Here is a 112,570-nt window from a genome sequence, read left to right as displayed (position 1 = left end):
AAGGCAGGGTTTGATGGTGAGACTTCTTTTGAAATTCTTGGCACACATTTGACAGCATCTAAGAATCTGAGGCAATCACCAAAAGCCACGAAGTCTCGATTGAGACAGTGAAAAACGGTTGCAGGAGTTGATTGGCTGGTTGGTTCGTGCTTTCTTCTTGGCATTCTCCAGGGCTCTCTGCCCTCCCCTTATACAGGATCATCTCTATGGGGTCCATTGTCCAGCCTCTGAGTGGGAATGTTGTTGGGTGTGGGAGATCCACAAAGAGGCTGAGGAGCCCCTGCTCTGGTCTGCCGCTGAGGACCCTGTTTTTCCTTCTCACCTGCAAAGTAGGTTCTGGTTGGATCTCCCAGGCCATCACTGAGCTGGCTAAGTGAGACAATGTATGCAAGTGTTTAGCATTGCATCTGGAATGCACTGAGCACATAACGAGTGGTATTTACTGTGAGGTAAGTGCCTGCTGCAAGCAGGCTCTGAGTACAGTTAATTAATGAATCAAGCAGAGCCACCAGTCCCTGGAGAAGTGAGGCAGGTGACAATTAATTACCCATCTTGCAAGGGGTGAAGATACTTAAAGGCAGGGAAAGGCAGGGGCCATCTCTTCCTGATAGTTAAGTGTGATGAAGGATGTTCCCAGTATGTTATAAAGAAACTCTCAAGCACCAAGAATCTGAGTATCACTGGGGAAGCTCAGTGAGGACCCTTAGGAAGGACACAACATGGAAGTTGGTGGGGGTAGGGGGTCTGGCTGAAGCAGCTGCTTCCTTGGCCCTGTGGCATGTCTTAGAATGAATTGTTGGTCCTTCTATGCCCATCTAGTGGGCAAAAGGGAAGGAGACTCCACCAGTTCACTGGCCTCTCAGGATGGGCTGACTTATGCCCTTCCCACCAGGACAGCGCCTATTACAGAGCACCAGGATAAATTCAGCACAATCAAGCATTCTCAGGGCACTCCTAGCGATCCAGGAAGGTTTCTCAGAGTGTTGTGTGTTTTAACTCAAAGTCTCATTCAATATATACTCCCCTCTGCTTGGGTCTGCAGCCACATCTTCAGGGATTGGTTTGTCTTGGGGCCATATTTTCAAGAAGAAAGGTCAGAAAATTCTTCATGTCCAAAGTAAATCTGTCTTGCCTTGTCTTCCAACCATTGGTTTAATGATGGTTCCTCCCCAATGGCTGGAAACCTGAATCAACCACAGGCCCTAGCCACCAACCAGCCCAGTACGGAGAATATGCACTGCCCTCCAGTGCTACATGATACTGACCCAGAGAATGGAAACAAGTAAGAGCAAAGGTGAGCATTTGTCAAGCACTTAGGGTGTGCTATGCCTGTGGACATCCTTGCCTTTCATTTTCAGACCAGCTTTAAAGGCCCTGCTGTCAGTCACCCCAGAAACAAGGACCAGGGATCTGCTCCAAGGTTGCACTGTCCAGAGCCAGGCAAATCCCATCGCCACTGAGATCAAACATCAGGAAGACAGAAACAGACTGGTGGAGATCAGCGGGAACCACGCAGGGCGCGCACGGAGGTGTGGGCCCCCAGACCTTGCATGTGGGTGCCGCTGCGGGGAACCGCAGCACCAGGGACAGCTCCCCAGCTGCTCTTTCCTCCCCCCCCCCCATTCCTCCCCTCCCCGCAGCCGCAGCCTTGGCCGACTGGCGCGCGCGGGGCCCGCTGCGCGCACTCCCCAGCAGGGTAGCGCGCGCGCCCTCCCCTCTAGCGCGCGCCCCGCGCCCGGGACTGGGCTGGAGTCGCGCGTGCAGCTCTCCGGGAGGCAGCTGGGCGTCCAGAGCCGCGGCCGCAGAGCGCAGCTGGCAGGGGCTCTCTCCTGGGCACGCACTTGCCTCCTCTGGGGCCTCCAGGAGCCTCTCGGCGCTCTCCTTGCCAGTCTGGCCCCAGCAAGCACGGGCAGTGGCCTGGGCTGCATTTGCCGCTACTCGCTGTGTCCGGGACAGAGGGACGCCTGCCCTGTCACGTGTGTCCAAGTCCTCCGCCAGCCGGGGCAGCGTGGTTCCCATGGTTCAAGGTAAGGGCCAAGCGAGTGCGCTGCGCAGGTCATAGTGTGAGAGCAGGCGACACAGGCTGGGAAGCCTGTGCTCTGTACCCACATCATTTGGAGTACCCACTGCAGCCTGCCCTGGCCGCCTTGCATCAGGTGCCCTGACCTATACAGGTGCCTGCACAGCATTAACCAAACCATCCCATTGCGACCCACCCTCCAAGTGCCCTGAGATGGGCAGTGTGGTCCTAGCCAAGAGGCAGAGAAACCCACTGACAGAAGAGAAGCTTTATTTCCCTCCAAAGGTGGCCTGCCTGGGGGAAGGGGTACGGGGAGAGAAAGTTTGTCCGAGAAGACTGGAAACCTGGCTCCACTCATCCTTTGCTGCCTGGAAGTGAGATGTTTGATTCCCTGCTTCTCACCAGGTTGGTGTTGCATGCTTGACCTGGGCTACTGCTGACATCCGTTATGTCCAGCGCCAGTGTGAACGGGTTGGGGGCCCCTTTTGACAGATGAGGAAACTGAGGCTTAGAGGAGTTTGGCTTCTTGTCCAAGGTCACAGTTAACAGGTGGTGGAGGCATCTGCCGCCTCTTTCCCATGTTGCTGGAAACCTCATCTTAAATAGTAAGGATAGGAGGGGCACAGCAGGAAAGCAGGTGTGTTTTTCAAGCAGGAAATGACATGCCTCAAACACCAAAACTCCAAAAACAGGTTCACATCCACCCTCAGGACTTCACTCTCTCACCCTACTCAATATCCTGCCCTCTTCAGGTCAGGGTCACATGGGTGCACGTGGCTCTGCTGATATGATTCTGGAGAAAGAAACCCGGGTGACAAGTCTCCAGACCTTTCTATAGGCTCCATCATGTTCCCTTGCCCCGTTCTTGAGGAAGCTAGAGTTCACGGGTCTGCAGGCAAGCACCAGGCTGCTCCCCTGTGGTTCCTCCTTCCTATGCTGGTCAGATTCATGGCAGGCTTCCAGGGACAGTGTCCACCTCCTAGAAGTTTATGGCTGCAGAAAAGCACATATGCCCATTGTCTCACCTTCCCCTTCTTGAGACAGAATAGGGAGTAAAGTCTTTATGCTAAGACTTTCCAGACTTGACACCTCTGGCCAGCTGAAAGTGGTTCAAACCCTCTTTGGACACATGGGCTACAGGCTTGCTGAGTGCGTTCAACTTTGTGTGGCTTTGAGTTCTTTCTATTCCTGAGACCAGGAGCTCTGTTTCCCCTTCTCTCTCCCCCTCTACCACTCTTTGGTAGTCATTTGTGATACATTTGCTTCATGCCATACAGGAGACAGATGAGTAGTCCCCATAACCTGAGCTCCTGTAGGGCTGGTTGGTGTTGATCCACTTGTAAAGCCTGGGGGGTGTAGGGTTTAGGAGGAGGTACAGCTCTCAAACTGGGTGTCTGGAATACCTGTTGGGGGTGGGGAGCTGGAGAACATTGCTGGCTCTCTGGGACAAGCTAATGCCATGAGATGTGGGAGCCCAAGATGTGCTCTCTCCACTTTCACCCCTCCCGAAAGTGAGAAAGTCCCCAGAGCTCCAGACACAGACAGCTAGCATGGACAAAGAGCTTACAGAGAGTGTGGGCACAGATGGAGGAGTCAAGACTTTGCTTAGCTCGGCCCATCTTCCTGGGTGACCTTGGGCCAGTCCCTATTCCTTTATAGACCTCAGATGGATTTGATGATCTCATATCTCCTGTGGTTCCTCTCAGCCCTCCCATTCCTGCCCATCCCATCCTCTCCTGATGCTGTGGGGTTTTGCACTTTTGGGCTGGGTCTACATGCCTAAGCCTGGTGCTGGTTCTGAGGGAGGTTTCACTGCCTGGAGACCTGTTCCTGCAGATCTACCAATCCAAGGAGGAATGACGATAGTGTTCAACCAGAAATGTGTCACCCCACAGTCAGCTATATTGGACTCTAAATTCTCAGGGGTTGGGGAGGAGACAGAGTGGCAGACTGCCCAGACTTTCCACTCTGCTTCCACTCTACCACCACTGTCCTGTTCCCCTTCAAGCTCTGACCTAGGTGGCATGAAATGGTGATTTGTATGGTGGGATTCAAGGCCCAGGTCTTGGGGCAATTCACGCAGTATCCTCATCTACAAACACAGGGTGCTTCTGCTTCCTGTGGGTATTTGGTGGCACCTGTGCAGGGATGACCTGAAGCATGGTGAGGATGTGGTCAAACAGGAAGGGGCTTCCTGACTACCCCGTTACTGCCCTGCAGAGGGGATTCATTCAGGCTGGAGCCATAGTGCCTGCCAGATCCTCTCTTTCTCTCCTCCCAAAGCTTTCTATTCCCCCAGGAACTGGGTTCATGGGCACAGGAAGGTTGTGTATAGAACCCTTACTCATGGGAATCTGGAGTAAAGAGCCTGGCATGTGGATTCCTGAGGGTTTCTGTCCTTAATTCCCGGGGATCCTGTAAGGAAGAAGGGTGGAGATGGGCTGGTCAGATCCAGGCTGTAAGCTATGCTCTGTAAGCTATGGGCAAGCTATGAGAGGGCCATAGACAGAAGTCTAAACCTTGGTAGACAATGGTCAGGCCTGGCCTTAACACTGTGGCTGCAGCATAGAGCCTGACTGAAGAGGGAAGGGAAGAGGCAAAGAGACTCAGAAGAGGTCACCATGTCCATCTGGACCAGGACGGCAGGCACTGAGCAGATGCCAGCCACAAGGGGTGATGGGGTGGATTGGAGTAATGGGGAATATTGCCCAGAACTGAAGAAACATCATCCAGATTGGCCTACACTAGAGTCTAGGATGAGCTGTGAGTGATTAGGAGGCAGCCCTCGTGTGCCTACAGTAGGGCTTTCTCTTCAGCACCAAGGTAGCACACCCCACCACCCCAGTGGGATGCTACTGGGTCCCTCCACCCAAAGGGAACATCTGTGGGAAAGGCTGGAGCCAGGCTGAGCCAGTCACCTATACTTGTGTCCAACTTCTTCAGCAGTAGAGCTGAGGAGATGGCTCAGTTGATAATATGCTTGCTTTGTAAGCAGGATATGAGTTTGCTCTCTAGGACCCATGAGAGGGAGCCAGAAAAGCTAGGTTTGGAGGTGCATGATTGTAATCCCAGAACTTGAGAGGTGGAGACACGCAGAACCCAGGGGTTTGCTGATCACCCTAGCCTGTTTGGAAGAGTTTCTTACTAGTAAAAGACCCTGTCTCAAAAATAATTGGACAGAGCTAAAGGAATGACACCAAATGTTCTCTCTCTCTCTCTCTCTCTCTCTCTCTCTCACACACACACACACACACACACACACACACACACACACACGAATGCTTATGATTCTGAAACAGATTCTCTTGAAGTGAGTTGGTTGGGAGGAGGGCTGCACAGCTGTCTGGGAATCAGGAGAGGATTAGTTAGCAACCTGAGCAGTGGTTCGGGAACAAGCCAGGCTCCCAGGGCTACAGCCACCTCCCATGGCTGTTGTGGATGGCAGTGTGGCACAGCCTTAGGAACCACCAGAACACTGTGTATGTCCCGAGTGAGGTCACTTAATCCCTCGATCCCTGGGATCTTTATTCACCTTGTATGAGGGTCCAGCTTCCTAGAAGCGCACTGAAGTTTGCACACTGCTGGGAAACTCCTATGGTACTCTGTTCCTGGCCAAACCTGAAGATGGCCTCAGAGCAGACAAGGGATGGATGCCCTTGTCAAACCGACAAAGCCCTCCATGGGCAAAGCTGTCACCACTTAGGGCTCAGCTCTTAAAACCAGCTCCAGGTTTCCTGCGGGCTACCCAATGGCAAAGTTGATCCTTGGGGATTCCCAGGTTGCTCTGCCCACTGACTGGGCCCACACCCATATGGCTAACCTCTGCTTTTTGCTGTTACTTGCTTGTGGTATTTGGTCGCTGGCCTCGGAACCATCAGCCAATATCTTTGGACCTGGGTTCTCTGGCTCCCTAATCATGCCAGCCACCATAACAGGAATAGTCTCTGCTTGCACAAAGCAATGATGGGTGGTTTTGTCTCTTTTATGCTATGCCTTGTGTATGCTTACCTAATATATATTCATTATATAATATATTCAAATATTTGTATTAAAAGAAATGTGTGTTTGCTACAAAAGGAAAACCAATACAGCTTTTTTTTTCCTTCTTACTGTATACAAACTAAAAGCCTCCAACTCCTTGGCTGTGGTTAACATGCTCCTCTGCAGCCACACTGGACCTCAGTGTCCCTATTCATGAATGTTCCTCCCTTGTCCTTTGACCTAACTCCTGCCCCCAAGTTGAGGATGGGTTTCAGGGCTTCATCTTCTGTCACAAAGCCCTAGTTCCAGCCTGATTTGCAGGGCACAGCTGTTGACTCACAGATTTACCTAGTTGGTTTGGCAACAGGCCTGTGTGCTGTCCACTGGTTCTCTCTGTTATAGAGTTGACTGGGTGTAAGCCTTGAGTGGAAGGCCCCAATGGCTGGCCGGGGGAGGGGAGAGTGGGAGGAGGCATGTGAACAGGATTAAAGTGCAGTGTGGGAAGGTTCTGTGTGGATGGCAGCATGAGGCCTGGAGGCAAGTACTCCAGATTCTATGGAAATCACCTCAGGCTGGAGCAGTCAGGGAAGGCATCCTGGATGTAGTCAGAGCTGAACACCCCCCCCCCAGGTATATAGTCAAGGGAGCAGGTATTTCACACAGGCCAGACACTGCCACCATCACTGGAGGCAAGGGAGGCTCTAGAAATGCCCGGGTTTTTCTTTGAGAGAAAGAAAGCACCAGACAGGGCTAGTCCCAGGTGCCTCGTTGGCTTCTAACTATGTCTATACGAGTGTAATTGAGATCTCCACTCATGTGCTTTGGTTCCTAAGGCTGGCTTAGCCAATCTCCCCTTCTTGGCCCTGACCAAAGGACCCTCTATTGCAGGCTCCCCATTTCTCTGCCCAGTCAGTTCACTTGCTTCTGGGCCACCCACCATGCCCATCGGTGCTCCCCTTAGTGCTTGTTTGCTCTCAATGTGCCAGGAGCAGCAGGAGGCTCCGAGAGCAAGGCCACAGAGATCTGGGAGGCTGAGGGGACACTGGGAGAACCATTAACTCATCATAGCATGCATCTGGGGCTCACCTTACAATATTTGAAATGTAATGTTTATATTGTGCTTTCCAAATCCCTCTACTCAGAGTTGGCATACACAGTCTCACTGGGAACATCCAGGAACTTCCCTAGAGCAAAATAAAGATGTTCACTTTTCCAGTTTATAGGCAGACACTTACTTGGGGTCTCTTTTTCTGAGCCCATTTCAGAGGCCAGGCTGGTTTACCCCAGAAGTGGCACCCTGCCCTCTATGTGTGAGAGGCCTTGGTCACATCTCCTTTGAAAGGAGGCAGGGTAGGGTTGTGCGGGGCAGCCTGTGTCTCTTTTCTCTAGAATTTGTGAGTCTTTGCCCACATGGTTGACATAAGGACTCTTGGTGTTTACCTGTGTCTGGCGTTTGTTTGGTTAAAACACTCATTACGTGGGAAGCTCCTTATAAACCAACTCCCAGAATTAAAGAGTACAGCCGTCTGTGATTTTTACCTTCGTGAAGCCTCCCACACGAGATGCCCTCTAATTACAAAACAAAATGCCATTGCAGAAGGCTGCTTCACAGCAGTGTCTTGGGAAATCACTCTCACGGTTGTTCATATTCCCACTAGTCTGTGTCTTGCTTTCTCCCTGGGAGCCCCCACCTCACTAATCAGGAGATAGGGTGGGGCGAGAATAAGAGGGAAGAGTGGGGAGCATGGGATGAGATAGGGTCTGCCGTCAGCGGTACTCTTAGCAGCTACCGCGGACCTGCTGGTAAATGCAGCCTGGTCGCTAACCCTCCTTTTGCTCCAGTTTCCTGGCACATAAAGACAGGTGTGGTTTCCTCTTCTGTCACCAGGGATGATCCCTGACCCCTGCAGGAGCATGGTAGAACATGACAGTAGATTGTGGAGTCTCTGGGCTTAGATCAGAGAGAGAGGCTGCTGACCGGTTCCCATGCCACACGTGGCTGAGAAACTCAGACCCCCGGCTGCAGCCCACGGAGCCCTTCACGGAATGGATCCACCCTCTCAACTTCGCCTTGTGCTCTGCTGCACCCTGCCTGCTCACTTCTGTGCCATTTCTGGAACTCTCTGAGACCCTTCCCCTGAGGGTCTTCATTCTGCTCCCCTCTGGTCTTGTCTGCATCGAGGCAACCCCAACAGCCGGCAGAGTGCCTGGGATGCATGGGCCTTGTTATGAGTAGTTCCATGTGGAATGAGGGTCAATCCCATCTTCCAAAAGATGCAGTGCCTTGATCAGGACAACCATTGTTAGAGCCAGAGGTGACATCTGCCTTGGGAAAACTTGCCTATAGCACCCCTGTCCAGTGTCCTCAGGACAGAAGAACATCACAGGACAGTTGCCTCCTATATCCCCGGGCACTATTGACTCATTTCAGCTCTCCTGCCACAGAGCTGCCAGTGACAGAGTGACTCAAGGTGGGGGAGCCCCACCCCATCAGACCCTAGAGTCGACACTGCCACTTCATGACTATGAAGAGTTGTAAAGATTATTTAATCTGCAAGATGTGCCTATGGAGTAGGCTTCTGCTCACTTGAAAACCCCCAAATCCTGCTTTGTTTACCATGTGTGGTGTGTGTGTGTGTGTGTGTGTGTGTGTGTGTGCGTGTGCGTGCGCGGATCTGTTGCCATTTCTTTTGTTTTGTTTTGAGACAAGATCTCACTAGGTAACCTGGGCTGTCCCTGAACTCAAGGCAGTCCTCTAACTTCTGGCTCCTGAGTAGTGAGACTGTAGGTGTGTGCCACCACACCTGGCTGAGCCCCATTTCACAAAATGAAAATGCTCTGGGCAGGTCAGTGCTGAGCCTTGCTATTCAGGGCTGCTCTGGGTGGATGAGCCATGCCAATCAGCTAAGTGAGGAGATGAAGGAGCCAGTGGACTAAGGACGCATGGTGGGCAGCCAGCACAGGACTCTGGTGCTTGCCCGTACAGAGTGTGCAGGTGAGGCCTCATGTGTCCACTTTTAAGAGAACTTGGAATGCTTCCAGGGAAGAAAAAAGGCAGGGACTCAGCTTGGTGATAGAGGTCTTGCAGCCCTTTCTTCACTGCTGAGCAGGCTGGCTGACATCTGTGAGATGGCTGGGACCCCAGACCCCAGTCAGCAACACAACACAGACAGACATGTAGACACATACACAGGGATGGAGACTCATACATACAGCAGGCACATGCAGAGACAAATATGCACACACAGACATGAACAACAGGAACAAAGACAGATACATACACAAATAAACATGTACACACAGACATGTATATGTAGACATATGCACATACATTGCATGCACACAGCAGACACACAAAGAACAATAACAATAAAAAAACGCAGCTGGCACACAGAGAGACATACACATGGCACACAAGCAGAAACACACATGCACACACAGAGACATTCATAAGGGGACACACTTAAACACATACATGCACACATGACATACATGCACACAGTGGATATACAGAAACACACATGTACATGCAAACACACACACATGGACACATATGAAGACATGCACAAATATAACTATGCATACACATGGTATATACCTAGCAGATATACAGAGATATACACATGGAACCAACACAGACACACATACGAAAACACACATGCACACACACTAAAGACACACATACAGAAGAGACCCACTGAGATGTGCATATGAAGATACACATTTGGAAACACAGAAAACAAATAAACACACACAACAGGCACATGCATTTAGTAGACATATGGATGCATACATATACATACAACACATATGCACAGTAGTAGAGAGCTTATTTAAAATGTAAGAAGTCCTGGGTTCTACCTCCAGAACTATACACACACACACACACACACACACACACACACACACACACGTGCACACAAGCATATATATATATATATACATATATATATATATACATACATACATATATATACCCAGAGACACACCCAGACTCACCCTGTGCCCTCTGCAGCCATGGGGCAGGAAGGAACATCTTACTTGGGAGACACTGTCTAGCTCCCATTCTTCAGGCTTCTGGAAGATTATATGCTTCCTAGAGGGCTTCTTTCACTTGGCTGTTTCAGCAACATGGCATCCTCATGTTCTCTGATCTCCAACTCATAGGGAATCTTCATCAGGATCTACCTTTTGGGTCATCCTTGCTTTATTGTATGTAGCACTGGTTATGTCTCAGCCTGAGTAGCAAGATTGATACTCATGTATGTATGTATGTATCAGACAGTTATTGGCATAGTGACTGTGTAACAAGCTGTCCTGACACTGAACAATAGAACAGCAAGCAAAGCTCTTCTTGCTTACCAACTTATATGTAGCTGGTGCTATTCCACTCACTCTGGGTGTCCAGTCTAGGCCCTCAGGGCTATTCCATAGCTCCAGTTTCTGAGTGTATGCTTTCTGCACACGCTGTCTGGATCCCAGGAATGCATACTTCTTCAAGACTTTGCCTAGAAGTGGGATGTGGTCCCTTTTGCCCCTGCTTCATTGGTTAAGTCATATGACCAAGGTCTGCCCCTCTTGTTGTAGTAAAAAGGTCCATTGTAGGGGAAGGAGGAAGCTTACCAGGTAGGTCTGTGTTTTAGGTAGTTCTTAGGAGTGGCTAGGCTCAAACCCTCCTGATCTGACATCATGAACAGGTCTTACAGAGATGAAAACTCATGGCTGGTACCTGGTGACTGGTCTGCTCCAGTTCCACTAATCTGGAGTGGTGGTGGGGAAGAACAGGGAATAGGCCCCTTTCTATCACCTTCCTCCAATCAGAGCAGAGAGAATGAGTATGATGGTCTGAACTGGTATAACTAATGGCTGGGGGAAAAGACAAGGGCTGGCACAGTGGCCACTCTGTAGATGCTCATGCAGTTAATTCTAATATTGCTTTCCCGGGCTTGGCAGACACTTGGCCCTGAGCAGATACTGGGGAGAAGAGACTAGGTAGGGGAGTGAGGAGCCCCCTCACCTCTGCTGGTGTGTCTACATGAGGACAGAGAAGCCTCCGGTCATGGTCAACAGGGAAAGAGGTAGGGGGAGGTGTGGTGGAGAGGAGGGAAGGTGAAGCATGTCCCCCCCCCCCAGCAGAGCCTGAGTGTGTAAGGGGAAGGAGAGGACACTCAGGCGGATAGAGAGGTCTACCCTGGCTGTTGTCACTGAGCACAGAGCTTCTGATGCGTTCGGATGACATCTCAGCCCATTACACTTGGTGCATGGGCCCTGTACTGGGAATGTGCACAGAAGATGGATCAGTATTAGTCAAGAGAGCACCCCAAAGGGTCAGCCTGAGCTGAGACCAGAGGAGGAAGCTGACACACTGGGGAGGCCTGAGGTGGTTCTGGGAAGATGGGGTGGCAGGTGGAAGCAGGGAGACAGTGAAGACTTGGTGTCGGCGAGGCCCTCGGGGGCCAGAAGGGAGGAGAGTATGGTCCCAGCCAGTAAGTGAAGCTTGAACCTGGGCAGACATGGGGAATACACGTGAAAGGGAGAGAGTGGCCTGTCACAGGTGGGCAGCAGTCCTGCTGTTCATGGAACCAGGGTTCTGCTAGGCCAAGATGTCAGGGCACCTCTGTCTAAACTGCTCAGCCTGAGGTGTGGCCCTAAAATGACCTGGGTTCCTGTTAACTCTCTACTGTTTGCAGTGATGTGGGTGCCTGTTCCCAGTTTCCCACCTGTGAAATAAGCCAAACTGGGACTCTCTGACCTGAGAGCCCAGCCCAAACTTTGAAGCACGAAAAACGACAGATTTTCCTCCAGCGTAGAGGTGACAGGGCCATGTGCAGGACTAAGGAGAACTCCACCTTCTTGTCTCAACACCTGAGGCACCTCTGTAGCCATGGAAACTACAAGTGACCTAATGAACAACTAAAATGCATTCTCTCTCTCTCTCTCTCTCTCTCTCTCTCTCTCTCTCTCTCTGTGTGTGTGTGTGTGTGTGTGTGTGTGTTTTAAATTGTGACAGACTTTCATCTGCATTCATATGTCTTAGTGACAGGTGGGGCTTAAAGACAAAGGCATATTCAGACCACTGTGCCCAGAACACTTCATTCCTCGCCCCTCACCTTTGGTAAGGGTATTCAGAGGCACTGCTTTCAGCTTGGGCATCCTCCAAGTACATGGATACCATCAGCTCCCATGTGGGCAGAGTGTATACACCACTCAGACCCTGGGAGGCTGGGTTTAGTGAGGGCTAACATCCTCACAGGAAGCCCTAGGCTAGTCCACCTGGACATTGCCCCTTGACCAGGTTGGGCCACTAGAATGAAAGCAAAAATCTGCGCATATCAGGTCCAAACCAGTACATCCTGCAAGGGGCTGCTTCCACTTTGGCACTGCACTCTGGGTTGGGGACCAGGGCAGTTCTAAAGTCACCAAAGACTCACAATTCATTTTGGAAAAGATTTTGTTCTTTTCTGTATAGAAAGTTCCAGGTTGATGGAGTGTGTGTGTGTGTGTGTGTGTGTGTGTGTGTGTGTGTGTGTGTGTGTTTAAATGATTGCTACTGCCATTCCATTGTCTCCTATCTGCCACTGTCACCAGCCCAAGTGCTGTCATTCTTGTCTCCATTCCTGAGTGTCCTGAGTTTTGGGTCTGTGCTTTTTAGGCTCTCTCTGGACATTGCAGTAATGTGCCTGGCTGTTGTTTCCTTTAAACCTCTCCTGTTTGCTGTTTATTAAGCACTGGAGATCTAAAGGTTTATCATTGTTATCCCGATTGAAAACTTCCTTTTTAAAATTCTTTGTGTGTGTGTGTGTGCGCGTGTGTGTGTGTGTGCGCGCGCATGCGCGCGCGCGCGCGCACACACACACATTGCAAACACACAGGTCAGAGAACAACTTTGTGAGGTTAGTACTCCTTTTCCTTTTTTGCATGGGTTCTGGAAGTTGTGCAGCAAGTGCCTTTACCCCCTGAGCCATGTAGCTGGCCCCCAGTTTGGAAAATATCCTGCCTACCTTCTGATTCTCTTCCTGGGGATCCATCACTCAGAGGTTGGGTTACTTGCAGTTTCCCACATCTTAGGAGGCTCTGTTTATTATTTATTTACTTGTGTTCTATCCCCCATGTTTCATTTTGCATCCTTTCCATGGCCACCAGTGAGTTCCCCAGCCTTTCCTTCTGTGTCTAACCTGGGCTAATTGCAGCACATTTGTCTGTTTTTTACTTTGTTACTTCTTCACCTGTGGAACTTTGTTCTGCTTCTTTCAACTCTGATTATCCCTTCTTTTTCCCCAGTGTTTTGAACTCTGGGACACAGTAACTATCTGGCATTCACAACCCTGTCACCTCACCTGCCTCTGGTTAGTGTCCATGACTGGATTTTCTCTTCACTGTGGCTTGTTTGCTTTTCTGACACTAGGTGGTTGTTTCCTGGGTGCCACATGAAGATTTTTACATTGTCAGGAGCTTAGGTATTTGTGTATTTCAATGTGTTCTTGTGCCAGCAAGAGATGGCCCAGTGGGTAAATGTGCTCAATGGCACTCAGCCTGGTGGCCTGAGTTCAATCCCTGGGACTCACATGATGGAAATAGCTTGTATAAGTTGTCCTTTGAGCCTCGTGAATGCACATGGAGACACACACACACACACACACACACACACACACACCACTGTAGTGCTGCTGTTGGGTGCAGCCAAACCATTAGGAAACAGTTTGACCCTTCAAAGTCTTGCTTATAAGTTCTGTGAGGCAAGACCAGAACTTTCCAGTGTTCCAGGAACTGTGATGTCTTTCTATGTAATGGGGATTATTCTCCTCCTCCTTCTTTATGTCTCACTGAACCTGGAACTCACTGCTGACTGTCCTGGGATCCCAGGGATCCTTCTGTCTCCACTTCCCCAGCACTGGAATTAAAGGTAGATGCCTCCTCCATGAGTACATTCTACTGGCGTGCTAGGGATCAAATTCACTTCTCACGCTTACATGGTAGAGCTGTGTCCGGCTCCAGACTAATCTTTTCTGATGGTTGCATCCATGGAGCACTGCCTGCCTCTGAGTCTTTGTAATCGATTTGTTCTTTGTGTTGTACTCTATCCCTCATCACCCCTCCCAAGTTCATCTTCAGGGCCTGTCATCCTGCTTGCCCTCTCCCAGTTCTTTTCTCTGTTAGCACCCATCATTCTCCCTCCTTACATTCCCTAGTGTTAATATATGTTCACATTGTCTGGGAGACTACATCAACACAAGGGTTACTATTGCTGTGATGAAACACTGTGACCAAAAAGCAAGTTGGGAAGGGTAGGGTTTGTTTGGCTTACGTTTCTACATGGTAGTCCATCAAGCCAGCACAGGAACTCAAACAGGGCAGGAACCTGGAGGCAGGAGCTGACACAGAGGGCATAGAGGGGTGCTGCTTACTGGCTTATGCCCCATGGCTTGCTCAACCTGCTTTCTTATAGAACCCACACCACCCACTATGGACTGGGCCTTCCCCCATCAATCACTAATTAAGAAAATTCCCTTCCGCTGGATATTATGGAAGCATTTCCTCAATTGAAGTTCCCTCCTTTCAGATAACTCTCACTTGTATCAAGTTGATATAAAACTGTCTAGCACACAGAGTGGAGACATGGATCCAGGCCCAGGATGTGCTAGAACTCAGAGACTACTTGCTGCCAAATTGTATGTAGATGTCTATGGCCTTCACATCCTGAACGTGTCTGATCTCATCTGAATTGAGGGGAGATTTTAAATGCCAAGTGTATGGTTATGGAGTGAGTGCTGCTGGTCTGGAGGAGGGAGCAAGGGTGGGATTCAGGGAAGGGTTGCTCAAGGAATGCATGAATAATGGTTTTGAACAAGGAGGAGTTCAGGGCTGAGCAGTGGAATCCCCAAGACAAGAAAACAAATTACTAGGGTTTCTGGTTGGCAGGCTGGGGAATAAGCTCCAGCCTAGATGAATCCAAGGAGCCCTGGAGGGCACTGAGGCTCCAAGAAGAGCAGAAGGTGGGGATGGGAAGGGACAGCAACCATGGGGAGCCTAGGAACACAGATATTTGGGCCTAGAACGTGCAATTCTGTGCTCAGAGACTGGTGTGGACACAACAAGAGAAGATGTGCTATAGAGAAAACCAACGGAGCTGTGCTGGAAACTGCGAGCTGCAGCCTGTCGAGGCTGTTCCTATGCACAGAGAGCAAACAGCCCCACTCACAACCCTGCAGGCCCCTAGTGCTGAACACCCTTCCTACAGCAGCTTTTGTCCTTTCATCGTAACTGCTATGCTCGGCCAGGGGAAGTGAGTGGGACCAAGACAGGCCTGCCTAGAACTCAGACTCTGCAAAGGAAATAGAGAGGGGAAGTCAGTGGGTACCACCAAGGCTACCACACTGCCAGACCACGGCTGCACATGGGGCCTGAGCTAGGAATGTGTCCAGCCTGCCTATCAGCCCTGCTCCCTGGGCTCAACAGGCAGGGCTGTGTCACTGCTCATCACCAAACATCTAACACAGCTCAGTGCTCATCACACAGTCAGCATGAGGGGCTATCTAGGGAGTAGCGTAATCATTCTATCCTAAAATGGGAGACAGGGCTGGTGGCGGCACATCCCTATCACCCCAACACTTGGGAGGGTAAACAACAGGATCCTGCGTTCGAGGCCACCTTGGGATACACAGAAAGTTCTAGGATAGCCTGGGCTGAGTGTGTAGATCCTACCACAGTAGATAAAATGAGGCGAGATACCAGGATGCAAGAATACTATTAATATCTAAGTTTCTATTTGGGTCTTTCAGATACCCAGGTAGACATGATGTCAAGCTGTCTAGAGCTATGAGGAGAAAGGTTTTTACAGGCCTGGAGTACGAGGCCCCTTGAGGCAGTAGGCATAGCTAATATCCAGGCCTGGTACACACCACGTAGGTGTGGTTTTGTGCAAGGTTGAAGGGACAGGGCTGTTTTCCAGCTGGGCTGCCTGCTGTGACAATATTTGTAATTCCTATCCATCCCCTGGCCTGGTGGGAGCAGCTCCTTTTCCAAAGCCCCCCTGACCTACTGACTGGCTCCTGACTTACCCAAATGAACTCAGTTCATTCCATTTCTGTCTGTTCTCACCCAGTCTTTGCACTGCCCTCCTCCTCCCTAGCCAGAGTTGAACCCAGTATCAAACAGAGACCTGTGCTTACACTGGGTGGTTGATTGGGTCTTTGTCTAGAGGAATGAGAAGCCGTGGAAGATGCCAGAGGCAGAGGCACATCTGGAGGTGGGGGGCAAAACAACCCACTCCTGCTCCAGCCTCAGCCCTAGGTAAAACATCTCTAATGGTTCTAGTCACAACCACAGCCACGGCTGGTGCCCAGATCCAGCACCAAGGCTCACTCTAGCCCCAACCCTAGCTGTAGCCAGACACCCAGATCCAGGTCAGCCACAGCCATGCTTCTTCGTGGCTGTGCACCCTTGGCAAGTGACATTGCTTTGGAAACTAGTTCCTTGTCCTGTAAGATGAGGTCACCAACTCCAGTTCCGGGGTGGTGGTGAGGTTTTAATGAGGTGTCAGGGGCATCCTCCTTTGCCCTGTGAAGGCTAAAATTGTCACCATGTCAGTGTTAAAGGCAAATAAACTTGGTCAGCAGGGTTTCCCAAAGACACACAGCTAGTGAGGACCAGAAGCAGCTCTGCCTAGGCCTCCTTAATCCCTCCCACGTCTGGTCTGAGGCCCTCACCAGAGCCATGAATTCATCCACTGGGTACCCGCCTCTCCTCAGGCGACCCAGGCGAGGGCTCCACCCCGAGGCTCCCACATTCAGAACTGTCCGTATTCCCTTAAGCGAAAGGAAGTCTCAGAGATAGAGTTTGGTAGAACACTTTCCCTGCTTGCAGAAAGCCCCGGGCTCAGTCATCAGTGGTGCATAAACCAGGGATGGAAGTTCATGTCTGTAATCACGGTGCGCAAGGGGTGAAGGTAAGAGGAGCACAAGTTCAAGGTCATCTTTGGCCACCTGGGAAATGTAAGACCCTGTGAAATACATAAACCCACAGCTCACCAGGAGATGATGGCACACCGCCACCCCAACCGCATACTTGACGTCTAATGGCTCTGCTTCTCCACACACAGGCATTTCTAGAGGACCTGCTGTCTGCCAGGGCCTGTGTCTCCGAGGCATTAGGGAATCTAGCCTGAAAAGGCTGAAACTGGTACCACTGGAGACCAGACACAGAGCAGAGCTACAAGGAGAGACGTGGGAGGGCCTTCCGGATCAGAGAGAGCTAGCCCCCTGTACCGTGGAAAAATAAGGAACGGGGAAAACAGATAGGCTGAATAGATGTTTATTCAGGGAGAAATAACTTACAGAAGAGACAGATGATCACCAGCAGGTTCCAGTCCCAAGGATGCCTCCGGATGCCCTCTGTCTCCGTCCAGGAAGCAAGAGAGAGCTCCAGGGTCCCCTACCCTAGACCTAGTTCTCCCAGGTCATGTCCACACCTGTCCCCACCCCAAGTGGGCGTGGTCAGCGCAACAGGTGGGGACAGAGTGAATATCTCACTACACCCCTGCATGTCCAGCACTGTCCTGTCCTGTCCCAGGCCTGGCAGAGGCAGAGCTGTGACCTGCAAGTAAGGCCTGCATTCTGGGGGCATTGTTGGGCTGGACTTGCCTTCGGTCTCTTTCTTTCTTTAGCACAGGGTTCTTAGAGTATGGCCCTGAGCTGGTTGCATCAGCACCCTCAGAGCTGGTAGAGTGTGCCTGGGCCCCACTCAGAAGCCACAAAGGAAGAGCCAGCTACCTGGACACAGAGCCCTAGGGGGAGGTAGACAGACCATGGTTGGGGACTGGCTGACAGTGTCCCCAGCAGGTAAAAGCTAGGGAGGGAAGAGGATAAAGGGAGCACTGGATGTGTCTTATTCAGTTACTGCCCCCAAGTTGCCTAGGACCTAGGCCTCTTGAGGTTAAGTGTGATGTGTTTCCTGACCAGAACAGTGCCTGGCACACAGTGAGCCTCAGTGCTAAGTGATTGTGAAGCCTGCCACCCATGGAGGTGGAATGAAAGAGGTGGGGGGGGGAGGGGAGGCAAAGCCAAGATGTAGCCAAACCTATTCTCTTTTTGTTTTGTTTTGTTTTTTGAGACAGGGTTTCTCTGTATTGCTTTGGAACCTGTCCTGGAACTAGCTCTTGTAGACCAGTCTGACTTTGAACTCACAGAGATCCACCTGCCTCAGCCTCCTGAGAGTGCTGGGATTAAAGGCGTGCGCCACAAGTGCCCAGCGGCTAAACCTATTCTTAAAGGACTGATGGCCTCACAGTGCCACCCCTTGGCAGGGGTGTGGCAGCAGCTAATGCGGTGCTGCAGGGTAGCCTGAAGAGCTGAGAGGCAGGGAGGGGTGGTAGGCCTTTGATAACAACCCAGAATGCCCCAGCCCTGGCCTAACACCCTTTTCAGGGCTTTGTGTGGATGCTTGGGGACCCTGCATGCTGAAGCAGGGTCCTGGCGCATTCATTTTCCAAAAGGCACAGGATGTGGGGGCAGTGTCCTGTGACTCCCTCATCCCCATTCCACACATGCTCTGTCAGTCACTCCGTACTCAAGGCCATTCGCAGAGGGGGCCCCAGCACAGCCTGGAGTTCCTGGCTGGGGTCAGAGTTCTGAACCATGCTGCCAGCTGGGGCCTGGGGTTTTCTCGAATGCCCAGGACTGTCAGACAGAGGTGGCAGGCCAGACAGAGGCCCAGTAAATGCAGCGTGTGTGGGTGTATCTGGTCCAAACGCCTACCTAGGTCTGAACCAGAGATCAAGCAAGCCGAAAGGGGACTGTGGACCTGGTCCATCACTCATCTACCCATCTCAGGCTAGGACAGGAGAAGACTAACAGGATGGTGCCTACCCAGCTTGCACGCAACTGCCCCAACCTCCTCTGCCCATCAAGTTGATACCCTCCCTTTCCACAGCCATCACATACAGGGGCCAGGGACCAGGAAGCAGGATCTTCAGTAGCCTTGCAGGCCCCACATCATTGAGCCCCTGGGGTGCATCCATGGGGGGGAGTCCCAGGGTCTCTCTACAGGCTGGTGAGGGCTTTACTGAAAACGGGACTTGAATATGAGGCACCTGGACATGGCTCTAGCTGTGCTCGAACCTTCCTTTGCTTTTCTCTTTGTGAATATGTTCCAGCCATGCATAACACACTGTGAGGGTTAACAAGAGTGCTGGCACATAGTGCATGTTTAATAAATGGAGTGCTAACGGTTCCAGACATCCGGGCCTGGCACCCTCCACCTCTCTGCCCAGGCCCTGAACCAAGAGTTTTGCTGAGCTCTTGGGGGAGGCAGGAAAGAGAGAGAGAGAGAGAGGGAGAGAGAGAGAGAGAGAGAGAGAGAGAGAGAGAGAGAGAGAGAGAGAGAGAGAAACAAAATCAGAGAACCAACAGCAGCACAAAGGATTTGAAACAGTACCTCTGCACCTTCTCCTTTTTGAGGGAAAGAAACTGCCTCCCCAGGAAGGCCTCTAGTGGAACAACAGCTCTCTTGACTTGTGCCCTCAGGAGATACTGGGAACAGGCAGGTGAGGGCCCAGGGCCACAGAACTTAGACCCCCTGCCCAGAACCCCTGCCCCTTACACGAGGTGCCACTGCCACACTCAGGACCCTGCCTGTGGTATTTTCCCCACCGACCCAGCCCACACAATTGCATACTGATACAGCCCCCACTAAATGCTACAGTACTGCCCCCTTGTGGCCGGAGGACTGCCAACAACTGGGAAGCCAGTTTTGTTTGTCTTTCCTGAGGTGAGGTTGGAAATGAGGGGGACAGTAAACCCATGTCCTACCACTTGCAGGCAGATAGACCTGGGAACAAGTGAAGACATCAGCTCTCAGTAGCATGCTTACCCTCTCTCAACAGTATCTCTTCTGTGTGACTCTGTGTGTGTTTCTTTCCAAATGCTGAGCCATGCTGTTTCCTGCATAAGCTAATAACAGCCCTGCCTGGGTGCCCTAGAGACTGAAGAAGGTGGTGAAGGGTAACACATCTCTCCTGGTGTAGAAACAAACTATGGGGTGGAAGCTTACTGTTACAAAGAGGAACTGGGAAAACAGCCACGGCGTTTGAGAAAGTACGGATGTTAGGGTTTGGGAAGCCCAGTAGAGCAACACCATAGCAAGGTTAGAGCCTGGATTGGGTGATTGCTCTCATGCCTGGCATGTTTCTGCGCATCCTCCTGTTGAAGAATGGCTATCTTGACTTGGTTAGAATTGGCAAGGTTGGCAGTTGAAGGGCCAGCTATCGAGATGGAAGCCAACTGTCTGCATGCTCTGGAAAGGTGTGTGGCCATTTCAGAGCCCTGGAAGGTGGGGGGAGGGGGAGACCTCTGAGCAGCAGCTGAGCTCAGCTTCCAGAAGCCTATCTGTGGTAGTTTGATGAAAATGGCTCCATAGGCTCCTAGGCACTGGTGTGTCCTTGTTGGAGTGGGTGTGGCCTTGTTGGAGGAAGTGTGTCACTGTGGGTGGGTTTTGAGGTCTCAGAAGCTCAAGCCAGGCCTAGTGTGTCTCATTCTTTTCCTGCTGCCTGCAGATTCAGATGTAAGACTCTCAGCTCCTCCAGCACCTTGTCTGCCTACATGTCACCATGCTTCTTGCTGTAGTAATGGACTAAACCAATGGACTATAAGCCAGCCCTAGTTAAATGTTTTCCTTAAGAAAAGTCGCCATGGTCACGGTATCTCTTCAAGCAATAGAAACTCTCACTAAAACATTGTCCTTTGCCATGTCCATACCTGCATTTCCTCCTGCACTCCTCACTAAAGCGAAGCTCCCTCTTCAGTGGGGGAGAGGCAGCCCTCTACTCAGGAGGGAGTGAGCTATACCCTCCTATGTCACTTAGCACTGCCCCTGGGCCCCACTTGTGGACAACACAGCCCACCCAGTATCAGCCTTAGGCCTGACTGCCAACAGTGTTCACTTTCAAACTGGGTTCTTCAGCCCAAGGAGGTACTTCTTGCTTTTCTCCTGATCTTGGAGCATCAGATAGGGGTAGGCTCAAGGTTTTCTTCAAAGTCCTGTCTCTCACTTTCCTTTGCTTTTATGCACTCACGTGTGTGTGTGTGTGTGTGTGTGTGTGTGTGCCCATGCGTGCCTGTGGATGCCAATCATTCACATCAGGTGTCTTCCTCTACAATTTTCCATCTTATTTCTTGAGACACTGTCTTTCACTGAATCTCCAGTTTGCTGATACACTAGACTATCTGACCATCTCCCTTTCCAGTGTTTGGGATTATAGACCCAGCCACCACACACAGGCTTGCTCTCACAGCAAGCACTTTACCCACTGAGTTATCTTCCCAGGCCTCACCGCCCCCCTCGCTCTTCCCCTCCCTCCTCCACTTTGCTCTCTCCATCTCTATCTCAGAGAGACCCAAGAGAAGGACGCAAAGGCCCAGTCTAGGAAACTGAGTCCTGCATCAGGCAGAGGCTGAGGGTAAAAAAATAAAATCTGTTGGTTTCTGGAACAAACCCACCAAAACTGGACCCAGCCGGCTACAGCCATGCTCCCAGGCCAATACCCACTCACCTAAGAAGCCATCTGCAGCCCTCAGCCAGGAACCCCATTTCCTCTGTACCCTATCTAACCAGCTCTTTCTCTGTACCATAGCTCGGGTCCTTTACTGTGTCTCTGGCGTGGGGAGTGGGTTCTCTGGGGTTCAGGCAGAATGGAGGCTTTTTTCCCATCAGGTTTGAGGCAATGCAGCTGGGAAAGGGTCTTGAGAAGTGGGTAAGCTCATCTCTCTCCTGTTCTCTGCTTCCCTCTCAGCCTAGGCTTCTCAGGAGTGAGAGCACACCTTGGAGGCACATGGTTTTATTCTCTCCTCCTGTCTTCTCCTCCCACTAGGCTCTTCTGCCCAGCTCTGAGCCACACCCATGTGAGCAGGGATAGGGCTTTTGTCTTGGGACTTCTCTGTCTGTGTGACTCTTTGGCTTTGGGCCAGCTAGAGCTGGTCAGCACGTGGCCTTCCAGAATGGACTCCCCAAGGCTCTGAGTGCCAGGAAGTCTCCAGGCATAATGTCACAGTCCATTGTGTGTTGGCACTTCTGCCTGTTTGGTTGATGGTCTTACCCTTCTGGCATGTGTATTCCTACAGAATATGAATCAGGTCATCTCTGCAGAGATGTGTGGAGACCTGAGGTGAATCTGCTGACTGGTTCACTCTGCCACCAGGGAAGATCATCCACCTCAGGGGAGCCCAGCCGGCCACACATGGCCAAGCTCAATGGTCTGGGCTTACTCTGAGTCACCCAGCTGGGATCTTAGAAGATCCTCCACCTATGATACCCTGGAGATGGCTGGTAGAATGTATGCCTTCCTATGCTCCTTCTGGGGGACCCTTAGGAACTGCAGGCCACCAAGCAGGCAAGCTCTGGATATCCCCATGTTTTCTGTGCCAACAGCTCCCTGTGCCAATCCTGGCTCCAAGTTTATTAATCCTCTTGTTGTGGGCATTTTCTGGGGTCCTCTACTAATTATGAACCCATGTGAGTCTTCCTTGGCCTTTGGGGAGTACGGCTAGTGCTCAGCTGTGCCAGGGGACACATTCCAACACTGCTGGCATGCCCTCCAGCAGGCTGCCTCCTGTCAGCCCTCCCCTTGTGGTGGGCTCTGGTTAGTGTCTCTGAGACCTACCCAGCCACACAGAGCTGCTGAACACTTTCCCATCTATTTATTATTGAACGAACACAGGAATCTGGGAGCCTGCAGAGCGTGAAATTGGGAACAAATGCAGAGGAGGTCTAGACAGGAACCCTGCAGGCCGCTCTCTGCTCACTTAGGACCACAGGGCCCTTGGGCTTCCAGGTAGCAGCAATACTTGTAACCAGACAGATGTGTTTGGGGGGAGGAAAAGGGTTCTGAGTCCCCATAAGCCCTTGCCCAGACTCTGGCAAGGAAAAGAGGCTGTGAAACAGCCAGCCTGGATTCCCAGACAGAGCCAACCCTCTCTGTCTCAGCCTCAGTTTCTCCATCTGGGAGTGAGCAGTAGTATGCTTGCTGGGTTGGAAGAGACCCTCGTTAAACCAGCAAGTTTCAGGATCCCATGCTGTCCTACCGTGGCCTGGGGCAGCTGTGTTTGCCAGGCCCTTAATTCTGGTGCCCTTCTATATTGAAATAGCACTGGCCTTCACAAAGCCTTCCAACCTGCCCTGTACCCTCTGGGACCCTGGCAGGGACTAAGGTGGGGTGCAAAAGTCTTCTAAAGCTATGAAGACAAAGTGAGGGGAGCAGAGAAAGGAGTGGGTTAAACACAGGATGCACAGTCCAGATGGCAGCTACGTGGGGGGCTCCTGCCAGAGGAGGGAGCTCACGGGAGGAGGCAGGTGGAGGCGTCTGGTTCTGCTGCCAGGTGTTTCCTGCCTTGTCCCAGCCCCCGACGCTTGGGCCTCTACACTGGAGACAACGGGAGCTTGTAACATGGCTATTCTCCAGGCAGGCTGCCTAGACATGGGTTATGGGAAACACACTGTCACTCACCAGAACTGCTCCTGCCCCACCCCCAACACACACGTACAGATTCCAAGAATGGGTGGAGGGTCCACAGAGTGGCTCCATCTCACACTCTGTCCGAAGAAATCAGGGACAGGGATAGGGAGCAGTGTTTATAAGGCCTTTATAAGGCTGTAAACCTGTTTATGGTCCCAGGGGGGCAATTAACAGTTCAGCAAGAGCCTTGCCAAATTTCATTGGTTGGCATGAGAAAACTGCAGAATTTCCTTGAGGTTGCAGACAGAGTGTAGGGTGGTCTCTGTCAGATGTCGCTGGGTCTGCTTCAGTCTCTGACTGGGCTGTCCTAGGCTCATCAGGCTCTTTCCCTCCTCTCCATCCATCAGGCTCTTTCCCTCTTCTCCATCGCTCAAGGACTAGCAGAGAAGATTCCTCCTCCTCCAGGAAGCTCCCTGGGCTGGCTCCTCCTCTCAGTGGGTACAGCCCAGCTCTCTTCCTGAGCCCCAAAGCCTTCCTGTTGTCTTAGGTACTCAGGTTTGCTTTTCTCAGAACCCGTTGGGAAGCCTCCCTCTGGCAAGGACAAGTGAATGGGAAACCCTTTCCCTGAGCCCATGGATTGGTGTTGGGCACTTACCTTCACCAAGACACCTTGCAGGGTGGTTAAAAACTAAACAGTGTGGAGTAAATGGGAGCCTTTGGATAAACTGCACCAAATTAGCATTTCAGATGAGGGGGCTGAGGCCTAGGAGAAGGCCTCTGATCTGAGGTAGGGGCAGAGGCCACAGCGTGGAAAGCCCTAGCCCTTGAAGAAAAGTGTAGGGAAGAACTCAAGAGCAGTGAGGTGAGGTAGAAGGACATGGCCTCTGGCCCATACTCTTCTTTCATGCCTAGAAGTGGTTCCTGGTAGCACTGGTGCTTTTCAAATATGTGGTACACGCTGGAGAAATTCAGGAAGGCTTTCTGGATTAAGCAAACACACATTGGGCTTTGAAGGCAGTGGAAGTATGGGAAAGGGGTATCCTAGAGGGAAAGCAGGTTGATAGAACCAGGGGAGGCCTAGTCACCTCTGAGACTGTTGGTAGTTAACTATAGATGATGTCAGGCTGGATGTGAACAGAGCTGCCAGTGGCCTGTGTGTCTGTGCTGGATCGGCCCTATGCTGGCATCCATTGCGGGTGTGTGTGTATCAGCGAAGCGATGCTGAGACGCTCCAGCTGGATGGCCTGGGTGTTGGAGCGGTGGCTGCTGACAGCCCTGGGCACCTGGCCTAAGCTGGAACCCTTCCCATCATGCCGCCAGGCTGCCTGCCGCTGGAGAGGACCCAGGCCCCAAGGAGCAGCAAAAAGCAGCCTGGGCCCTGAGGGCCAAGTGAGGGATGTCTCTCAGACCTGGGAGAGGCTCTATGGTGAGTGTGGCCAGAGCCTTCGGAGAACTGAACCAAGAAAGGACTCATGCCTATAGTATGACATCATCCTGCCCCTCACAGAATCCTTAGGGTTTCTCTAACCTTCCAAGGCAGGAAACTGAGGCATGAAAACAAACACCACCAACAAAAACCCCAGAGGCATCTGGAGCCTGTCCAGTGACTGACAGGGGAAGAGCTAGGCTGGTACTCAGGTTCTATGTGAGTACATTGTATGGAGCATCCCTTTCCCTGTCCTGAGGAGGCCCTGCAGCCCTGTTATGCCTCCTGTGAGCTTGCTCCTCCTCTCAGCTCCAGCCTTACATCCATGGGAGCACCCTTGACTGGGACATACGTTGCCACCAGAACCCAGCCCCAGTCCCTGTGGCTGTCAGGGAACCTGCATGTGAGCCCCGGTAATGGGGTGTGTCATTGCAGGACATTGAATCTTTACTTTCGGGGCACGAAAGTCCAGCTTGCTGGTCACTTGCATCCTACATGGTCTCTCTGTGTGCAACAAGTTCCCGCCAGTATGGTGGACCATGGGGCTATCTGTGGTCATCTGTCTTAGGTGTAACAGCAGAAACCCACTTAAAGTGCCATCTTTACAAGCTCAGAGGGTTCCAGAGACTCAGTCAGGACATCTCCACATCTGTGTCTATTTCTTCCTCCTCTGCAGCTCCTTCTGACTGCACACATTTGGCTGAAAATGACAGCCCTTGCCACATGTGTCTTCACACAGGCCATTGATCAGCAGGGATCAGTGAATCTCCTAATTCCATTCCCCAGGAGAGAAGCTGTCTATCCCAGGCTAGGGTATGTGTTTACCTCAAGCCCATTTATATCTCTGCTGTGATCCAAGGACAAGCAAGAAGGGCAGAAATGCATCCACCAGACTCTGGCCTCAGAGGCTGAGCCCAGAAAGGAGAGCAAGGGTAAGGCTGGGCTGCACCCCAAACTGTCTGCTGCAGTTCGTGTTCCCATAGGGGTGCCATAGGATTCAGGATATTTGTGCAGAGGGGGTTTAAAGTTCAGCAGTCGTGTGAAAGCAGAGGACATGCTCCTGCCCTGAGGTAGATAGAGGGAGCCCCAGAGACCCTATACATTCCTGAGCACATCTGTAGATCTGGCTCTAACCTGACCCTGAGTGCTTGCCTTCATGGAACTGGTATAGACAGGCCACTTGTCTCCAGGCTATGGTTAGTACATGATCACAAGTAGATAGCCATGGAGACCCATGCCATTTCAGAAAGAAGGCTCTGTCTGACAAGCAGGCAATATGATAGGGATGAAGGCAGTCTCTTGGAGACACTGGCCTCTACTCCTCTTTCCACTTATATGCAATAGGGCCCTGTCCCTGCTGCCATGGCTTTCAACCATAAGATACCACTGTGTGCTAGGCTGACACATACAAAACAGTCCTGCCTTATTTAGGACATCATTTGGTTTGGCACACTTCCCAGGTGGATGCCCTCAGTCTTCTTCCTACAGTATTAGTGTTGCTGGATTTTCTGACCCAGCTGGTCTTGCCAGGTCAGCCCCAAATAAACACATGGATGTTATATTAGTTATAAAATTGTTGTCCGGTGACTTGGGCTTCTTCTTGGCTAGCTCTGCCTTAATTATTAACCCATTTCTATTAATCTATTTATTTCCACGTGGTCTTGGCTTACCACAGAATGCCTAGACCTGTTACACCTTTGGCAGCCTACATAGCGACTGACTGGCAGGCCCTCTCTGCCTAGCTTTCCCTGAATTCTCCTCACCCTAGTCCTGCCTATCTTCCTGCCTCATTGGTCAGTGTTTTATTCATCAATCAATAAGAGAAACATATGTACAGAAGGACTTCCCCCATCATATCAGGGTTCCAGTACCTGCCTCACCCTTCCCAGCTCCTCTGACCACTAAAGAGGTCTTTCTGGGATCTCTTTGGTGACCCCAGAAGATCAATGTTATTTGCACAGAAGGATGAGAGCAGGAAAGTCAAGTCTAGTGGCCACAGTGACCGCATTTCAGGGTCACCCTACTGTGGGAAGCATGCCATGGACTTGGACAGTCCTCCAGCCACCCTGCCACACACTTGCTCCCATCTCCTGCTCTGCAGGCCTGCAGCCCTAGCAAGGCCAGCTAGCCAGCTGGCCCCAGCCTCCTGAGAGGCTGAGGGGGCTAGAGCTGCCAGGCAGCGTGCCCAGGAATGTGTAGGGTCCCTAGGGCTCCTTCTCTGTCTGTGTCTCCAGCATGTCTCTACCCCATTGCCTCACACTTTGGGGCTGTCTGGATTGCCTGTGTTTGATTGGAGTTGTCCCTATATCTGTCTGTGTCTCTTGCCTTGTTGCTCTGGGTCTGTCTGGACCTGTCCGTCATCTGTCTGTCCAGCTGTCTTCTGAGATATGAATTGTAGTCCCAGCTTTGCTTCTGGCTCACAGCATGACCTGAGCAAGATTCTCCCTGGCAGTACATGTCCGTGCCTCCTCCATCTGTCCCGAGGTCGCTGCTTGACCCCACTAGGCCATCTTCAAATATGTGAGAACACCTCATACACACCCTCCTCATCTAGACCAGTCTTTCTGTTACTCTCATATACTCTTGGAACAGGATTGATCAATCCAAGCCCCAGAAAGTCTTTGGCCAGGTTTAACAGAAATTTAAAAACCTGTGCATGTTTCTGTAACAGCAAAAAGTAGACAATGGTGTCTGTAGGGTCCAGCTGGGTGATCTGAGGTTCTTCTATCTAAAGGAGCATGACCTTGGTGTGAGGAGCCAGCGCCACAGTGGATCCAGGTGGCTCCCTAATATTGTCCTTATAGCACAGGAGCAGACTGCCACATGAAGGAAAGGAAGGAGCAGAATGACTTAACAGCATCTTCTTTCTTTAAGAGGGGCCAAGTATTCTTGTGCATGTGCTTAAGACAAGACTGTAGAAGGAGAAATGCAGAGCTCAGACAGATTGTTACTTCCAATACACAGCATAGGAAAGATTGAAGGAAGGAAGGGAGGGAGGGAAGGAGAGAGAGAAGGAAGGTCTGTAGAACCAAGCACTTTGTATAATTGAAAAGAAAATTTTAATAATTTTTGTATTTAAAACAAATGAGGAAAAATGAACCTGGATGTGGAGTTGGTGGGGAGCCACTGTTAAGAATTGTTGTCGTGACTCTGAAAGCCCTTTCATTCAGCCCCATCCTCATGGGAGCAAGCACAGAGACAAACGAGGAGCTTCCAGAGGCTTCGGTGGAAATATCGACATTGTCATTTCAAAATTGCTACAAATACAAGGGGACAAGCAAGTAAATGCAGGGTATTAAAAGAAGTAAAAGATCAAATTGTAATGAATGAAAACCCAAACTGAAAAAAACAGAACTTGGTGGGTGGTGTCTGTCTGCAATCTCAGCACTTGTGAAGCAGAGGCAGGAGGACTGGAGGTTCAAGGCTAGCTTGGTCTACATGAGACTGTGCCTCCAAAAAAAAAAAAAAATAAAAAAAAAAATAAAAAATAAAAAAGGGTTGACTGAGGAGATGGTTCAGTGAGTAAGAGTTGTGCATGCATCCATGAGGATCTGAATTTGGAACCCTAACACCATGCAAAATGCTGGGGGCATAGCCCTGTTTATGTAGCCTTGGGGATAGGGGTTTGGAGACAGGAGGATCACTGTGTCCTGATCCCCAGCCTGTCCAATAATGAGCAACCCTGTCTCAAGGGAATAAAGCATGCACACAAATTAATGCATGAGTTAGTTCACTATAAAAGGTCGACATGCTCTGATTGCTGTGAAAATCGAGACTGTGAGTACCTCCTGTAAAACTCCACTAAAGGCTCACAAGGTCACCAGAATGGCACAGCATTAGCCATGGAAAGGCCTCTGAGCCTGCAGCCCACTGGACAGTGTGAACCTTGACTGCAGGATAATGACTGCCGTAAATGGAAACAAGTCAGTGAGCAGCTGCAGTGAGCCTCAGACACAGCCCCAAGCCTCCAGGAGGATAGGATCGCAGGAGGGGGGTCTCATCCAAGTTCTCAGGAAGGACATGGATGCCTTCCATCTTCAGGTGAGGCTTTGTGATCACCAGCTCAGCCAGCTCTTTGTAACTTTATCTGAGTAAATAATGTGACAGAAGTGAAACTTCAGGAAAAAAACAAAACAAAAACAAAAACAACACTGTTTTGCCTTTGCTACAATGTTGCTAGAACAGTCTGGTGGCAGTCAGGAGGGAAATCACAGGATGAAAGAACTGGACTGAACCTCTGTCAAGGCAACATCACAAGGAGGGTTACCTACTGCAGGCCTTGAAGGTGATTGTCAGGTGGCTAGCTTAGAGTAGCCGAGTAGTTGAAGGGCCTGTTAACTGCCACATGAGGAAACACGCCTATTCTGATACATAGAAAATTCTGTGAGATGAATGACTCTATGTCTTTTCTAGCCACCTGGCAGGGAGGCAAAATAAAGACATGAGAGTGGAGGCATTCTAGAATGCAAAATCTAACCCCAGTGTGCAGACCCACTGTAAGGATGACATCTCAGAAGTGTTTATGTGTAGATTGACACATGCTAGCTTTCCTTTAAAATATTCCAGTTACTCCCCTCATGCCCCACAAAACCAGAAAATCTTAGGAATGGAGGAAGGCGTGGGCTTGCCCAGGTCCTGGGGCTGGTTAGGGAAGAGCCCTGGAAGACAGGTCATGGGAGAGCTGTTAATCTTCCTTCAATGGACACTGGCCATTGAAATGGTTACCCTGCAAAAGACAAGGGAAGGCTGAGAGGGAGGCTGTGTTTGGGGTCAGGGTTACTGTCAGCACAGGCTCCACTGGGCCGAGTCCTGCTAGCAGCACACTGAGAGCAGGCTGCAGGCTCCTCATCATGAAGAGCTCATGCCATCAGGGCCATGGAAATCTGCCTGCTAAGAATTTATTCTGAAAAAGTCACTGAGGCTGGTTCTGCCACAAGAAGGGTTCGCTATCGCTTCCCTATAATGTCACTGGGAATATATTTTTCTAAATATAAATTTCCTAAATAAAAAGAAATTGTTTTCAGTCTCATGAGATGAAAAAGTTCTAGAAAGAAAATCTTAGTTGGTATTGAACTGGACACTTAACAGTAGTGAAGACAGCTGGAGAAGTGGCTCAGTCAGTCAGTGAGGTATTTGCTGCTCAAACACAAGAACCTCAGTTTTGTCCCCTGTACCCTGTACTTTAAAAAGCCAGATGGGGTATGCACATTTGTAATCCCAGCACTGGGGAGGTGGAGAGAAGTGTCTCCTGGGCCATGCTGGCCAGCCACTTCAATCACTTGGCAAATACCAGCCAATGACAGAACCTGTCAAAACAAAATCAAATCAAACCACTCTCTGCACCCCTCACCCCAGCCCCACATAAGCCAGAGACTGTCTGGGAGAGTTAGTGGACGGAGGTACTTGTGACCAAGCCTGACAAACCAAGTTCCATCTCTGGAATACACATGGAAGGAGAGAGCTGACTCCCGCAGGTTTTTCTCTGATCTCCACATGATACACCCACACAAATAAATAGATGTTATAAAAAATTTTAAGTAAAAAAACTAAAACCAAAACCAAGGCGGACAGCTCTTAAGAAAAGCTGTTAGAGGTGGAACTCTGACCTCTACACACATGGCCCATACATGCCCTCAAACCAGTACAGAGCTATGCACAGCTACACAGAAACAGGAAAGATGGTAAATTTATGTGCTGTGTGTCTTACCACCCCTAAATAAGTAAAAGGGGTTGATTGTGTTAAGTAGTGCAATATATCAGAAATTACACTACAGAAGAAAGTGTGTGAATGTGGGAAAATAGGCAAAGCACCAGATAGGCAAGTTCTAAAGCCAGCATTTGCCAGAGCTGAGTTTGGCACTTTTTATTTATTCATTTATTTGTGTGTTTGTTTTTGAGATATGGTCTCAGGTATTCCAGGCTGATCTCATACTTGCTATGGTGCTGGAGATTATTCTCTTGCCTCCATCTCCCTGCTGTGGTCACAGTATGTGCCACTGTGCCCTGCTTTGGTACAGCTAGGCTGGAAGGGAGAGTATCATTCCTAATGCTAAAAGACATGCTCAAGAAAGCTTTACTTTTGGATTAGGGAGATGGTTTAGTCGGCAAAGTGCTGGTCTTGAAAGCTTGAGGACCTGAGTTTCACTCTCTAGCACTCATGGGAAAGCTAGGTGTGGTGGTACTCATCAGTAACCCCAGCACTGGGAAATCAGAGACAAGAGCTCATTGGCCAGCCAGCCTGGCAAGTCTGTGAGCTTCAGACTCAGTGAGGGATCTATCTCTGAAAGTAAGGTAGAAATAGATGGAAGAAGACATCACCTGGTATTGATGTTGCCCAGATACACACACACACACACATAGAGAGAGACAGAGACAGAGAGAGAACTACAGAATTTCAGGTCAGGGGCTGGACAGATAGTCTGTGGTTAAGAGCACCAGCAGTTAGAGCAGGTAGTGGCGGTGCACACCTTTAATCCCAGCTACTCTGGAGGTAGAGACATGTGGATCTCTGTGATATCTAGGTCAGCCTGGTCTACAGAGTGAGTTCCAGGACAGCCATGGCTAAGCAGAGAAACCCTGCCTTGGAAAACAAACAAACAAACAAACAAAATATCCCAAAACAAACAACAACAACAACAACAAAAAAGAACACCACCAGCTCTTCCAAAGGACCCCAGTTCAATTCCCAGCACCCCATGGCAGCTCACAGCTGTCTGTTAACTCAAGTCCCAGAGGATCTAAAGCCTTCATGGGGCAACCATGAGCAAGTAAGTATACACGATGTACAGACATACATGCTGGCAAAACCCTATACACATATAAATTAAAATAAACTTCAATGCCAGGCTATTAGCATTCACCTTTTGCAAATGGGGAAACTGAGGGAAAGAGATGGAGCAGGGCTTGGGGGCTTGGATCTCTCATCTGGTCTGTGGTGTCCACATTCTGGGGTGTTTCCTCTTTCCTTCCAGCTGGTCTTGTGGAGTAGAATAGTGGCTGATGGGTAGAGGCACTCACAATGCTGTGGCATGTGGTATCTTTTGCAGGCTGTTGATGGAGAAGTGGGCGGATGACAGCCGGGACTGTGGTCATCACTGGGGGCATCTTGGCAACTGTGATTCTTCTCTGTATCATCGCAGTTCTGTGCTACTGTCGGCTTCAGGTACCCCAAAAGGATGGGGTGTAATCTGGTTGGGGTGGAGCCTGAAGGCTGGCTCTGCAGGGGAACCCCCAAGAAGACAGAGAGGGCCAGAGTCCAGGATAGAGTGGAGGAGAGCACAGTCAGATTTCAGGGCAGATGCCCAGAAATGGGGCTGGGGTTTCTCTGTGCAGTTCAGTGGCCAGCTGTCCAACTTACCCAAGGCTTTTGCTGAAGCTTAGAAAGTCAAGGATTCAGGCAGTGGCACACAGCTACCCTCCAGGAGAGCAGATATGAAGAGTATGCTGCCTTGTGTACCCTCCCCTGCCTGAGCTTTAGAGGCTTCTCGGGCTCCACATCTTCCTGAGAGGAGGGAGCATCTATGTGTAGGCACACCCAGGGCCTATGACTCAACTCTAGGATCTGAAATGGCTTACCCATCTCTGCCACTTCCAGGTTTCTTATCCAACTGTGCTTCAGTTTACCTGCCTGCAAATTGGAAATTAGACTTTTATCCAGCTGTGTGGATGAGGTAGATAGATAGATAGATAGATGGATGGATGGATGGATGGATGGATGGATGGATGGATGACACATTGCAGGGACCTCAGCTCGGAGTGGGCTGGGGTAGACGCTGGGTGGTAGTGGAACAGGTAGCCGAGATTGAGTAGAGTCAGCCCATAATCTTGAGGGCTACACTGGTCAACACGGGAAGTGCACCGTGGTCACCTGGCCTTCTCTCCACAGTATTACTGCTGCAAGAAGGACGAATCCGAGGAGGACGAAGAGGAACCCGACTTCGCTGTGCACTCACACCTGCCGCCCCTGCATTCCAACCGCAACCTTGTGCTGACCAACGGGCCTGCTCTCTACCCGGCTGCCACCACCTCTTTCAGCCAGAAGTCCCCACAGGCCCGGGCCCTCTGCCGCAGCTGTTCCCACTACGAACCACCCACCTTCTTCCTGCAGGAGCCAGAGGACGACGACTTTGAGGGTGTTCGCAACGGCGGGGGCCGAGTGGCCTACAAAAGCATCAGCCAGGAGGACGTGGAGCTGCCCCCAGCGACCTTCGGGGGCCTACAGGCGCTCAACCCCAACCGCCTCTCTGCCATGCGTGAGGCCTTTTCCCGAAGCCGCAGCGTTAGCACTGACGTGTGACAGACCTCCATATTGCCTAGGCATCCAGCCCTGGAAGGTCTTGAGATCATGGCCGGATCCCCGTGGCACACCCTAGTCCCATGCCCAGACCTCTGCTCAGCCACATCTTTCTTGTATCCCTGTCCCAGGGGCTCTAGGCATGGGGAACCCCTGGGCCCTCTCCAAGGATAAGCCCAATGAAGCAGGTGTGGCAGCTGTGGGTAGAGACAGCTTGTACAAGAATAGAAGCAGGGGTCAGGAGGGTAGGGTAAGGCTATGTTGGGACATGGGGGCCAGGTCCTGTTTCCAGGAAGTAAGAAGATGGCTAATGTAAACTCCAGCAACTTGTCTGTCTCTGGCTTCATGGCCTTAGCCTGTCACTCCCCCACCAGGCCTTGGGCTGCCTACCTGCTCAAGGAACAGTGGTGCCACTGGCTGCCAGTGGCCCTACAAGCATGAATCTTCCTTAGAGACTGTGGACCAAATAAATATCTTCACCCTCTCTCCCCTTTCCCATCCTTCCCCTCACCTGCTCTCCATCCCTTCTCCCAGGCTCTCCATCTCATAATCCTGAACCTAGGTGACAAGCATCCTCCCCAAGCTTGAAATACCCATTGCTCTGGCCTCCCTGAAGATGAACAAGTCTCCCTGTAGAAGGGAGAGTTTAGGAAACAGCAGTGTCCTGGGATGCTTGCTCTACGCCATCTACTTTTCAATACTGCTCTGGGAGCGTTGACACTAAAATTACACGCTCAGTACTCATCCCTAAACCCAGTCAACTGATAGGCACTGGTTACTGATACACTGGAGGTGACCCAGTATGCACTAGGGATCTCAGGTGTGACTCTTGGGCAGGCATCCCATCCATGGCTTGCATGCCCATACGTAGTGTGCATGTAGGGGCTGGGGGGTTGCAGAAAGCCCTTTGAACTCTGGTCCTCAGTGGGAACTGAGGTTCCTGGGGGAAGCTGAGCTATAGATCATCCACTTCCTGTTTTCTGCTTGAAATGAGGCCCCAAGCCCAGCTAGCCAGAGCTGGCTGCCCCTGTGTGGAAGGCTCACCTCTACCCATGCTGCTCCAAGCCCTCCACTGGTTGAGGAACTGGTGTCAGGTGACCTCCCCTTGAGGGTGCCCCAAGCCCAGGACCCCAGCCATCAGGAGTGCAGTTCTCTGCTCTGAAAGAAGCACCATTTTTGGCAGCAAAGCCCCTTCCCCTTGGGGCCCTATTTCATCCCCAAGTCCGGCAGCAGAGCCCAAGGGGAGAAAGTGCCCCCCCGAAGGTGCCTTCCTATAGGACAGTGGCCACTCCTGAGCCCACAGCAGGGCCCACCACACTTACTACAGGCAGCTGAACCATGCTAGTGAGGACCTGCTGTCACTGGCGTTCTGGATTTTTGTCTCCTTTTCTTTTTCCTGCCTCAGTCTGGTCTTGCTAACAGAATTCACCCTTAGAATCACAGAAATTCCCAAGCTACCCCTTTTCCCTCTACTTCCTCTGTCCCATTCTACTCCATGGCAACTGTTCCTTGCATTACTTGGGGTGTGGGTGAGGTAGGGAGGGGTGGTCTGGGTTGTTCCGTCCTATCCTATCCCTTCCCCCTTTAAGCCTCTGTCTCTGTATAGATCCATAAACATCTTCGAAGTGATTAAGCATCCATCCCTACCAGCTCACTCAGCACCACCATGGGACCTGCCAGGGACCTACCCAGCACCTTGAAAAAAGCAAACGCCAATAAATTTGTTTCCCACACTATGGCATTAGGCTGCTTATCTGTCCCTCCACTGGGCACCTTTTCTGGAATTCGATGAAGTCCACCTTCCCAGCCCATCTGGTGGGCTCCAGTTCTACACAGAGGGGCTGGGACCAGCTTTCAGGCAAAGGGGGCATTATTACAAGCCACCCTTGTTTTCCAGTGCCCTCAGTGGCTTTCAAGGTCATTGTTAACAAATCTGAAAAGCAGATTGAATATGATGGGCTATGTTTCTTGAAGACAAATGGCTGACTGTCCCTGAGCTGGCATCAGCATAGTGGGGCATTCATGCTAGCCATCTCAAAACAAGATGAAACTAGCCAGTGCTGGTGGCATACCTGATACAGCCTGGCATAGTCAGGTACACAATAAAGGCCAACAGAAAGGAGTGTGGGAATAAGGTAGAGAGGGAGGGAATGAGCGTGGGGAGGGGGAGCCCAGCAAAGAGGTGATGATGGGACTCAAATGTGGCAGAGGTCCCAGTCCCCAAGACACAAGGAAACTGCTCTGTCTGAGCCCAGCTGGTAACCTGAAGAACCATCTCCCAAACTGCTAACTTCTGGATTTGGGGGACAAAAATAAAATCTGTAGGAACATCTATCTTGATTCAGTCCCTGTGACTGAATCGCACTTCCCAAACCCTAAGCCCTTCAGGAACAGAGCTATATGGCAGACCTGTCTGGGGCAGGCTGACCCCAAAGCACAGGAGACAGCCACCAGCCTCTTTACTTCCTAGGTCCTACAAGCGTGAATCTTCCTTAGGGACCATGGACCAAATACATATTCTGCCCCTTCACCCTGTCTCCCTTTTCCCATCTTTCCCCTCGCACTCTCTAACCATGGCCATCTCAGATTTAGCTCCGTCCTCTCTGCCTCACTGGGGGCTCTGTGTGTGTGTGTGTGTGTGTGTGCGCGCGCGTGCGCGCGCACACGCATACGTGTACTATCTTTTCTTCCACTCTCTTCCACTCAAGAAAGCCAGACTGAAGCCGCAAGCCCCAATAGCCAGCCCCCTTGTGTCTCTGCACCCACAAGGAGCCACCCTGATGTGAGAAGCTGTGCATATGGCACTGGGGATGGTCCTTGGAGAGTTGGAGATGGCCTTACATGAAACCTGAGCCCACGACTGCAGGTGTTCTTTGCCATGTCTTTGCCATGGCTAAAGATTCATGTTAGACTCTGCCTCAACACTGTCCCGCTGCTCGCAGGACCTGCCCTTGCACACTCCTTGCTCTTCTGGTTGGTTGCCTTTGTCTATTTTCTGTTCCCACCCATCTCTGCACCCACTGTCCAGCAAAGGACCCTGTACAGTCTCACTAAAGCTCCTGAGGCTACCCACCACTTCTGCCCCAAGTGAGTGAGACCCCAGCACACTGCCATAAATACAGCCACTTTATTAACATGCACCAGTGAGTAGTGAGGGGAGTGGCAGGGACACCACAAGAACAAGGCTGTCCCTTCCATCCAGCACAGGAAGTCCAGGAGGGGAGGCACAGTGCACTAATGCCTTAGGGTGGGGTAACTTCAATATTTCCAGAGACAGGGCAGCCTGGGCTCCTCAGCTGACCCAAGCAAGACCCCGCCTCACCCAAGGCAGCCAAAGAAGGAAGATTCTTTCCTTCCTGGGTCATCCGCAAGTCACCTTGAGAGGGCTTTTCAACCTCAGAGAAGGGTCTGGAAAATGGGCAGGTACTGCCTACTCTGGGTTCCGGACTCTGGGCCCTCTAGTGCGGACACAGACACAGGATCCTGGGAGTTCACAGACATCTTCCGGTAGCAGGGTGGCTCCATCTGAGAAGGGGCCTGTGGGCACTGGAGGCTCTTCCCCAAGGCAGAGACAGGCCACGGTGTCAAAAGTCCCTTCTTGTCAGCTGTGCTCTGTGTCACATCTTCCCAGCCCAGGACCTCCTGCAGAGTGGGTGTCCAGTGAGAGCCCCAGGATAGTGTGCTCAGGACTCAGGGGCTACAGCACCAGCTAGGAGTGGGGAGGCCTGCAGGAGCGACAGCAGGCTTTGCTGTAGTACCAGTGGCTGCAGAGGTTCACTTTGATGGCCAGTGCACAGTTGGTGCCCGGCTGGTCCTGGCAGCTATCATCTGGGGATGGGACACAATACAAGGGGGACAGATGAAATGCCAGGAGGCCCAAGGGAAACAGCTCCCGGGGTCCCCAGCTCTTGCTATAGTATCTTCACAAAGGCAGAGGCTCACTGAGAACATCCCAGAGTCACACTATGAATAGGTCAACACGTGAGCCTCCCAGCCTAGGTTCAGAGCACCCCAGCTACTACAGATTTTCAGGTTTCAGCTATCCCTTTATTGATCCAAGTTCCTTTCCAGGAAAATATAGACCCCACTAGGTGGTTTTGATCTGACCACTTGCAGGGTAAAACCTTGGGATTTGGGAGAGTCCCTGGCCCTTTCTGAAAAATCAAAAACTTTCCAGGGCCTGTGGGTTCCTCTCTCCTTGCCTCAGTATTCCCAAAATAGAATCCACCTGCCCCCACATTTGGCATCTACTTTGGAGACTGGACCTTGTCTATCTTTCCAAGCCCAAGCAAGAAACCACATAGCTCCTGCCTCCTGAGAGTCAGTACCTGCTGCTCAGGCTAGGGCATCTTTGTCGCTGGTCCCACAGCTTACCCCAACCACATTTTAGATCAGTGTTTTTTTCAAGACATGGGTCTCTGCATGGGTTCCCTGACCTCCAGTTAGGCCTCCCCCCTTAAAGAAGACCTTTTTGAAGACACACCTGTGTGTTTCTCTGGCTGCTTCCCTTGACTAATGTCCGTTGGTCCTCCAGACCCTGGCTCTGCCCACAACTCCCCACTCTGTGCCCAGCCTCTTTCTTCTCACCTGGGGGCTCTGTGGGACATGGCTGCAGATCACAGGCCTGTCTGCCAACAGGCTTCACCAGCGGGTCACATCCACGGACAATGTCGGTTCCCTGATAACACTTCACATCTCTCATCCTCACACCTACCCCGCAGGTCTTGGTGCACTGGTGTGGGACAGACAGGCAGACAGACAGACAGACAGACAGGCACATAACAAGGCTTGGCATAGTAATAGAGACAGAGTCTCATCACTCAGAACTCTCCCTTCTGCACCCTAGCTGTCCATAGGTTGGCCCAGGACACACCCACTCCTTGGAATCTAGAGCCTGAGCTGGGGCCGAGCAGAGGTAACAGGAGGAAAGGCATTGTCTGGCTTCTCTGCCTCAGTTTTCCCAGCTCCATAATGAGAAGGTGCCAACTATGACCTGCTGGGTGCTCAGGTTCCATCTGTCCCAGATTAGTGACACAGAGAGTTTGCCATGGACCAATCAATGCAACTTCCAGGGCCATCACACTGAGTCCAGATGTTCCCCTCAGAAAGCCTGCTGAGCTACCCAGAATACCAGGGACATCTGCTGACCCCAAATACCCTGCTATTTCCTTGCCAAGATCCTACAGGCAGTGGTTCCCTGATGTGGTGACCCCACATCACCCAGGCATGCCTTGGACCTGAGGTATGGGGAGGCCCCCACCCCAGGCTCACCCTAGTCTGGTTACCAGACACAGAGCTGATGAAGGTTGGCACGATGCCACCCGCCTGCTCACCAGCCCTGAGGAGAGGAGAGACTGGCTTGGTACAGGCAATCAGAGGACACTCTGCCTTTGCAGATGCCCCTGAAGACAAGTGGGCTCCAGCAGGTCCTGGCACCTGCTCCTCTGTCCCTGGATATGGACGGGACAGAACAATTGGATGAACACTGAGCTGATGCATCTTGATGGGGCAGCCACAGGGAAGGGCATTGTTCCAGCCAGGAGCAGAAAGGACAGATTTCCATATGCCCATCACTCAAGTGTTCCATCTTCTACTATGTCATCAGGACAATATGGGAAGCACCCCTTGCTCATGGCTACTTTGGGGCTTCTCCCTTCACTCTGTCCAACATGGTCCTTGATTTACTAAGCTCTGGCCACACAGCTACCCTAAGACCAATGTTATTCTTAAAGAACGTGAATTAATTGTTGAGCTGCCCAGACCACAGCCAGACCTCCAGCTAGGCCTAGTCAGTTCAGAGGGAATCTTCACTTCAGAGATACCTGAAATCTCTCTACCTCCTTCCCCTAATGATACTTGCTGGTCCCCAAGCTCTGCCATGCACTCTCTAAGCAATTGCAGCCCTATCTCCCTTCCTTCTATTGGTGGGCACCACAGTGTGTGTATGTGTGTGTGTGTGTGAGTATGTATGTATGTATGTATGTATGTATGTATGTATGTATGTACCTACAGAAGAACTCTGGAGTTCCCAAGCCCATTCTTTAGAAGGGCAGCAGCTGGGGCCTCCCCTCACAGAGCCCTTGGACTTTCAAGTCTTGGATTTGTGACCCACCTGTCCCAGAAGCTGAGCCCATATAGGACCTATGTGTTGGGGTATTGGACACTATAGAACACCACAATGGAGGCTCTGGGCTCCAGGCCCCATCGGTCACTCCACTACTATTCCTGTGCATTCAGAATTGACCTATGTGGGAACCAAAACCACAGACAGCTTGAAACCCTTGGATATCCAGTGTGACCACAGAAGTCCTGTACTCAGCCTGTCCCAGGGATGCTTAAAGATGGTTCTGGACTCCCCTTGCCCTTGCACAGGACGGATACTGTTGCTATGGGATGACATGGCAGATGCTGTTGCTATGGGACAGCATGGAGGAGGAAATAGCATGTACATGTTGATGTGAATTAATAAAAACTGACATTTGGGTGTGACTGCCTCTGTGGTGTTAGGAAGGCTCATGATGCTGACAAGCCTCAAGGAATGATATAACTTCTCAGGCAGCGTGAAGATCAGCTGGAGTGCAGTTACCTTGCTGTGACAATCAGAAATGAGACAGGGAGCTCATCCTTCCACTTACTGCTTCTCGGCCTGCCCATCGCTTGCCTGTGAGTTGAGGCTACTCACACCTTAGGCTCCTTGTCCTGGACTCCTGGGATGAACTAGTCTGTAACACACACACACACCCTTCCCTTTGGATAGTCCTCAGTCCCATGTCTAGCTCTCCTTAAACTCTGGCCCCAACTTCAGTTTCTTCCTCTTGGTAAGTGATAATTGGAAAAGAGATCTGGGCACAAGTGCTGGGCCACAGCTGCCCTCAGTGACCTCTGTGGCAACAGGGGATGGCTTCATTCTTGCTTCAGAGATGAGAGCTCAGCTCCATCCTGCCTAACATCCTGCCTAAGGAGCCTGTAGAACAGAGCAGGAGGTCAAGCTTGTGTTAGAACAGCTTGCTGCTCTGACCACTGACCTAAGACTCACCATTTGTATGCCCAAGTCTCATGCCTCTGCCTTAGCCATGCCTCAGCCAATCTTACTGTCTATGTCCACCAGGATTGGAACTACCCTTTGGAGAATATCAAGCATACTTGCTTCCAAACACATCACTTAAAAACCTCGTTTTTAAGCCAGAAGGACCAGACAGACCCACAAAAAGAGCTGCAGGAACACCAGGGTAATATCAACAAAGGCTTCTGGGCAGTGGTGGCTCCTCACCAGCTGATCTAGAAGCATCTGTGGACAAGCATCCTGGTTGACTGAGGCTTGGAGGAGGACTTGATAGACATGGGCCAAGATGGATGTTCTGTGGCAGGACCAGAGCCCAACCTGTTTTAAAGCAGCTGGGGTGGGAGCAGGGCTTCCTGGGTGCTCACCTCTGACCAGGGGCTGGTGTACCACTTGAAGCAAGGTCTCTCAAAGCATGTGCTCTCCTCAGGGGGCTTCCTGGACAGCCCACACTCAGGACCACTGCGCATCTGAGGCTTCCCATTGGCCAGCTCCATGCAGAGAACCAACCGCTTTTTCACACCACGCCCACAGGTAGTGTTGCACTGAGAGGAGCCAGACAGGATAGGTCAGTGGCTGGAAGCCCAGCAAACCAGAACCTGACCACAGCATCTCTGGTGGCCAAGGTTTGGTCAATATTTGGGTAAAAGGCAAGCACTTTCAACTGGGGGATTGGCTGACAACTCTTTGTTCGGTAACCATTTGGCCCCATCCAGATTTGATCAAAAGCAATCAGGCCCAAACCATCTGTTTTGAAACAAATTGGCTAATGTAATTTGGCCAAGGATGATCAGGCCAAAATCAATTTTGCAGAAAGCAATTTGGCCCAAGATTATTTAGTTAACAGTGGCCCACCTAAAACCATTGACTAGGAGCAATTGTCTGAAATGGCAAGTTGATGACAAGGATAGGTTGTGACAGAAGACAAATAGGTTGTGATAGCAAAAGGTCATCAAGACCCTGAGGGCTGAAAGTGTGTGCAGCCAATACACCCTGTCTCTGGCTTTGTGTCCACCAGGACAGGGCTCAGTGAGAAGATACTGGGGCCTGCAGACACACCCCTGGGGAAGGAGAAGGGAAGTGGTTTTACTATTCTTTTTTACTATTTTTCCAAGTTACTTGTTAGTCACTTGTTCTTCATCGCTTGTCATGGATTCCTCACTGTGACCATCTGTGGACACTCAAGCCAGTTCTCCCCATCCCCTCTGTGATCCAGAGAAAGGATCTATGCAGACTCCTGGGTGCTCACCCGCTCCCAGTCTTGAGCCAGCCAGTGGGCTGGGCAGTTCTTGTCCCCACAGGGATGGATGGCCAGAGGCTTTGTCTCCATCTGACACTGAGACTCTGGGACTACCCGTCCATCACTGGTCTTACAGTACACGTGCCTGATGGTACGGCCCTGCCCACAGCTTCCACTGCACTGTAAGAGAGAACAACAGGGGCCGGTAGAATAACAGGGGCCATTCCACAAGCCCCCGACCTGTATCATCTCCAAGTAAGAGGAATAGCTTCCAGGGCAGTGTAGGGGAAGCAGTTTCCATGGTAACCACTTTTTAAATAACATTTCTGTTCTAATTACAGAAATAACATGCTCAGTACAAAACACACACAGAGAAAAGCACAGCTCCAAAGGTCACCTGATCCCCCACCACCAGAGAGGACCCTACCTAGCAGACGAGCAGCTCCGTTCCAGATGAGAGAGACAGATGGAGACAGAGACAGCAAGGGAAAATAAGCAGAGAGACCGAGACAGGGAAAAGCATGCAGACAGAAAGATGGAGACAAGGAGAGACGTAGTCAGAATAGGTGGAAACAGAGACATCCTTAATGGGACATTATGTCCACTATTGTTTCTGGACAGGGGTTTGAGTCCCTAAAAGAGTGGGAGGTCACTGTACTTTTTTTCTTGTGTCTTCATTACAGATAGTTGAGAAAACTGAAACTCAGAAAAGCAGAGTCCTCAGGGTCAGGGTCCCGTTACTAGCCCCATGCTCCAAATATACCCTCACCGGTCCCCAATCTGAGACAGTCCACTGGCGGTCACAGGGAGGCCCTGTGCAATTCTTCTCTCCCACAGGCCTGGTGCTGGGATCACATAGCTTCTCGTCCTCAGAGCAGCGGATGTCTCTGGTCACAACACTGCGCTCTCCACACTTGGCTGTACACTGCAAGGAAGCCAGGGTGGGAAGCATCATGATAGTCTGTTCTCAGGCACAGGCCACCACCCCAGCATCCTCAGACTCTCACCTCCGACCACTCAGACATCTCCCACTGTGGCCCACAGGCCGGGTTGCGGCATATCTTGCGCTCCTCGGGCCGTACAGCCTCTGTGGCCTCACACAAGTCACTGTACACGGAGCTGTCAAAGCCAGGGGACAGCATCTTCCAGCAGCGCACGATGCGGAACTGATGGCCCTCACCACAGGTGCGTGAGCACTCGCTCCAGCTGCTGGTCTCCCACCTGCCCCAGGATCGAGGACAGCCCTCAGTGGCCCCAAATCACACAGGCCAAACCAGACTGGAAGGAGGTGAGACCAACCAGTGGAGACTGTGCCCATGATAACCCTGTGTTAGGTAGTCCTAAGCAGAACGTCAGGTGAGTATCCCTCAAGTGCCCATGGCCTTCAGGGACCTGGCCACCTTCACCAGCCCTCACCTCAAGCTCTTCTTCCTTTGTCCTTTCTGTCCCCTGCTCCCATTCCTTCTGCACTCGCCACCCTTCAGGTTCATACTCCAGTGTCCCAGAGCCCCAGGCCTCATTTGTCCTGCAGGGTCACACAGGTGACTGTGGCCCCTTCTGGACTCTGATTCTTCATGTCAATTGTGGAAGTGAACCAAAGGTGTGAGTCCAGCTCTGTACCCAGAGAAGCCATCTCCAGTCCGCAGGATGACCACCCATCTCCGCCCCTATGCTGCGTGGGGTAATAAAACACCGGGTTCCTCCATGCAGATCCTCTGAGAAGAATCTAAGTGCAGGCCAGCTCTGTGGTCTTTTGTTCAAGAAAGGAACAAATGCTCAGATGTAGCAGCCGGAAGAAAAGAAGGAATGTGACCATGTTGGGGAGTCAGAAATACATGGCTCCTTGGAAGCGACACCAAGGCTCCGCTTCTGCCTTGAAGACAAGATAAGAGACATGGGGGCTAGAAAGATGAGGCTCCACCCACATCCCAGGGATGTGAATCTTCCCTAGCTTATAGAGATCCTAGCCTTACAGGTCAGCCCAGGTACAAATATAGCCCTCTAGTATAGAGAGTAATGTGGAAAACATCCTGTGGTGAAAAATGTTTAGTGACCACACCACGTGCTCTGCTCTGCTCCCCACACAGTCCCATAGCTTAGCTCACAGCAGAGGCAAAGAAGAGCCCTAGTATGAGCATGGGTGCTTAAGTGCACGCGCGCACACACACACACACACACACACACACACACACACGTGTGCGCGTGCACACACTCATTCTGACACCCAGCTGGGTGATCAAGGACAGGTACCTGGGCTGGCACTCCCTCCCAGCGCAGAATTCGTGGACAGGCTCAGGACGAGTCAGGGCATCGCAGTAGCTGTCATCCACCTCAACACCATCATAGCGAACACACATGGCATATGTGGACATGACTCCTAGGTTTGGAGCAACGCAAAGGTTTATAAACAGCAAGGACCTTGGATACCAGCAGATGGGTGAGCCTTGTGGTCCTGGATAGTCACATGACCACTCAGAAATCTGCTTCTTGGGTTGGGGATAGTAAAAGCCTATCGCTGGAGGTAGAGAGGCTCTGTGGGCCAGAGTCTCAGGATCTGACCTCTGACGTCTTTCTTTGCCCAGCTAAGGCATCTAGCTCACCTGCCACAAACCTAGATGAGCCTTACAGAGACAGAGTAAGATGCATCCAGGTACCCTGATGTACATTTGTCTAATAAACCCCACTGCAGATGAGCAGGCAAGCAGGTAGAAAAAAAAAATGATAGAACTTGATAGCCCTGCCCCCAGATATCACTCTTACTGAAGATTCCCTAACCAGCACCTCCATGTCTTTCATTACCTGTGTGGCTTTTTCTGGGATTCCTGAATTCTAAAGTCGCTTGGGGACAGGGACGGTTACACACACACACACACACACACACACACACACACACACACACACACACACACACAGGAGTCTTCTCCCAACCATATGGATTGCCTAGCGACATCTCCTCTCTTTTTTTTTCCCTGGACCTACTTCCTACACCTAAGAGCAAGCCTGCATATGGGCTCTCTAAAGGGTGAGCATGCCCTGCCCCAGAGCAAGGTATACCAGGATTGTGCTTGGCTGGGGAAAGCCACTATGGAGCTTTATGTAGAAGAGCCTCCTGGGGTTTTCAGTATATCTTCCTTCCCAGAGGTATCTGAGACCTGGTGGCCTCTGTTGCTCCAAACCCCAGTCCTGGACAGAACCATGGAGTCTGTGGAGAAACCATACATGTCTGTGTGTGTGTGTGTGAGTGTGTGTGTGTGTGTGTGTGAGTGAGTGTGTGTGTGTGTGTGTGTGTGTGTGTGTGTGTGTGTGTGTGTTTCAAGAGAGCCAAGCCAGGCTGCAATTACTGGTTCCTCCCCAGCCAGCACCGGGCTGTGCAGCCTTCAGCCTGCTGGGGGAGGAGGCAGCTTTCTGGCCAGGTCTACTTGGAACATTTCAGGCCTCAGAGACACTAGCTCTGGAACCCAGGGACATACAGACAGGGCTGGAGACTTGTGCAGCTGTCCCAAGTACCTGGTTATGTATTGGCTTGTGGTCATGGAATGGAAACACACAGCAGGGCCAACCAGACTTGTCATTGCCCCAGATTGCTCATCTCCAGAATGGGAAATTTCCAGAAAGGATACAAGATCAAAATGTCACTTTTCTGGGCCCCTTTTGCTTATACCTGTCTTGAGCAGGGAGCTTCTCAAAACTTCTTAACCATAGAGCCTTTGCCTTGAGCTGAAGTGGGCTGTGCACCCTGATATATGAAACAGACAAGGCCAGATAGATGTCCATCCTCAGTAATGGTCCTACCAACTCTCTTGATCCTGGGAAGTTTTGCTGTGCTCTAGGAGACTGAGGGACTGTCTAGAAGCCATACTCTGAGTCCCAAGCACAGTCCAAGTCATTTAGGAAAAGCACTGCTATTCCAAAAGATCAAACCTATGTTCCTCACTATGGCTGGGGGTTCAGGGTGCAGAGAAGGCAGGCTCCACGACCTGGCACAGCTTCAAGAACAGATTTCAGCATGAGGGAAGGGGGAGAGAAGTAGCTGCACCCACGACTCTCTACAGATCATCTGCAGACATTGTGTGCATCCACAGCTGGCGAAACCCACATCCCGTGGCCTGGTTTCTTCAATATGGTTGCAGTTGTACATATTAAATTTAAACCCTGGCAACACAGGGCTTTCCAAACAACTGATGTGGTTAGGCAAGAAGGGGTGAGACAGTGAATTGTCCACAGTGAGGACCCTTCCCTGTTCTTTCCGTTAGTCACTCAATTGGGTCAGGGTCTCATGAGGTGACAAGAGTCTCTCTGCCTCATACATCTTTGTCTAAGACAGAGCTCATCCCTTTCCCAGCATCAGATATGTCCTATTTCCTTTCTTCCTGTGTCCTGCTCTGCACTGTGGGCAATACAGAACAGCCCTGCTTCCTGTCCTGGCCACTGTGTAAGTGTTGAAAGACAATAGTGTCATGCTCTCCCTGGAGACATCATCTAGCAGGGCTCACTCATCAGGCCCCTTGCCACCAAGACTGCCTCAACCTGGAGACATGTCAAGTGATGTCACCTCCCCAGCTTCCAGAAAGTTTCCACTGTCACAACACATGCGAAGTTCCACAGCCAGGATGGCTAGAAGGATCCATAGTGTGCCCACACCCATCATCAACAGGCTCTGGGAAGCTGAGGCCACAGCACCTATCATGAAGTTTGGTCCTGGCAATCCATCCCTGTGAGAGGCAGCCCATAGTGCTCAACTGGGCTGCTTCTGGGCTAGGGTCAGCTTCAGCTTGCCTTGGAACCCCACAATGGGACTGTAGCAATGGTGTGCAATGGCTGAGTTTATCCCACAAGCCCCTTTGCAACAGTAGGTTCCATTTTACAGGTTGAAATCAGTAATGATTTGCTGAGAGCCCAGGGTATAACACAGTCATCAGTGTGGTTCAAATGGTCCCCTACCCCAAGTTGTTTGTTTGCTTCCATACTGTTGAGTACAGGGCATCATTGTGTTTGTGGACAGGGCCACCAGGAGCAGAACCTCAAAGCTGAAGGTCCCCATCTTCACTCTGAAGAGTCCCTCTCCTGAGATGTTAGAGAATAATTAGGGCTGACAGGGGGGGCCTGGACCTGATTGTCGTTTTACATGCCGTGGGAACAAGTGTGTTTTGTGACCCTCCAACTCCTGCCATTCCACTCCACCTCCCAGATCAAGAAGCCAGGTGATCTCCCGCGAAGTGGTTTGGGACTGAGTATATGGGTGAGTCTGTAAAAGTAGACGCAGAGAATGTGGCCCAGTAGTTCTGGGCTCAGTACCTGTGGTGCATGTGGCACTGCAGGGCTCATGGGATGATAGCTTCCACCTGTACATGTCAGCTGGGCTCACACCTTGTTTGCGCGCCTTGGGTCTTGTCCTGAAACAAGGTCAGAGTGTGGTGAGAGAGCTAGATGCTCACAGACTTCATTCTCAAGTGGGTGAATCCCCCCCTGAGGCTACACTCCCTTAAAGACAGTGTCCTCCATGAAGATCAGGGCTCCCACCCTCTAGAACAAGAAAAGACACACATGTTGGCCCTGAGCAGACAAGGGCATTTCCCGCCTTGGGACTGAACAAACCGCATGGAGGCGCTCTGTTCTTTCAGAGGTACCCTGAACAATGAGGGACTCGCCAACATTGCAACTGCTTCTTCAGTGCTCACAGGCTTCTCACTACATCCTACATTGGCCAGCAGATTCCTTCTTCCCACCCCAGAAGGAATCTCAGAAGGCCCTTAGGGGCTGAGATGTTCCAGAATTTCCCCTAGCTGCCTGCCCTCAGCTGGGGCTCTGATGAATGGGGACACCAGCCATTCAGCTTCCAAGTTTCAAACTCACGAAGCCTAGCTGCAGGAGGCAGATGGCCTCATCCCACACTGCAGCCCAGGTCAGTGATGGCTGCACAGGCCAGCTGACGGGAAGAGGCACACTGGGGGCCGGCCAGCCAACAGCTATGATTCTTGGCCAGAACTATGATGTCCATAGCCAAGCATTGTTAGGACTGTTAGCTTCTTTGAACCAGCCTCAACACCCTCTGTGCAGGCTATTTGGGACTCTGCAGGGGGAGGAAGTAGCTGTGTAGCATTACCTCCACCCAGAGTGTCTGCTCAACACAGCCCCTAAGTCTCATACCCCCATAGCCAAGAAGAACAGTTGGGGGACTTCCTCCATGGATAGCAGCTTCCTCAGGCAGTATAGGCCAACTCCACTTTCCTTGGAACTAAGAGGGGCTAGCTAAGGGCTGTGCACTGACACCTTTCAGGGGACTTAAATGGACAAGTCTCTTTCCTGGGGACTACAGTCACTGGAGAATTGTGGGTGTTATAGGCCATTACATTCTAAAAGCCATTCTGGTAGAGACATCTGCCAGGACTGTTAGTCAAGTGGGTGAGAATTGCGCCTGTGATTTGCTCTGATTGGCTCATGTTTCCCAAGAGAGTGCTTTGAGGATGAACGCTGCCCTGATAGCACGTCATGCTCTGAGAACCCAGGAAATGATCTACCAACAGGCACCTCGGTCGTGAGTTTACTGTTTTGATGCTGTGAATTCTCAGTAGGGGAGGTGCCCGCAGAAGGAGAGAGGCAGGGGTCTGGGCCACCTCTCTTGGGGCTCAGATGACCCTTGAGCCAGGTCCTATGCAGGGGAAGCTCCACCCTCCTCCCTGATTATGAACAACACTTCAGCATGGAGGCAGGGCATCCAAGATCCTTCATCTCAAAGTAAAGGATCCCAGACCTGAGTTCCCACTGAGCACCAACTGAGGGTGGGCCAAACCTCTCTGTGGAAGAACTGGGGAGAAGAATTAGTCCCTAAGGCTTGACCCAGACAACACTGGAGCTGTCTGGGCCCCCCACACTGATTTCAGCAGCCTAAAATTCCTTCCAAGAACAAAAAGAGAGGAGAAGATGCACTTGGTGTAGAAGCTCCTCCATCTTTATATAATTACACACTTCCCAGCCACAGCCTGCATGACTCATCCCTGACTCAAGAGCTAGCCGCCAGGTTCAAAATAACCCTTTGGATTTTAAGCCCTAAAGGTATTTCTGGAGGGGCTGTCTACACCCACTCTCCGGCACGTGTGGGGTGCTGGGTGCTGCTTGAATCTCAGTGCAGCACCTAACAGGTTTTTCTGCTGGTAGGTGCTTCAAGAATCACCACACCCTGGAAACCATCACCACTCCAATCTGGAAGGGTCCTGCTCTCAGCAGTGATGGTTTCCAAGATACCGGTGGCCACTGCTTTTGGGTTCTTGCCCAGTGCCTGGCGGGACACAGGCTCCTGAAAGCCCCAGAGAGCAGAAGCTCTGAAATGACTGTTTGTTTATAAGTGAACCAGAAACTCTCTTCCTACCCCGCTCCAGGCTTCGGAGAGGGATGTGTGCCTCTGCATCCCAGACGCCTGTTCCCAAAGAGTCTGGTGACAGCCCCTCCCGGGATTGTTTGAAGCCTTTCTAGAAGATGAAAATAGCCCTTCCTTTCTGGGCTGCCCCTTTGATTTTGCCCGCTCCCAGAGCAGACTCGACTTCCTGTGTTTGGACAACACGCCGAGAGACGTGGCTATTTCGGCTTGGTAGTTTCCCCCACGGCCTCCCTCAGTCCATTATCTCCCCAGACCATCTTTGGTCCCCAGCAGCAGCATCCTTTGATGGCAGCCGGTTGGGCATCTCACTGAGCTGCACTTTTCCGAGTGCTGACAATCTGTTTTAATGACTGGCTCTGGGAATCAGTATGTCCCATGGGGCTAAGGGGACAAAATAAAAAGAGACAGACACTTTGAAATGTGGCTTAGAGATTCTGGACCATGGGCGCTTTGTTGGGACTTAGAGCACCCACTCAGGGTATTCCAAACCTCTCAGGGGGAAAGAAACAGCCCCTAAGGTTTGATTCAACCAACATGGAGACACCCTGCTCTCAACAGCTTGTATTTGACTTGTGACTTGGCCTGTGAGGTGTTGCATTGCTGAGCCATCAGACCTCTCACCGACAGAGAAGCTGAAGCCTAGAAGAGAACAGAGATGTATCCAACTCCCATGATGTCACCTGCCCTTTCACTATACCACACAACCACCCACATAGCCCATTTCACAGATTAATAAAGGAGAGGGCCTTTGTGCCACCTGATAAACCTACATAGAGTACTGGATTGTTGTCACCACTTGGGCTGTGGGTGTCCTGGGAGGCCCCTCTCCCAAACCTTGGAGGCTCAGTGACTAAGTATGAGCATCTGTACCTAGGGCCTTTGTTAAAAGCATAATATATGATATATTCATATATGATTATATCATACACACACATATATACTGAATATGTATATGTATATATCATCCCTGTTGTCCCCAAGAAGATAGAGAGAGAGCCAGCAGCCCAGAAAGACTGGCTGGGTCACAAGGCAGGTGCTTTCTGATTCAAGACCACCCTGCCCATCACCACTGCCTGTAACTTCTCAGTCTCTGGTCCTGTGTCCCCAGGGCAAAGCCTGTCTTTCATCACCAACCACTGGGTCCCCAGAACAAGGCAGAGGCCCCTAGAAGCTTTGATGATATTAAGATCAGGTTAAGTGGCCAGCTCAGAAGCCCATCTAGCCAGAGCTCATCAGACAGGGTCCCTGGTATGCACCAGCCCTTGGCAATAAGGCTTCAGAAGGCAGAGTGAGAGAAGGGGCAGCAACATATCCTCCAGCTTTACTACTCTCAAACCCTAGAAAAATGGAAGAGGTGACCTAACCCCTGTCATCTTAAGAGTGACTGTCAAATCTTCCGTCAAACCCTAACTTCAGCCTCCCTTGATCTGGATAGAGTGCATCTCAAGATTTTGAGTGAATCCCCAGAAAACGAAACAAAAGCCAATGGACTGGTTCCCATCTTCAGTGCTCATCCTCCACCAGAGGCTAAAAATTCTATTCCTAGCTGTTTACACGAGCCTTGCTGTACACCCAGACACCTGAGAAATGACTTTAGTAACTGGAGAAGTTCTCTGTTACTGGCATGGAAGGGCCAGGGTCACCTGCTCCCAAACAATACTAGCCCAGGAAGCTGAGACCTGAGGCCAGTCTAGCCTACTCCTGGCTGTCCAGGCATCCCCAGACCCTCCTCTTTGTGGATTCCCAACCTCACTCTCCATGTCCCTGACCTTGATTCTATGGGCATTCCAAGCCATAGCTGCTGTCTGACTGTGATGCTAGCTTACTGCATAGACCCATAATGCTAGTAGCTCCAGCCTGTTCCTAACTTTGATTCAGGGTCTCCCTGTCATGGGAAGAACCACAGGTTCTGCTATCATTTTCTCTTTGGTGGGGTGAAGGCTACTGTTGAGGTTCCACATTCAACTGAGGGATTGCAGGCATCTTGTACCTACTGCCCAGACATCGAGCCCAGGACCCCAAATCCTTAGGCTCTGTGCACTCGGCATGGCTTCCACTTCTGAGTTCCTAGGAATCTAACACTAAGGGTAATTGTGATCACTCCCTGATCTATGTATATAAAAGGCTGAGTCCATCCCGGCATTAGGGGGCTGTTAGCAGCATACCTCCAGCATGCTTCAACTCATGGTCAGTATCATGAGTTGAAGCAATCATAGCTGGGCACTTAAGACCCATGAACCTACGTTTCAGAAAGACATGTTACAGTCCAGGCCTGTAACCTCATGTCAAACTCACAGGGTAGCTGAAAGCATGGCTCTCTCTCACTTACCTCCAGGTCCCTGGACCTTCTGGCCAGACCCCCTTGGGAACTAAAAATAGGGCAAGGAGAAATGCCTCTTACCTAGCCTTGTGAGTTCTGTTCCCAGCCAAGGTGGGGAGGCTAGCACTGGTGTTGGGGAATGGGGCCTCAGAGGAGGTGTTGATCCTGTCACTGCTCAGCTCCAGGTAAGATCCATTGATCAAGTAGGCAGCAGGCCCCTCGTTCTCCTCATAATCCACATAGAGGCTCTCGGCTGGGGAGTTCCTTGGGGCTCCCTGGGAAAAGATGCTGTTCATGGTCTCATTAAGAGAAAACTCTTCCGAATCGGAGCCTATGCCCAAAAGCTGATCGGAGATGGCGTTGGCTGAGAGAAGCTCCTGGGAGGTGAAACGTGCATCGACCTCCTGGTCACCCTTGTCCCCTGAGAGAGTGGCATTGTGGTCTGCAGAGAGACAGGTGTTTCAATATCTATAGCTGCTAAAGAGTTGATCTTTGTCGCCCTTTCTCCTCATCCCTGTGTATGACAGGTGAATTACATAATGGGGATGACTTTGTGGGACAGGGGGAAATAGGCACTCCCAGGTTCTACTCCATCAGACACAGTTGGCCAACATCATCAAACGAAGAAAACCCAATGGCCACAGCAGATGGTTAGGCAGCGTCCCCAGAACCCAGGCTCAGCTAGAGGCTCATCATAAGATCTGGTTTGGAAAGAGGATCTTTATAGGCTCGTGAAATAATATAAATTGAATTTAGGATGAGCCCTAAACATATGACTAGTGTTTGCCTAAGAAGAGCGAACACAGACACATAAACTTCAAAAAGTCCAGCATGGGGGAAAAGCATATATGAGCCAACACACCAGAGTCCACCAGCAACATCCATTTCCTGGGGCCCAGTACTAGCCAAGTGAGCTGTGGGGCAGACCAGCTGGAACTGACTTCCAGTTCCACTGGGTGGAAGAGCTGACAAGTTACCTCCTCTCTAAGCCCATCCCTTCCATCAGACTCAGATAACCTGATATGGTTCATCCTCTGCACATGGTCTAAATCCTAAGAAGAAGATAGTAAAGAATCAAAATATTTTTGAAAAAAGAATAGCATACTGGCTGGGTCTGGCGGTGCACGACTTTAATCCCAGCACTGGGGAGGCAGAGGCAGATAGGTCTCTATGAAGTTGAGACCAGCCTGGTCTATATAGCAAGTTCCATCGAGATCCTGTCTCAAGGAGGAAGAGAAGGGGAGGAGTGGGGAGGAAAAGGAAGAGGAAGAATAACATCTATGTTAAAGCGATTTGACAGTTAATATTGACTGTCAACTTGATGGGATCTAGGTTTCCCTATATAGGGAATATAGGTTTCTGCCCTTGTCTATGAGGAATTATCTAGATCAGAGCAACTGAGGAGGGAAGACCCACCAGAACTGTGGGCAGCACCATCCTGTGTAAAAGGAGACAGTAAACACCAGCTTCCATGTCTCTCTTCTTCCTGACTGTGCATGCAATGTGACCAGCTGCCTCAAGCTCCTGCCGCCATGATGGACTATATTTCCTGGAATTATGAGCTGAAAACCTTCCTTCCTTCCTGAAGTTGCTTTTCTCAGGTATTTTATCACAGCAACAAGACAAGTAACTATACTATTGATGTATATAGGTCCTGTCACATGTCACCTTGCCATGACTTAGCGTCATCACTAAACACAGCACACACACTGCATCTAGGACTGTGGGTCAGCTGTGGTGACCATTGCTGCATGAAGGATAGCTTGGGTTCTTTGCAAACACATCACTGTATACAGGGATTTGAGAAGCTGAGAATTTCAGTGTGAAAGAGGGGTCTATAATCAATCTGCAGATCCTGAGCTATGACTGTATATCTCAGACTTCACACTGAGCCTGCCCAGGGAGATTGTGTAAGCAACTGGCAATTCTCTTTAGCCTCTTCTGTAGACTTCAAAAGGAACCAGCACTCCTCACATGAGGCCTCCGTACCTGGGGAACCCTGTCCTTTCCCATATCCACTATTCCTCTTTCTCACCTTGGAAGCCCTTGCCCCTGGGAGGTCCCTCACAGACCCCACCGCTGGCTTGCTCGCACACCTCGTTGGTCTCCTGGCCTCTGCTTGGACCCAGCTCTACTTCAGGGGCTGGAGGCTGAAACAGCTTGTTATTCAGGCCCAACCTCTCTGAGGAGGCCTGGTGGTAGAGTGAGCCATTATGCTGCATGAAGCCCAGCAGCCTGGCACTGTCCAGCTCCTGGCCCTCGGTGCTCTCTGTGCTCTCGGAGGCTGGCTCGGAGAAGCTATAATAGACAGGCTGTAGGTGGTGCATGTGTGGTGGCTGCAGCAACGTGTACTCGAAGGTGATGGAGGGGTTTTTGCCATTCTGGTTCCACACCTGGGGAAGGAGAAGAAGTGAGACCTGGCTCCTTTCCTCACCCCTTCTGAGCACCAAAAGCCTCTTGAGACAAAAGCAGCCCTGGTTACAGCCGAGTCTTCCCCAGGGAATCACACTTGAGCCAAGAATGTGGCCTCATGCAAATGTCCTAGGACAGCTGTGCCCAGAGACTGTGAATGAGGCACACCAAAAGGAGCAGAGGGGCAGGCCACCTTGGGGACAGGGAATGGGGGACACACTGCATGTCAATGCCATCACAGGCCAGAAATCCTAATAGCGCTCATCTCACTGAATCTACCCAGGACTCCTAGGGTAGCTGATGTACTAAAATCCAGACCATGCCTCCATTCAAGACAGCACTGAAGGATCAGCTGGATGGAGCTTGTGGGGGATAGTCAAGGCCTCTGCAGATACCACAAGCCAGTGTGACCTCTCCCCTAGACAGACTTCAAAGTCTTTGTCTATAGTCCCTATCCTAAGATCTGGAGGCTGGCAGGAGGGGATTTGGCAGTGGGCCACAGAACCGAAGCACTCAAGCACTCAAGCTCAAACACTGCCTGGCTGAAGAGCACAGACACCAAGGCCCTGGAAGGAATAAACCACAGAAAGAGAAGCCGTGCCCAGATAAGCCATAGTAGGACACCAGGGGAAGAAAGGCCACCACTGAGATGGCATCTCAAGGGTAGCTGGGACAGGAGCAGAGACTAGGGAAGGCATTCCGCTGGAGCAAGATGACAAAGAGAAGCAACACCAGATGGCTATAGGTGTGGTCAAGAAACTCTGATGCCTAAAGCTTCAGGGCAGGAAAAGTGGAAGAGGGGAACCTATGTCAGCCTTTCACCCTGCTAGGTCTACTGCACCAGACAGTCAGGCCAGATCAGTGGGACCCCACCGCAAAGAGAGATCTGCGTCAAGATGCTTGGAAATGGTGAAATCTCAATTGTCCTGAATGGTCTGGGACTGGGAAGGGACTGCTCTTCCCTCAGCAGTTAGGGCTGCCTTAGGAGAGATGGCTTCCCTTCCTAACCTTGGTCTTCCTCTGGGCCTTGCCTGGTCTCTCCCAAGCTCTCTCCAAAGGCTCTGGTAAAGTCATACTCTTCACCCATCAGAGAAGTTGTAGAGAATAGACTGTTCCTCCTGAGGCCCTCCAGGAGTAATATTCCACTCTGGAATAACATGCTGGCCTGCTAACAGGGAGGGTGGAGTGAGTAAGGCCCACACAGTGCAGACTCAAGAGGACTGATTCAAGGGTAGGCAATTCACTGGGTGACCACTTCTCCCAGAAAGCCCAGAACATTCTGTTCACTTGGGGGTGGCCAAGCGAAACCAATGTCATTTAGAGGGACAATAAGGGGCACTCTCACAGTGGCAAGAGATGGTGTCAAGTTCTAGACTCCCCAGCAGCTGTAGAAATGGACAGGCCCTTATGCCACCATGTGATGGTAGCACACACCTTTAATTCCAGCACTCAGGAGGCAGAGACAGGCAGACCTCAGTGAGTTCGAGGCCAGCCTGGTGTACAAAGTGAGTTCTAGGACAACCAGGACTGTTACACAGAGAAACCCTGTCCTGAAAAACAAAACAGAAAACAAACAAACAAACAAAAAGGGCAAGCCCCGAATTAATAAAGGTGAGTAATAAGCCAGGTGTTGGTGGCACACACCTTTAATTCCAGCACTTGGGAGGCAGAGGCAGGTGGATCTCTGTGAGTCTGAGGCCAGCCTGGTCTACAGATTGAGTTCTAGGACAGCCTTCAAAGCAATACAGAGAAAGCCTGCCTTGGGGAGGGGGGAAAGATGAGTAATAAAAAAAAAAAAAAAAAAAAACAGAGGGGCTGGATAGATTGCTCAGTAGGTAAGTGTACTTGCTGTGCAATCATGAGAACATCTGATTAAAACCCCCAACACCCATGTAAGAGCTGGTAATTCTGTAACACCACTATTGGTGTTAGGCAGATAGATCCCTGGGGCTTGCAAGCCAACCAGCCTAAGGGAAGTAATGAGCTTCAGACTCACTGAGAGAGCATGTCTCAAGAGAAAAATGCAAATGAAGAAGGCACCTGAAGTCTTCCTGTGACCTCCCAATGCATTCATGCCCCCCTTACACACACACACACACACACACACACACACACACACACACACACACCACCGCTCACAAGGCAGACTCAGTATCTCAGTGGCAGTCAGTAAGAGTGACAAGACACAAACATAGCTAACGGAAGACAAAATGCTACACAAACACCTTGGGAGTGGACAAATGGGCCAAAAATAGGTCCTTCTTGACCGGCACAGGCCAAGCTGGAAGAGAAGGAGGCAGAAGCAGCTGTCCAGGCAAGGTTACGAACCTTGCCCTCATTTCCTGAACCAGTTTCTAGACTCAGAATCCACGGAACAAGGAAGGGATCCACAGTTCTCTCCCAAAGGCCAACAGCTGTCTACTCATTCAACTGTTGCCTGAAGAGAAGGTTGGACATTCTGGAGCCAGGCCTGAGTTGTCATTGTTGACACCATTGATTATTTTCCTCACTGAAAGTATTTGGATGAGTAATGACCAGAGGGGTGGCCTACGCCTGGCTGGTAGTGTGTTCACTGGGTCCCTCACCCCCAAATGCATAAGTGATAGTCACAGCCTTCTCTTGACAGTGCTAAGTGGATACACCTGACATATCCAAGAGAGCAAGTCAGATACCATTGCCTCCTGGGGTATCATAAATGTCAGCGCTATGCATCATGACCTCAAGGACAAAGGGGTAGGAAACTGCCCACATTCAGTCCCACAGCTCATGTTGTACTAAAATGACTTCAGTGATCTGTCATCAGAATATAGTCAAGTGCTGTAAGCTCAACCAAGCAGTGACCCTTACTGAGGTTTGTGACAGATGCGGTGACTTTTCTAGAGCAAATTAACATGGCCTTGGGTTGAATGTATTTGACCCAGGTGTAGTAAAAAGTCTCCTTTTATTCCTCTAAGAGCAGTTTCCATCTACCTGGGTGGATCATAGCAAATATACACAGCTGCCATCCAGTAACCATGTAATTCAAAACAACAGGGCTATTCTATAGGACACTGTGCTGGTACTACAGTTTGCAGCCTCCACCATGAGCAGAAATTCTTGGGGTGGCGCATTCTGCATCCAGTAACATTAGGTTAGTCTGCACAGCAGTAACTTGAAATATTGCCTATGCTTTGTGAAACACAGCAGAGAAGGCTCTGTGCAGACCTAGCTGGGGTGCACACAGCTGGCCCTGGGCTGTAGGAGCAGCAGAGATGCCTGTGTGGGTGGGGTGTGAAAGATGTCATGGAATTCCTGCATGTCCTAGAGATGTCTCCAGGGAAGCAGACAAATGGACCATACCCAGGCAGACCTGCCTTCGACATTCTGCATCTTATAGGTGAGTGGCTACACAAACCCTTCCAGGTTCTGTACCCACAATGTGAGGCTATAGAGCCACTGTGGTGGGATCAGAAGTCCAGAAGACACCTGGCAGATCTCAAAGAATGTCAGAACTGCTCATCATGATGACCCTGATTTCAGGGACAATCACTCTGCACATCTATGGATCTGGGATGAGAAGCTACAGTGGCTTGCATTTCCTGATGCCAGCTGTGGAAAAACACTAGCTATAAAACGGGTCCCAACTCTGCTCTGTCTGCTACTCACAGCACCAAGAACCAGGGGAGGAAGGAGCCACAAGCAACTAAAACACTGCAGGACCATTCATTGGAGGCAGCATGGACCTAAGGGACATAAAGACCTAACCAAAACATGGGAAGTGGGCCCAGCCACCTATCCTTCACTTCCCATGAGGTTCACGATGATCACAGAATGGGCTAACTGTACAGAACAGTGGTACTAATGGAATGAATGAATTAATGAATGAATGAAAGAAAGTAAGCAAGTGAATGGATCGATGAATTAATGAGTCAATGGGAAACAAAGTAATTAACTAAAATCTGAGTTTGTAAATGAATGAGAAAATGACCAGTGAATAAGTGAATAAATGAACAAACCCCACCACCACCACCACCCCAGGCTACATCAATACTTGCATTCAGGGCCCTGTAGCTGGATTCTGGGAAGCCAGTGCCCACAACTCTTACTATCTCTTAAGACTATGGCACACGCACCATGACATTCAGGCCCTGGTTGGTGGGTCCCTGTGCCACAATGTACTCAATGCCAGTCTCATAGACATCCATGGGCCGGCGGTACTTGACCACTGTACCAGCAATGTTGAAATTCTTGGGGCTGTCCACCTTGTAGTTGCCATTGAAGAAGTAGAAGCCAGCTTCATCTGCAAGAGCTGAAAGAGTAAAAATCATTGAATCTCACAGGCTAGACAGGCTGAGCAAAAAGGAGAGAGACACAGGGAGGAGCCAGCATACAGGTTCCAAGAATGGTGGCCAGCCTTGCCTTCCCTCTCCAAAATGACCCAAAGACAGGAAATTCAATGTCACAGGGAATCAGACAGACACTGTGCCTGGGGCCAGCATGTGGCCCTGGCCAGTGAGGGCCTAAGAGACACAAACACACTTTCCTATCAGTCTAAAACAAACAACCACAGGCCAGTCTGGGTGGTTGGAAGAGCCAACAGGGAAGGCTGGCCCTGCCCTTCTGGCTGCCTCAGATGGGCCAAGGGGATTGATTGCAAGGTAATGAGCTAGCACCATAGCCAAGTGGCTAGCCTGGACCAGGAGGGTCTACAGCTGTGAACAACAGGTACCAGCCAGATACTAGACTACAGAACAGACTGGCTGTGACTCTGGTTGTGGTACCAACTTCAGTGCACCCAGCTGAGGAAGGGGCCTCAGTGCCTCATCCAGGGCCCACAGTGAGTGACACTGTAGCCTGGCCTAGCTGGTGTGGAGTGCTGTCCTGAAGGCTTTTCCTGGGATCACCCCCTGCCTTTCTTATTAGAAACAATGGCATTCTGTTGTCTGACTTCACCGTTACCCAGTTAATCTATCTATCCTGCTGGGCTTACCACCTACTCGGGGCCCAATCAGGCCAGAGCAGAGCCTGGACACATCACCATTTCCCTTGGGAAGGTATAACTGAACACTTTCAGGGCCTGGTAATAGAAAGCCAGGATTCAAAAGGAATATGCCCATGACACTCCAATAGTCCATTTCCCAGCTGCCCAGGGGCCCAACAACAGCCTGGAAGCAGGCCTTTCCAGAAGCTATGGGGACTAAGCAAAGGTTCTTATCCTCCAGAGCTGGGGAAGAAAGGGAGGAGGCAGCCTCATCACTGGGGGACATTCTGTCTTCTAGAGGGTGTCCTTAAAGCTGGTTCCAGGAACTGGCCCGCCAAAGGAGTGAGTGCCGTTTCCAAAGGCCCTGATGCAATCCGCGCAGAGGAGCCGGGGCAATTAATTTATTATCAGACAGACGCAACAAGCAGGACGTGTCTGAAAAATACCCTTAACGTAGTAACGTCAGAACATAGCGTCAAGTCCAAGTCCGGCTGGGGCCTGGTTGTCCCAGCTTGGCTTCCAGATCTGCGCCCAGGGTTCGGCTCAAGGCCCACATCCAAAACCTGTTTCCTGACAGCGAGGACCTTCCTTCCTGCGGCTTTCCCAGCTCTTGGTATTTGCAGTGTCTGCTTCAAGAATGAGAGCTTTGCAGCCAGCTCAGAGAACACGACGTCTCCCGGCCTCCCTGCAGCCCAATGAGCTAGCAGACAGCAGAGCCACCGGCCTGGCTGGAGGCCCGGCTCTCCATGCTCGACCCACAGATGTCCCCAGCAGTGTAGGCATGGGGCCAGCCATGTGCAAACTTGCTGGGGTTGGGCCTTCAAATGCTCTGGGAGCCTGGCAGTGGACAGGAGAGCCTGGTGCCTGGCTCAAACTGAGGATCTTCAATATACACCCTCCCCTTTTCTACAGCCCTAGAGTAGAGCTCTGTCATGCTCAACTCCCTGAGGTGTGGGATGGAAAGACAGGTGGGAGATGGGACACAGTGTTAAGACTGAGTTCATTTTGGAGAACTGTTCCTTAATCTAGCCTGGGCCCTGTATCTGTTCCACACAGGGCAGAGCTAAGGGCAGAACCGCTCATAGGTATTATTACCTGCCCAAATGGAGCTTCAGTCACCAGGTCATGTCAGCTCTCCAGCTTCACACACACTACCCATCCAAAAACTATCATCAAGATGGCGCCTCACCACTGTACAGTATCTCCAGGCTGTCCAAGGTAGTCACTTCTACTGCAGAGTGCCACCTCCCATGGGAAACCAGACATGGTCACCATGGCATCACAGATAGACCTACCATCATATTCTTCCTTAGCAGCGCATGGCCATGTGACTTGGACTTGGATTGGCCTTGGCCTCAGCTCTGTGACTCACTCCTTGAATAGACCCTACCTCTGGCTCCCTAGATTCTGCCTGGGCCAGGTCCCTAGTGATGGGGAGCCCACCTGATGTCAAATCCTGTCCATGCAGAAGGTGACATCAGCTCATGTGCCCCACCCCACACCGTCCCCACCCCATCCCCAACAGTCAGCTGCATCGCTGGCTTCCACAGCTGTGCCCTATCACCTAGCATGTCCACACTTCTCAAAATAGAGATCAAAGTTCAGGTGTCCTTAGCCCCCCCCCACCTCCAGTCCCACATACGTACCCAGCACGTCTGCTGACTTCTTCCTCTCTACAATCTGGATGTCTCGAGCACCAGCTGGGATATGGGTCACCAAAGAGTAACCTGGGGAATAGGAACACCTGTGAGCAAAGCCAGGGAAGGCAGGATGCAGCAGAGAGCTGCCATTTGTCCCCTGAAAAGCTACTTCTGGGTGTCAGTGCCATCTCTGCGCTCTGGATAGCTAAGGTGCTCCTGCTTAGAGGCTGTCTCAGCCATAGGTGTGTGATATTATCTAGTCCTATTGAATTGCTCATGTTGTTCAGGAGACTGACCATCTTCCAGGGCCCTTGCCCAGGTACACCTTATCCCATCAAGACCATTGGCCTGCCCCAGCCCCTGACAAGGGACACAGTGGACTACAGGGACTTTACACATGCTGAAGTCCACGACTTAGGTCATATCCTGCTTTATCACTTGAGAAACCATGGGCCTCTGGGATTTTGTTGTTGGTTTGGTTTGCTTTGGTTTGCTTTGGTTTGGTTTTTTTTTTTTTTTGTTTAGTCCAGAGACATCAAACCCAGCACTATGTTGACACATGGTTATTGTCAAATTCCATTTTAACAGAGCATCTTATTGATGGCCAAGGCTTGCTGCATCCACACAGAGTGGATGTTGACTCTTCAAATAGAAGCTGACCACCGTACAAGGGCTACTGTCCACATGCCTGGGCTATAAGAGGCACTGGTAACCCTTTCAGATCCCATCATCCCAGCCTTGGTATAGTTGAGAGATAGTCACAAACAATTCCAAACCCAATAGGGAGCAAGAGTCGGGGGCGGGGAACAGTTACCAGCTACTACTGGAGAGAGCCCTGGCAGAAAAGAGTTAATAAGAACAGAGCAGTCTCCTGGAAGAAGAGATGGGTCTCAGAAGGAGAGGGTTTGGTACAGTTGGTGTTCCTGTCCTGAATTCCCTGTAGAAGGCTGCGGAGTCCACACTCAAACTACTAAGGACCAGAAGTTCCTGCCTTGTCCCTGATCCTACTCTCGCCTTGCCCTTGAAGAACCTGCCCTGACAGTGTCTCACATTGGGCTTCTTGAGAAGCAGGGGTGAGGGGCTCTGCTTAGTAGCACTGAGCTATTAATGTGCTGTACACTGCCCCACTGTAGCTGACTGACAGCAAATAGTCCATGTGGTATCTCTGGGCAGAAAGCAAGAAAGCGGTTCACAATGGCATGGCCATTAGACAAAATATTGATTAAGGCTTAAGGACTGGGAAATTGTCACTTTACTGAGATGAGGTCTCTCTATGTGATCCTGGCTGGCCTAGAATTTGCTATGTAGATCAAGGTAGCCTCAAACTTCTGCTTCTGCTTCCCAAGTTCTGGGCTTACAGGCATTCACCACCACCAGTTTCAGACTCCAGGCCTGAAACTGGCAAAACACCAGTAGACCCAAAGGGCATGGGTGAATCAGGTGTCCAAGTGGGGGCTCCCTCCCCCAACCATACAAGCCTCTAGAAGAGGCACCCTTAGACGGGATGGGAGTCTGAAGGAGCTACAGGGTGAGGACCAGAACCCTCCAATGAACTCCCTACAGGCTGATTTAATTTTTAAATTAGCAAGTGGTTTACAAGACTCCTGAGCAGTTAGCGCTTGACTCCGATGAGCTTCAGGATATGGACTGGTCTTGAACATAGTTAGGGGGCACGGATCTTTCAGGGCAGGCACGCAGTTCTGCAGCTAGGACCCAGGGCCCAGATGCCCAGGTTGAGACCCAGAGCCTTAGAAGATCAAGTCACCTTAACCTTTTCCTCTCTCTGCAGCTTTGGGCAACAGTAGCAGCAACTGCCTTATAACAATATCCCCAGATGTGGATGAGTTAATGCTGGTCAGACCTGGCTCTGTGCCTGGTTGGGAAACATTCAGCAGAATTAGAAGCTCCCCAGAGGGAGCTCCACCAAGAGCATGGGCCCTGTCTGGTGGGCCTTGATATAGTACCTGGCATGTGACATGAGCTGAGTGCTATAGAGAAGAGGCACTGCCTGACCTCTGACTTCTGACCCCTGACTCCATCTCTGCCTTGAGTCTAGCAGAAAGCTGTGCATGCAGGTGTGTGGAAGGAAGCAAACAGCCCAGCTTTGCCATACCCCACCTTTAACAGCCTCCAAGCAAAGAGCCTCTGCCGATCATACTAGAAAGACACAGCATGCAGATTCAACTCCTTACACACAAGCAGGTGCTATGCCCACCCTCCTTTGTCAGTCTCCTCCCTATGCTCTATATCGGTGCTTCATTCTTAGTGGCCTCCTGCAAGGACTCTTGGAGGCCTCATTAATTCTGTGATCACCTCTCATGTGGGGGCAAGCAAGCCTTCTTGGCTTCCTGGGCCCTCCGGTGGCCTCAGTAGGACTCCCTTGCCTTCCTGGGAGAACTTGAGCACTCAGTTCCCACTCTGGGCCTCACTTTTCCCATCTGCTAAATGGATTTCCTTTCCTCTATAATAACTTAGTTTGACTCCACACACATGTTCTTGGGACACAGCAATGCATTTGGTTGAGCACCAGCTATCACAAGTGATGTATGAAGATCTGGCTCATGCACGGATCCCAAACATGAGTGTCAGGCCAGAGCCAGATGCAAACACAAGGTCATTAAACACAGCACCAGAGAGGGGAGTGTCAAGATGAGCCCAGTATCCAGCACATCCAGAGTCAAGCCTCACACACTCCAACATTCATGCCTCAGTTTCCCTACTCAGTCTTCCCTGAAGGCTGCCTCAAAGGTCAAATGTGATCTCCATGCTAAATGTCCTCTGGTGTGCAGATGATGTTAAGGGCCTCTTTCTATTACCAGTAGGAAGGAGCCCTACACCTCTGCCTGGGCCTGGGTGGAGAATGAGAGGACCCATGATAGGAAGTAGCTGAGCCTGGACACCTACCTGGCAAGTGGAATGTGGGGATATACCCACCCAGGCTGCCAGACCCGCCCTTACCAAGATGATTGTTGCCCTTCCGGTAGTTGCCTGTCACATGGGTGCAGCTGCTCCCGTCTCCCTGGCAGACACCGCACTTGTCCAGTGTATGGGTGGAGAAGAGCACCCCGTCACAGCCAATGGGCTGCAAAAGCAAGGAGAGAGGCTGCTGAGGCGCTGTAGCTGACACAGGGGCGCCACTGGCTCGACAGGCAGGGTGGCCAGCACACTGAGAATGGCTATACTTTTGGCACAATGTTTAACAACCTCACATTTTCCAGACACGCAAACCCCTCTCAGGTCGGTGAGCTTGCAGGAAGTGCCATCACGGGCGGGCACCATGAGCTGCCGCTGGCCATCCACAGTGGTGCAGTGCAGATCGCATGGCTTACTGGAGATGTGGACGTAGTCATCTGGGGGATGAGGCAGAGAATCTCAGGGGAGATGGTGCTGAATTCACCTCCTCCTACCGAGATAGCACCCTTCCCATTACATAGATGGGAAACTGAGGCTTGAAAAGAAGGGACCTGACAAAGTGTTGGTGGCAGAAATGAAGTGAGCCCAGTCTAAGGGCTGAGTTCCAAATGCTGCCTCCTTGAGAGAGGGCATCGCACCTGAGATCCACAAAAGGGTTTCCCGTGGCAGAGGGACTGGATGCCTTAGCACTTCAACATGGGGGGGGGGTAGTTCATTTACACTGTGCCTGAACAATTTGTTTCCTCTCCTGTGGGGAGAGGGAAGGACAAGGGTGGGTGTGGAGCAGCAAGCATGCCCCCAGTCCCATGAGACCTTGGACAGTCCCCATTTGGGGTTGTCTGGGCTGGTTCCTGTCTAAGCCCTGGGGACAGTGGGAGAGTCCTGACCTCAGAGGGCAGCCCTGCAGGAAACTCAGCTCCATAATCTGTCACCGGTGATGTCATGGGTCATGGGGGAGGGAGGAGACAGACCTCAAGACCCTCTTCTAGAGGAGCGGGATCAGCTCCAAGCTCTGTAGATGACCACCACAGCTTTCAACAAGACCTGGCTCCAAGCCTTAGTTTCCCCACATGCCCACCCATAGAGCTTATTCCTGAGGCTCAGGTACCGGGGTAGAGAGGTTTCCATTGGTATGCCCGGCCATCATACACTCGGGAGTTGAAGGAGACACACTGCTCTTCACGGAAGCTCCTCCCATCCGGTGGACAGTCCTGAAAGAAGGCACCACGGGCACCAGGAGGAGCTCAGCAGGAAGTGGCTTACAACCAGATGGCCCTTGAGGGCCATAGTCCATGTGGCCCCCTGCTTCTGGTCTCACTCCACCCCCCTTACTTTCAACTCCTCAGAAGGGGCAGTGATTTTTCTTCCAATGCTACTGTGTATCAGCCTTCCTAACACTCTGGGTGACACCCTGACCTTCTCAGCCATGCTGTCAAATAGATGGGACACTGGTGGCTCTGCTCATACCCCCATCCTCCAGCAGAACTTATCAGCATATGTACATCTCCACATGTGCACACATATGTGTACAAAGTGCCTACAACTAACCTAGTGCACTTGATGGCCACCCTTAGGAACTGAATCCGAAGGAGTGGACTCTATAAGAAAACCTTGGGGATACAGGGGACAGCTGCCTATGCAACAGCTGGAGTCCAAACTAGGTTAGTGTCTACCTCCTTCAGGAGCTCATGAGTGTCTACCAAATCCTGACTCCATGACTAGCTGTGGTCACTAACTTCCCTTCAGCTCTCACACCCCACATGTGCACTCACAAAGACAGACAGACTTCTAATAGCTCAGCTGGGCAAGCCAAGTTAGGCTGGCAGAGCTGGCACCAGCACCACCATACCCCGGTGGCTCTTGCATAGGCAGCCAAGTTTCAGACTGACTTCGGTCCCATTGAGAGTACTCCTCTGAACCCCAGGCAGAATCAATGCCTCCTTCCAAGCCTCTGCCACCTTGGTGTCCAGTCGAGGCTAATGAAACAGTGCACACAGGCACACCTAAGAGCTGGGCTGAGAGGGTAGCTAGCTGCCCAGCAAGATTGCTACATAGGTGGGAAGAGGAGGCAGCTGTTGTGGCTTCCTGGTATGCAAATGTCCTATGCAGATTGGGACTATGGTGGGAGACCCCAGCTTCTAAAGCTGCACTTAGATTTCCAGGACAGAAGGGAGTCCAAACCATCCTACCACACCCAACATGCAGGGGACAGAACATGCAGCATCTGATGTGCAAAGGACTCGGTGTGAGCCTAGGCATCAGCCAGCCTACACTGGACTCTCCAGTGTCAGCAACAGGATGACCATAGGGGCAAGACCGAGACCTCAGGGCTGCAGGCAACTGGCCTCACCTGCACTCTGCAGAGCTGGTACCGTTTGGACGTGCCCACACAGGTCCTGTTCCCTGCTCCTGGAACAGACTTCCTCCTGGTGGGAAAATGCGGTACCAAGCCAGGGTTGGAGTGGCAGCTATAGGTCCTGATACCTGTTCTGTCATGTACTATCTTCCTGTAGCTTCCCCGACTCCCAGGATGGCATCTGATTCCCCTCTATATTCCCAGCACCAGAGCTGTACTGTACAGAATCAGTGAGTAGCAACCATGTTTGCTGAGTCCCATGCTAACATGCAAACACTTGTGGTGTTGTGTGTGCCTAGGAACATATGCTGGCTTATCATGCTCTCCACATGATGACACAGATGAGGAAATTGATGCTCAGAGATTAAGTGCCCTGTCCAAGGTCACATAGCTTAGAAGTAGCAGAGGCAAGACTCAAACCCAGGTCCTTCTGAGAGCAAAGGCTCTTAATACCTTCCCCTACATTCCTCCCTGCTTCTGTAGCTCACACTTCAGAAGACAAGGGTGTCTCACTCCTCAGTGGCAAAGCCCTAAAAAGACAGGCCTTGCTTTCTGACACTCCCTTTCTGGCACCCCAGAACACTATTGCCAAGGATCTCTCAGAAGCTCTATGCCCAGTGGAGGTCAATAGGAGGGGGAGCCTACATGCATCAAATGCAAGACCAGAATGAAGGCCACCAGGTATGGGCCAGGCTGCTCCTGCCCACTCACGGGGTGGGGGGGTGTTCAACAGACTTACCTCTGTTGTAGACAGTGGCGTTCTTGGGAAGTCACTCCGCCCCCACAGCTTCGTGAGCATGCTGTCCACTTGGTCCACTCCCCCCACCAGTAGGCAGTGGCATCAGCACCCCCCTCCAGGCTGTTGGATGTGGGGCTGTTGTCCTGGGTGAAAAGCCCCCCAATAGTGAGCAGAAGACTCAACCACAACACAGGAGAGACTACACCCCAAACATCACAGGACATCACTGGCAACTGAGAGGAGAAGATGGTGCACCCTCCTAAAGGGCTGCTGGCTGGGTTCCTCAGAAACCTGAGTTCAAGTCTCTCAGATGGCCTGGAAGGACCTCCATTGGTGATCACATGTGCCCCCATCTTAAGGGCTGAGACTCTTGAAATTTGTCGAGTACCTGAAGATATCTCAGCCTACCTTGCTTTCTCCCTCACAGCCCACACTATGCCTGCATCTGCAGGCTCACCCCACATACACCTCCCATCCATATGCTTTGCTCTAGGCCTTTGCTGGAAAGAGAAACACCAGACACACCTCACATTCTGGCTAGCTGGCCAGGGACTCCAGGATGGCCAGAGTCCCAGTTCAGGGGTTAGTCTAACTGGCTCTCTGAACAAGTTTCTGGAGCCTAAGGGAACACAAGACCGCTGCTCATGTACCCTCCCTCACTACACAATCCTTCCAAGTGAGCCCTCTTGAGAGGGAGCTCAACACCTGGCTGCGAAGCTGGTGGCTGGGAGAGGATACTTGACAATGCTACTCACCAAGGCCTGGGTAGATGCTGTACCCCCAGCCACGACAGCCATGGCCAGCAAAGACCAAGCCCAGTGTGAATGTTGCCATCTGCCGTCCATCCTACGAAACAAGACCACCAATACTACCAGGTCAGGCCCTGCTCTAGAGATAAACTCTCAAGGTTCTCCCAGTGCCCAGATGGTAAGGTTAGCTGAGATCCTATGGTAGTAGCTGCCATCTGAGAGAGACTGAGCCATCCATCTGGGCTCAGCCAGCAGCTTGGTAAGTGATTACAGATGTCTGCCCGGCTTAGGCACAAAGGGATGGTGTGAGTGCCAAGTCTGAGCCACCCTTCATCTGAGGTCTCCTGCCAAGATTTGCCAAGAGAACGGCTGAGGAGGTTGGAGGCCCAGCCTGGTAGACAGGTCATTATGAAGAGGGATAGGAACTGGGCTCAGCCCATTGCCTTATCCAGAGCACCTGGGAGTTTTACCTGCTTAACATTGGCAGGCCACCTAGAATGACCATGCACCAAGTTCATGAGCTGTACAAGGGGTGTCCTCCCTTTCCTCCCTGCCTTCACTGGTCCCTTGCCCCATGGTCCCCAGGAAATGGCAGCCTTCCCTTGTCAGAGGAGCATCCTCATGGCCCTTCTCTCTTGAGAGAACATGGTCGTGGGGGAGGTGCCGAAGGAGGCCCAGCTTGTGCCTGGTTGTAAATGGCCCAGGGCCTGTCTTTCTGACTCCTTCCCAAGAAGCTAGCACCTGAAGCCCAGACGCCCACCAAGGGTTAAGGTAACTCAAATAAAGGAGAGCTTCTGAGCCTGCTGCCCTCTCAGAACTGTTCCCTTGAGCCTTAGCATAACCCTTGTCTTAGAAGAGGAGCTAATGGCCTCTAGCTAGTTTGCCTCAGGTGAGGAGGGTCATCAGCCAGTGAGTTAGACAATTGGTTTCAGAAAACAGCAAGCCCAGAGAGAAAAGTCAACTTGCCCAAAGTCACATAGAAAGGCAGCCTACTGCCCCCACACCCCAGAGCAAACTTAGGGGCTCAGTCCAGCACCCAATAATTCCAGGGCAAGAAAGTCTGGAGATTGTCTGCACCCTCGAAACACTGACACCAACTGTACTCTGTCTCTGCCTCCCGTCCGCCTTCCCTCCCTCCCTCTCATCCTACTTCCCCCTCCCTCCTTCCTCTGTCTCCCTCTATCCTTCCCTCCCCAAGCACCTGCAGGTGTGTGGGAGCTAAGCCAGCGACACCCTTACACCCAGACTCACCCAGACAGACTATGTAATGACACTGTAGATCCTGAAATAGGAAGCCTCATCCTTGAGACCCCTCCATCCCATCAGCTGCCCACCACCTTCCCTACCCCATCTGTCTGCCCCTCCCATTCTGGTCTCCATGTACATCCCCATCTTTGCTTTTTAGCACAGAGCCCCCATCCCACATGATCCCATTGGCTTCCATGGTTCCCAGTCCCTGCCGCCCGCCAAGACAGGTGCCCAGTCAGCCTCACACTTGGTTTTCATTAAGGCTCCCAGACATTGCTGGATTCCAGCCAAGTCCAGCTCAAACAGGATCCTTCTCTCCCTAGGGTCCAAAACCTTCACTAGGCCCACAGCAGGGGTTTGCAGATCAGACAGCAACTGCTAGTCCCAAGCTGTAGCCTCAGGGCCACCCTGCCACTGTGTGGTGCAGGTTGTTCCCCCTTCCTCTGTGGTTGAACACCCTCTCCAGGGGCTAGGATATCCCCCAGTCCCATTCTGAACAGCTGTCTGCCCTGGAGCGAGCTGCATCTCACACCTCCCAGGGACGACAATACGAGCTGGGACAAGTATGTGGTGGCCTACCTCACCCAGGGTCAGTAGGTTGTCCTCTCAGAGAAAGGGGTGAGAGCTAGCTGCCAGGTGCACCGTGCAGGAAGATGAGGGCAGAGATGTGCGGGCTCTGCCTGTCTCTTGTCCTGCTTCCCCAGCTGCCTCCCTCTCCCACTTCAAAGAGCATTCAAGGGAGGGGGTTCCCAGGAGGGGCGCTCAGCCCAGTGGCTGCTCTGTGGCCGCAGCTGCCTTTATAGCTGTCAGGCAGACGGGGAGGAACTCACACTTCCCACCGCTTCTCCCCCGCCCAGCCTGCTGGCGGCTGGCCGGGCGCACACTTTAACCCGCTCTGCGCCTCTGGAGCATGGCCAGGCTGTCCAGCTGCCTGCTGGCTGCTGCCGCCCCAGTCCAGAAGCAGTGAGTGAGCCTGAGACTGGCTTGCCTGGGTCCAGAATAGCTGACTGACCCTAATGGAGCAAATGGCCTGAGGTCATGTGGAAGGAGGCTGGCAGTGTGGAGCACAGCCCCCTGCCCCACCATCTAACTTCAGCTTCCATAGGAGGCTGGGAACCATGTGATGTCCAGGTTGCCGACTCCTGTTCACAGGGAGACACTGAAATCTGGAGGTTGTGTGTGTCCAGGTCACCCTCCATCCTAGGAAAACAGACCTGAACAACTGAGGAACTGAGGGGCATCCAGAGATCAACCAACCAATAGCTTCAGGGAGAGGAGGAGGTGGCTACAGCCTGCTGACCAGATGCCTAGCAGGATCAGGTGGCGGGTAAGCATGGGGTAGTCTGCAGATGTTTGGTGTCGGTTTGGCAGGACCCCATACCAGCTGGACAGCTACTGGCAAGCAAGCTGGACTCCAGGGTTCTGGTCCTGCTGAGCTGGAGCTGGAGGGTGCACAGCTTCAGTCCTACCTGTGAATTCTAGTAGACTTCGAATGATGGGATGCCTGCTCCCCAGGACACTGCATCCTAGAAAATAGGCAAATGATACTGAAACATCTCATAAGCCGGCTGAACCATTTCATCCATGTGCCCCCTCTCCTCCCTCTCTCCCTCCTTCTGTGCTGGATGGTGAGCTTCTTCAGCTTCCTCTTTGTGCTGCTAAGTGTTGTACCCTGGGGAAGTACTGTGTCTGACCACTAGACTCCAGAAACAAAGCAACCAGTAGAAACAACAAACACCCAGCCTTGTAAGGCTTGTGTTAGGTAACAAGCATCTTCACTATCTGTACTTTAGACGAGAAACTGAGGCTGGGAAATGGATGACCTGCCTAAGGCCACACATCAAAGCCGGGACAAACATGGGTTTGCAGTGCTCCCCTGCCGCACACCCTCTCCTTCTGCCTGGTTCTTCAAAGCTGCTAGCTGGCTTTTCCATCTTGGACCCTGATGGGGGCCAGGGGATCAGGTCTCACCCTTCCCACGTCCTGTAGCGGCTGACCTTAGGGTATTCAGTTTCTGCTCTTCAACACCCTGACCTCCCTGACCCTTACCCAGGCCCACACTGCCCCCTGGGGCCAGTGAGCTGAAGCACAGATGTTCTATTGCCTGCCATAAAGAACACACACATGAATGCATGTGTGCACAGGATCTCACAGACGCAGATCAGATCTCTCTTATTCTGGATGCCGCTGCCACTGTTCTCCTCCATTCTGGCTGAATACCAGGCCCTGCACACCCTGGAGCAGACCCAAGCTCTCCTGGTACTTCTGGCTCCCACATACCCCAGTGCCAGGGTGACTAACAGTTTCTCTTGGGAGGGACCCCACAGACAAGTGACACAACCACCCAACATCTTCCCTTGGCCATAGTCTGGCCACCTTGAAGACAGACCCATGGGGCCAGTATCCTGCTGGCTTTATTACCTCCACCAGTGTGTGACCCTCTAGACCCTGGATTCCTGCTTTAACTGTGCCTTCATTTCCCTACATCTGACTCTTTGGAGTTTTCAGATTCAAGACTCTATGGCAGCTGTGACATAACTATCTGGTTCACAATGGGCTGAGGATTTTGGAGAGATGGAAATGGACTCAAAGTGCCCCACACCCCTTTCTTCCTCTACACAGTAATAGCTGCTACCCTATATCCTCAGTGGGTTCCCTCACACCTGTGAACCTGGATACTTTCAAGTGCCCTGAGCCAAACAAGTATAGCATTAAACAAGTGATAAAAATGTTATGGTTGCCTTGCATGTTGCACTGAGAAGGAGAAAGTCTCATCCTGCTCTTTAAATGGGGACATTTTGCGTTGAGTCCCATAAATTAACTGTTCATGTAGCCCAGGGGCCACTGTTCTCAGTTACACCTACCAAGCTTCTGGGGCCTGAGGTAGCCAAAGGAGCCAGTGGCTCCAGGCCTCTGGTCTGGCTTGTGTTCCACTGCCTCGAGGCCCTGACCCATCAATTTGCCCCACATGCTGAGCCCCCCAACATGTTCCTCTTTTTCTGGGAAGCTACCCCCAAAGAACCCGTAACTTTGTTTAGAAATGGCCTCTCTGTCTTGAGGCCGGGACTCCCTCTGATGTTCATCTCAAAGCTGAAGGACAGACATTCTTGAGTCATTACCCACTCCTCCACCCACTGCAGGCTGCTCAAGAAGGGGGCTGAAGACTGTTCAGTGGCAAGGCAAGAATGACCTGGGCCAGACCACCACACAGACTTCTGAGTTCCCCACCTATCTCATCCAGGAATACTGGCTTTTCTGTGAAGCCTACACACGAAGTTCAAGGCCTGTGGCTAAGTAAGACTCCTCCGGCTACTGTGGTCTGAGATTCCACAAGAAAGGGGGTTCCTTTGTACCCAAAGCTAAGCAAGGACTGGGTTTGAAACCCTAGTGTGGCTGGAAGTGATCTGTTACTGGCACTCCATAAGCAAAAAGCTGAGGAGCTGGACACCCAGGCTATTGGTAGCCAGGGAATGTTGGTACTGCAGCTTCGTTGCTCTTGGGACATCACAGCTTGCCCATGGTTGGCTTGGACACAGCAGCAAAAACTCAGGAACATCCCAGTGAACTCACAAATCTAGGAGAAGGTCTCCTGCCCAAGGGACCCATGGGCATCCTCACCAACTTCTCTACCACTAACCTGTATCTTCTAATCTAGGGATTAAAAAGTTTGATTAGCATTCTTGAGGTCAAAATGTAAATTACTGAAAGGATTTTGGGAATAGCATTTTCTATCCAAATTACATCTAGAAGTTTGGATGTTATATTAAAACTTTAGAGTTAAGCTGAGTGGTTGTGGTGCATGCCTTTAAGCCCAGCACTTGGGAGGCAGAGGCAGGGGTATCTCAGTGAGTTCAAGGCCAGCCTGGTCTACAAGCAAGCTCCAGGACAGGCTCCAAAGCTACAGAAAAAGCCTGTCTCAAAAAAACAAACAAACAAACAAAAAGAAGTTAGGTTTTTGTTTTATTTTTTGGTTTTTTGTTTGTCTGTTTGTTTGTTTTTGGATACAGACTATTTACACAGATAAGTGCAAGTCCCTGGGTCCATAGAAAAACCTGGCCTGTGGTTGTCTCCTCTGGTCACAATCAGTGAATGTCATTTGCCAGACAGTCCTGGGGATGAAGTAACAACAGGAATCTGGAGTTGAAATCCAGCGTTGCTCCAGCACCCAGCTCCAGAAGGTAGCCAGTGTCTTCCCAGGATGAGAACCCAGCAAAGTATGGAACAGACCACACAATTCTTACTAGAGGGCTGGCCTGCCCTGAGCCCCTCAGCCCTGTGCAGTTGCCAGCATAAATCTTGGGGACATAAAACAGCTAAGGTCTCCATGCTTTGAATAGCAAGCTTTTGCATGACCTTCTAGCACGTTAAGGAGTTGTGGTGCCCTAAGGTACACAAGCTTGGTGACAGCTGCCAATCGCAATTCCTGTGCTGCCCACAGACAGAGCCCCAAATGGCTGCCTAGACACAGACCTCAAAGATAGAATCAGAGAGACTTGAAGCTTATTCTTTTCCTCCAGGTAACTTCAGTAGACCCCAGACAGGAACAAGGCCTCTGTGCTCTGGGGTGACCCATTAATGTGGGCTGGGTGTTCAAAATTTGGAGGAGGCCAATACAGCAGCTGGCACAGCACTGCTGGGCTGGGCAGACAGACAGCTGTCCTGAAGGCTGAGAGCTCAGCATTCCATGCATGTCAGCGCCTCTATAAAACCCAGCCACTCCCTCAGCTGAGGGGCTAGGGAAGGGGGAACCAACTGGTCAGCCCTCACCCCAGGCTTTATGGCCTAGAGGCTGATCCTTACATGGTCCCACTGGGACCATACCACTTGCTGGGCAGAGAAAAGATGCCACCTGGGGCCCTTGGGCTCTGATGCCAGGTCATGCCAAGAGTCCACCGGTCCCTCTCATGAACCAAGACATGCAGGCAACAGCTCTGGCCCCTCCAGCCTCATAAGAAAGGAAAAGAAGTGGCAAGACCAGGCAGTCTGATATGGCTGGGTGACCTTGAATGAGACCTAGTTCTTCCCTGGGCCTTGGTCTTTTCCTTGTAAAATGGGAAAGGCAGAGGTCTGCACTTGCTGGCTGCCAAAAGACCCATGAAGCACAGCATGAGGACCTCTCTGTATGTGGCTAGCCCAGGATAAACCCTGCATGTATATGATTTCCAAGACCTATGTGTACATGCAGTGCCATGGGCAAGCAGCCACACTCTGAACCAGGCTGTGTCCTGAAGGTCACTCATGGTTTGGGGACACAGTTGTTAGGGTCTGTTGGGCTAAAGGACAGAGCAGGTAAGAGGCTGGCAGGTGGGGTCTTCAAACATGGGAAGGACCAAGGTAGCTAGCTCCTATATCTGTTGGCCTTGAACCTGCACAAGTGAACCCTTGACCCCTTTTCTATGTCGCCAGGGAAACACCTCCTCCCAAAACAGCTTCCCATCCTTTCTACTCCAGTGTCTCAACCCAGCCCCCAGGCCAATCCCTTCCCCTGCCTCAGAGAGACCCAAGTGTCCTTTCAGTCCTGTTCAAGACTGTATGCCTTCTCCAGAGTCAGCTGGTCTGTGGCCAGGCAGCCAGGCTGGGACGGAGCCACACATATCCACCCCCTCAGAGGGCAGCTTACAGTCCAGCCTTATGTGGGGGCTCGCCTGCTGCCCCAGGCCCAGCCACCTGTCTCCCTGCTTTGGGACATCTCCTCAGCCCTTTCCTCTTTAATGGCTATACCATATGTACAGCTCCACTTCCTTCTCCCTACCCCCCCCCCCACTTCCTGAAGCTTACAGCCTGGCTTGGAGTTCATAGCTACAACACACACACTCATGCACATACCCACACATGTGCACGCATGCGTGTGTGTGTGTGTGTGTGCGCGCGCGCACACACACACACACACACACACACAGCTGTGGAATGTTTTCCTCCTTCTGAGGTTTGTGGCTCCGGGACATGTGCTCCTTGCCACCTCCCCAAGTACCGGAGATGTAGTCTATTCCTTCTTCCTCTTTGAACTCTTGTGGGGAGCTGAGGCTGAGTTAGAACTATGAACCGGTGAGGGGAGAAGTGAGAGTCATGAGAGACCCCACCTGAGTTGCTCAGGGGCAACCATGAACCTCCCCAGCCCCCATCACCAGCACTCACATAGCAGGGACTGGTTTTCCCATTTGGAGAGAGAACTGGCCCCTAGAAAGCCAGACTGAAATCAGCCCCACCTCCCTGGATTTTCATTCATTCTTTTAACAGCCATTCATCCCTCTGGTATTTGTTGAAGACCCACAAAATACTAGGTTGGGCCTGAAGGGACTATGGCAGGAAGCCAGTCAGATGAGACCCAAGCAGTTCAACACCAGCATCTCTATCAAAGTGGTGAGTGCCTGGATAGGAAGGATGTGGGGTTGGGGGGAGGGGCAGAGGAAGAGTGAAGGAACTCCTTGGCTCATTATCTGTCAATCACAGAAGCTCTCATCACAGAGACACTCTCCAGGCTAGGAGTGAACCAGGCCTTAGCCAGAACAAGGGACAGGAAGTGCTGTCCTTCAGCAGAAGCTGGGGGAGATGCTGTATCTGAGACAGGAGAGTCTAGCATCTGCAAAGGCTGGGGTACACATCTAGGTATGGCTATGGACAGCGTGGGATCTCTTTGAGCACCTAAGCTTCCTCCAGGGATTGAGAGAACCTTGGAAACACCTTAAGCAGAAGAATGACAGAACCAGGTGTCTCAAGATGGGTATTTCATTGTGAGCAGGAGAAATGGATCTCAGACGTCAGACAAGGGGCTTCCAGAAAAGGATGTGGGAGTTGGAAGTTGGGTAGGGGTGGAGGAGCCATGCCTTTGGAGATGGGAAGCCCACAGCCTCTCCTGGAGGAGGCCACTAAGGGTGTGTTGATCCTTGAGCCTGCTACACCCCAAGGTCTAGGTAACAAGGGAAGGGAAGTAGGGGATAGCCTTCTGACCCAACTTACACCAAAGGAACTGGAGTGGAAGAACATGGGCAGTTCTCAGGGTCATCGTACAGGCGAAACAAAAGGCGCCACACACTGTGTGGTCCACTATTAAGTTCGAATGAAGTCAGGCCCAGGCAGAAATCGATAATGGTGACTGCCTCTGTTAGGAAGCAGGGGACAGCTTACCAGAAAGGGAATAAAGGAATGTCCTGTCACAGAGCCATGGGAGTGAACACTGAGGGTCACACAGGTGTGGCACCTGCCACAGCCCTTCAGCCTATGGAATTAAACCCTGTACACAGTGACAAATGGCAATAGAAGCTGATCACTAATAAACTGGAGAAAGAGCTGGCCTGAGAAGCTCAGACCACACACCCGTTGTTCCTTGGCTGGGGGCTGAAGGGTCCCTGCCAGACAGTTCCCCTAAGACAGTTTGCAACAGGAGAAGGTGATTTCCTGAAGTCAGGCCAAGGACCTGTTGTTAAAACCAGGAATGGGAGCTTAAAGTCCAGACAACAGTTTTGGATTGGAGAGGGTCCCCTCTGCTAGTTAACAGTAAGAAACATAAGCAGTGAACGTTTAGTAAAAAGGGCCGGGTGACTGGTGAACTGTGAAGTTTATCTGCTGGACCTTTCCTTGAAGAGACTTAGCTAAATTTTAAGTTTTCTCACCTTTTGCAACCCTTTGACATGTGACCCAAATAGCAGCACCCTTGACATGTTCATCCAGCGGCAAAGACCTGGATGGAAAATAACAAGAAGGTGGAGTGAAGGGTCATTTTCAGGAACTCCCCCCCCCGAAGAATATTACCTCCAAAGCAAGAAATAGGACTGCATTGAGAGAGGGGGAGGGAGAGAGAGAGAGAGAATCAGAGGCAAGTGCATACCACATGGTACATCAGCTGTTGGGCCTTCTCCATGTGTCACTGGACACATGCTGGCTTGGAGCATTTAAGCCCTGCTTGTGGGTGCTGCCACAGCTGCCACCAGGCTGCTGAAGAAGTAAAGTGGGCTTTTTCTTCCTGCCCTGGAGACCAGAAAGACCTTCACCTCCTTCTCCCCAGCCAGTGCCTTCCTCCTGGTCCATGGGGACAGTTGTAGCCAAACTGCTCCTGCCTACCCTCAGCAGCCTGGCCTTCCTCCCCACAGTGAGCATCGCTGCCAAGAGGCGGTTTTACATGGAGGCCATGGTCTATCTCTTCACCATGTTCTTCGTGGCGGTAAGTGGGAACATGGGAGGAAGGCCTCATAGGGAGGGTCACCACTTCTGTCCTGTGCCGGGTGATGGAGAAACATGACAAGGTATGTGTGGGAGTATCCCAGTGACTGGAAAGAAGAGGTTCCTGGAGTCTGTCTTCCTCTATGAACCTCAGTTTCTCCATCTGTGCCAGGAATCGAGGGGGGCGGGCAGTGGCTGACACATGTGACTGAAGCCAAGCCATGATGGCCCGTGTCAGTTAATTAGGGACAACCTTTGCAGGTGGCTTCTTTTTATGCTCCCCACACCCTCTCCCTACCAGCTTTGTCCCAGGAGTTGCTGGGCTGGGGAGGACAGGGGGTGAGTGAGCAGGGCCTAGGAATGGACCCACTAGATTCAGGGAAGGTAGAGGGCCTGGATGGATCTGACTCCAGAATGCGGAACTCCCTCCACTGAGGAGGGCCAGCCTCTCTCTAGTCCTTTCTTTCTCTTCCTGTTATATGTCTGTCTGCCTGCCTGCCCGAGTTCCCTCTCCCCTCTGTCTCCAGGTTACATCCTGGAGTGGCTCTTCTGTCTTTCGGGGCATGTCTGGCACTGGGCCAGCTTTGCTGGAAGCCTTGTGTCAAGGCCTGTGCTTCTCACCCCCGCTGTGTACCTCTCCCTGGCTCTATGTCTATTTGCTCTTTGCCTCCGTCTCTCTCCCCCTTCTTTCTTTCCGTGCCCAGCTCTTTAGATTTCTAGAATTACACCCCCTTGGAGTCCACCCTCCTCTTCTCCCTCTCATTTCTTTTCCTGATCCTCCATGTCTCTCTGGCTTTATCTACCTATCCATACAACTTGCTTCTGTCTGTCTATCTAATTATAGATTCATCTACCATCTTCTCATTTGTCATTTGTCTTGTTCTCGCGTATCTATTCATCATCTATCATCTGTCTATTATCTGTCTAGCCAGCCATCTCTCCCTGTCCATTCACCTTCCCATCCAGCCTCTCTCTGTCTTAAAAACCCCCTATCACTATGCCCCTGAGACCTCCTGAGTACCCCTCCACCGGCCCTCACTGCTGTCCTCTCACCAGGGGTCACTCCTTCCTTACTGCCCCATAACTTTTGTTTTTCTCTCGTCACACCTATCCTCAGTAGTCCGTATGCTGTGTGACCCACACATTGGTAGGATAAATGCCCAGGGTTGGCAAGCAGCCTGGTAGTCTCCTCCTTAAGGCAGAGTCGAGCCTTTGGAAAATAGTGTCCTGTGTCTCTTCCGGCAGCAGGGTCTCAGTAGGCAAGGGCATGGAGTATGTGAGGGTACTCGGCCAGCTGAGTGAGTGAGGCCACCAGAACACACGTGTGAGCTCACATGCGGCTCCATATGTTGAGTAAGTCCAAGAGACTTTCTAGTGGTGGGAGAAGCCGCCAGTGCTAGGCTGACAACAGCCAGGGAGGAGTTGGCATATGTCTACCTCCTGGTTGTGATGGTCCCATGAGTAACAGTGAATTTCTCCAAGGAACTGGAAGCTCTAGAGCTCTGAGTTCACTTTGGGAGGGGAGGACAGTAGGTTAGTGAACAAGCCACAGGCAGCCACTATGGTGGGAAGGGGCCCAGCGTCACCCACTCATGAGTTTAGGGCAGTGATTTGCACTTGATAGAAGAGGAAACCGAGTCTCAGAGAAACTGGGCCACCAAAGTCACCATGATCACAACTCTGAGATCCTGATCTACCCACAGTACTTTCCCATACTGTCATTTGTTCCTCAAGAGACCCCGCCAACGTGAGAGCCCAAATGAGACCCCCCCAAGGTCAGAGACAAATGCCAGGTTCTTGTGCCCAAGGCCCATGTTAGATATAACCCAGCAACTCACAGGCCGTGGTTATGTCACCCTGCCTGGGCTGGCCTGCAGCTGCCTCGGTACCAGCCTTAGAGGCCCACCCTGCCCCACCCCACCCAGAGTGGCAGAGCCAGCTGTCTCCTATGACAAATGTCCCTTGGCCTCAAAGCCACAGTCTGTGCCTCACAGAGTTCTGCCTTCCACGTGGCTCCTCCAGGACCCTCCATGGCAACCACCAGTTGTATGTTGTACTGATGCCGAATACAAGAATGACTCTTGGTGTCAATTACCCAAGAGTGGCCCTGAATTGTTCCAAAGAGTTCCTCTCTCCCTTGTTCTAATCTTATAGTCATCTAATCTAAAAGCAGGTTCTAATCTAAGAATCTTGGACAACAGCACCCTCTCCATATGCTGAACAGCACAGCAAACAGGCTAAAAATGAATGAGGGATCTGAGTCTTAATCTTTTACAGGAGTCTCACAAGGAAGACAGCTGTTTCTCTGGCCCTATTGACTCAAAAGCACACAAAGCCACAATCCGATATTAATATCAGCCTATACCCACATGTTGCTTACAACATGTTTTGGAAGGGGGGGGATGAAGCACTTGTTTTCAATGCCTTGCTGATTTTAACACATGTTCTTAGCCCTAGTCATCACACCTCATATAAACATATACTGTTGTGAGTCAGGGGCATAAAAGAGTCACGGAGGAGAAACAGAGACTATAGAACAGTCAGAGCTTATGCATACGTCTGAGCCTGTAGGACTCAGTTACACTAGAAATTCAAAGATTGATTAATTGCCCTATTTTTCTCAGAGTTTGAGTTAATTCTAACCATGGTGAGCACAGTGTTCTAAATGCACAATACTAACTTGGTTTCAGGTTGGGTGGAAGTTTGGTCTGTAAAGGCAAACTTTAATCAGAACATCCCAGAAAAATCATTCCCACAGTGTGGGACACCATGCTATGCAGTTATCACCAGGGCCCCTCAAGCCCCACTGAATAGGGGCTCTCACTCCATTGGACAGAGAAGGCCCTGAAAGAGCAGCCTCTTGCTTGTGTCCCTCTGCCATATATGCGGAGCTAACAGCAGGGTTGGAGCTCTTGCCATACCCAGCTATGTCCTCGCCCAGCCCCAGTTGGGTCAAATCCACCTGCCTCTGGGGAGGGAGTGTATTCATGGCTGCCTTGCCCTTTCCTCCTTAGGCAGGAGGCACCCCAGGGAAGTTCATAGTCACACAGGCCCAAAAGAACTTCAGGGCTTGAGGACAATTAGATCCCCTGCTGTAAAGCCTCCTTCTCTGGCCACACACACAGGCAAGTACTCTATGCTGGGATCCAGCCTAATGAGGTTCTCCTGCTCCTCATGGGGCAAGGTATAATAGATGTTTCCCAGAATCCCACAGTGAGTGAGTTTTACCCCTTCACAGGCCTATACAACAAAAGGGAGCACAGATGTTACAGATGGTGGGCTCAGGTGGGGTTGAGTCTTGTGGCTTTGTAAGGAGTTGGAAGAGCAGGAGTGGGCCCCAGAGCTGAGTCTCTTTCCTACTCTGCTTGACCGCCTTGATCTGGCCCCACCTGAAGCTTGTCCTTCGCCGGGGGGGGGGGGGGGGGGGTTAAACAGAGCTCAAGCCTAGTTGGTTAACCGCCTCTTTGACAGTGTCCCTTTAAAAAGGTGTAGTACCCAAAGCTCAAGGCAGCATCAGAGCTCTGGATTGGGCTGACCCAACACAGAAGCTGGACACCCCCTCCCTTCCCCTGGATGATGGCTATGACTGACAGTCCACATGCAACTGCGATCAGCAGGAGGTCTCTAAGCTTCTAAGTCGGGACCCCACGTGTTTGACTGACACATCCATCATCCAGGGTCCCCAGCCCCCTGTAGTGCCCCTGCTGCCTCCAGACAAGGGCTGTTTTCCAGCTTGCCTGCTCCCCCCTGCTGAGCTGGGCTTACCAAGAGATGATTGTGCTGGCTCCTGGGCTTGTTTGTGCCAGTCGCACTTGTCAAAATAATTATGTCATGTAATTAAATATTACTTAAAATGATGAAATGTGAAGCAAAAGGAGAGAGAGTTGTTTTCTGTAAGAAATAAGTTGACTGCTTGGAAATATTCCATATAGAGCCTTTTGCTTGAAAGCAAATGTCAGGAACAGGCCTGCTAGAGTATGGAGGAGAGGTGAAGGAAAGAGGGTGGTAGGGTCAGCCCTGCTTGGGGGAGTCTAAGGTCTTCCTCCTTTTCAAAAAGACAGTGGTCCAGGATAAAAGGCTCGCGCCTGAAGATCGACACAGGAACATGTGTGCACTTCCAGTCAGTCCAGGGGCAAAGGTTGTGTGTGTGGGTGATATTTTAGGGTCCCCTCCTCAGCAGGCTTTATCTGAGTGACTACAACTTTGGGCCAATGGTAAGAGAGTCTAAAAGTGATACTTACTTCCAGGCCTGATGGACTTACCTGTTTAATTTCCACAAGACTGAGTTGGGGGGCGGGGGTACTCAACTGTGTGCCCTGATAATGTGGGGAAGCTGATGCACAAAGGCATCAAGGTCTGGAGGCTAGTGAGGGGCCTGTGCCCAGGGACCAATCCTCACCCACCACTGATGCCTGTTGATCCCATGTGGTTTCCCTGCAGTTCTCCCATGCCTGTGATGGGCCTGGCTTGTCTGTGCTGTGCTTCATGCGCCGTGACATCCTGGAGTACTTCAGCATCTATGGAACGGCCCTGAGCATGTGGGTCTCACTGATGGGTGAGTGGCTATCTCTGCCAGTGGGTGGGAGCCATTCCTCAACACCAGCCAGCACCCAGTCTATGTCTGAGATCCTCTCCCTTCTCTCTGATTTGCAGAGCCAGTGGCTTAATCTTCTGAAAGAAACATGCTCATTTCTTAGATGCTTAGATGCCTATACTCTTACTTTTCACACCTTAGGTGATTCTTGTAATGAGCCCTTGTGACATTTACAAAGCAAAGACACACAAAGGAAAGGGCAAAGGTGCAACCCTGCAGAGACCATCACTGCCCTCAGTTCAGGGACTTCGCCTCTGAGAACATCCTCTAGGCTCAAGGGAGCATTTGCTCTTATGGGTCATCTTTAGGTCTCAAAATCCTCACCTTGGATCTGGGGTTAGGCTCAGTGGGAGAGTACTGGCCTAACGAGCAAGGTTCCATCCCTTGGTTCCATCTCCAGCACTGTGAAAATTGGAAGAAAGAAAAGAAGAGAAAGGGAAGGAGGAAGGGAGAGAGGGAGAGAGGAGGTTAGAAAGATGGCTCAGAGGTTAAGAACACCAGCTGCTCTTTCAGAGGTCCTGAGTTCAATTCCCAGCACTGACATGGTAGCTCATACCCATCTATAATGGGATCTGATACTCTCTTGTGGCCTGCAGGCATACATGCAGAGAGCTCAAACATAAAAGGTAAATAGATAAAATTAAGAAGAAAGAAGGAAGTGTAAGACCCTCAGAATGAAGAGTCTCCCAGTTTCGGTCGGTACCCCCAAGAACTCAATGGCCAGTCCAGTTGATGCAACACACAAGCAAGAGGCTTTAATAAACAGGAAACGTTTGCATAAACGGGCCCTCAGCACACAGGCTAGAGAGAAGTGTCATTCTCCAGGCACAGGCCTTTTTTAAAGGCAAAACGCATAAGCTTAGGGAGGGGCTGTGACCCTTAGTCCGTTGAGTGTGTGACCCTTTGAGGCCAGATTGTCTTGCTGTTAGGGTCAGCAGACCTTAGGGCCTCAGGGTATGCTAATTAATCTTGTCTGGACAAATCGAAGTTGCAGCTATCTCTTTGTTTCTTAAGGAACCTATTTACTACCTGCTGACTCACTGAAAGGAGGGGCAGTGTGAATTCTTGATATCCTGCTATCTTAGGGCCAGTGGTTAGCAAATTCTGCCCGACATTCCAATTATTTGGGCTTCATTTCATTTCTTTGCTAGTTTAAGTCTTTCAGAAGGAAGGTGTCTTAGTTGGGATTTCTATGGCTGTGAAGAGATACCATGATCACAACAACTCTTATAAAGGAAAACATTTCATTGGGGCTGACTTATAGTTTCAGAGGTTTAATCCATTATCATCACAGCAGGAACACTGGGGACATGTTAGTAGACATGGTGCTGGAGAAGGAACTGAGAGTCCTACATCTCTCAGTAGGAAAAAAATGAGGCACAGTATGCCTGGCTTGAGCTTCTGAGACCTCAAAGCCTATACACAGTGACATACTTCCTCCAACAAGACCACACCTACTCCAAAAAGGCCACACCTCCTAATAGTACCACTCCCTGTGAGACTATGGAGACCATTTTCTTTCAAATTACCACAGAAGGTTTGAAGGGAGAAAGAAAGCAGGCAGAGAGAGAGAGAGAGGGAGGGAGGGAGAGGGAGAGGGAGAGGGAGAGGGAGAGGGAGAGGGAGAGAGAGAGAGAGAGAGAGAGAGAGAGAGAGAGAGAGAGAGGAAAGGGAAGGGAAGGGGAAAGGAAAGGAAATAAAGAAAAGAACAGGGAAAAACCAAACAAACTCAACCTTGTTTCTCAGGGATGCTGTCACAGGTGGACCATGTTACCCGAGGGTCCCTCCTGAAACTCAGCCCTATCCACCACTCACTCACTCATGTGTCTCTAGTCTTAATACTTTTCATCCCAGGATTTGTAGGAATTACTGATCAGTCTACTGTTTAATTCCACCCTGATCCAGGGAAGCAGCACCCCTGTTTCCTCCAAATAAAATTCAGACCCCTTGGGTCCTATGGACTGAAGGGACATCCAATGGGGTTCCCAGGGTGGAGGCACAGCCAAGGGAGGGAGGCAGCTCACCACTCCTGCGTCTCTCTCCAGCCCTGGCCGACTTTGATGAACCCCAGAGGTCAACCTTCACGATGTTCGGTGTCCTTACCATCGCTGTTCGGACTTTCCATGACCGCTGGGGTTATGGGGTCTACTCGGGCCCCATAGGTACAGCCGTCCTCATCATTGCTGTGAAGTGGGTGAGTACTGTGGGGGCCTCAGCTGACAGGACCCAGGGAACCTGCAGTTCTCCCCTGGTCTCTCCTATATGGGTCCCATACTTCCTACCCTTACATGCAAGCAAACTAACATGAGAATTGAGCCTAAACCCCTAGAATCCCTAGAAATGATGACTCATGCTTAAACCCTATTCCCTGCTGGCTCATCAGTAATTAGTCATTACTGGTCCTGGGTAAAGCCAAAGCTCCTTTTCTCTGCTCTGTGTTCAAATACACATAGAGGATGCTTCTAAGCATAGGCACATACATGGCTTTTAATGAACCCAGAGATGGGGAGACCACTCACCATCATGACCATCATTGTCATTGTTTTCATCAACTGTTATCATTCTGAGAGACAACGGCTGCTTACAACGCCCATTTGGAGAGCAGCTAGGTTAATCTGGAAAGCCTGCCTGAAGGAAGCAAGCTTTAGATATGACTCTCATGAAGAAGGAAGGTTTGAGGCGAAGGTGAAGCAGAGTTTTCAGTAGGACTGGAGGAGGACCTGGTGTCTGGCACTTACTCTGCCCTCTACAATCCCAAGGCCCTCCTGGCAGCAAGGCCTGGAGTCCACCTAAGCTAGCCAACATGAACAAGAGTCCTGAAGGCAGGATAGACCAGGGATGTCTTCTGGGCACCACTGAGAGCAGTCAGACCCAAAACATGGACCTGGGAGGCCAGCAGGCTTCAGACCAAGCAGGTGGCAACCCGGGCCCCAAGTTCACACCACTCCCATGCATTTTTCATGCAGCACCACTTTGGACCTTGGGGTTCCCCTAAGTAGAACCTCAGCAGTGCAGAACAGGGCAGGCAGTGCTTCAGGGGGCTCTGATCCATCCTATCTGTCTGCAGCAAAGTGGGGACAGGTAAAAGCAGGCAGGAAGCTTCCAAGCTGCCTCCTGCTCATGCAGGCTCTGAGGAACTCAGGCTTACTCTACTTTTTAGTTAAGGTACACAAAGGTCAGCAGCCAAACCTGCAGCCCCAGTGGGCAGTGGCTGCTGGACTTGGCTTTTCAGGAGGCAATGAGGAGCTTTTATCTCACTGTAATTTGGGTAAAGCTGGCCTTGGCTGACCCTGAAGGCCAGAGCCTGCTTGTGGCAGAGGTGCTGGGGTTCTGCATAGTTAGTTAACAAGCTGGAATTCATAAACACAAAGACTCCTTTTGACACTGCTTCCTTGTCCTGCCCATCATGGGCCCTTGGCTGGGTCTGGATCTGACTCCATTTTTTTTTTTAAGATAGGGTTTCACTTTGTATTTCTAGCTGACCTCCAACTCACTGACATCTGCCTGCCTTTGCCTCCTGGGTGCTGGGATTAAAACTCAGCATGCCCATTCTGACTGACTTTTAATTAAATAAGTTAAAATAAAATAATAAACAGATAGCATACCTGTGCTAGTGTCCCCCACTAAATTCCAGGCTTCCGGGTGTCTGGTGGGAACAGGAGTGAGAGAGGCTGCAGCACCACCCACCTCTGGGGCACAGATCCCATCTAGAACACTACATATGCAGGTGGTTTGGGCTTGCTTCTTGGAATGGGGAGAGCATTCCTTTTCATGTCTCACCCTTTTGGGAGAAGTATAGGAACTACACTTGGAGAGCAGAAGCTGAATTCAATGGAAAGTAGGGCTTCCCAGGACAAGGGAGGCCTGTGGGTGACCTTGGATATCTGTCCCCTCTTTGGGGCCCCAGTGTTACAATTGTGAGATTGACCACACCAGGGCTTTCCAGGCCACTATCACCTGCACCCAGGCTAATTAGCTGTACCCACAGCACTGACACCATTCACTGAGTCCTCAACCCCTGTTAATAATGGCAAGTTTAAGAAGACTGGAAACAGCACCGTCACCACTCACTTGGTGGTAAAGCCAGTTCTAACCAGCTGTTGATGGCCTTTGTCTATCCAGTGTGTTCATGCAGTCAAGGCTGCTGTCCACTAACCACAGCATGCACCTGACATGTATAAGGGTCTACCCCAGTGAAACCTGAACCATCCTGAGTCTAAAATACCTTTGGGCTGCAAGGGTCTGCATCCCACTGAGGAACCACAGGTATCCCGTCTCTTCTGTGTAATACCTCATCTTACCAAGCTTGAACACACACCAGACCCTCATGAAAGGCATCATGGCCTGAGACGTCAGGGTTAACAGAAAAGGGTCACTATATGCCACTGAAGTCCCACAGACTACCACACAAACCACCTGGAGAGGCACACAGGGCTCATGGGTAACAGTCTCCATGGCAATGACCTCTAGCTAGGAGGTAGGAGTACACCAGTGGCCTTGCCACTTCCCGAAGAGGCAGCAAGGGCAGTGGGAACCCAGGGAAAATTGGCGGAGAGACTCCCAGCCCTGTCACAGTTCTGCTTGGGGTGGGGGGCAGTCCTTGCAAAACTGACCAGAGCTGCTCAGGCACGCAGAGGAATGGGATAGGCACTACTACCTGAAGACCGGAGGAGGTGGCAGTGGGACCTTGCCCAGACAACTCAGGAAGGAAACGTTCCCTGTGATGCACCCCCAAAAACCTTAACGTTCTCACCTTGCACCCCTCAGCTGAAGAAGATGAAGGAGAAGAAGGGTCTGTACCCAGACAAGAGCATCTATACTCAGCAGATAGGCCCTGGCCTCTGTTTTGGGGCACTGGCCCTGATGCTTCGCTTCTTCTTTGAGGTACTGGTCCTGTTGGGATGAGATGGAGCTCTCCAGAGCCCTCTGGAAAATGGCTCAGCTTAACAGAGAGCTAGCAGGTGGTTTTCACAGGGAGGCTCCAAGTCACACATTCTGTTGTGGTGGGGGTTTGAAGTTAGTACTTTCCATCCCCAATGTACCAGCATCACAGCCTGCATGAACCTGAAAGTCACAGGGAACCAAATTAGGCCCTGGCTTCAGGAAGTTTGGGTATGCTGGAAGAGACCAGGGGCTGATGCCCAGAACCCAGGGGACAGGGAAGAGAATGAGGCAGAGGGGCTTTCTGGCACATTCTCAGGGTGAAATGGCTGGCAGAGGCACCAGATGGCTAGCAGGGCTTAGTTCAGGGAAGGGGCTGAGGCCCCAGACTGACTCACTGTCCTCCACAGGAGTGGGATTACACCTACGTCCACAGCTTCTACCACTGTGCTCTGGCCATGTCCTTCGTCCTGCTGCTGCCCAAGGTCAACAAGAAGGCTGGGAATGCAGGGCCCCCCGCCAAGCTGACCTTCTCCACCCTCTGCTGTGCTTGTGTTTGACCACAGCCCCTGTTCTAGGACTCTGCCTTCGTGTCTGGCTGCCCCACCATCTCTCCCACGATTCTTTCTATGCTTTCCGTGTGTGTCAATGAGAAATGGTCTCTTCTGTGCCCCAAGAGACAAGCAGACCGGCTACACTCTGCTAAATGCTGCTTAAGGACCACTAACTCCATGTTCTCCTCCAAGACCTCGTAACCATAGGTGTGCCTGGCAGAGCTCTGGGCCAGTGGGTACTGGCCACAAATCGCAGCTAAGCGGCATACACAACAGGGATTATCTCATCCCCAAGTCCTGCCTGCCTGGGTTGCCTGCTTTCTCTAGAAAACTGATATTGCCCATGGCCCAGGCTCTGAAAGTCCCCCACCCACCCCATTTGTGAAGCTGGAGCCTGTGAAACCAGCTTTGGTCTGGACCCAAGTTTGCATGGCCCTGTCTGGGCCCCATCCCTTTAGCCAGGTCTTAGATCAAACCATTCAGAGTAAACTCCTGATTGGCCACTTGTCATTAGCCCAAAAACACTTTACATACATCTGTTTCCTAGAACAACTCTGTGTGCTGAGTTATAGTTCCGGTCTTTGGAGAGTGCCTGAGTAAGGCCAGGTACTGGTAGACACAAAGCAAAGTCTGCTGCTGGCCTGGGTACCTGGGCTGCAGATGGGGTACATTGCTGGTCTTCAGTTTACTCTACACTGGTCTGACGCTTACTCTAACAGAAGGCAGGTGCAGGCAATACCCCGGAGCCAGGCCTTGTGGGACGGCGCCATACTCTGAGCCGTCCTGTCTGTGACAGACTGGGGTCAGGGCATGGCAGGACATGGTAGCCACCACAGCAACTTTCAGACATCACCTCACAAGCCTGCATCTCCCAAGCACCCCCGCTATCCCCTTTCCTGGTGACCCAAGGCCCAGCTGTCAGCAAGAAGTTACCTACACCTGTCTGGGACTTATTTATGTCTCCAGATGGTGCCACTTCAAGGGAGCAGCTACCCACATCCGGTCCCCACCCACTAGGCTGCTGGCAGTCTCTCCTAAGTCACCTCCTGTGCCTCCTAGGAAGCCAGCGCCACCACTTGACTTGAATGTTCCTCTCTTCCCAGCTGACCCCTCAGCCTAGCCTTCTAGGTGCTTATCTCTGTGAGTACCCACAACTCTCTGTATCTCAGTCATCTCTACCTATCCCTTCCCTTCCCCCATCCCACCAGGCCCTAGTGGTAGACAGAGGTTACTCATAAGCTTCACCCTATCTCTGGCCTCAGAGACTTTTAATAATAGAACAGCCCATATTGCCACAGGGCACCTCAGAATGTTCAAACCTGACTCCTACGGACTAGGCCTCATTTATCAGGTGAGGAAGCCAAGACACATAGTCTGGGCTCTGAGGCTCCCCAGAAAGGAGCAGAGCTGGAGAGATGGCTCAGTGGGTAAGAGCACTTGTTGCCCTTCCAAAGGGCCCAGGTTCAGTTCCCAGCTCCCACTCAGCCACTCACGACCATCTCTAATGCCACTTCTAGAGGATATGATCATGATCAGATCCCTCTTCTGGCCTACAAGGAAACAGACACACATGCAGTGTGTCACACATACTTGGAAACAAATACCCACATAAAAAAAATAAAAATAAATAAACAACTCCAAGGGAGAAGAGCAGGAATAGAGTAGGAACAAGGGCACTGAGATATGGAGGCCTTGCTCACCTCTCTAGCCTGCAGTCAAGTACAGGTACACACCACATAGGCATATGTAAACACACACTCCCACATGACATACTTGTGTGTATCTTAAACACATATCACATGAGCTCACACACCAGGGAGACACAAGGTGTCCTGGAGCCCGATATTCTGTTGGGTCACCTCTTACTTCCAGAGGACAGACTGCTAAGTCAGAGCTGCTCACCCCTAGTGAGAGGCAGAGACGAAGCATGCCAGGTAAGATGTCTGGGGCCCCTCCAGAAGCAGGTGTCTGCAGGGTGTCCCCAGCCCCCAAGCAGGCAACTCCAGTTCTACAGCCACTCTTGGAAAACTGGAGGCAACAAGATGTCCTTGAGCAGGGAGGGGCCACGGGTGGCTTAGCCAAAGGGCCATACTGACAGGCTCTCCCTGGTGGTGCTGCTGATTTATGAGAGCCTTCTGGGCACCTGACCAAGTCTGTAAGTCACGGAAGATTAGTAGGCGCACTCCGGCCCTCAGCCCAGCTGCTGCAGCCTGTGCCTGGCCTCTAGGGCTCCAGATGTAAGCCTTACCCTCCACACATCTCAGCTCCCATGGCTGCTTGTGGGAGTCCTAGGCACAGCCCTGAGCCCAGTTTACAGATGAGAACAGTGAGGACCAGGGATGCTAGCAACACAGGAAAGTGGCTGAAGACCTAGCAATGGCATCCAGGGCTTTCTCCAGTTACGCCACCTGTGCCTCTTCCAAGGTCTACATTGACATCTTAGGATGCTAATCAGGGTCAGGAGGGGAAGGCAAGCAGATGAGCCACCATGCTCTCCAGTGGCCACTGACACTTCAGCAAGAAAGGACCAGCCCTTAGATGCCAATGATTCTGAACCCCGCTGCTGTCCAACCCAGGGTTTCTGTGTCTCTGGAATTTGGGAGTCGTGCCATGTGGAGCTAAAGAGGGCTTCCAAGGTCATTCAGCCACTTAAAACTCTAGACAGAACTTCCTCTCCTGTCTTGCATGATGGGGAGACCGAAAAGCATACATCCTGATACCCATATCTGTAAAGTGCTTAGGAAAGCCGCTCTGGGTGCTCCTAGGAGTTGAAGGGCCACACTGCCTGAGGGAATCTACTATATGGATATAGTGTCCCCTCTTGGGACAGCTGATCCCTTTGCAAGTAGTCGTTGGTAAGCTGTATCAGAACTGTGAGTAGCGACTTCAAGTTGAAACAGCCATGAGCAAGACTGCAGATGCCAGGGTGCGTATGAACTCCAGGTCCATGGTAGAGAATTAGATCATATCACACACACACACACACACACACACACACACACACACACACGCACGCACGCACGCACGCACGCACGCACATGCACACGCACACACACACAGAGGGGGGGGCATAGTGGAGGTGAAATGGACACAAAGCAAACAGGCCAAGTTCTAACAGGGGTATTCAGAGGAAGGTGATGGGGAGGTAGTCTGAGAACCCCTGACAAAGAAAAGAAGTTTTTATTTATGTGCCAGCCTGGGCTAATGTGGACAAGGGGCAGATCCTGGGCATGGTGTGAGGAAGAGCAGCCAGCTTAACTGGCATCTGTAGCACAGGGTCCACAGTGAACACTTGACATGTATTGAGTGTGGGCTGCTGTGGCTGCTAAGCAAAGTATAGAGTGGATAGCCTTCCCTGAGTTAATGCCTCAGCCCTGCGCTTGACTCGGTTCCTGTGCATTTCCAGCACACTTGAAGAAGGCATACTTCAATTCAAAATCAAACATTGTAGTTCAGAAGCTCAGCTTGAACCTAATGTCACCCCCCACCCCACCCCACTCCCTAACTCCCCCCACAGGCCTGTTTTCAAGTTCAGGTTTGAGAAATCCAGAGTTAAGACACAAGCAAAGAGGCCGAGACTCCCAGATCTGGCTGGGGCTTCCCCAACAGGATATGGGTGGGAGGGTGGGGCCCTCCTCCCAGTCTGTCACATCTAAATCTGGGATGATGAGTGGGCGCAGACCCATCATAGCCATCCTGGGCCTGGACATGACCACACTCACTTCAGTGTCAAAGGCAAATGCACCTTGGCCTTGGTCCCACCGTAAGTGTGCACATATACTGTCCTGGCACACCCCCGTGGGGCCCCACTCGGGGAGAGTGTGCCCTACCTTGGACAGCAAGGCAGATGGAGAGGGATAGTATAAACATTTACAGCAAAGTAGACACAACAGTTCATTGTGGCAGCAGCCTGGCTTCCCCCAGCAGGGGAGAGACTGTTGGGGAGCAGGAGAGGCCTGGGCAGCCGCCAGGACCTGCACGCAGAGGTGTTTTTGTCTGAGGCAGTCTGCGTGCTGCTGCCTGCCTCTGTCAGTCTGCTACTGAAATTTCCTGTCTCTGTTATTCTCCTCTTCAGGAAGAGACCTGAAACCCAAAACTTTTATTGCTCCTTTAAAAGGGCTTTACAGCTCCCCACCCGCTTCCCAGATCTGTCCTGCTGGAAGAGCTGGGATTGTAGTTAGGGGCAGCATGCTGGGCACTGGGTCTCTGTGGGCAGGCCAACCACAGGGTCTTGGCTGAGGATGACCAGAAGGAAAGAGGAGAGGGGGGAGCTGAGAGGCTGGAGTGGCCCAGGACAGCTGGAACAGGCTAGCTGCTCCATGTGTCCATCCTGCTGCCTGGTAAGTTGGTTAAGCACAGGCATAGGGACCCAGAACCACATATCCTAATACTTTAGCTGACCCCAGCCCCTTTTCTACCTCTGCAAACTGTTTGTTTACCTTTAAAATCAGGAGCAGCCGCCTCAGTCTGCTGTCCCTGGAGAGAGTTAAGTCAGAAACAAGTCGGTTTAGGGAAATGTTAGGAAATTAAAGAATCAGAAAGAAGAAGGCTGGACATAGGATGTAGACCGATCTAGGCAGGTCGGGCTCCTGCCTTCTCTCTATATTCTTAGGCAAACTTCATAGGTCCTCCTAGCCTCAGTTTCCCCATTTAACAGAATCTGACACATTTAAATCGTCTCAAGATTAATTGAGACAGAAGCTGGGGGATAGTTCAATGGGCTTGGGTATAGTATTTTTCCCATTTTTAGATTTTTTAAAATTTTAAATGTGTGTGTGGGGAGGGAGAGAGAGAGAGAGAGAGAGAGAAAGAGAGAGAGAGAAAAGTGTAGGTGCACGCATGCCACAATGCATGTACAGAGATCAGAGGACAGCTGTTGGGAGTGAGTTCTGTGGATTTCAGGGACTGAACTTAGGCCATCAGAGCTTGCAGAGCAAGCACTGATCCATTTTGCAGTATCAGCACAATATTTCAATGACACTTTACAAATGTTTTAAATCTCTCTGTCTCTGTTTGTATCTCTGTATCTCTGTCTCTCTCCCCCTGAGTGTGTGCGTATGCATCCTTGCTGGAGGAAACAAATCGCTGGAGGCAGGATTTGAGTCTCATCCCGGTTTCAGTTCACTCCCTCTGCTTTGTGCTTGCTGCTGGGGACATTATCTCTCAACTCCTGGCTTCTGACACCATGCCTGCCACCTCGCCGAGATGGACTCCAAGCAAAAGAAAGTCTGCTAGGGCAGAGAGGAGAGAACGAGAAGGCTTCCTGGCTGCCCTCTGATCTGTGTGTGCTGCAGACGCCAGTAGATCCTTTGTTGCTGGTGCCCCACTAAGGAGATGTGACCACACAGTGTCTCTCAGTCTTGGCCCCAGCCTTCCAGGGCTGTCTCTACTGGGAGTACTGTTGAAGGCAGTTGTGCCCAAAGCTTGTTTAACAAAGCACTATGGCCATTGTCTCTTTAGTGTCTTGCTTCCCTGTATCTTTATGGAATGGGAGGGAGAAGGAAAAAATAGTCTAACACAGCACACACTCAACCTGCTACCAGGCAGGGGACATTTGAGACCTGGTGGTGTTGGAAGCTTCGCTGCTGTGAAGCCATCACCTCTTGCAGTGTGGTCCCATGCTCTGGAATGAGGTGCCAGGCATAGCCTAGGTGATGGAAAGATAGGTTCTCTGCCTTATTGAAGGTGGGTGTCTGCCTGCACGATGAGTCTACTCTCAGCAAACTGACTGCAGGCGCCTTGCCTTTGGCCCATCTTAACATGTGCACCCCCTAGCAGCAGAATGGAGACAGCTCCAAAGTGCCCACTCCACAGACCCCAGCACCTCCAGCAGGAGCACCTGCTATTTCTGACAGAGCCATTCAAAGAGACAGTCGTGGTATAGGATCACTGCCCCCACACCCAGTGAATCCAGAAAATTCATCCCAACACTGGCCCAGGGACACATGGAACATCATCGTGCTGGCACCAAATTGTCCATCTGTGTTTTGTGTAAACCACCTCCCCGACCAGCATGCACTGTGGGCCACGGAAAGGATGGGTGCTCTGGTCTGTCCACAAGACAGCCCCTTTAGTAGAAGCTTCTGGAAAACAGCTAAGTTCTGAGTCAGTACGCAGCCTGGCAAAGGCAGGAAGTTGCAAGGGAAGAGAAATGAGCCTGGCATTCGGCTGTCCTGGTTGGGCCCTCCTTTCCTTTCTCTTCCTTCCCTTTGCTTCCCCTCCCTTCCAGTAACTGAGTTTCCCTCGCCTTCATTGGGTTTTATTTTCCTAACAGCTTGGCCAACTGGAGCCTGATGACCCCGGGCCACAGCTGGGGCCAGGCTATCAGGTGGCTGCGGCTACATCTGGAAGATGTTCCAGAACACACACACACACACACACACACACACACACACACACACACACACACGTGCACAGCAGCAGCAGTCAGCCACAGAACAGCAGCTGATAAGAAGGCCGCCAGCTCTAGATTCCCGGGAAGCAGTGGCCTCAGACCAAGCTACTGGAGTCATTGAGAGGGGGACAGGGGAGGAGCAGGCTGTGGAGCATCACTCTACCCTCAAGCAGCCAGAAATCACAGGACAGTAGGGACAGAAGAAGACACCCTCACCACAGGGTAACTCAGAGGCCCTGGGGCCGGGTGTATCACTCCTCCAGATACCTGCTCTGCTACACTGGGCCCCCAGAAACTACAACCTGCCCATCATCATGGTCACTCCACAGTGGACTATGTCCCTGAGATGACTCACATCTGTACCCTCACTGGGCATCTCAGCCGTCTTGGCTGTCCCATTTTGGTGTACCTGAAACCATAACCTGACAGAGCCACAACTCTCCTGGTGCTGTCCCCTGCTCCTGATACCTTGTTGTGGTAACAAGTGGAAGGCGTTGCTGTGACCGTCTAAGCTGCTGTGTGTTGCTTGCTGGATGATGAGCACTGGGAGCAGCTGGCTGTCAGGTCTATGCCATTGTCTGGGCAGTAGTTTCTTCTCTCTGGACAGGAACTGCAATGGCCCCCTCCAGCCCCCTGCATGTCAGACAGTGCTCTGTGAAAACCTAAGTGCACAAACTAGAAAGTGAGCAGAGAAGCAGAAGTGACCACAGGCACATCCAACCAGAGCCAGCATGGGCTCTCACCAGGCCTATGAGGGTGTGTGAGTGGTGTGAATAATGTCGCTCATGTCACCCAGATCCCTAAGGGACCGGGTGCCCCTTGTTTAAATGTCACTGAACTGTCTTTTTTTTTTTTTTTTTTTAATGTTCGTCAAAGGGAATTCCTGAGCTATTATACCAATGTCAGTTATTACTCACTTCTAACTAGGACTGAGGTCTGGAAAGAGTCTCCTAGAAGCCAGTCCTTCAGAACAGGCTACCTTGCTTATGACCCTCTTAACTGCCAATGCTGGGGTTATAAGCAGTTATGAGACCCATATATGGGTGTTGGGACTGAACTTGGGTCCCCTGCAGAAGCAGTACATGCCCTTAATCACTGAGCCATCCCTCCCACCCCATCTTAACCACTATGCCATCCCTCGGGCACCATCTTAGCTGCTAAACCTTAGCTCTAGCTCCTGTTCTCCACACTCTGCATAAGACTCTCCCATGAAGCTTATTACTGGTATTACATAGATCTTCTATATTCTTTTTATGGAAATGCTTGCTGTCCGCCAGTGACTGGGGGAAGGTGTAAGACTCCCTGCTCTGGAAAAGAAACCCTTTAAAACAAGAGATACCAGACACACACCTTTAATCCCAGCCCTTGGGAGGTAGAGGCAGATGGATCTCTATGAGTTTGAGGCCAACCTGAGGCCAACATGGTCTCCACAGAGAGTTCTAGGACAGCATAGACACAGTGAGACCCTGTCTCCAAAAATAGACAAACAGAAGAGTAAGGTGGAGAGGACTATGAGGTGGCTCAGTGGATAAAGGCATTTGCCCTGTAACCCTGAAGACCTGCGTTCAGTCCCCAGAAACCACATAAAGGTGGAAGGGCGAGAACTGATTCCACAAAATTGTCCTTTGACCTGCATTGACTGTAGCGGGGATACTAACACACACACCACAGAGAACGACAGCGTTAAACAGTGATCTCCACACTCTGCCACACATATGTATCTGTGCACACCCACACACATACCTGTTCAAATTCTCACATACACATGTATCTGTACACACCCTCACACAATACACACCTGTGCACACCCTCACACACATACACCGTGCACATACACTAAAAAGAGATTTTTTTTAAAAAAGCAAAGAATCCTCGCCTTTTACCTCACACCAAACTCTAAAGTTAGCTCTAAAAACCAGAAACTTCTACATGAAAACAGAGAACTTTGTGACCTTAGATTAAGCAATAGGATACCAAGTATGAATTAGAAAGAAAATGTTAAACTGAGGTATCATAATTCAAAATCTTTGCCCTTCAAAATACATTGTAACAAGATTTTTTTTTAGCCTTGTAAACATTGTAAAACTTTATTTTTGTGTCTGAGGAGCAGATGGGGGAGAGTGGGGGGAGAGTGGGGGGAATGGGAGGAGAGAAGGGAGTGGGAACTGGGGTTGGAATGTAAAGAGTAAATTAATAATAAAAATCACTACAAAAATTATTTTGTGTGTCTGTGTATGGGGGTCTGTCTTATTTTGTGTTTATATGTGTGGATGTGTCTTATCTTGCATGTTTATGTGTGGGGCGTGTCTTATCTTGTGTGTGTGTATATATATATATGGGGCAGTGTCTTGGTTAGATAAAACACTATGTATGGCACAGCAACTTGAAAAGGAAAGAATTAATTTCAGCTGACAATTTGTAGTCTGTCATGAAGGAAAGTCAGGGCAGGACTCCTCAAGGGAGGAACTTGGAGATGGGAATGAATGCAAAAGCCATGGAGGAACCCCGTTAACTGGCTTGATCCTCATGATTTGCTCAGCCTGTTCTCTTACATACCCCAGAACCAGCCAGCCACAGTGAGCTGAGGCCTCCCACATCAATCATTAAACAAGAAGATGTTCCACAGGCTTGTTCTCAGGCCAATCTAGTGAGAGCATTTTTCTCAACTGAGGTTCCCTCATTCCAAATGACTCCAGCTTGTGCCAAGTTCACATAAAACCAGCCAGTAGATAGTGGTTGGATGCACATGCCACAGGAGGTGTGTGGAGGTCAGAGAGCAACCTTCAGGAGTTGTTCCTTTCCTTCCATCATGAAAGTCCAGGGACTGAATTCCAGTCAACAGGCTTGGCAGCCGATGTTTTTACCCACTGAGCCAGACATATTACTGTTCTTTACTTAAGATTCTTTAAAAGACAAGTAGCAGAGAAAAACAACATATTTGACAAAGGAGTTCTATACAGAACACAAAAGCAAATTCTCAAGATCAATGATGAAAGATACAAAACTCAGTTTTAAAATGGACAAAATGTTTGAACAGACATTTTGCCAAAGGCTGACAACTGGCCTGATGTTGATGTACACAGCGGAGAGCTTTTCTTTTGTTCTTGTGGTACTGGAATGGACATGCAGGACCCATAGGAAAGTGACTGCTGATACAAGATGGACATTGCTACAGGATTCCTGTTTCATGGAAGAGTCTGCCAGACAGTCTGCAGGACACAGAGAAAAGTGACTGACAAACTGCCAATACAAGAAGACAGTTTAAAGTTTCCTGCTTTGCTGAAGAGTCTGCCAGACACACTATGGCCTATGGACTGAAGATGGAAAATTACAGAAGAACTTCAGGTGACTGACCAGGCAGTGAGTTGTCTCTGTCATTTCTAGAGTTTATATATTACCCTTCTGTGGTCTTTGATGGAGTTGAAGACAGATAGTTATGGTTATAGTTTTCCTTAGTTAGGATTAAAGATAAGTTACATATAGGACTTTAGACTCAACAAAGATTGAATAGATGATAGAATATTCCTTTAAATCTTACTAAATGTTAATGGACTAAATATTGCTAACTGTGATTCTTATTTGATAACTGTTGTGTGATATATTTTGCTATGCTAAGGTTAAAACCCTTCTTTTTATTTTAGACAGAAATGAGGAGATGATGGGAGTTGTCATCCTGTAAATATGTTTCTCGTATTGGTTAATGGCCAATAGGAAAGCAAGATAGGCGGGACTAGGAGACTAGGAGGAAAGAGGAAGAAGTAGGGAGGGGTTCCAAGATGGAGGACCTACATGGTAGGACGCCGGTCCCTCTCTCTGGTAAGATAAGACCACGTGGAAGTACTTAGATTAATAGAAATGGGTTAATAATTAAGACAGAGCTAGCCAATAAGAAACTAGTAACGGCATCATATCTAATACAGAGTTTTTGTGTGTTATTTGGGGCTGGCTCGGTAGAGGGACAAGACCGGCTGGAGGAAAACCCTACTCGTAACACCCAGAGGCTCTCACAGGCCAGGCGAGCACTCTGCCTCTGAGCTGCATCTCAGCTCCAGCTCCCTTAGTCATGGAGGATGGCACTGACATGCAGTTCCACACCCAGAAAAGCTAAAATCAGAAAGGTCATTTTCTGAAGAAAGGAGAACTCCAGAGCCCAAAGCAGAGTGATGGGTGTCAGGGCTGCACACGGATGCAAGAGGACTCTTGGAGGTGGCAGAAGTGTCTGGAAACTGGATTGCAGCCAGTGTTGTAAAAACATACAGATCTTACAGAGGTCAGCTTGTAATATATATATGTCCGTAAACCTGCCTTGGAAATGAATCTCCTACTCTCACAGTGAACTTAGAATCTTTTCTTGTATTATGCCAACTTAAAAAATTACTACATTCATGTGTGTGTGTGTGTGTGCGTGCACATGCGTGCACTCATGTACACATGAATGTCATGGTACATGTGTGGAGGGCAGAGGGTAACTAGTAGGAACCAGCTGTGTCCTTCAATATGGGTCATGGTGATTGAACTCTGGTTGTCAAGTTTCATGGCAAATGTCTTTATTCACTAAACAACCTCACTGGCTCAAATTTTGCTTTATGTGTTTTGAGGGTTCATTTTTTTAGCACATTCAAGGCAAAAAGTTATATCTTCCCAACAGATCACCCTTTTTTCTTAGTTTTTCAAGATATGATTTCCCTGTGTAGCTTTGGAGCCTGTCCTGGAATTAGCTCTTGTAGACCAGGTTGGTCACGAACTCACAGAGATCCGCCTGCCTCTGCCTCCCAAGTGCTGTGATTAAAAGTGTGTACCACCACTACCCAGCCCATCGCACTCTTTAAAATGTATTACTCTGTAGTGTGTGTGTGTGTGTGTGTGTGTGTTTTTACACAAGTGCCCAATGAGGCCATTGCCCAAAGCTGGAGTTACAGGTGATTATGAGCCCAAAATGGCAGCTAGGAATGTAAGAATAGAAAAATACAACCTAACTCCCCACTGACCACAGGAAGTTAGAAGTTTAAACCTTAAATTCCAGACCCTGCCCTCAGCCAGTAAATAGGCGAAAAGTCATATTCTTTGTGGTTTACAGCAGGACCTGTAACTCAGGAGCCAAGCAAAGGCGGACCTCTGGGGCTATAGGAAACTGATTGGTCTATGGGAAGTGGGCTTGGATGATTTAAATTGATTGGTCTACACCACACGGGCTCTGGATGCTATGAGATGATTGGTTTAAGATGCAGGGGCTTTGTTGTAATCCTATAAAAGCTATCTTACTTCTGCCCTCGTGGTCCTTAGTCTCTACCCCTGCGAGGCGCATGACTGTGGACCCCAGTGCACTTGGAATATAAAAGACCTCATGCTTTTACATCAAGACCACTTCTCGTGAGTGATTGGGGGGGGGGCGGCGACACCTTTCCTGAGTCGGGCTGCGGATCTTTCAGGAACCGAATCAGGCCCTCTGCAAGAGATGCATGTGCTCTTAGCCTTGGAGCCATCTCTCCAGCTTTTGCCTTTCCTTTTTATTCTACCTTGTTTCTTTTTCTTCCTTTTCCTACTCAATAAATGAGTTTTCTTTCTCCCGTGTTGCCTTAGTTTGTATGCACTGTGTCCATTTTCATCACTACTGCTTGTCAGAGTCTATAGTAGAGCAGAAGAGAGAGACGACTGAGTGTGTAAAGGTCTTTGACCCCAACCTGAAGACCTGAGTTCAAACCTCAGGGCAACACATTGGAAAGCAGTAACTATTTCCCACAAGTTGTCTCCTGACCTCCACATGTGTGTTATGGCATGTGCGTTCACAATCAATCAACAAATAAAGGCTGGAATGTCGGTGCCCATAAAGATGGCTGCACTCCATCTTGGCACAAGGACAGAGAGTTCAAAACTGTCCTCGGCAAGTCATAAGACCTAAAGGTCAATGGTGTGGCTACAGTAGTGTGTTTAGCTAGCTTATTCTAAATTAACAACAGACCTGAATCTGAGGTGTGGCTACTCCTGACCTCAAGGCTAGGGAACAAGAAGTTGAAGCTAAGGTGTGGTTACTGAACCCTTAGAATAAACAAGGAAGAAAAGTCTGTTTGTTCCACATACATGATAATGTGTTCCACTTTTATGGTTAAGGTATATAAGAGTGATGAAAAATAAACTCATGGCATTTCAGTATTGACTGATCTGCCTTCCTGACTTTTTTTCTGTGTCTCTGTCTTTTCTTTATCTTCTATAGCTAGCCTTTCCCTCATCCACACACCCTCACTCAGGTACAAACTTGGGGCCGCTCAGCTGGCTCTGATTGCAGCCCCACAAAGACAGCTTCCAACACTGGAGAGATGGTTCAACAGTTAAGAGCACTTGTTGCTCTCTCAAAGGACCTGGGTCGGTTCCCAGCACCCATGTGGTGTCTTACCACCATCCTAACTCCAGATCTAGGGGATCTGATGACCTCTTCCAACCTCCAAAGACACTAAGCACACATATGATACACATACACACACATAAGTAAACATACTCACACCACACTATACCACACACACACATATGCACACATACCACACACACACATACCACACAACACACACATGTACCACATACACACATACAACACACATACCAACACACACATACTACACATATAACACACACACCACACTCATAATTCCTCCCATATCCACACTTAACCTCCTTAACCACTCAATTTTGAGTTTTCTTCTTCTATAAACACACTGCTTAAACACACACACAATTTGTTTTCTCCAACTACTCTCAGGACTGGGGGATCTTCTCTCTTAGTTTGTAGATGTGGAAACAGTCATGGAACATTGTCTAATTCACTAAAGGCCAGCAAATGGTCCGTTCAGACTTTAGAAGCCAGGCAGCCTGACTCTGAGATCTTTAGTACTACCACGTCTACCATTGTCAAACGAATGATTATTGAGCCAATTGTTTCAGTCATTCTTCCACAGCCACCTTACTCCTGGAGGTACAGCTGGAGGGGGCAGCAACACTCCTGTGTGCTTCCGTGACTGTGGGAGTGGACGCAGGGTTGAATGGAAGGCTCCTCGAGGAAGAAAGCTGCTATTGGAACACATAGCAGTGTTCGGGGGGCCCACTAGCTACCCAGCCTCAGTCTCAAGATGGATCCCCTCTGCTAAGTCCCCCAGGGAAACAGCCAGATGGAGACTTAAAGCCCGTAGGTGGCTCGCTTGTGGGGATCTGCAGAACATCCGGAGACTTTCCCTCTTGCCTTCGAAGACAGATGCTGCAAGCCAGACTCAGGGGAAAGCTTTGGCTTTCTGTGAGCAAGGAGGATGAAGGTCACAATGCCTTTTCTCTGCTGTAACCTTAGAGGGTGGAGACAGGGAGTGGCAGACCTTTGTAAGCCTGAGAGGAGGGTGCCATCACCAGAACTGTAAACACAACTTCTGAGCCCCCAGTGCCATTCCTCAAACTCTGAAAGCCAAAAGGCCTTAGCCTCTGTCCTATTATTCAGGGGTCATTGGTCCTCTAGAGGGCCTGGCACCTGTGGTGGGTTGACCCCTTGGTCAGCAGAGCTGCTGAGGAAGACATGGACTTCTCCCACTGTCATTCAGGGAACAGCTGGGCACAGCTGCATCCAAGTACACTGCTCCAGCGCTGCCTGGAACACAGGGTCAGACACCATTCCCTTCAATGGGCCCCTCTCCAGCAAGCCAGGCCAAGGGACGGCGTGTCCTCAGGCTTGCCTGGCCCTATCCCAGTTTGACAAAGCAGTCCCCCAGCCTGTGGTGGGAGGACAGTTCTATCTCAACCAGAGGGACGTGCATGCTTTCCTCTGAGGCCTTCCCAAACTGGGGCTGACTGTCAGGCAGGGGCAGGGTGCTGGCATTCTCCCAGAGTGGCTGGGGGATAACTAGGAGGGCTTGGAAGTAGCTAGAAGTCTCACTGTGGGAAATGAAGAAAGTGGTCAAGCAGTCCCCGAATCACGTTCCACGATGCCCAACCTTCTTCAGTTTGTGAACCAGGCCTTGAGGAAGCTGCTATCCCACCCATACCACCAGGACACCTCAAACACCCATCCACTCTCCATTCCTGATCCCTGCTCCGGAACTTCCCTGCTCTTCTCTGCTGGCCCAGAGATGCCTCCTAGAGGCAGAATGCTCACTGGTTCCCATTTCTAGGCCAAACACTATGACCAAAAGCAACTTGGGGAAGAAAAGGGTTTATTTGACTTCCAGGTTACAGCCCATCATCAAAGGAAACCAAGGCTGGAACCTGGAGGTGGGGACTGAAGCAGAGACCACAGAAGAATACTGCTTACTGGCTTGTTTCCCATGTCTCACTCAGTGACCTTTCTTGCATGGCCCACATCGGGCTGGGCCCTCCTGCATCTTAGAAATCAAGGAAAAACCCTACAGATATGCCCACAGGCCCGTCTACTGGAGGCCACTCTTCAGATGAGGTTCCTTCTTCCCTGGTATGTCCAGCTTTGTTTCAGGTTCACAAAAAGTAAACAGGTAGCTTCCCCTGCTCTGTCATTCAGGTCTCAAGACCTACCCCCTTTCAACTCACAGGCAATATGGTCAGTGACGATGCAGGGTGAGCTCAGAAGCTAGCTCAGTCACCGGCAGGTGGCAGAATGTGTACTGCAGGTACACCGATAAACAAAAGACCATTACAGCAGCCTGCTGCCCTGATGTCTGTCTCTTTGGTCGCTGCTGTTCCTAACCCACTGCAGGAAATGTCCCATCTAACTTCTGAGATGGCCCATCCTGGTTTGTTGAGCTGCCACCCCAGTTCCACAGCTGAGGCTTCGGAAAGTCAGGGAAGTTGGGTGCTGTGCACAAGGTCAGTGGAAAATGACCTTAGCCCTGAATGCCTAATGCCCTTTGTTCTGACCACCACAGGCTCCCCGGTGTACACGGGTGTACATGTTCCAGCATGGTCCCTAAAACACCCTGTGCCCCTGCAATGTCATCTCTCATGAGTGCTTGCTTCAGATCTGTCCCCTCCAGACCACCAGGCCAGCCAGAGCAAGGGGCCTGTCTTGCAGGGATGCATGCCCTCCCTGTACAGTGGCCAGCCAGCTGCCACCACCCCCCAGGAATCCAGCAGCTTGGCTGCTGCCCGGGCAGGGCCAGTGACTGGAGGAGTCAAGGGTTTCAGCTCCCGCTGGGGGGAAGGCCAAGTCAGCTGCAGCTGGGCTTTCCAGAGGCCAAGAACTGGTTCCAGGTCATCAAGTCTGCACCAGGCCAGCTAGCTTTGAGGATGGAATGGGGGAAGAGAATTGCAGATGCCAGGCAGATGTAGATAAGGCTATCCTTCATTGGTGAACCTACAAGTTCTGGAGCATCAGTGATCCAGTCAAGTGTGTGGGGCTTTCTTTATCTAGATCTGGAAGAGACTGTGTCCTTTACATGAGCCCCACATTCCAAGTACAGCTGGGATGGATTTTCAAGCTGGAGTACCACTAAGCAGCAGGCCACCCCATGTAGCCATTCTGCCACCCAGCCCCTAGGGCCTGGAGGGTTTAATGTAGATATGTTGTTTAGACAGGAGGGACAAGGGCCTGGACTGGAAGGGGCAGTATGGAGAGGAACCCATAGTATTACCTAGAGAGAAGCAAGAGAGAGGTACAGAAGCGACAGGCCTCTCCTGCCTGGGTGCACAGCAATGCTGCTCAGCCCGGGAGCAACACATCTCAGTGGGCCCTGTGATCTGCCAGCAGCAGAGCTCCAGGCCCAACACAGAGGCTCCCCCTGCTGGCCACAATTCCTTCTGTTACACATAGGCCCCAGTGCTGCATATCCATGCATACAATTCCCCAGCCCCGAGTACTCTAAGACCTCCTTGTTGGGCAAGGCTCTTCCTTACCAGTGTTCAGTAGCCTGTGATTTTTGTCTCACTCTATATCTAGATGAAGGGGACTCAAGAAAACAGAAAAAGCCAGGGCAGCTACTCCATGGGGGAGCTCCATAACAGGCTGCATTAGTGTGGCCAGCCCATCTTTGATGCCAGGAAAGCATGTTCACATGGGCACCAGACTGTGGCTGAAGGGAGAATGCCAGGCAGCTGTGTACGCAGACTGATGGCCTGGTATATGCAAGGCTGGGCTGGGCCTGGCTTCACTGTGGAGGCAAGATTCCCAGCTTTCTAGGCCCCTGACACTGCTCATAGTGAGGTCTGTGACTGGACAGAGGAGACAGAAAGAGGCAAGGTGATTGGATGGAAAGCAGCACCCATGAGGCCAGATGCAAGGAATGCTTAGCAGTATGTGTACTGCAACCTAGACTATCCAGGACGTGGACCAGCCAGGTGGAGGCCAGTGATGCTAAGCACTATGTCCCAGTGGCAGCTTCAGGGCTCTGTCAGTTCTCAGCCTCCCAGAGCCTGGATTCCAGGGGTTAAGGATGCTCACTAATGGGTCCCTGTGAAACAGTATGAGCTCCTAGGACAGCCTTTCTCCCACCATTAGCCAGCTAGGATGTGCTTTTAGACCATGGAATTCACCCCCACACCCATCCTCAGCAGCTTTCAAAACGTGTAAGTAGGCTGTGGCGTCCAGCAGGGTAGACACTTAGAAGGGTGTGTCTGTCTGTCTGTCATTTCAGTTTGCTGGTAAGGTGGGAGCTGTGGGGGCAGAACCTGCATGAGTCCTGGGTAAGGAAGAAGGCCTGGGGCACATTCTATCTGGGTTCTGGAGTTTCCCAGCCCCCACTTAGTTTGCCCTCAGCAGGGTCCTAGAGCACAGCCTGGCCTCCCTAGCTTCCGGGAGTGTGGCTAAACCCTGGGCACCCCAGGTTCCTCTGCTGTAGGAAGGAGGCAATGCCCCCTGCTGGTACAGGATAAAGGGAGGAAGAGTGTGTGCGGTGCATCAGGCAGACGGTCACAGCACAGATATAAACAGACCTTAGTTGCCCTGGCCATCTCCAGCTCATCAACCACAGGCGGTCCCTTCCAGGGGAGCTAGCACGCCCACCTCTGCCTCCCCTGAAGTGCCTTTGGGCCTCCACGCAGAACATTTTTGGCATAATCTGACTTGTTGGCAAAACAAGATGAAAATTTAGTAATTGCTTTTGGCTAGGAGTCCACTGGCCAGCTCCAGCCAAAAATAACTCAAAGGAAGTATCCCAGGCCACCTGTGACCCCAGAGGCTCCATTTGGCCTCAGTCTGAACAAGGAGGCAGAGGGGTCTTGGCCTGACCCTGACACTGGCTGGGCAGTACAGCAGGAGATGGGCTGAACACTCAGGGGGGAGGGCAGAGCAGGACAGTGGGGGTGTCGCCTAGCCCACTTCCGGCCAGGAAGTATCCAACCATCCAAAAAATGTAATGTCATTGCTTGAGCAAGAAAAGTGGCTGCAGCTGGGTGGTGGCGCTCGCCTTTATCACAGCACTAGGGAGGCAGAGGCAGGTGGATCTCTGAGTTCGAGGACAGCCAGGGCTGTACAGAGAAACCCTGTCTTAAAGAGGAAGGAAAAGAAAGAAAGGAAGAAAGGAAGGAAGAAAGAAAGGAAAAAGAGCTGCTTTGCTACTTAGTAGCCACAAAGAGAGTGTCAACGGAGGCAGCAGAGGCTACAAGGAGGTAGGCTCCAGATAGGCAAGTGGCAGGCAGATACAACAGGTATTCAACAATGTCACATCCTTTGGAACTTGCAGGCTTGGCCAGTTCCATCTTATAGATAAGGAAACAGTGGCAGGAACTGACTCTGGAGTCCCAGATACAATAATGGTTATTGGATGAAGCGGTGGAGGGGACAGAGAGGCCTCCCTTGTTCCCTCTTCCTGACCCTGTGCAGGATGTACCTAAGACCTGTGAGTGTGTTGGAGTTCCAGAAAGGTGTCAGGAGTGTTCAATGAGGGAGAGACATACAAGAGAACAGAGGGATCTTACAGGTCAGGACTCCTAAGCCAGGCTCTGCCTGTGTACAGCTAGCTGCCCATCTGCAGTCTGTGTGCTGATCCCTTATCCTTCCCCATCTGTCACCCCACCACTGTCTCCCTACAGCCCTGTGATCCTCCAGCACTGGGACTGAACCTTACAGGGGACAATGAGGCTAGAAAACAGATGGGGACTGGCCTGAGACTCTAGAACTATAGATGGTGATTGATATCTTATGGACCTATAGCCTGGCACTGCTCACCACCTTTAAAGGGATTCAGCTTCCTATCCTGGGCTGCCCTCCTCCTCCTCTTCCCTGTCTACTCTCAAATGACTGCTGGCCCCTCTAGAGAGGCAGCCAGGTCGTAGCATAGTCAGACTGTCCTGAGCCACGTCTGCCTGCCTGAAGACAGTAACCCCACGTCTCCCTCTAGGTTCACAAGTGGTGAGGGAGGGTTACCAGCACACCACATGCACCTTGCAGTGGTTCTGGTGGAAGCTCCACCTCAACCCTTGCCATCCTAAACCCAAAGAGTCTGAGATGTTTAGGTGGAAGTCCTACCGCTGTGCGTATGTACCCCAAAGGGCTGGGATATTGGGGGTCTCTCACTAGGGGCCCCATTCCATCCTCTGGTCTCACTCTTCCCATTCCAAACCCAGACCCTGAGAAATCCCACCGAAAGTCAGCAATTCCCTCAGTCAGCTGAGGACCATACCCACAAGCTACATAATGCCTGGTAACCATATTCGGCATGTCCTCCCCTACCTTCTCAAGGGTCAGGGTCACCCGGGTCACCCAGGAGTTACTTTGCTCTGCTCAGATTAAACTTGGACTTACTAATTTGGCCTGACCTGATTTATTATATCCTTGGTGGCATTACTACTGGGGGATTTAAATTTTTCAACAGTGTCCAAATCCTTTGTCCCAAGTGAGAAGGAAGTTGACAATCCTAGTTTATCAGACAGAAAACCCCAGGATGTTTCCATTAAAGGCCTAGTGCCAACCCTGCCCAAGAACCCAGCCCCCACTTCATCACTGGAAAAAGCCACAGCAGTATTGAGTGTCCTCCTGCCTCCAGCTGCTCTCCTGAACCACAGGCCGCCTCTGCCCCATGGAGGCATTGCCCTTGCCTCTCTGTGAACCCCTTGAACCCTCCCTGTAAGTGTTTACCTGTGTTTGACCTGACTGGTAGACAGTATCAGTTTCAATCCATACCCAGCTACTCACCCACCCTACCCCTCACTCCACCCCGCCAATCCCTGCTGCTGCCATCACATGGATAAATGCATACTCACACATGCATACCCACAAGCACACAGCAATACCCCTGTGCATTCACACACACTCATGCACACGTGTCTCTCTGCAAGCCTCTGGAGGAAGACTCCAATCAGACCCTCTCCTGGACTCTCTGACACACCTGGTAATGTTTCCAAGCTCATCCTGTCACCTTTTACAACAGCCAACTCACCAAAAGTACATATTTTCCTAACCTCAGGCATCTGGCTGCCTGGTGTTCCCTGGAAGAGCAGGAGGCAGGAGACAGGCAAGAAAAACCCTGAGGCAGAACCGCAATGTTTATAGAATGGGCCGCTGAATTATACAAAACAATGTTTTCCTTGCAGATGCAGTGTCTTCCTGGCCTGCACTCTCCCCAGGTACTTGTGGCCTGGGCATGTGAGAATTCAGGAATGGGGCCAGATGAAGCTAGTGGGCCACGGGAAACATGGAAACCGCAGGACATTTTCATGAGTCCTGTTCAACAATGCATGGACATGCCCTGGCCTACGTGGGCAGCTTGTTAGGTAGAGCCTGGACTTCCGGCAGACAGGCCTGGGGGAGGGGAGCTTTTGCCCACTGCCCAGCTCTCCTTAGCCGGCAGTCTTCATGACTTCCAGGAGGATTGCTGACACAAATGGTTGAAGTCTGCAACAATGATCTCAGCTACCAGGAGGAAAAAAGCATGCTTGTGGTCTGGCTCTGCACCTGGTGGGTGGAGTCAAGAGAGATGAGGGAATTGGAATCACACCTGACAGAAAGTGACGACCTGTGCTAAGGTCTGAAGGGATCAGAGTTGCTATCTAACCAGCTGCACCCAAGGGGACAAGAAGAGTAGGAGTTCAGAGGACAGGAGGGACCAGGTGTCTTGCTGTAGCTTCTTTCCAGTAGTGATAGGGATGAGAGAGGGGATGGCCAGCAGCTTTGGGTGCCTTGAGGTACTGTTACTTCTTGCACTCAGAGCCTCACAGACTGGCCACAGGGCAGTCCCACAGTGGCCCCCTTAGGAGCCCCTCTCCCCTCTTTCCCTGGACTCCCTGCTCAGCATGCCACCTCTTATCCTGCTAGTGGAAAGGCGTGGCCCAGCTCCCACCCTAACCCTCAGTCTCTCACCTGAAGTGTCTGTCTCTGCTGCTTCAAGGGGGCCGTACCTCCACCCCTCCAAAACTCTCTGAGGCCTCCTAAACCCCCTGTGCACATCTCACTTTGCCTGGGCAGACAGGACGCAAGTGTTGGCCTAAGTTGTGCTGAGTTTGTCCCCAGTGGAGCACACAGCCATGCCCTTTGTGTTCCCAGGAAGGAACAGCACGCTATGCTGGTACCCTGACGTGGGCAAAACATAGTTCAGAAACCAGAGCTCAAGGCCTCCCTGCCACTAGCCCCTCTCCCCTCCTGCTTCTTGGACTCCCCCATGATGGGCCCTGAGTTCCTGGAAGGAAAGCCAGCATTTGGATAACAAGAACACAGTCTCTGGCCTCCCCACAGTCTAAGACAGACTTCCTAGAGACACCCCTTCACACCCCAGAGCCTCCTACCAGCCTCTGGCCACCAGCCAAGCTGTAGTAGCCCTGGATTACCCAGTGTATTCTCTGAAAACTTCTGTAAATCCTTCCTCCAGGCTTGGCAAAGCTGAGATCCCATGAGATGTGGATGCCTGCAGGTTTTTTTCCGTGGTCTTGCCCTTGCAGACCCAACCGGCAGATTCCTGCCTGTTGGTCAGGTCCGAGAAGAAGGTCCTTTGGAACTTAGGCTGCCTAAGGCAGGAAGGCACAGTGTTCTAAGAAGGCAGCCACCAGTCATGTCCTCCATGCATACCTCAAGATGGAATTGTCTCCTCTCTAACACCTTTTAGAAACATCGCAGAGCCAGAGAGACGAGGAAGAGAGTTCTCACTGGGTAATGGGATCTGTGCACATACAAAAATCTCAAAATTTTACACCTCAAAAACAAACAAACAAACAAACAATAATTTGCCCATCCCTAGAGCACCCCAAAAGAAGCCTCTATGCACGTGGTGCAATTCTATCTTTTACCACCAGATGGCAGATAAGACCAGTACATCTTCTGGGTAAGTACTGTAGAATCAGAGGCTGACCTACTGGGGGAGTATTATCTGAGATGACCGCAGAAGGCCTTCCCACTAGGCATCTTCTTCAAAGTACCCAGAAGCAGGCACTGCCATCTACCTTGAAGACATGGGAAACAGGCCTCAGAATGGACGAGCTGACCACACAATTATCCCCACCCCTTGACTCAAGTGACTGAAGTGATTCAGCTTTATCTACAGTCCCCAGCATGTCTTTACAAAGATGAGAGAGACATGACTAAAGACAGACATCAAGGGAAGTAAGCCAGGTGAGCATGAGTCCAGGCTGTAGCGTCCCACAGGCGCCTCCTGCAACAATTTCCCACAGCGCTGAGGGTCATTGACCCAGAGAGGGGCTAGAAGCCCACCTGTTCTGCTGCCCTCCACCCAGAAGCCCACTTAGTAGGAGGCTTGGCAGGGCGACCAAGCCAGCCAGAATGACATTAGGAGGAACAATAGAATGAGGGTTGCAGCCAGGGTGACAGAGGGCACCAAGTCTGACTCCTCTGTCCCGTGGATGTCATCACCAGGAGCATCCCCCGGGGCATCAGGAGCTCCGGACAGCTGGGTGTTGGAGACTTTCTCCTCCAGGGGTCCCGGGCGGCCCATCTGTGTGTGGGAAGGAGGAAGGGTGAGGGGTTGGGCCTCATCTAGGTGACCCCGTCTGCCCTCTCACCGCTTTCCCTCTGTCTAACTCACTGGCTAGAGTCACGGGCCAGAGTGGCCACAAGGTGCCCCACCACGGCCCTGGACAGTGACCCTGTACCTGTTCTCTCCCCTGTAAGGGGACTGTTGACGGTCCCTGGGAGAGCAAGTGTCGGGTGAACCTCCTTCCTCACCACCACAGCTTCACTCCTTATCTCCTTACCTCCCTTCGAGGTGCTGCAGACCTTAGCCCCAGCTTCACAGCCCGGGAATGCCACTCTGCCAGTTCCCCAGGCACTTAGAGGTTGTCAGTCTGGTCTGGAAGGACCTTGGTGAAGTCTAGGAAGGAGCTACACCCTACCCTCACACAGGTGAGGCTTCCAGGTTATATCCACCTTATAGGTGAAAAGAAGCTCCAAGAGTCTACAAAGGCATCTGTGACCACCTGAGACTTGGATTGTGGCAAGTAGCTTCTTGGATTGTGGAAGAGCCCCTCCTCTGGGCAAGGTGGAACCCAACATGGAAGGATTGTTGAGATCTAGTGCCCTGGGGTGGCCAGGGCAGGAGGCAGGAGGCAGGAGGCAGGAAGAGGAGGTGTTTCATTTGGTGATCTACCTCAAGCTGGATTTCCAGGCTCCTCTCCACCCACACAAGCCCAGTATGGTATCTACCTTCCAGCACTACAAGCCCTCAGAGCAGTTACCTTCCAGCCACAGGGGTCTCATATCCTGGGAGTGCTTGCCCCTCCACCACCTCCTCTGAATGGATCCAGCTGAGGTCTGGGGGGCAGCATCTCAGGGTAGGAGCTAGATAGAGCTGGGCTATATGAAACTGAGAGACCCAGCCAAGTGTCACCTCCACCCTTGGGGGTGTGTCCACAGAGAGGAACAGTCAGCAAGAGGCTTCCAGATGCTGTGGTGCCCAGTGCTGTGCGAGACACAGGGTAAGCAGAAGCAAGGTCCCCAGACACCTGACCAAGTCAGCCCCTGGCAAGACAGCACAACAAGCCCTCAGCAAGAGGGTTAGGACAGCCTTAAAGATCCTTACAGAGGTCAATAACCTTCAAAGTAGATGTTCATCAAATTGTTAACTTAAAAAAGGAAGTATTGGAGCCACAGGCCTGCCTGGGTCCTCATGGCCTGGGCTTGCTGGAGACATCCACAGGCCTTCCCAGCTCCCTGCGGTACCAGAAGGGGAGGCACCATTGTGATAAGCAAATACGAGGTGGAGAAATGGGAGAGAGAGGTGGAGTGGTTCGAGTGCTGCGGAGAGAGGTCGAACTGAAGAAGCAAGTGTGGTGAAGAGCAGGCTGATGTGGGTGACCTACATGGGGCTATGGTGATGTCCGGGGCTGGGCTGGGCTGCTGCCTAGGGCCATGTTTGGGTCTATGGTTCTGTGCTGACATCTGTGGCCCATGTTGCCATCAAAAGCCACAGGGATGCCCAGGATCTGGGGTGCCACCTGTAGCCATATTAGTGTCTGAGGGCTGTGCCACTACAGGGGCCGTGCTGATCTGAGTGACCTGATGGCATGGTAACATCTGGGCCCAGGCTGCAGCTCAGGGCCATGTCCGGGTCTATGAACCTACTGTAGCCAGGGTCTGTCTGTGTTGACTCTGTTTCTCCATAGAAGGCTGTGTAGATGCCCAGGGTCTGGGCCACCACCTGAGGCCATGCTATAGCTGTGCCATACTGATCTGGGTGGCCTGTGCTGCCACCTGGGATCATGTTGTCATCCCGGCCCTAGCTGCAACCAAGGGCCAGGGTCCGAGTTGATGTCTGTGGTTCCTGTTACCATTGAGGACTGTACGGTTGCCTGGGGTCTGGGCTGCCGCCTGGGGCTATGTTGCTGTCTGAAGGTCATGCTACAGCTGTGGCTGTAGAGATCAGAGTAGCCTGCACTGCCACCTGGAGACATGGTGACCTCCAGGCCCAATCTGCATCCAAGGACCAGCCATGTCTGGGTCTGTGGTCTTGCAGCAGTTAGGATCTGTGTGGATCTCCATGGTCTATGTTACCACAGGGTCCATAGAACCTATGCATATTGAAATCCAACCCTGTACTACCTTTTGCTGGCCCTGGGAGAGCTGGTCCTGCCCCTCACTGGCCTCTGCAGCAGAAGAGCTGGTCCTACCACTCTTGGGAGATCTGGAGAAATAGCTCCACCCCTTACCATGAGTGTAGGAGAGCTGGCTCTGATTGCATGGATATAGAAGAGGTGGTTCCGCCCCCGCCCCTTGCCTGAGGGGATGGTCCCAGCAGCACAGACTGATCAAATCAGCTACCACTCAAACCCACATCCAGGGCTTTGAGTTGGCATACTCCAGCATCGACCCCATCTATAACCTGCCAGAATGTGTGAAAGGGCTGGTCCTGCAGAACCAAAGCCACAGGATCTCTAAGACTCAGGCCAACAGCAGGACACTCTGAGAGGAGTTTCGGTGAGGGTCCAGTACTGATGGTGTGCCAGAAGCCAGAGGACTTGAACCAGACAGACAACTCATTGCAGTAAACTCATTTGCAAATAAAGTTGAGTGGACAAAAGGGTATATTTCATGACATACCGCAGCGCCCAAAGCCACTAAGATGAATGAAGCGGTGTTGGAGAGACAGGAAAGATGGAGGAGTGAAGCGGTTTTTTGTTTTGTTTTGAATTAACCTCTTTACAATGGTCTTTTGGGGGAATCTTACAGGGGTGAGGGGCAGATATGGAGGGACTGAAAATTAACAGGATTAGGGTTTGTGATGTGACATTCCCAAAGAATCAATACAAAATTATGTTTTTTAAAAAAAGAGCCAGGCGTTGGTGGCATACGCCTTTAATCCCAGCACTTGGGAGGCAGAGGCAGGTGGATCTCTGTGAGTCCCAGTCTAACCTGGTCTTCGGAGATAGTTCTAGGACAGGCTCCAAAGCAATACAGAGAAACCCTGTCTCGAAAACCAAAAACAAACAAACAAAACAAACAAACAAAAATGAATACTGAAGCCACACAAATGCTCACATCGGAAGACCATTAGCAAATCAGGCTTCATTACTCAGCAGAGGCAGGCAGAGCCTGGGGCCCCTCACTAGCTTTATCAGCTTCCTGTTAGTTCCAAACCAGAAACGAAACACCTGTCCACCTAAAGGCACCATTATGCCACAGCGAAAGGGAAAAACTCAAAACCACAACGCAGAAGTGTGCACTTTTCCCTTCCCCCACCCACCCACAAGAAGCCCGAGTCGATGGGCACTGAACAGACATAAGCCTCTGAAGTTTGTCCAGTCTGAATCACAGCACACAATCTAGGGGAGGGGTTGTCAAAACTTATGGGTACAACTGAACATGAGCTCTTTTTGTTGTCTATAAATTACAACTTAATAAGATTGGGGGCTTGTGGGGGTTAGTGTGGTTTGGTTTTAGGCAGGGTCTTACTATGTAGCCCTGGCTAGCTTAGAACTCTCTATGTAGATCAGGCTAGCCTCAAACTAGTAGAGAGATCTACTGCTTCTGACTCCCAAGTGCTCAGAGTAAAGGTGTGTGCCAGCCATCACACCTGACCCAATCTTATATTTTAGGTGGTTTAGAATGTTATTTCTCTACACAGGGCCAGAGACAGATGAGAGCCCCTTTCTTTCTTTCTTTTTTTCTTTCTTTCTTCCTTCTTTCTTTTCTTTAGATCCCATTCTTAATCAAAAAACAAAACTCAAACCATGTAACCAAGTAGATTGAAAGGAAAAGAAAGGTAAGGAAAGGAAGGAGGGGGGGGGGAAGAAACCTAAGAGCAGTAAGATGGCTCACTTGCTGCTAAGGCTGATGACTTGAGTTCAATCCCCAGGACCCACATAATGAAAGAAGAGAACTGATATCCACAAGTTGTCCTTGGCCCTCTGCTTACTGTCACCATACATGCTTGTACACACACATACTGAATACATATACTAATAAGTACATCTCTAAGCCAGGCCTGCTTGACAAGTGAG

The 112,570-nt window shown here is 51.0% G+C and overlaps 3 protein-coding genes and 1 long non-coding RNA gene across 6 annotated transcripts; 2 read left to right on the top strand and 2 right to left on the bottom strand.

The window, feature by feature from the left end:
* The first annotated feature begins 1,744 nt into the window (after window positions 1-1,744).
* Fam163b (family with sequence similarity 163 member B) lies at window positions 1,745-33,275 on the top strand. Its single transcript, XM_051184959.1, has 3 exons — window positions 1,745-2,027; window positions 31,917-32,032; window positions 32,756-33,275. The coding sequence occupies exons 2-3, from the start codon at window positions 31,940-31,942 to the stop codon at window positions 33,164-33,166; spliced, it is 504 nt and encodes a 167-aa protein (XP_051040916.1). The 5' UTR covers window positions 1,745-2,027; window positions 31,917-31,939; the 3' UTR covers window positions 33,167-33,275.
* Window positions 33,276-36,271: 2,996 nt separating this feature from the next.
* Window positions 36,272-69,034, bottom strand: Adamtsl2 (ADAMTS like 2). Of its 2 annotated transcripts, none has more exons than XM_051184931.1 (19): window positions 68,755-69,034; window positions 66,934-67,024; window positions 66,179-66,321; window positions 65,434-65,509; window positions 64,192-64,294; window positions 63,375-63,520; window positions 63,129-63,252; window positions 60,177-60,257; window positions 57,683-57,858; window positions 53,194-53,551; window positions 51,240-51,600; window positions 46,759-46,856; window positions 43,714-43,840; window positions 42,471-42,684; window positions 42,233-42,388; window positions 41,473-41,643; window positions 40,592-40,768; window positions 37,751-37,895; window positions 36,272-36,991 (listed from the first exon to the last, which is right to left on the bottom strand). In XM_051184931.1, the coding sequence occupies exons 2-19, from the start codon at window positions 67,021-67,023 to the stop codon at window positions 36,873-36,875; spliced, it is 2,865 nt and encodes a 954-aa protein (XP_051040888.1). In that variant the 5' UTR covers window position 67,024; window positions 68,755-69,034; the 3' UTR covers window positions 36,272-36,872. The 2 variants fall into 2 exon arrangements, with proteins under 2 accessions (XP_051040888.1, XP_051040889.1); XM_051184932.1 differs by having other exon boundaries at window positions 68,760-69,034.
* A 7,005-nt stretch (window positions 69,035-76,039) lies between these two features.
* Window positions 76,040-86,420, top strand: Mymk (myomaker, myoblast fusion factor). The gene is made up of 5 exons (XM_051184957.1): window positions 76,040-76,333; window positions 80,773-80,887; window positions 82,972-83,120; window positions 85,694-85,810; window positions 86,218-86,420. Exons 1-5 carry the CDS (start codon window positions 76,199-76,201, stop codon window positions 86,365-86,367), a joined length of 666 nt encoding a protein of 221 aa, XP_051040914.1. The 5' UTR covers window positions 76,040-76,198; the 3' UTR covers window positions 86,368-86,420.
* A 21,717-nt stretch (window positions 86,421-108,137) lies between these two features.
* Window positions 108,138-109,054, bottom strand: LOC127222668 (uncharacterized). Of its 2 annotated transcripts, none has more exons than XR_007834558.1 (2): window positions 108,830-109,054; window positions 108,138-108,570 (listed from the first exon to the last, which is right to left on the bottom strand). It is a non-coding gene; the product is annotated as an uncharacterized LOC127222668 (long non-coding RNA). The 2 variants fall into 2 exon arrangements; XR_007834559.1 differs by having other exon boundaries at window positions 108,728-108,832.
* Between the last annotated feature and the right edge of the window lie 3,516 nt (window positions 109,055-112,570).

This window comes from Phodopus roborovskii, unplaced genomic scaffold (assembly GCF_943737965.1).
Source record: "Phodopus roborovskii unplaced genomic scaffold, PHOROB, whole genome shotgun sequence".
NCBI classification, from domain to species: Eukaryota; Metazoa; Chordata; class Mammalia; order Rodentia; family Cricetidae; genus Phodopus; species Phodopus roborovskii.
This window is presented reverse-complemented; position numbering and strand designations above follow the sequence as displayed.

What these genes read in the sequence shown, in the direction of transcription:
- Fam163b (XM_051184959.1), top strand. Translation starts at nt 31,940, where the DNA reads ATGACAGCCGGGACTGTGGTCATCACTGGGGGCATCTTGGCAACTGTG. An exon ending in TGTGCTACTGTCGGCTTCAG is followed by an intron (nt 32,033 to 32,755) that starts GTACCCCAAAAG and finishes TTCTCTCCACAG; the next exon opens with TATTACTGCTGCAAGAAGGA.
- Adamtsl2 (XM_051184931.1), bottom strand. Translation starts at nt 67,023, where the DNA reads ATGGACGGCAGATGGCAACATTCACACTGGGCTTGGTCTTTGCTGGCC. An exon ending in AGATGTCTGAGTGGTCGGAG is followed by an intron (nt 42,389 to 42,470) that starts GTGAGAGTCTGA and finishes GCTTCCTTGCAG; the next exon opens with TGTACAGCCAAGTGTGGAGA. An exon ending in CTGTCTCAGATTGGGGACCG is followed by an intron (nt 41,644 to 42,232) that starts GTGAGGGTATAT and finishes TCTCTCTTACAG; the next exon opens with TGCAGTGGAAGCTGTGGGCA.
- Mymk (XM_051184957.1), top strand. Translation starts at nt 76,199, where the DNA reads ATGGGGACAGTTGTAGCCAAACTGCTCCTGCCTACCCTCAGCAGCCTG. An exon ending in CATGTGGGTCTCACTGATGG is followed by an intron (nt 80,888 to 82,971) that starts GTGAGTGGCTAT and finishes GTCTCTCTCCAG; the next exon opens with CCCTGGCCGACTTTGATGAA. An exon ending in TGCTTCGCTTCTTCTTTGAG is followed by an intron (nt 85,811 to 86,217) that starts GTACTGGTCCTG and finishes TGTCCTCCACAG; the next exon opens with GAGTGGGATTACACCTACGT.